The following is a 143,112-nucleotide window of genomic DNA, read 5'->3' as shown; positions in this document are numbered from 1 at the left end:
AAAATATTTGACCAAAACCAATAAACATAGTTATCAAATTAAAAAATCACAACTTAATACTACTATTATTGTCATAGCTTTTGTCTTTTTCCTTGTAGTTCATAGTTCATGCAGTGTAAAATACCAAAAGATGGATTATATTTGTTATTTTTATGCTTTTCACATCTAGTAAAGTTGTAAAAGAGGATCACAAAGGATCATAATTAATTAAAAAAAAAACAAAAAAATTGATTAATGTCGAATAATGACAAAATTCGATGTTAATTGACGTTAAAAGACGTCAGACATAAAGAAATATCCAACGTCAATGTGCTCTACTCGAGACGTCGGATTGTTTTATATCCAACGTCAATTAATGTCGAATTTTTTAAATTCGACGTCAATTTAACGTCTCCTGGTATGATATTGGCCTCGAATTAAACATTAAAGACCGAAAAATAACAACATTATACGGTGTTTTGTACTACTATATTTGGACCTTAATACAAAGTTTAGAAATACTCCATGATGGCTCAAGAGAAAGAGTTTTGCTTCACCTTGCATAAATGATTGTAACTCTTTTTAAATGTGTTTGGGTAATTGTTAGGGGGTATGTCATCATCTATTTAGTAAGGCGAGGACATGCATACCAAGATCATATTCCTAGTCGTTCAAAAAGTTTAAAAACGTTTTATTTAAGGTCGTGGTGACCAACAAAAGGTGTTCACATTTTTATGACTAGAACAACAACCCTAAGTTTCCTTTTTTACTGGATAAACAATCCGATTAGGTACCAGGAGTGGTTGAGGGATAATATGACGGATGAGGATAAGAAAATTTTAAGTATTCTAGACCAACTTCCCTGTCGATTAAGGAAATAGTTAAAATATACTTATCTCTCCATCCCTTGAATGATATGACTGGAGAATATATTATTTCAAGTACTTATCTCTCCATCCCTTGAATGATATGACTGGAGAATATATTATTTCAAGTTGATTATAAAGTAATATATTGGTTAATTTTGAATAATTTTTTATTCTTGCAGGACTAATGACATATCATGCGAAGAAGATGGGGGTAAAGAATGTGTTCCAAAGTCTGAGAAACAAAATATTGTTTGGCAATAAGTAGGGAGAAGGGTCATCAACTCCTACCTTGAAAGGGCCAATGGTATATATCCTCCCTCCCCACGTGATTGCCCCCAAGAAAGTCCAACCCTAAAAATTCAAGGGAAGGGAAAAGAAAGGAAGAGTTTGAGGATCGAGCTTAACCCGCCAAAGGGTAATTCTGAGTATCAGGGCGACTATATGGGGTTGCTTGATGCTCAGTTACGTATGAAGCAATGCGTCCAATTTAATATTAGCGAGGAGGATCAGTATCTAATGGAAGAGAGTGATCCTGAAATATTAGTGAGGGCCTACCTCGAACTTCATAGTTGATTTCGCAAAAAGATCACCAAGCTCTTGAAAAAAGAGATAAAGGATGAAGGGAAACTAAAGATGGCTAATGAATTGGAGGATTTGAAGAAGCAATGTGTTGCTAACAAGGAGGCCTTTGAGAAAGAGATGGAGGTTGCAAAGAAGGAAAAGAAAGAGTAGGAGAAGAAACTTAAAAGTTGGAGAAGAATTGGTGTTCCTCGGGTAGGTTCCTTGAAAGGATCCCTCTTGGTTGGTAACTCAATGGAGGAAAGGATTCTTAGAGTGTCGAAGCTAAAGGAAAGATGTGTATGGGTAGAGAACTTTATGAATGATGTGGGGTGTACATGATGTTGAAGGGTCTTTGGAGTGTAGATGTCAGAGGACGAATGTGTTTGGACTGAGAACTCTATAAGCTAAGGCATTGTCGTGGTTTGTTACGAAAAGTTATATGTTTTTTTATGTCATAGGTTTGAAATGTTGAATGCGTTTATTTTCAAAATTTAGGTTTTTGTTTGTTTTATAATAGCTCACCCTTTTACTTTGTGATAATTGTTTTCACCTATGATGATCATGATTTTTCACAAGAGCAAATGGTCGTAGGTATTGAGGAAGATGCACAACACTAGGGAAAGTAATCAACATCAAGAAATGTTGCAATAGTCTTTTAGTCTTATGCTTTTATTTTCAAATAAAGTCCATGTTTATAAAATAATATATTTATATTTGTGGAGATTTTCAATAAAACAGGAATAAAGTTCTATTTTAAGTGTTTAATTTGTGTTAATTATAGATTTTATGTAGCAAAAAATTTAGGTGTTATAGGCATTCATCACCATTAACCACCACAATTACAATAGCCCGTCAAATCATCATTAGACACCACCACGATGAAAAAAGAAAATCGCGCCAACACTAAGAGTAGACCTGCAACTTCATCTCCACCACGAGAACCCAACTCACGTCACAGTCCTCCATGTCTAAACAACCTACACATTTGCACCAAAATGTGCCAGAAAACAAAACCCAGATCTACATTGTCAATTGCAACGAGCATCGTTAAAGTAGATCGAGACGTGTCATTCTCCATTGCAATAGAGCAACACTGCCATGAATACAGATCAACATTCGAACTCCAAGACCTAGAAACCACATATGCAACCAACCACCACGCATGAACAAGAACGAATAAGAAATTTTGGGCTTGGTCTATCTTGGACTAAAAGTAGAAACACTGTAAGGTCTAAAGTGAAAAATTAAACAAAGTTTAGTTCTTGGTTATTTTATCAAATATATATATATATATATATATATATGGAAATATCAACGGAGAATATCTTCCAAATATTTTAAAAACTTACCAAATATTTTAGATTATTTGGGAAATAGTACATTATTAGACAAAAGATTTTAGTCACAAAAAAGGCCGGTTCAAGTTTTATATAAAGAGACTAGGAGAAACAAAAAAGGGGCCTCAACAACTATGATTTTGTGCAGTTGCCATCCACCACTTATTTTACCTTCTTTCCACCCTTTTTTAATTTTTCTTTCATTCATGATATATATCACCCCATATATGAATGACTAAGCATCTAATGTTTGTTCTCTTATAATTTCATTATGAATTATATTATTATATTAAAATTTTTTCTTTGTTATTTTTAATTATTGTTGTGGTTTATTTTTCTTTTATGTTTTCTTATCTCTAAATTAAGTAAAAGTAATGATGATGTCAAATTTATATGTATAACAATAATATGAGTTCAAAGATTTTTTAAACTTTAATTAAGATGTTACTTTGATTTAAGTTAGAAACTTTTATATGATTGAATGAGTTTTTGTCAATAATTATGAAATTACTTTGCTTTTTGGGAAAAACATTAACTAGAACTAATAAAAAAAGTTACTTTGATTGATAAGTTTTTACTTGATAATAGAGGAAAAAAATAAATATGATTAGAAATAGTATTATTTAACTGAAAAGTTACTTTGATTAAATTTGTTATGGATAATTCAAAATGTTTTTTCTTTTAATTGAAAAGTTACATTGGTTAAAAGTTACATTAGTTGCATAAACTTGGCAACTCATTGTCTCAACTCGTTCATACTCGGGAGTGGTGTCATACATAAATCATCTGTAGAGGGACGTGACTCAGTGTCGTGATCAATAGTGCAATACTACTTTAGGATTCAGGTTCCTAATCTTCAAGGCTAACTTGCCAAACCTGTTAATGAAGGTTCATTAAAGATTCCCTTTTCTCCTACCTAACATTGAGAAATGTTAGAGAGGTGAGATGATAGTCCCGACTAGTTGCGAATCGTGTCATGAAAGACAACATTAGGTTATCGAAGCAGTCAATAAAGTAGGGGGTAAGCAGGTAAACCACTTTAGAGCTACTCCATTCAAAGTTGTAGGAAAGGCCTTCATCTGGGTCAATGCTACTTAATCCAATGGAAGAGCCTTACATTGCTTAGGGAGTGTGATTTCCATGATACTATTGATAAAGGGATGTTGACAATTTCCTCTAGCTATCAAGGAGTTGTTTGTTGCCCCTTCAATTTGGTAATCGCTTTCCCATTGGCTTTGTGTGCAACGTAAAGATGAGATGTAATTTTATTACATTATTGTTCATAAGTCCTTTTATTTGAATAAAACTACATCTCATCTTTACGTTGCACACAAAGCCAATGGGAAAGCGATTACCAAATTGAAGGGGCAACAAACAACTCCTTGATAGCTAGAGGAAATTGTCAACATCCCTTTATCAATAGTATCATGGAAATCACACTCCCTAAGCAATGTAAGGCTCTTCCATTGGATTAAGTAGCATTGACCCAGATGAAGGCCTTTCCTACAACTTTGAATGGAGTAGCTCTAAAGTGGTTTACCTGCTTACCCCCTACTTTATTGACTGCTTCGATAACCTAATGTTGTCTTTCATGACACGATTCGCAACTAGTCGGGACTATCATCTCACCTCTCTAACATTTCTCAATGTTTGCTAATCTTAAGTTAAAATTTTCTCCTTAACTTTATTGCGAATTATCATGTTGGTAATCTAGCTGAAATAATGTCATATTGGTTAAATATATGTAAACCGAATATATATTAACTTAGTTAACCGATATGTATTTGACTAGTTACATATATTATTTTAATGTGACCTTTGAACATTTGGAAGACATTTTAAATGTTTTGTATTTTATTAAACTAAGTACGTAATACTATAAAATCATAAAGTTGATACAAATTAAAAAAAATAAAAAAGTAACAACTGATTTTTGTAATAAGAGATCTATTGTTTAGAAAAAGTAATCTTATATATTTTTACTCAAGAGTGCATAGTTTTCTTTATATATATTTTTAAGTTTTTTTCAAATATTTCAAAAGTTGATTCAATATAATTATTTAATATTTTTTATCATTAATTCCGTATTTAGTTTATCGAAAAAAGATAATGTAATTATTTTTGTTAAATTATTGTTGCCACGGTTTGAACAAAATCACGTTAGCTAAAACACAAACAGTAAATAGAGGTAGAGAAAGAAAATTAAAGAAAGTTTCTTTAATAATGGCAACACCAATTTATTAGAAGATACATATTAGATCTTTTAAATAAAATAAAAAGGAATTGAAAAAAAAACCTGAAGTGCCCTAAAATAAATCCTGAAATATTAGAATAAAAGAATTAAAAACCTTTAACCTAAGATATTCGTATAACAGAAATACTGAGAAATAATAAAAGATGAAGGAATGGTGAGACTGAGGAGCCCTCTTTGTTTTCCTCCTCCTCCCTCACAAAAACCAAAATACTATGATCACCTTTCACCTTCCATTCTTCAATATCTCTTCTCTATTCTCGAATTAACCTTTCACCTTTAACCTTTCACCTTCCTTTCACCTTCTCTCATTCCTTCAGTTTTCACATTTCAGACCCATTCTCTCACTTTCCTCACTGGAAGTGGTTTCGATTCTCTTTTCCTCTCTCTCAGTTTAGTTTTACTACTCAAATTTCCTCTTCACCATTTTTCTCCCTTTGTTTTTTCGGTCAAAAATATTTTGTTTGTGTTTTTTCCAAACGGTTTTGTGTCGCTTTCATATTTGATTGTTGGATGAAGCGTTTAAGTTTCAGCTTGTAAGATCATCAATATCTGCTGTGTTCAAATACTCTGTTGCATGCTCATTGGGAGGTTTAGTTAGGGTTTTCGTGTAACGGCATGTGTAATGTACATGGTGGTTTTTCAAAATTTAACTCAGGTTTTCAGTGTGTTACTTTGCTCTTTCACTCATCTTATTGCACTTAAGTTTGTGTCCCTTGTCCCTTTTTCTCCCCTCATTTTGCCTGAGGAGCACGAATCATCTTCATTGTTTCTCTCTCTATGAACTTCACGTCTAGAATTGAAAGATCACGGAGATGGGGAAGTTGAAAACTTCACTTGACTTATTTTTTCCTTTGGTATTTTATTGTAAGCACAGGGACCTAGAAATGTTAATATTCTACTGCATACTGTGGGCTTTCTTATGAGAGAAAATATTGATGGTGTGGAATATTGTATTTCTATGTCAGGATAGCCAGTTATCTTATCGTTTAATTTCTTTTATTAATTGTTGTCTGGATTTTTGCTAATGTACCTACTTTGTTTTTAATTATTGAAAAGCTGAATAGCTAATATTTAAGTGTTATTCAAGCTTCTTCTTTCGAAGTCACTGCCAAAAGAATGTTTTGATCAAATAGCTCATTTCTCATAAATTGTGTTGTTGTATTTCTCTTTACAGAAATCTTTGAAATTTAGGGGTATTCTACATTTTGGGAACCTGTGGGAAAAGTAATTACTAGCTGATTACAAATGGCACCCAATAAAAGAGTGGTAGCGGCCTATCGTGCAATGGGAAGTCTTGGAATTGATGAGTCGAAAGTGAAATCAGCGATAAAGAAACTCCTCAAAGTGTTTGACAAAAACTGGGAACTTATAGAGGCAGAGAACTATAGAGTTCTAGTAGATGCTATATTTGAGGAGGACGATAATATGGTGTGTTTCCCACTTTATGTGTTTTCTCTCTAACGCATGTGTTTCTCCTGCACTCTTACTTCCAGGTTCGATTTTATTAAACAGGTACCCGAAGAGAAAAAGAAAGTCCGGTCTGACGATGTACATGACACTCATCATTCTTTGCCTTCCTTTTCAAACAACCAAGAAGATGAGACAGAGTGTGAAGAGGCTCAGATGCATAATGCCCAACCTTTAAAAAGGCTGCGATTAAGAGGCCAGGACAGTCAGCCTTTGCATCCTCTGACCAACATTGCCACCAGCCCTCCTTCGAAAAGGCCTAAATTAGAAGATAATGCATTACACCAGGGTTCTTCTGGGAAGAAACCTCAAAACAAGCCAGAGTCATCTGATGGGAATCCAAGGATTGAAGCACCGTTACTTAGACCACCAGATGACATTGTTGATAAGGGAAAGCAACCTGCATCAGCCCAAGTTTTGCAAAGAGGAAGAGAACTTACATCTGGAAGATCGTCCCCATCCACACCATCTAAAGAACGAACAGTTAAATCAGGGAAGTTTTTGATGCCAAACAACACAATACCTCGTCCGCTGGCACTTATCATACCCAAGGACGAGCCTATTGATGAAGTGCCTGATTATGGAATGCCCATTGCAGTGATTCATCCTGGTATTGGATGGATTATTCCCCTCATTGATTTGTTATTCTTCTGTGTTTGTGGCATGACATATTTTTTGCAACTTCCATGTTTGGATTATAGTTTGCAAAACATGGCTTTACTCGTCTGACAAGCAACTTCTTTTTCTCTTCCATTCAGCCCAAAAACATTTTCAAACACATCTAACCATGTTTTTCCAATCATCTTAGTTGTGGTTTAAACTGTGTCTGCACTCACCAAATCTTAAGGAGCAGTATTTGCTTGGTGGTATTGTGCATTAGAGAGAAATTGTTTTCTTATGTAAGTGTACTGGAAAAATATTTAGTGCTACCATCCCTCACAAGAATATAGAAGACAATTTGCAAATATGATTTGGTGTGCAGAATTGTGACAGAAAGCAACTGGTATAGAAATAAGTGCTGAATTATTTTCGCAAGAAATTGGTACTGAAACACCAAATTGCATTGGACACTGAAATGGTACAACACCACAAAAGTTATAAACGCTACACCCTCCAAGTTACTGAGAGCTTGGTCTCTCCCTTTCTCAGATTTCTCTCTGATCTCCTTTTTTCCTCCTACCCTTACCTATTTTTTGCTCTCGCCCGGAAGTGCCTGAAGGCAGTAATGCTTGCCCCCTAGTAAAACGTTAACTGTGCTAAACTGGTCACAAAACTGTCAACATCTGCTATAATAATTGTCCTATTTACTGCAGAATGTTATTTCTGGTTTCTCCTCTTATAATGTTTACTTGTAAGAGGTCTAACAAATTGCGATTTCCATTACCTTTGTTTTCAATTCAACTAATAGAAGGTAGCCATTGCCCGCTTTATACATGTTCTAACTGGCATAAATAATATCGAAGTATTTGCTGATTTATGTGCTTCTAGATCTGTTTTCTGTGTACACATACATAACCAGGGTTATTTGTCTCATTTTTTTTAATTATTTTGCTGTCATTTCTTAGTTATTATTTTGCCAATTAACATTCATTATGTGAAGAGGTTGTTTAACTGTTTTTCTTCCTCCCAGAACCATCACGCGTAAGGGACTCATCATTCAGGAATGGTGTAGCTGGAAAGCATGTCAACCATGATACTGTGACATCATCAGCATGCAGAAATAGAGTCAGAGATGAAGATGTTCTTCCTACCTCAAATGAAGAAGCCACTTGTAATGTAGAGATAGCCTCATCAACTCTTGGAGAGGTAAAACTTTCTTTGAGCTGCAGCTCAGCACTTTGGGGATCAAATTTTCACATGCCTAGTCGAGATGAACTCATAGAAATGATGGAGGCGAAATGCCTGCGTTCATATAAAATTGCTGACCCAAATTTCTCTGTTATGAAACTGTTGATGGATGTATGCAATTGCATGTTGGAACTCAGAAACAATTCTAATAATGATCCAGAAGAAGGTTCTATAGGGACATCCAATGTTCATATGTCGAAGGAATCACAAGAACCTGACACACTGAGTGTGGAAAGAAACAAAGAATTGGACACCCTTTCTCATGTTTCAAATGGATCAATCAATGTTAATCCTTCTGCTGCATTGGTTTCTCCCCATAGTTTCCTTCCTCGTGCTGACCTGATTGGTCTGAATGATGCTGTCTTGGTTTCCAAGATGGACCAAAAAACAAATGATTTTTCGCAATGTAATGCAAATAAGGAGCTGGAAGATTCTATGTCTCCAAATTCACATAGTTTAGTGATTGTTCCACAGCATCAGCTGACATCTGATGATATAAGGTCTTTTTATAATGCTAATGACCTCACAAAAGGAGAAGAAAATGTTGAAATTCCTTGGGTGAATGAATATACTAACGATTTCCCAGCATCCTTTAACTACATACCCCGAAACCTTGTGTTCCAAGATGCTTATGTTAACATTTCTCTGTCACGTATTGGCAGTGAGGACTGTTGTTCAACTTGTATGGGCAATTGTGTCTTGTCACCTTGTGCTTGTGCAAATAAAACTGGTGGTGAATTTGCTTATAGTTCTCAAGGCCTACTGAGGGAAGAATTTTTGGAAGAGTGCATTGCCACTAATCGCAATCCACAAAACCATTTCTTTTATTGCAAAATTTGCCCACTTGAAAGATCTAAGAATGATGGTGGTTTAGAACCTTGTAAAGGACACTTAAAGAGGAAGTTTATTAAAGAATGCTGGAGCAAATGTGGCTGTGGGAAACAGTGTGGAAATCGGATTATCCAGCGAGGAATAACTTGCAAATTGCAGGTGGGTGTTTAAGTAATATTTTCATTTGTAAACAAATGGTTTTTTCTTCCTTGTCGATGAACAATTTATTTTCTTAATTTATATCTATAGTGGGTGTTGTGAAATTATTTTATCTAATAAATCTCTGGAACATAGGTGTTTTTCACTTCAGAAGGTAAAGGATGGGGTCTTCGTACCTTAGAGGACCTGCCTAAAGGTGCATTTGTATGTGAGTTTGTTGGAGAAATTTTATCTATTAAAGAGTTGCATGAGAGGAACATGAAATGTACTGGAAAAGGGAACCATACATACCCAGTTCTACTGGATGCAAATTGGGATTCAGGATCTATGAAGAACAAAGAAGCTCTATGCTTGGATTCAGCTTCGTTTGGCAACATTGCTAGGTTTATCAATCACAGGTATTGAATTTCTCACCTATTATAAATTTGTCTTCAAGTTTCGGGAATAGCCAAGTGGACAAAAGTATATTGAGCCAATTAAGGGCCTCAAATGTTGAAACCCTACTGCTCTAACTTTGGTAACCATGTTTTAAGCAGATTAGCTTTCCCCTTTATAACATGTCTATGAAAATGTCAGTTTTTTCTCACTAAAATTTCTTAATACTACATTTCTATTGACATTACATGATTACGTTGTTTATTAATGTTGGCAAAAACTAAAGATAAATATTCATTTATATAGTTCGATTTATAATTTGTATGGGCAAATATATTTACATTCATTTTTGAAATCTGATACTTCATTAAATGAAGATGCAACCTAATCATAATAAGACAATTGTTGTGGGTGGTTGGCTTTCAACCTTACAACCTAAGAAGCAAATAAAACCATTATCAGTAAAATTTAATCAAATTTGGTAATTATTCATGATTTTTATAAACAAGACAAATAACCTGCGTTTCATTTTGATGCATTTAGTTCACTTTCAGGTATATGTCAAATTTAATCATTTATGGTTTACATGAACAAGATAAGTAACTTGAGTTCCACTTTAATGCATGTAGTTCACTTCGTTTGTTAGACATGCTCTCCTAATTATCCAAGGAGAAAACCTTTTTCAAAACACGGTTATGAATAAGAAATATTTCTGTGTAGATAAAATTGCAATAGAAAAAGCTCAAACAGAATTAGGTTAGGGTGATCAAATAATGTAATCCAAGTACAGAGTACAGAACTTAACAATTGCATGGGAATAAACTATACCGTTTTCCATTGGAATGATTCAGATGGTTGATTGTTTATGGAGATAGTTTGATACTTGTAGTTTCAACTTTCATTAAAGAGTGTCTAAGCAGACATTTGGCACATTATTTGGAAATTGAAAATTTAGAAAGTTTATAGTAATTATACTTCTTTTTTCCAGATGTTTTGATGCAAACTTGGTTGAGATCCCAGTTGAAGTTGAGGATCCTGATCATTATTACTACCATGTGAGAAGTTATTAAATCTTTTAGTAGCTTTTTTTTGCCTTGGTGGACTATTGAATATTTTCCTTACTGATGATTTTGCGTTAAAATGTGCAGTTTGCTTTTTTTACTTCCAGAAAAGTAGCAGCACTTGAGGAGTTAACATGGGTGAGCAAGCTTGTTAGTGTAATATAAACATCTTCAATTCTTTGTAATGCATATTAATTTTCCTTTTTAACTAGGAAGCATGATGGTGGCAATGACTATCAAAGTCAAGATAATTTGATTTATTCCTTGCAGAAATTATTTGGTAGTTGTTTATGGCTATTACATTAATTGGGTAGTTGAAAGTCCATTGAGAATGGTTGTAACTTGTACTGACTTGTCTTCTCATTTACTGGAGTTCACTTAATGCAAAACCATTTAATATTAATCCTGGAATCAAATTTTCACTGTAAAGCCTATTGTGTTACTGCAGGATTATGGCATTGACTTTGATGATCATGATCATCCTATCAAGCTGTTCCAGTGCAGTTGTGGCAGTAAATTATGCAGGCATATAAAGAGGTCAAACAGTAAGTTCATTCTGCAGCTATTCAGTCACTCATCTGCGGATTTCTTTTCAATTTCCAACTCAAAGTGTGGTCTTTCATCTTTTATTTTCGCATTGACAATTTCCATCTTATGCTCACTAATTTGTTGCAATATTTATTTTGTATAGTCTATTTCATTTTTCAGCGCCATATGTCCAGCCTATAATGATAATTGTAAAATATAGAGCTCATATTCTGTTTTGGTCTGGGGTTCTATTGGATAGTTGCTATTCTTCTTTTGGCAATCTGTATCTGATTGGGGTCATTTAATATGGAACTATATTAATAGTTCTGAAAATCTGGGGCTAGTTTTGTTTCGTGATATGATTTTGTACTCTTATGAATCATATCCTCTGTAATATTATACCCAAGAATGATGTTCCCATTAACATGTTTTGTTGGAATTCAATAATTTAAGATAAAAGTTAAAATTATTTTTGTTAAAAATTGAAAAATAAAAGGAAAACTAGAAGAATTCAGTGGGAATAAGTAGTTATTGTGGACAATGACTTTCACATCTGGGGCAATATGAGAGATATCAGATCATTTTCATGATGGTGTGCTTTTGCTGGTAATAAAGATATCCCAGAATATATTTCCCTAACTTTTACCAATCGTGAGAATACTTATTCCCATCCTCATTATTCTCAGGAATGAAACAAAGACATGTAACAAACATCTTTAATTGAAGAATTTTCAGGTTGTTTTCTGCTTTCACAACGTAATGATTTTTGCAGCTGTTAATTGTAATTAAACTGCACAATTTCGTACCAAAATAAAATTTTAAATTTACTTAAGCTGCTTTATTGAAAGTCATGAGGCAACTTGGTGGCTTTCCTTACTGTACACATACCTTATTTTCTGCTTTGTCTTATTTTATCACTTGGATATTCTAATCTTATTCTTAGCACGGATGTGGTACAGGTACTGATTAAATCACATATGAACAAACTGGGAGTTTAGAATAGATTTGAGCTTTTGATACACCGGACATACCCGAACTGTGGGAGATTGAATTCAATTCTCATTAATGTGATTAAAAGTTAAAACAATAATTTGTTAGGAACTTGGCTACCTATCTTTTTAAGGAGCATGAATCTATTTCTCATCGGACTTTTCTGTTTGTGACGACAACTTTTTGTTTGAGCAACTTTGTGTTGCTGGACTATATTGCTGATTTCAAATATAAACAATAGTTTGATTCGTGCATTATGCAGAACTCATGTATGAGGGGTCATGTATTTGTTGTGGTGAATAAGTTAAACATGATAAATATGGGCATAATGATGAGCTAATTGGATGCATGTTGGTGGTGGAAAACTATCAGCGTGGGGGGCTTTATGTGGTGACATATATTCTTTATTCAAATATTTGAGGTGTGTGTTTGATACGAGCTTTCATTGTTTTTTGTTACTTGTAATGTTGGTAATGAATTTCACTTTTTTTTTGTTTAGGATCCAGCAGATCTGCGTCAATTTCCGGATGATGATAAGTCCTTTCTCCGGCAAACCGATGTCTAACCGTGCTTTGCCGAGTTGTATTACAAGTGGTTGCTTTTGTTTGTTGGTTAGTGAATGTTAGGTTTTTCGTATAGATGGTTGAAAATTATTATCGGCATTCGTGTCGCACGAAAGAGTTATCTGTCATTTTGGGATTTATTTTGGTAAACTTATTACGAGGGGTTCAAATTTAGAAAAACCAAAATGAAGATTAGGCTGTAGTGAAGGTGAATATGTAGTTTATAGCTGCAGCGCATGTGGGACTTTGATATCTCTTAATAATATTAACGGACTTTGGTTGGAATTTCATGTTATGAAATTTATTAGAATTGTATGGTTTTTGTTTGAAGTTATTATTGATACTATTTTGTTACAGTACTTCATTTCTGTTCTCATTAAAGTACTGTACACCTAGCATTTGACATTGCTATATATGGGATGTTCTTACTGTATTCGGGTACAGTAGAAAATAGCAGAGGTTTTACGTGAGTTTCGACCAGGGACATAGAAAAGTGGAGATGAAACAACTATAAGCTGAATGATTCATGTAAACTGTAGAAGTGCTATACACTTGCAGTAATGGAAAGAAACATGTATGTTGTTTAACTAATACAAAAAGATGGCTGGTGTAGCTGATGACAGCGATTCTCTTCCATGAGGCTTGTAAAGGAATTGGTGGTCAGAAATAGAAGGCATGACCGGTCTAATGCTCCCTGGGTTCAAAGGAAAAAGGGTTTTGTAGTAACCATCCATAATTTCTGTAAAATTGCAAGTAGCTGCCACCTTGGGCATCTGTCAACGGTTATTCAGAAGGATAGGTTACAATTAACATTACAGAACCAAAATGTAAAATGTTTAGAAAGAGCATGCACCTGATAAATGTCATGCATGTAGGCATGAAGATTGGCATACTCAGATAGCTTCTTCTTGGTGCATTTAAACAAAACATTATACGCAAGATCAAAGCGAATGAGAGTGGTAAACAGACAAACATCCACAAGGGTGAATTGATCTCCACACAAGTAGCGGGAATTGGTCAAGTGATACAAAACAATTCATTCACCTATCTATCATACGCTTCTTGGCTCTGCGCAAACCCACACCTGCAAGCAAATCCAAAAATTCTCATTTCAAGACACCACTAACAATTATCATTTCAACTCTCAATTCCAAATTCCCCACTCACCTATAATCCCGTTATTCACATTCGGATATATGATTCGATACCATTCCTCAATCTCTTCCTTCAATTCAGGTCGCGATAGATCCAACTCGGGCTTCCCTGCCACGCCATTCAACCCAGAGTTAAACAACTAAATAATATCGTAACTCTCGTTGCACACAACGTTCTTCAAACCTTTATCCCACAACATTGGCACCGTCGATCTCCCATCATACCCACCTCTACCAAGCCCATAAACTTCCTTCAACGTTTTGCACCCGTTCGCCTTATCTAAACTTGGCCCAATTGAACCCAAATGAGCCACGCGCACCCCTTTGAACTCCCAAGACCTGTCCATCCTTGGTGACGCAACCGACACGGGCACCGCCTCTTCCAACCCCTTCAATGCCCGCACTATCAGGGTTTGGTGGGCCCACGGGCATGCTAGGCCCACGTACAGGTGGAGGGTGCCCAGAGAAAGAGAGCCCAAGATTTGGAATTTGGATGCGGGCCTCGAATACCCGTCGGAGGAGTCAGAGGGAGTGAGTTAGGACATCATGAGCCCCCACGCGGAGTTCCAGGCCATGCGCACCGAGGCAACGAGGATTCCCGGCGGAAGAGAGTGTCCCCACAACAATTTTGTGACTGAATTGAGCAACGATGAAGATGTGAAGTTTGAATTGTTGTTGTCGTTGTTGAGTGACATCCTTAGGCTTCCACGGATGTAGTTGTGGGAAGCTCTCGGCGGAGGATTCACCAGAAGAAGGAAAGAAGAAAATGAACAACTAGTACACGACGACATCGTTTTCGAGCAAGGTCATTGCCATTGTAGATGTTTTTAATATTTGTTCCATTTTTTTTTCTCAGAATAAATTCCAGTTCTCCAATATCTTCTACAAATTGATTTTTCTAAATGTTAAAATTGTGACAAATTTTAAAAACTATTTTTATGAATGCACATCGCTTTGTTATATATATATATATATATATATATATATATATATATATATATATATATATATATATATAATTTTTTTTTACTAAAATGAGATAGTAAATTTTTTGCTAAAATATGTTTTACTATGAAATGATTTTTAAAAAATAGTGCGATTATAATTTTAAAATTTTGGTTTAATTATTCATTTGATTTATATTTTTGTTTCTAAATTTGAGTTGGTTTTATAGTTTTTTTTTCTTGTATCAATTTGATTGTGATTTGTGAAAAGTTTATAGTAATTATACTTCTTTTTTCCAGATGTTTTGATGCAAACTTGGTTGAGATCCCAGTTGAAATTGAGGATCCTGGTCATTATTACTACCATGTGAGAAGTTATTAAATCTTTTAGTAGCTTTTTTTTGCCTTGGTGGACTATTGAATATTTTTCTTACTGATGATTTTGTGTTAAAATGTGCAGTTTGCTTTTTTTACTTCCAGAAAAGTAGCAGCACTTGAGGAGTTAACATGGGTGAGCAAGCTTGTTAGTGTAATATAAACATCTTCAATTCTTTGTAATGCATATTAATTTCCCTTTTTAACTAGGAAGCATGATGGTGGCAATGACTATCAAAGTCAAGATAATTTGATTTATTCCTTGCAGAAATTATTTGGTAGTTGTTTATGGCTATTAAATTAATTGGGTAGTTGGAAGTCCATTGAGAATGGTTGTAACTTGTACTGACTTGTCTTCTCATTTTCTGAAGTTCACTTAATGCAAAACCATTTAATATTAATCCTGGAATCAAATTTTCACTGTAAAGCCTATTGTGTTACTGCAGGATTATGGCATTGACTTTGATGATCATGATCATCCTATCAAGCTGTTCCAGTGCAGTTGTGGCAGTAAATTATGCAGGCATATAAAGAGGTCAAACAGTAAGTTCATTCTGCAGCTATTCAGTCACTCATCTGCAAATTTCTTTTCAATTTCCAACTCAAAGTGTGGTCTTTCATCTTTTATTTTTGCATTGACAATTCCCATCTTATGCTCACTAATTTGTTGCAATATTTATTTTGTATAGTCTATTTCATTTTTCAGCGCCATATGCCCAGCCTATAATGATAATTGTAAAATATAGAGCTCATATTCTGTTTTGGTCTGGGGTTCTATTGGATAGTTGCTATTCTTCTTTTGGCAATCTGTATCTGATTGGGGTCATTTAATATGGAACTATATTAATAGTTCTGAAAATCTGGGGCTAGTTTTGTTTCGTGATATGATTTTGTACTCTTATGAATCATATCCTCTGTAATATTATACCCAAGAATGATGTTCCCATTATCATTTAAGATAAAAGTTAAAATTAGTTTTGTTAAAAATTGAAAAATAAAAGGAAAACTAGAAGAATTCAGTGGGAATAAGTAGTTATTGTGGACAATGACTTTCATATCTGGGGCAATATAAAAGATACCAGATCATTTTCATGATGGTGGGTTTTGCTGGTAATAAAGATATCCCAGAATATATTTCCCTAACTTTTACCAACCGTGAGAATACTTATTCCCATCCTCACTATTCTCAGGAATGAAACATAGACATGTAACAAACATCTTTAATTGAAGAATTTTCAGGTTGTTTTCTGCTTCCACAACGTAATGATTTTTGCAGCTGTTAATCGTAATTAAACTGCACAATTACGTACCAGAATAAAAATTTAAATTTACTTAAGCTGCTTTATTGAAAGTCATGAGGCAACTTGGTGGCTTTCCTTACTGTACACATACCTTATTTTCTGCTTTGTCTTATTTTATCACTTGGATATTCTAATCTTATTCTTAGCACGGATGTGGTACAGGTACTGATTGAATCACATATGAACAAACTGGGATTTTAGAATAGATTTGAGCTTTTGATACACCGGGCATACCTAAACTGTGGGACATTGAACTCAATTCTCATTAATGTGATTAAAAGTTAAAACAATAATTTGTTAGGAACTTGGCTACCTATCTTTTTAAGGAGCATGAATCTATTTCTCATCGGACTTTTCTGTTTGTGACGACAACTTTTTGTTTGAGCAACTTTGTGCTGCTGGACTATATTGCTGATTTCAAATATAAGCAATAGTTTGATTCGTGCATTATGCAGAACTCATGTATGAGGGGTCATGTATTTGTTGTGGTGAATAAGTAAAACATGATAAATATGGGCATAATGATGAGTTAATTTGATAGGAAGCTGAGGAAACCTATCATAATTGGATGCATGTTGGTGGTAGAAAACTATCAGCGTGGGGGGCTTTATGTGGCGACATATATTCTTTATTCAAATATTTGAGGTGTGTGTTTGATACGAGCTTTCATTGTTTTTTGTTACTTGTAATGTTGGTAATGAATTTCACTTTTTTTTTTGTTTAGGATCCAGTAGTTCTGCTTCAATTTCCGGATGATGATAAGTTCTTTCTCCGTCGAACCGATTTTGATGTCTCACCGTGCTTTGACGAGTTGTATTACAAGTGGTTTGCTTTTGTTTTTTGGTAAGTGGATGATAGGTTTTTTGTATAGATGGTTGAAAACTATTATCGGCATTCGTGTCGCACGAAAGAGTTATCTGTCATTTTGGGATTTATTTTGGTAAACTTATTACGAGGAGTTCAAATTTAGAAAAACCAAAATGAAGATTAGGCTGTAGTGAAGGTGAATATGTAGTTTATAGCTGCAGCGCATGTGGGACTTTGATATCTCTTATTAATATTAACGTACTTTGGTTGGAATTTCATGTTATGAAATTTATTAGAATTGTATGGTTTTTGTTTGAAGTTATTATTGATACTATTTTGTTACAGTACTTCTGTTCTCATTAAAGTACTGTACACCTAGCATTTGACATTGATATATATGGGATGTTCTTACTGTATTCGGGTACAGTAGAAAATAGCAGAGGTTTTACGTGAGTTTCGACCAGGGACATAGAAAAGTGGAAATGAAACAACTATAAGCTGAATGATTCATGTAACTGTAGAAGTGCTATACACTGCAGTAATGGAAAGAAACATGTATGTTGTTTAGCTAATACAAAAAGATGGCTGGTGTAGCTGATGACAGCGATTCTCTTCCATGAGGCTTGTAAAGGAATTGGTGGTCAGAAGTAGAAGGCATGACCGGTCTAATGCTCCCTGGGTTCAAAGGAAAAAGGGTTTCGTAGTAACCATCCATAATTTCTGTAAAATTGCAAGTAGCTGCCACCTTGGGAATCTGTCAACGGTTATTCAGCAGGATAGGATATTACAATTAACATTACAGAACCAAAATGTAAAATGTTTAGAAAGAGCATGCACCTGATAAATGTCACGCATGTAGGCATGAAGATTGGCATACTCAGATAGCTTCTTCTTGGTGCATTTAAACAAAACATTATACGCAAGATCAAAGCGAATGAGAGTGGTAAACAGACAAACATCCACAAGGGTGAATTGATCTCCACACAAGTAGCGGGAATTGGCCAAGTGATCCTCCAACCTGTCAAGTGTACAAAACAACTCATTCACCGATCTATCATACGCTTCTTGGCTCTGCGCAAACCCACACCTGCAAGCAAATCCAAAAATTATCGTTTCAAAGACACCACTAACAATTATCATTTCAACTCTCAATTCCAAATTCCCCACTCACCTATAAACCCCGTTATTCACATTCGGATATATGATTCGATACCATTCCTCAATCTCTTCCTTCAACTCAGGGGGCGATAGATCTAACTCGGGCTTCCCTGCCACGCCATTCAACCCGGAGTTAAACAACTGAATAATATCGTAACTCTCGTTGCACACAACGTTCTTTAAACCTTTATTCCACAACATTGGCACCGTCGATCTCCCATCATACCCACCTCTACCAAGCCCATAAACTTCCTTCAACGTTCTGCACCCGTTCGCCTTATCCAAACTTGGCCCAATCGAACCCAAATGAGCCCCGCCCACCCCTTTGAACTCCCACGACCCGTCCATCCCCGGCGACGCAACCGACACGGGCACAGCCTCTTCCAACCCCTTCAATGCCCGCACTATCAGAGTCCGGTGGGCCCATGGGCACGCCAGGCCCACGTACAGGTGGAGAGTGCCCGGAGAAAGAGAGCCCAAGATTCGGAATTTGGATGCGGGCCTCGAATACCCACCGGTAGAGTCGGAGGGAGCGAGCTGGGACATCATGAGCCCCCACGCGGAGTTCCAGGCCGTGCGCACCGAGGCGACGAGGATTCCCGGCGGAAGAGACTGTCCCCACAGCAATTTTGTGACTGAATTGAGCAACGATAAAGATGTGAAGTTTGAATTGTTGTTGTCGTTGTTGAGTGACATCCTTAAGCTTCGACTGATGTCGTTGCGGGAAGCTCTCCGCGGAGGATTCACCAGGAGAAGGGAAGAAGAAAATGAACAACTAGTACACGACGACATCGTCTTCGAGCAAGGTCGTTGCCATTGTAGATGTTTTTAATATTTGTTCCATTTTTTTTCTCAGAATAAATTCCAGTTCTCCAATATCTTCCACAAATTGATTTTTCTAAATGTTAAAATTGTTTCAAATTTTAAAAACTATTTTTATGGATGCACATCGCTTTGTTATATATATATATATATATATATATATATATATATATATATATATATATATATATAAATTTTTTACTAAAACGAGATAGTAAATTTTTTGCTCAAATATGTTTTACTATGAAATTATTTTTAAAAAATAGTGCGATTATAATTTTAAAAGTTTGGTTTAATTATTCATTTGATTTATATTTTTGTTTCTAAATTTGAGTTTGTTTTATAGTTTTTTTTTTGTATCAATTCCATTGTGATTTGTGAAAAGTGATCCGATATAGTCATTTATGGAAGTAATGTTATAAGGTCAGTGTGACATGTTAAATTATAGTTTTTTTGAATTTATTTATAATTTTTATTTATAATTTTTTTTTCATGTCACTTCAAAGTTATATTATATTCCCATGTGGCAGTAACATAACGTGATAAAATCTTAATCTAATATTTATAATTATTTGTTTTTAATTTGATTTAGTTACAATTTTCCTAAAAAATAGAATAATGTTATTTTTTTAGGATAATTTTTTTAATAAATCTTATTCTGTTATTTTTATTAAAATTGACAATTTTATTAATGTGAAATGAAATATAAATAGTGTAACGAAAAACATCAACAATTTTAAATTAAATAAGTTGAATAATATAATTTCTTAATATTCAAATATATATATATATATATATATATATATATATATATATATTAATTCAATGTGACTTGTTCTAAATTAAATATTTAATTTATATATTTTTTTATTTGTTGATGAGAAAAAATATTTCTTAGTTTCAATTTAGGATAGATTTTAAAGTTAGTTTAAAAATATTTTTAGAAATATTTAATAAAATTGTTAATTTTAATAAAAATATCTGTAACATCCCAAAATTACAGTGTAAAACCATACAATAGAATAATCACATCTAATAATATTATAGCTCAGTCTTTCAAAAGAGATTTAGTACAGATACGGCCGAACGGCCTTACAATATAACGAGAAGTTAAAACTACACACTAGCTACAACTAAGCCGAACGATTTACAAAAGACCTATACCGAACGGTCCTACAAAAGAAGTAGCTAAAAGATGATTGAACGGTCATACATAGGAAACCAACAGCTGACCGAACGGTTCTACTGTTCGGTCTTAACTTCCACCTCAACCAGATTTTCTTCCAGTGCTTCTTCCAGTAACTCTTCTCTTTCTGCTCACATTCACACGGATGATCATTGCAACAGGACAAACGACCGAACGTACAAAACGGACAGGACAGGAAATAGGGTAAGCTTATGTAATTTAATTCAAGTATCAACACATATTTCACACAAACCAATTAAACAGATAAACCATTCACTCTTGCATGCAAAGCCTAATACTAGACTTTGACTGTCTGGAATGTATGAATTTTCTGTGTAGCTACAACGTTCGTGCACTCGGGTGATGTAGTAACTGAGATACCCTCAACAGCTACCACCCGAGGTTAGTCTGTTCCATCCAAATTAACCATAAGGACTAAGACCTCCTGTCATTCCCACACATGACTTGCCCTTCTCGACGTAAGAAACGAGTAACCACGGAATATCAAGATGAACCGCCAGCTAAGCTTTATCCACATTCATACTTTACCATTTCAATATTCATTCATGAGATATTCCTCCCCGGAATACTCTTTCATATTCATACTCATTTCATCCACATCATATTCCATCATCTTTCATTTTCAAACCTCAAACCGAACCAATTTCAATACAGATCACATAGGATACCGAATATCGAACGTTAATCTTCAACCCCGAACGAGACCGAACACTTGGAGTGAGACCGAGAGGTCTCCAGTTCCGAAACAGATCAAGATCAAGAGAGTTACTAACGAGGTTGTGAAAGAGACCAATTACAATAATACCTCTCAAAGACTAATAGAATCGAACGTTATTTACAAGGTGAACCAATTTAATGAACTGACTCATGAAAGTTTAGACCGAACGCCAATAAGCCTAGGCCAAGTACTAAGACTCTAGGCCGAACACCATAGAAACTGATACTGTAGAATATCAAATAATAATAATTGACGGAAATATATGAAGAAACCGACCGCTATAAATACTTAGCTTATTTATGAGCTTAATATCAAGGAAACGAATGCTAGTCGAATACCAAGAACTGTAGAGACCGAACGCTATTGGGTTTGACCGAATTCTCTTATTTTAAAAATTAGTTTTAAGGAATCAAGGTCAAGCGCTTGGTTTAAGACCGAGTACCACTTAGTACGAGTACTTGGTGTAAGACCGAACACTACTAAAATTATAGAATAAAGACTTAATAAATATAAGATATCATTTAACTAGTGTTCAAGAACGAACGAAATATACAAATACATATAGATATACTGAAGTTTATAATCAAATACCAAGGAACAACTACCCTTAGCCGAACGCTTATGTACAAATATTACAAAACGAAGACGCTCGTCCTCAACTAGAATTCTCTCCAAATGAAATAATCCAGTTCCAACCGAGTCCACAAGAAAATCGAACGGTCAATGACCTTCAAGGACAAACATCAATTTTCACATAGAAATATAGACTTAGAATTTATACTCTTATTAATACATTCCTCATCATTTATCTTCATACACTTATACAGCCAAAACATAGTAACAATCATACTTCATATTCATCCAATATTCACACAAACATGCCATCATTCCAAGTAAGGATAAAATTAAATTAAATAAGCTTCCCTTACCTCTAAGAGTAGTCGAACGCTTACAGCTGCATAATATGGTTCACCTCTACCAGAGACCTTAGCGTTCTATAGGCACGTTTTAAGAAACTAAATCAAACACAAGACCAGAAATACTCAGAATGAGAGGATAAACCTATGCAACCAAAAATCTGGGTTTACATGCGACAGAAAACACACGGTTGAGGGAGAGATGAACTTACCAGCTCGAAATCAAAAATTGATCGGTTCAAATGAACGCTCTTGACGCCGGAAGTGCTCAGGTGTGGTCTGTTTGATGATCGGAAGAAAAAAAGAGTAAGATTTCTTAAAGAGAAGATGAAGAAATCTAGAGAGAAGGAGGAGAAAATGAAAGTTCAAAACTTTGGGGAAGAAGGGTGCATGTAGAAGTGGCGTGAACTTTTGAAAACTGAGAGTTTTACTCCTACCGTCAAAACCGAACGTCCAATCTGCATCACACACTTGTCTTTCACTATCTGATTTTCAAACATTTCTTCCTTGACACTTGTATATGCAGAGGTTTTTAGTGGGTTTTAATGATTCTCACAATATCAATATAAGATATAAAAGATAATTTTTTGTTTCAATTTGAAAAGAAATGACATTGTTTTATTTCTAACAAAAAAATATAAATAAGTTAAATAAAAAACTAAGAACTAAATAGAGATTTTATCAAGTGATATTATCACGTGATATTGTCATGTCAGATATGAGATAACTTTGAAGTAACATATCAACAACATAATTCTAAAAATAATAAAAGATTAAAAAAAACCTTAACTTGTGGTATTGATTTTACCTGTAGATGTGGATATAATTAACTAAATTATACTAAACTATACTAAATTAGTTAATTATATTTTTAACAAATTAAAAAACTAAACTATTTAATATAATATCTAACTGTATTTTTTAATATTTAATATAATATCTAACTGTATTTTTTAAAGGTTTGGTTTTAAAAAATTGAACTTATATCAATTAATTACCAATCAATCTTAATTTTGTATTCAAACGTTAAGCATAATGCTTACCCGCAACTTGACCCGACAAAAAGAAATTCATCCGCTACTCGATCCGCTACTCGCACCGATACCTGTTTAAAAAACACTCGCGAATATTTTAAAACCCGCGGATACCCGCAAATATTTTAAAAATATATATTTTTATAAAATATTAAAATATAATATATATTAAATTAAATATAAATTAAAATTTAATTTTAATTATATTTAACCTTATAAAATATAAATTAATGTTAATTTTAATTAAAATTAACTTAATAAAATATAAATTTTTTTTTTTTTATTTTTTGCGGGTAGCATATATCTGCGGGTACGGATAGTATAATATCCGCACCCGACCCGTTTATAAGCGAGTATTAGAAAACCCGCTACCCTCAACGGGTAGTAAATATCCACGAGTACCAACTATCTGTTGCGAATTTTATCCTTGGATATCCGCGGGTGCAAATTTTTTTGCTATCCCTACCATGAACAATGAAATCGAAGAAGATTGAGAACATGAAACTGTTCCAGTAAATATTAAACCTACTATGTCATGTTAATTCTTATAGATTGATATTTTAACAATTTTTTTTAACAATTTTTTTACAATATCACATATTGTTATTTTATTTGTCCACGACCAATCACAAGCTAACAATATGTTGTTGTAAAAAAGTTGTAAAAAAAATTGTTAAAAAAATATTTTTCAATTCTTATTGAAGTATAAAATAATGAATACATACCATTTATTAAATGTTTATTTAAAACAATAGTATAAAGACTTTAAAATAAAATATAAAACCAAAGAGTTTACAATTATGTGAAACCCTGAATAATTAACGCACTAAATCCACACTCTGAACCCCATTTAATGCACTGTGCCACGTCAAAACCCACTCACTTCCACTCTGCATGCGCCTGCCATGTGTCACTGAGGGAACGTTCCAAAAAACGTTAGTGGAAAACAAGTGGCATGCAGAGAATGGACGTTCGTCCTGCGCGGGAAGAGAAAAATATTTTCTGAAAACTCTTCCTCTCCCTTCTGCGTGTTTCATCTTCTTCCCTGCAACCCTGATTTCTTCTTCTCCAACTTCTCTCTAAAACTCCTTCATCTTCTCTCTAAGATAACTCACCATCAAAATCTCTGCTTCCATTTCAGAACCGTAGGATCGTTCACGGGGTCGTGAGCTTTCATTTGATCCGAACAGAACTGAAATCTGAACTGGTAAGTTCTCAAACCCTAAAACGCTCCGTTCTGAGTTACATGCAGACGCTGATACTGCTGCATGTTAGAATATAAGCTGAGTTTTTCTCCATTTCTTGTAGTTAGATTGAGTGAAACGCTTGAGAAGCACGTTGAGGGTAGGAAAACGGTATTTGGGCAAGTTAAAAGCATTCGCTTAGGGAGTTCACTGCTAGACCAGGTAATGGAAGCTTTAGTAACTTAATTTATACTCGTATGATGTGTGTGAAAGCATGAACCTGTACTGGATGTATGAACTGTATGATATTTAAGTATGCATGAACGAGCATGGTTGTACTGGATGTATGTGATGAATGTTGTTTGAACTGTATGCTGAGAATGGAATGTATGATTTGGAATATGAATAAGTTTCTGTATGGTTTGGGATGATAATATGAATTTTGTAATGTATGAGATTTATGGTGGAGAGAAATTATAAGTTATGAATCGTATGAAAACTGTAAAGTTATTGTAAACTGAAAAATCTGGAAAATATCATGTTCTCTGCTTGATAAAATACGCTCGTCCTTGTACGGTCATATACCGTTCGGTTTCTCTAAAATTGATTTAGAGTGAAATTCTTTCATTTGGAAAGGATTCTGTCCTAGAACGAGCGTCCCATTTGAAATGTTAATTGAGCGTTCGTCCTAAGTGGCGTTCGGTCTTAGACCGAACGCTCGTTCAAAAAGGTAAATGATAAGTAGCGCTCGCCCTTATGTCGAGCGTTCGTCTTTGATAGCGTTCGACCTCCTGTCGAGCGTTCGTCCTTGATAGCGTTCGACCTTCTGTCGAGCGTTCGTCTTTGATAAGCGTTCGGCCTTATGTCGAACGTTCGTCTTAAACGGCGCACGGTATTCTACCAAGCGTTCGTCAGAAATAGTGCTCGGCCTTATAACGAGCGTCCGTTCTAAATCGCGCAAGGTCTCCTATCAAGCGCTCGTACAGATTGAATAATTATTTGATTTTAAATAGCGTTCGTCCTGATTTTTAAATAGCGTTCGTCCTGATTTTTAAATAGCGTTCGTCCTGATTTTTAAATAGCGTTCGTCCATACAGTTAATTAACGTTCGTCTTTTTAGAGAAGGGTAACTAAGATTGAAAATGTGATGTTGTGGGAATTATAAAATGTGCGAACCATATATGAGATGAAATTATGATTTTGGAATTTGAACGAGCGTTCCAAGGAGGAACGTCTCTCTGATTTGAATATGAGGAATTGTGTAGTATGACCATGGTAAAATCGCTGATGGCTGATCATCCTGATATTCCGTGAGTGCTCGTCCTCATGTAGAGGGGAGTAGGTCATGTGTGGGAATGGCAGGAGACCCTAGCCCTATTGAGTACTTTGAGGCTGATAGGGTTAACCTCGGGTGGCAGCTGATGGATGGTTCCAGTTACTACATCACCCGGGTGCACGAACGCCTGCGGTTACATGGATTCATACAGTCCGGACGGTCGTCATTTATGAGAGTTGGATAATTTATTCTATTTTGATTCATTGATGTATGTCGTGTGTGTTAATTTCTGATGTTAAATTGCATGTGAGTTGTATGAATTAAATTACCTAAGCTTACCCTTGCAATTCCTTGTGTTGTCTACTGGTTATGTACGTCCGTCTTGTCAATGCAATGATCATCCGTTGTGGATGTGAGCAGATGGAGAGACGCCACTTGAAGAAATGCTGGAAGAAGAAAATTTGGAGGACGCCAACCTTGTGGAAGTGGAGGTTAAAGCCGAGCCTTAGTGCGCTCGTTAGGTTTTAGTATTCGGGTTATCTGTATAGTTTTTGGGGACGTTCGGTTATTTATTTGTAAACCGTTCGTTGTTAGCGTTCGCCGTTTTTGGACTTGACGTTTGTAACGCTACAATACAAGCCGTTCGGCTTTTGATCTCTGTTAGTTGTAAAGACTGTTTACTGTTTACTGTTAATTGTAATTAATTCTAATTAATGGTAATTACTATTTATTGGGATGTTACACAATTATCTTATCTGTATTAGTTGACAAAAATACATTAATTAATTAAATCATGCATCAAAACATAATTAAATTATCTTAATTTAACTTTTATTTTAATTATATTAATTGATACTTTTATTTTTTAGTGTTAAAATAAAAATTACTAAGGATCATGCATAAAAACATTAAAAACGTTAAATATTTAAAAATATTAATTTTTATACTAAATCAATATTTTTTAGCCAAATTTTATTTATGTTTTAGTTGAGTTAGATCAGTTGAGAATTAAATAAAACAATAGTGATACAATATTTCTATTAAACATTAGGTTGATTTGCGAGAAAATGAAAAACTGATGACAGAAACAAAATTTCAGCTTTCAGTTAACTATTGAAAATATAATAAGTTTAATTTTTTTAACTGAACTAGATAATAATATAATTAGTTTTTAGTTAAAATAAATTACTTATTTTAAATAAAATAATATAATTAACTATAGTTTAATATAGTTAAGTTATTTTTGTTCAATGTTCCGTATTATTAGAAAATATCAAATTGCATCAATTTTTTCACGACTAAATTAACAGTAAAAAAACCTTGGAGAATCAACTTGATATTTTAAGATAAAAACAATGATAAAATGAATAATATTAGTAGTTTATTTGATGTTTGTCTATTTTAATATATTTTTATTAATTTAATTTTATAGATATAATTAATTATTAATTGGTTATTTTTTTTAAGTTTTTTGTATGTTAAATTTAAAAAACAAAAACTTTAACCTACAAAAAATTTAACAAATTGAAGTAATTAATGTTCTACTGCATGATGATACACAGTAAAAATTGTAGAAAAATTATTTCTATGTATAAATAATTTAAATTTAGAAATGAAATATTTTTACAATTTTTAAAATAGACAAACTTTTAAATGTAATTAGTACATTTAAATACGTCTATTTCTTTAAATATACAAAAATCTATTCAACTTTTAAAAATAAATAAAAGTATTGAAAAGGTTAATTTTTTAACAAATTTAAAATGTTACTACATAATAATATATTTTTTAAAAAAAATATAAATTTCATTTATATAACAAAACTAGGGTAGAAGACCATTGATCATAAATATGACATATTTCATTTTAAGGACAATAAATAAAACATAATAAGAATAATCTAGTGAAAAAATAATAATTTCGTTGATTTTGTTTTAACTCAATTAATAGTTGGTTAAAATGATTAGAACATGTTTAATATTTAGTAATTAATATATGTTTTAATAAAAAGATTTTTAATGTTAATATTCAAATAACTTTACAATAATCTCAATTCTACTAATGAAAAGGTTAATTGAAGGATATTTTCGTATAAAAGTTAATTCTTATTTCAATTAGCATAAACATCTGTGACCATTAGTTAAGATCAAATACATGTCTAATTACCTCAATCATTAATCAAGTTAAAATAAAACTAACCAAATTAATTATTTTGTACTAAAAATACCTTTTTATTCTTAAAAACAAACTGTGTCGCATATTGTATCGATTATTTACCCTATGATTTGAGGCCTAACGAGTTGACCACCAACTTTTTTTTAAAATAAAAATGAATATAAAAATATTTTAAAAAATAATTTTAGTGTATTTGTAGATGATATATAATAATATTTTAACCTAAATAATTCCTTACAAATTTCAATTATTATTATAAAAGAGAATAGTTAAACATGTAAAGATAATAACCACTTTATTTTATTCACTTAAAAGACACTAAATAATCAATTAAGTGTCAGCGTGAGAGAGAGTATGTGTTAATTTAATAGTTTACAAAATTAATTTTTAAATAGATTACAATGATAAATTTTGAAATTTTCAAGATTTTTTTTTATAAATGTGTGTGTTGTGCTAATATTTAAAATTTTTACAAAATTAATATTTAGATAGATTATAATGAGAATAAATTTGAAATTTTAAAGATTTTTGTTTTTATAAATATTAAAGAAAACTATAATAGTATGGAAAAATGCAGAGTAAATTACAACTGCGAAAAGAATGTTCGGAATGTGTGTTTGTTGAGCCCAACATGAAAAGAAGCCCAGCCCATGCAAAACCTAAAACCCTATTCGTGTCACACATATATAGAGGGATACTTTCGTGTTAGAAGCCATAGTGAGAGAGCGAGAGAGAGATGTCGAAGAGAGGGCGCGGAGGATCGGCGGGGAACAAGTTCCGCATGTCGCTGGGTCTCCCAGTGGCGGCGACGGTGAACTGCGCCGACAACACGGGGGCGAAGAACCTCTACATCATCTCCGTGAAAGGGATCAAAGGTCGCTTGAATCGTCTCCCTTCGGCATGCGTTGGTGACATGGTCATGGCCACCGTGAAAAAGGGGAAGCCCGATCTCAGGAAGAAGGTATTGCCAGCTGTCATTGTTCGCCAGCGCAAGCCCTGGCGCCGAAAGGATGGCGTTTACATGTACTTTGAAGGTACCTTCATTCCAATCATCCCTATTTCACGTCTTATAATCTATTTTCGTTATGTGTTGCTTCTGCGTTTATACTACGATGAGTGCCCCTTTTCGCGGTTGGGCTTTCGCACTGGGAAGCATATAGATGTGAATTGCCAGTTTTAAACAGCATGATGTAATCTTTTTCTTTGCGTTGTGTTACCTGTCTTCTGGTAAATCCTTTCCTTTAACTATAAATTTCTGCGACGTTTATCGAGTTCTTAGATATAGTGAATGTTTTGTATGCACTCATTGTGGTTTTCCCCTTTCAATGACTTATTTAATTTAAGTTTTAAGATTTGTTGGAATTTTATTGTTCAGGTTTGTTTCTTACTTTTTGTGTTTAACTGGGTTATATATGCTTATGGTATCTTCATTTTATGTTTTTGCAGATAATGCCGGTGTTATTGTCAATCCCAAGGGAGAAATGAAAGGTATAGTTTTTTCGTTTTATGTTGCGTTTATTTGATAACAAAATGCACTTCGTGTTAGACTGGTGTGAGCAGGCAGCCACGGATATTTATAGGTTTATAAAGGAAGAAAAAGCAAGTTAGAATAGTTTGTGTTTGACATTCAACTTTTTATGGTTTTCTTGTTTGCAATTGATCTTTGTTGATGTTTGAACTTGTAGTAAATTTTGTTTACTCTTTGAAATTCTAGGTTCTGCTATCACTGGCCCCATAGGAAAGGAGTGCGCTGATCTGTGGCCAAGGATTGCTAGTGCAGCCAATGCGATCGTTTGAGTTGGAATTCCTAAGTGAACTGTTTTTTCCTCCGCGTACAACTTAAATTTGCCTAAGATTTTGTTTTAACTTGAAATTGGATTGGAAATGATACAGTTTTATTATCATATCGTAAATTGTCAGCCAGAAACCTTTGGAAGAGAAGACTAATTGGTAGTTGAAAGTTTTGTTTTTGTTTCTCGATTTAATTTTAATGTGTTAATCTGTTATGCTTTATACGTGTGACCTGTTGTTTGTGGTTCAGTTCATCATTGTGTTGACTTAGTATTAGTTGCGGAACTAAATATGATCGATATTAATTGGATGTAAAACACAATGATAAATTTGTCTGTCAATTTCACATTTCTGGTAATGTGAAATGTGAATAGGTAGACTGAATAGGCAGTTTACGACTATAGATATAGTTTAAGTACATGTAATGTATTTATACTAATATTTCAGATATGAAGATAGAAAGTTTGAGGTTCGTTATTTTGTTTGAGTAGTTTGGGGGATATTTTAGGTTGTACATAATGTCATTTAAATATTTCAAACTAGGTTTACTTGTTTAATAAGTTATGCCTGCTATACGGTTTGATAAAATTTATTAGAAAATTCAAAGCTTAAACATGAACTTGTATTATAATACGTGGCACTTTTTACTATGTCTAAGTTTTTTAAAATGTCTTTTAGATATTTTATAGTCAGCAATACATAGCATTAACTTACATTAAAAGAAGTCCCCATTTAGTTTATGCCTATTTAAAATTCTTAGACTTTGGGTTTTATTGGTTACAGGTAGGTTAAACACTACTTTACATTTTTTCTATGCTGTCGTCTCTTTATAGTAATAATAATTAATGTGTTTTCTATCGTATAATAAGTTGGAGTGTCAGTACAATTAGTTCAATTAAACTAATAATGTTTATAATATTTAAATATTCTTGATGTTTTCGTTATGTTTTAACGGAAGAGTCTTTAATAGTAGTGTTTATAAGCCTCACTCATTTAAATCTAATATTTGTTATTAAAAATGTGAATCAGCAATATTTTTATTTATTAATACTATAAAAAAATCATTTCATTCCTTTTTGTTACAAATTTTGAACAAAATGTGAAATTTATTAAAATTCCTGTTCCCGTTCAAGACACTATTTCTCATAATATTCTCTTTGATTGATGTTTTGAATTCTCTTCTTTTTCTTTTATCCTTTAAACATTATCTTTATATCGTTAATTTAATGCCAACAACATTAATTTCTTTACTAAAAACTTATTTCATTTTAATAGTGGTTAAAATGTTTCTACAGAGTAAAGCTATCATTGTACATAAATTTTTAATTTCTACAAGATTGGAAATTAGTAAGCATTGTATCAATGCATAATTTGAATGTGACCTTGGGTGGTAAGAAACTTTAATTTAAATTTATATTATTGTTTTGATTTTTATATTTATGTTTTTACTTTGATTTGGTTGTTATATTTCTTTTAATTGAATTTCTATTTAAAAAAATTAATTGAAAAACTCAATTGATATAAATTTAATGGAAGGAATTAAAATAAAAATTGAAATGAAATCAAATTTAAATATGAGAATAATATTATTAATTAAGTATATTTTAAGAAACGTTAAATGGAATTAATAAGACAGAATTATTTAATACAAACATAATGAAGTGTGGATTACATGTTATTTTCTCTCTTTTTCTCGTATTCAATGTATCTTCTTTTCTATTTGTAATTTTAAAATTTAAGAATTAGATATTGTGGCTTTAGTTTTAAAATAGTTTTTAACGGTGCTTTTCTTAAAATAAATTACTTTAAAGTAAAAATTTTCGGAACTAATGTAAAAATAACAAAATGATAATTTCTAGTGAGATTTAAAACCCAAATGAACAAAGTGAGACTTTTTAATATAAAAAATCATTGCAGAATTAGCCTAGGTTACATTTAACTTGTGACATTGCAATCGGAAAAGAATTATACTAAGCTCTATTTTTCGTTGGTATTTTTGTTTATGAAACATGTATTTTATACTAATGTGTTATAAATAAATACTTTTGAATATATAAATTTTATCAAAGTTAAAAGTTATATAGTAAATAAGTATATGTAAAGTTTTGAACTAAAAAGTTATTAGATAATATAATAATTGGAAGTTATACATTTGATCTCCCTCTGTATTGAATATGTTAAAAAATATTGTGAATATTTTTTCCCACACCTCCCCAGTATTTTTTTAAACTACTCTTAGGTAAATATTTTTTACTTTTACCATTTAGTTATTTACTTTAATTTAAAATGTTAAATCACTTCTCCTTTTGACTCGTCGCACCCCACCCCACCCTCACAGATTTCATTTTTCTTTCTCTCTTCAACCAAGTTCTTTCAGCACCACACAAGAGAGAATGAGAATTAGAATGCTATTGAGGGTTGTGGGGTGTATATAATGGGGACCAATTATTGAAGTGGTTGAAAGTTAAAAAATTAGATGAAGCTTTTTTGCCTGTTGGTTAAATTCTTCTGTGAGGGACAATTGTAGAATGGGGTGGTGGAGGAAGAAATCTGGGATGGTGTAGGAAAAAACCCTCCAACAATTTTCTTTTCCATATGTGACAAATTTAGTTTGGGCCTTTTGCCCTCTTTGAAATCAAAACAAAAAGAAAAGTAACTATGTCCTTTCATTTGTTGCCTCATTTAATAGAGGATTTTTACTCACTCCACAACCACACGGAATCTGTGGCCTCCATTAAACTACGATGTCATCCAAATTTCTTAACCCCAAAAATACTATTTTTCTTTATCTCATACAGAAAATAGACCCTTTTTACCACATTTTTTCTCATCCATACCTATACCTACAAATTTGTAAAAGTAAACATGAGTTTTGGTAGCTTTATTACAAATATTGTTTCACTTCATGCATTCATTTTTTTAGCATCCATACCATATTAGCTGACAAGAAGATGGATTCGATTGAACGACTGCTAAGTACCTATTGTCATTTTAACTCCTATTGTCAAGGTTTGTTTGAACATATATTATAATGTGATACATTCTTTCTTCAATTCCATCTCACATCAACATGTTGGTGAGTTTTACTTCAACAAGAGGCAATAAATCTCTAGCACTGTCCATCAATCTCAATCTGATTGCATTGCTTAACTAAGATTCTAACAAACTCCTTTCGGTAACTCATATCTGCCATAACTACTTTTGATTCTGAAATTCTGCATCACTGATATGGTGACTCGAGGAAGGAAATTTCACAACCAGAAACTACTTTGGAGTAACCTTATCACATACTCTGAATACCAACTTTATGTGGAACTTTGACGAATTATCCACATGAATGTCGATATTCTCTGCTTTCAAACTTTCACTTTTGATAAAGGTTTGAATTCTAAAAGCAAAAGTAGGATTTAATTTGTGAATAGAAAAACGGAAGAGGAATATCTTTTCTATGCTTTACTTTGGCAAGACACGAACACCTTTTAACGTAAATTACATACAATTTTTTCCAAGTATACCTTTTGATGCGTGTAAGCATGTCAGCACGATATGATCTGTCCCTACAATGTGAGTCGGAAGAAAAAGGTTGGTGAAATTGTGATCTGGCTACGTATGAATTACGTGTAGCTTTGTGTGTGATTCTAGTAAACAACATCGTAGAACCATCCTAGGAAACTTAGAGTAAAACACAAGATAATCACAATGATGCAACTGAACAACTCTTCACAAGATTGTTCTTAAAAAGGTTCTATCTTTGGAGCCTTGAACACACCCCATTGATGTTACATCACTAATAGGAACACCCTTTAATCCATTAAACATGATGGGACCATTGTGACTGTGGAAAGGTAGAAAAGTAAAGTTTGATGACTGTTGATGATAATGTTTTCCATCCACCACACATGACAAAGTGGTTCTTTCTATAACATAAAAGCCTCACAGATTATCACATATCACACAGCACAAGCAGAATGAAAGTCTCACAGAAGGATCAGTTCATCAAGTTTCATAGGAAAACAAGAGTTACATCTTCAGTTACACTTGGTAGCGTTCAAAGACTTGGGTGTTTTCCTCCATCATGCATTTTCAGACAAGTTTATCACAAGTTGAAGAATCGATTCAAGCAAGCTTTGATTTGGAAAAGAACGACTCCACAGTATAGCTATGATTTTCGAAGCTATTCTCTCAACTTTGATGATGGCCTTTCAAATCAACATATGCCACCTCGTTTTTCTTCATGATTTTCTCTCCTCTCTTCAGTATTCAATAAATTTATCTGTGACAGTTTCTTCTTTGTTGTATTATCTCTATAGATAACATGCTCCTCAAATTGCATAATTGTAAATTAACTCTTCTCATACTTGTTTTTCATCATCAACCTTCTTCGACCCTGTTTTGATATTTCACTTTCAAATATGGGCAGAGATCCGAACATTAACACACCAAAATATCCAAAATCATCAATACTTCAGTTTTTCAAGGGAAACATCGTTTTCACACACACTATCGTTTGTTAGATTATTTCCATCTCAGAGTTTAAGTTATTCAAAATCAAATAAACTATCCATAAACAATTACTAATATGATTTAATTAGTAATTTATCTTCTATATTTAAATTTTAATCTCTTTTCATTTTATGTATTTTTTTTTTTAAATCTTAATTTTGTTAATTTTGTTGAAAATATAAGTATGGATGAAACTTCCATATTAAATAAAAGTAATATATAAAAACGTGAAAGATTTATTAATCATTATTTAAAGATTTATTAATTCATTACTTTAAAGTTTTTGTAAGAAGTAACGTAGTTGTACTTGAATCTTATTGATATTATTACTCTTTAGTTAACTTTCTTCTTTATAGATCCAGAAACTCAATTTATCATCTATTTTTTATAAAAAAAATTAATGTAATTTCTTTTGTTGAAATTACGTCATGTTAGACATCAAAAATTGAATAGGTCACTAATAAAATTGGGGTCATTCGAATATTTTTTCTTCGCTTAAATACTTTTAAGTGAAAAACAAATATAAAGATAAAAACAAATAAAAAGTTTGTTTGTTATTCTGTAAGAGAGATAGTAAACCAAAATCTCTGCCACTGATCACGGTTCATTAGATTGAACAAACAACCGTTTTAATTTGTTATATAGTTATAATATTGTTTTGTTATATTGGTTTATAAATATTATTTTTGAAAGTGTAATTCATCCCTAACATTAATTCTTAAAAAAACAAATTACGTGATTTAAATGGCCAAATTAGCAATCTAAAAATTAGAATGTTAATAAAAGTTAACTTAAACAACCGAAATTTTAAAAAAATCTATTCAGGATAGTGATGTATTCCATAGATCTAGAACAAGCATCATACAAACATTTTTTTTTTCAGATGACTTTAGATAGAATAAATAATTTCAACAGTTAGGTGAAAAACTAATTGAGAATATTTTAACACATTATAATTTATAATATATAATACATGCATAGTTGAGTTATTCTGTCTAACATGAAATGATGAGCAAGTGCATTATTATAGTTGTTGGTGTGAGATTATCACAAATCATAAAGAAAGAGTATTATTACATGTCATTTATAATTTTAAATTTCAGTGAGTGAAGGTCAAAATTCAGACATTAACAATAATTTGACTCTATGTCATTTAATTATCCCATTAATCATCTCAAAGTTTTTCAATGGCATATGGATCAATGTTGTTGAATCAAACAAAATTGGTAATATGTCTTGGTGAGTTTTTATTTTCTTTTTTCAGATAATATAAACTGTATTTATAATTAAAATTCATCAAGTGTTTGTTATGTTAAATCTACAAACAAATTTACACACATGAAAGAAAAAAGAAGATAGTATTAGGTACCAACCACCATAATGTTATAATGTTTATGAAGTTTGAGTTTTATTAATAAAACCTTGGTTACGCAGTTAAAAAGGAGCATCACAGTAAGTACATATTATATATGCTATCCAACGACTATGATCAATAAATATAAAATGATAATTACAATTTGGTTCCAATTGTAATTAAAAGGTAATTAATTTCACGAGTAAAAGATTGTTTTTTATTAAAAAACACTTTTGATTTAGTTTGGATTTAGATTAATAAAAAAATTAAACAAACTAAATCAATATCGTCTGTATAGTTTAAATTAATTTTATTTTACAATTGTAAAACATTTTTATAAAAATTGTAAAATTAATTTTATGATTTTGTTATTATAATTGTTTTAAACATTTTTACAAAAATATAAATTATAAAATATAAGTATAATATATTTTTAAAATACAACAAAACTACATGACATATTTCGATATTAAGTACAATAACAACAACAAAACTATTTAATATTTAATACTAGTTTTGTTTGAAAATTAATATGATTAAATATGTGTTTGTTCTTTTTAATTGTCATATGCACTAGCCTTTGTATCCGTGTTTCGGTGCAATGCACGAGTATTTTTTTAATAATATTTTATAATAATAATAATAATTTGTAAAATTATTTACTCATATATATATATATATATATATATATTTTTTATGATTATTTGAAATATATATTTTTACTTCGATGATTTTATCTTAACTTTTGTTATGTAAAAATAAGGTTTAATACATCATTTGATTCCTACTTTTAGGAGTTTGATTCAAAGTAATTCTATCTTTTACAAAAGTTCAGTAAGACTCCATATTTCGTTAAAAAATGTTCAATCCGGTTTTTTTTGCTCACGTCGTTAAAAACATAACGGTGCAAATGTCACGTCATCATCACCATTTCCAGACGAACCCTAATTTCTCTCCAAGAAACCCTAGCCGTCGCACCATCCAGCACCGTCACCGCCATCCTCGCAGGCAATCGTCCTCTCCAACACATCACGCGCCACCACCAAAGCGTCTTCTCCCTTCTGTTGCACCTCAGTCACCTTCACATCTCATCTTCGTTCTCGCACCACCACCCAACGCGATCCCTTGTTATGTCGCGACCACCAATCTTCACCATTTTCACCCTCGCACCAGCCAAATCGTCGTCGCGCCAGCAACACTACCGTCCAATCTCCACCACAGAATCGTCCACAACTAACCACCAGCTGCTGCAGATCACAAATCGTCATTCTTCTCCACCACTAATCGTGTCGCTGCTTGCCTCCACCTACAACCACAATCAGACCTACAAGCAAACCGTGGAGACCTAGGGTTTCTCGCGCTCTTGTCGCATAGCTTTGGTGGTGGCGTGTGATGCGTTGGAGAGGACGGCTGCCGGCGAGGATGGCGGTGACGGCGCTGGATGGTGCGGCGGCTAGGGTTTCTTGGAGAGAAATTAGGGGGTTTGCCTAGAGATGGTGATGATGACGTGGCAGAGATTTTTTTTTAAATTAAAAAATCATTTAAGTCCACCTATTAACGTGTGTCACATGCTTATGAGATGTCACAGTGACATTTGCATCGTTATGTTTTTAATGGCGTGAGCGGAAAAGACCGAATTGAATATTTTTTAACGAAATATGGGGTCTTACTGAACTTTTTTAAAAGGTAGGATTACTTTGAACCAAACCCCTAAAAGTAGGGACCAAATGATGTATTAAACCTAAAAATAAAGGTAACTTTTATCGTGTTTCATTTTTACTGTATGTTCTTACTTGTTAGAGGAAGTAAATGCTTCAGGAACCGTAACTATATAACAAATGTTCCTGCAACGATTTAAGATAAACGTAACAATTTGGTACAAAGAAAAAATATCTTTAAGATACCGAAACTGAAACTAAAAGTTTACTTTTGAAGAACATATATTTTAAGTTTAATCATTTTCGAGGTCCGCATAATCGTTTCAAACATGTCTTTGTATTATTTTTTATTTCAATTAGGTCCATGTTCCTGTAAAATTGAATCAATTGAAACTTTACCATTAATTGGACTAGACAACTTTAAAATTTCTGTCTCGTGGCATGGTGATTGCGCAAATGTTAACTATGTGACATAGAAAGATCGCATTACATGTAATTTACAAATGAAAAAGAATTGGAATTTCATTAAATCCCTAAATTCGAACAGAATGTCTTCTTCGAACAGGATGTCGAATGACTATTCTTACCAGGCTTCTCCACCTTCAATCACTACGTCACCCTCACCTACCTCGTCGGCGAGATAAACCGCTGCCAGACCATCACTGTGCTTGCCATCGACAATGGCGCCATGAATGGCCTCCTCGACAAGCACCTCACCCTCCCCACCCTCAAAAACGTCCTCTCCCTCCACATCCTCGTCGACTACTTTTCACCCAATAATTATGGTTTTCTTCATCATTCATATAACTATTCACCATTTCTTTTAATCCTCCAATTAGGCATGACGACACCATTTTCAGTGATTATTTTATTCCTTTTAAGAAGGGCATGAGAGAATTGAGGGAAGGTGAAGCAAATTCCGATTCCAATCAAACTACTCCCTCAATCTTTCATCTGCAATCTATCAACACCCAATTTTACAGAGGAAAAACTTGGGAAAAGCGGGGCAAAAGATTCTCATATTTATTATCCCCAGTATTTTCCTTGAACCTAGCATCATTCACTTCGTTTCCTTCCACCCTTATCACAAGAAAAAAAACAAAATCCATTTTCCATGACTATTAGACTAATTAACCTATCCCAGACTAATACTCAAACAAATTCACCATTATCCATTTTCTGAAAGTCATTATTATCTGCACTCAAGTCATTGACTAACAAATTCTAATTCATAATTCATCATCTTTCACCTGCAAGTTTAATTAAATAAAAAAAAAAGATCTCCAAGACCCATGAAATTTACCATTACCAAGGTTTGCACACAAAGAACTTTTCTTTTATAACAAGCAATCAAGTATACAAAGAAGAAGTTAAAGAAGAATCAAGAGCATAGGAAGGTGGCGTTAATGGCACAAGCGTGAGATCCATGGTGTCACGGTGGCTCTCCGTGTGTGTAGCGGATGATGGAGAAATTGAGTTACCACGAAGAATGACGGCGCTTCCGACATGGGTAAGGTCGTCGACAGTCTTCATGGCTCTGATCGGTGGCAAGGGTGGCGGCTGGTTGGAAACTTGCTAGCCCTAGCGTGGTCATGGAGGATCTACCAGGAAGGGGATGAGAAGCTGCCTTTCTCTTTTAATTGAGTATAAGGAACCCTAAAAGATTTGGGTTTGGATCTTTTTGCTTGTTCTTTTTCTATTTTCTTTTGTTTTATTTATTTATTTAGGGATTTAATGAAATCCTAATTCTTTTCCATTTCTACTTTACACATCCACGTAATGCGAGCTTTTTATGCCATGTGCTTAACAATTGCGCAATCACTATGCCACAACACAACAAATTTAACACCATCCAGTCTAATTAACGCAAGGTTCCAATTGACTCAATTTTACAAGAACAAGGACCTAATTGAGATAAAAAACATACGAAGACCTATTTGAGACGATTATGAAAAAACAAAGACCTCGAAAATGATTAAACCTATATTTTACGTACAGTCTTGAACATTCAACATCATATAATAACTTGATATGGAAGAAGGACTTGTAGTCCACATAGTTATAATTACTACAAATGAAGATGATAGTGATATAATATATATTTCATTGTTATAATCTGTATTATTGAACTTCTATCATGATATATGAATTAAATATGAAGTACATGACATTAACCTGATAAGTCTTAATGTTCGAACCAATGGAACAATTAAATTATCTATTCAAACATACCAAGAAGTTTAAATATTGATGAATTTCATTCATTTGTCGTTTATGGGAATTTCAAAAGTTAAATATTATAAACATAAGATAAAATTGAAATAAAAATTACAATTAGAAGAAAGTGTATACATGAATTGTATTGTAAAATGTGGTAGGTCTCTAAAGATTTTCAAAATTTTCTTTGTAGATTATAATGCTAATATTTCCATCTTTGTCTAGAATTAGTATTTTCAATCTTTTCTTTATTTTGACTCTAGAAACAACCACATATAAGTTTACATGTGTGAATATTGAACGTAGAAGATAGAGTCCCACTTTTGAAAACCTTGATTCTTATTGATTGTCATTGTAAACCAAAATGATATTGGAAATTGTCTTCTTTGAAACTTAAAAGGTAATCCTGAATCAAAAGTGTTCTTACCAGACTTTGGAGTGATCTTCTAACAGATGGCATGATTTAAGGAATGCATATATGTGCTCCAATGGGTTGAAAAGTGGGGGAAGATCCACATGCAAAAGAATCTCTGATGCTCAAGTTAGTAAGATAGTAAGAGATTGAAATCTTTACGTATGAAAAAAGTAAGTATAAGTTTAAGTGTGTTTTTCCTGATGAAGTGCATGTGTATATATAGGATTTCGAGGTCCTATGCCATTTATGTGGTTTAAATAAGGAATATGTATATTAGACAGAGACTATTTAAAGATATTTAATGGTTGCTTGAAGATAATAAAAATTAACAAGATTTTAGTAATAGACCCTTGTTAGGCCATGCCGCTTGACATATTTGGGTCGTGTATGTACATAAGCTCTTTAGCCTCGAAAGTTTTATTTAGTCACAGGGATGCTTATGATTGGTCGTTATGGTCTTGCTCTACCGACTTTGTAGAGTTTTCAAGTGGCTTAGCTATTCAACCGAGCTCATATATCTTTTTGACCATTCGGTTGGGCTTGCAAGTGGATTGACCATTCGGACGAGCTCTTATATCGTTTGACCATTTGATTGAGGTTTTATATCTTTTTTACCATTCACCGAGCTTGTATGTGGATTGGTTGTTCAGTCAAACTTGTAGGTGGATTAGCCATTTGGTCAAGCTTGCTTGTAAATGGTCATTTGGCTAGGCTCGTTTGAAAGCCATTGTGAAAGAATAACCCTTCCATCTTGTGTTGTTGACTTAAGCAAGCTTTATGCAAGACTGACGGCTTGGGTAAGTTCAAGTTGGTGTTGTCGGTTTGGGTAGGTTCAAGTTTTTGACATAACCAGTCTTGGTTTGAAAGTCTCCTACTTTTGGGAAGCCCAACAACTTTCCTAATCTACATGTCTGCCAAGATGTCCAGTGGAATACTAAGAGTTCATTGATTCCACATCTTGGTGTGGTTTGTGATGTCTGTGCTCGGGCTCTCGTTCGAAGTTACGAGGTTATCCTTTACTTTCTCCCACTTTGTGCCAGGTTGACTTGCTCTTCTAATATCTTTGAACTTGGTGTTAAGGAGATTGACTCCGACTTCCATTGGGCTGGCGGGCTATGCTACATTTGAGCTTGATGTTGAGGAGATCGACCTTGGCTTCCATAAGATCCTGATTGTGCTAGCAGGTTGTGTTGCCTTTGTGTTCGACATTGAGGAAATCGACTCTAAGCTAGTGGGTTGTGTTCTCTTCGAGAATTACGAGGGCCCTCCTCATGGTAATCGTGCCAAGATTGAGAAGGTGATTTATCATGCTTCATGTCGATCAACTTCTATTGAAGCTCTTGGAGTTTGTGAAGGTCAACTTGTCTTTAGGTGCATAGGTTTTTGAGTTTGGCATCGTAATGTCTGCGCTGTTTGTTGTTCTGTTCGATGAGCACTTGCACTTGCTGTTGGAGGGTCATCATTAGGTCGGATTCCATCTCGGGGGAATGTTGGACCTAGCTTCGGATGGTGACCATGGGTAAATGAGGCTAGGGAAAATCTTTTACCAGGGCCCCACGATGGGCGCCAAATATTCTTACTGGATTTTGGAGCGCGACCTTCTGACATATGGCATGATTGGAAGAATATAGATGTGTGCTCCCGCAGGTTGAAAAATGGGGGAAGATTCACTTATAAAAGACTCTTTGATGCTCAAATTAGTAAGAGAGTGAGATCTTTATGTATAAGAAAAGTAAGTATGAGTTTCAATGTATTTTTTCTTATGAAATGCTTGTGTATTAATAGGATCTCAGACCCTATATCATTTATATGGTCTAAATAAGGAATATGTTTGTTAGAGACAAGCTATTAAAGGGTATTTAATGGTTGTTTAAAGGATAATAAAAACTATCAAGATTTTAGTAATGGACCCTTGTTAGACCGTGTCGCTTGACGTATTTGGGTCGGGTATGTACAAGAATGAACTAAATTCATTCTTGGTATAAAAATCTTGTCACCAATGTTTTTCCTTGTGATGAAAGTAGCAAATATCACATTTTTACCTAACTTGTTAACTTGAAATCTTGTGTTATTATAAAGACCTTTTATCAGATCAATATTTCTTAGCAGCATTATGGGTACACCTACTTTCAACTTCAATCGACAATTCAGTATGCTTGAACATTTAACTTCATTCAAGAAATCACTTAACTTAAATTTCTTGGTCATCATTTGATTGGTAAGGTGTGTCAAAGTTTAAACAAGTTATTTCCTTTGTACTTATGAAACATAACATGAAGTCATTAACTTGTTCTATAGACTCAACTATTGGACAAAGTATTGCTCCATCATCAAAGAATCCAGGAGACATCATATTCACCACAAATTAAGGATACACAAATTTAACCAATGATAATAGAGGTGATTCAATGTTTTCAATCAAATGATCTTTTGATATTTCAAGAATGCCTTTGTTATTTTCGTTTAGATCCATTTGTCCATCTCCAATTTTCAAAATCCAATATGCAAGTTCTTTTATATCTCCTAACATTTCAATTCTAGCAACACTTAGTCTCATGTTCTTGGTAAATTTTAAGACTTTGCAACCTTTCAATAAGTCAAAATAGTTTATTGCTACTTTCACGACATCATATTTGCATCTTTTTTTACAAAAGGCAACATCTGTCTAAAATCACCTTCCAATACAACAAATTTATCACCAAATTTATGTTGGTTTACCTCATTAACATTTTCCATAATGCTCCTTAACATTCTATCAAATGTTTCAAAGTAGAATCTCTTCATATTGGTGTTTCTTCTCATATAATCAATTTTGTTTTCATTAGAAACTTAGCACGAAAACTACCTTAAATTGCAAGTTAAATCTTCATTTATCAAGAGGGTATATAAACAATAAAATATGTTGTTTTTCCACCGGAGAATTATAAAGAAACAATTCCACTTTTGGTCTGTGTGTGACTCTACCTTCAACAATACAGTCTTATCCATCAATATACCAAAATACTTTGGAAGAAGAGTAGAAGTATCCTAATGAAAAAACAAATTTGAAATTAGTAAGTAGTAATATGTAAATATCAGCAGTTTGGTTTATATTTAAATTTTTCATGACATTTAAGTGTAGTTACATCAAGATAAAAAGAACAAAAATGGTTGAGCCCGTGTCATCAATAACACAAACTTTGATCTTATACCTAAATCGAAGATTTAGAAATAACCTAAATAATTACTTAAGTATACTCAGTTTCATAAAATAATAGAAATAATAAAATTTAAAAATTTATAGTAGTACCGTGACATGACTTTAATCACATTCTTGTTACATTTTTTGAGGAAAAAAAATCTGATTCAGGATAAATTGTATTCTTACATACACATGTTGAATACTACCCATCCTCATCCACAATATGTTTGATCATTTCCAACACTACAAATGTTGTTGCTCGTTAAAACCAAAAAATTACAGGTCAATCATACATAAATTCAGGGAAAATGGACAAAAAATCAAAGGTATAATTAGCTCCTTGCAGTTCTTTAAACCTTGTATTGTAGTTCTAGGATTGATTTTTAGAAAAACATAATGAATGTTGTGTTTCAAAGCAGAACCACACAACTATTGAGGGTGTGTCAGTACTCTAAGACATCCTATACAATTTTTATCAACAACAAAATAAAGATCAGAAAACAAAAAATCTAAAAATCTAAAAAAAAAAAGAAATAGAAAATCAAAATTATTAAGGACAAATTGAAGCTTGATGTTACATTTTTTTTTCAATTCATTAGCCTCTTCTGGTTGTATATAAATAATGTTTTTCATTTTTCATTGTGTGTTATACTTGTAGCGTTCATATAATAGTCTTTTTCTAATAGGTTTACGTATACTCCAAAGTTTATAGACACGGTGCTGTTGACCTTTTTATCCTTTTCACATTATTGAGGCCACTTGTGCGGCAGAAGAATCTTGCTAAATATTTAGTTTTTCTATTTCATGAACTTTATGAAAACTGGTTTTTGTCATCACTGATTAACATCCATCCAATGACCAAAAACAAACATAATTTAAGTTTCATGTGTTTACAAGTTTTATGTTTCATACATTATGGTATGGCATTTAGTGCTTCATCATTTATGTTCTAGCTTCCATTCCACCTGAAAATTGTTTCAATAATTTAAGACTAACCAATGCTCTTATAACTATGAAGACATTTTGTTTGTAAGTGGTGTTTTGGATTAGTGACGGCTATTTCGACACGACATGATCTAGAAGCACATATCAAAACGGCAACAATTTTGAGTAAAATAAGGAGCACTGGAATATTGATGAACAAACTTTTATTATTATATCTTCTTAATTTTTTAACAATTATTAGAAAAAGTCATTGGACCAATTGGAAGTGGTTTAATAAGAAGAAGCACAGAGAAAATACCAACTTAATATTTTATTAAATACAAAGTCGTTTTCCCATCACTGTAATAAGCAATCATTAACTTTTGAAATGAAAGCATAATTCCTCTGAGTTTGCTAATTAGTAGAGGTGTTTTTATCAGTTTAGTGATTTTGTTTTATTGGAGCTTGTAAACTTTACATTGAATTGTCACACCAATACATCTTTTTTCTTAGTGCACCCATCACAAACTAACGGATATTACTTAGAATTTCTTCTATCAAAGCAAAATATGCCATTTAAAAAGTCACGTCCTTTCTTACTTTTATATTTTGACACTAATTATTTTTATACCCATTTTATAACATTTTTTACTATCTCACACTCTTTTTTTAATACAAAAGTTTACTTTTATTAAAACCATTTTACTCGTATAGTAATCAAATGATGTCAAAGAATTTTTTTTAATATTATAGTCTCTATAAATTATTTAAATGTTTTATTGAAGATAGATGAACAAAATGTTTAAATTTATGTTTTACTTAAAATCATTTTTATATAATAACAAGCGAATATTCTTCTTTTAACAGAAAATAAATTCGAATACTTGAGACGCCGCGTAAGGTAAAAATAAAATGATTGTATGGGAAATATGATAATATGATATTTTTTTATACCTTTTAGAAAGAAAAAAACATGCAATAGCAATATCGTTAAAGTAGAAAACAACGCAAGATCCAATTCATATAAAAAATATTCGGAATTGCATGGGAACGAATGCAGGTGCAGGAAGCGCAGAGTCCACGCTATCGAGATTGTCGATCACGCGAGTGGGTGGCGCGTGTACGGGGCTTGTATTTGTAGCACAGCATAGCAATAGCACAGTGAGAAGACAAAGCGCACTCGTTTCGTTGGTCATCGTTCACCTGCCGGTGACGGAATTCAAAAACACCCGCCTCTTTCTCCCTCCTCTCTCTCTCTCTCTCTCTCTCTCTCTCTCTCTCTCTCTCTTGCTCTGACCAGAATCTGTTCCATTCATCTTCTCTGGTTTCGATTCCAATTCGCTGGGGTAAGAATTCGATACACCGTTTTCTTAGTCGTGTAGGGGAATTTCGGGGTATCTGATCTCATTATGTTTTGCTTCATTTTCACGTTTTTCGTTGCGTTACTTCACTCCACTTCGCATCGCATTGCCCAACTCCACTTCCCTCGCAATTCCGATGGTTTTCTTACCGCCTCTGTTTCTCTCTCTCACTCTTGTTTTTTCCTTCTTAAATTTGAAGTTTATTGTTGATTTCATTGATTTTGTATATGTTATATCAATTTGCATGCCTATTCGTGCGAGTACGAATTTCTTTCGTCCTTTTTTTATGTGTTGTTTGCTGTGTGAAAGTGTTTGAAAATTTGTCTGTGTTTTTCTTCTTCTTTTTTGTATTGGATTGGCATCATCTTTCTCTGAACTCTAAACTTCATAGAAACAATATAGAAAGAACCTAAAACGTTTAGCGGTTAAATACTCATACTCCATTTGTATTTCATTGAGAGAGAGAATAGATGTTGTTCCGCTTGCTAGGCTGTAACCACTCTTCTTCTCATGTTTGCTTTGTAAATCAAAGGTATTGTAAAAAGAGAATTCTAATCTTTAAAAATAGATGGATTGACGCGTTTGAAGGAAAGATGGTTACGAATACGAGGAAACTATGCTCGGTCTGTTCTTTAGCCTGTGATGGACTTGTGTCAGAGAAAGTTTTATGTTGAAAAATGAAAGATTGGGGATGAGAATTTCACTCTGTATTTGGAGTTTGTTGTCTGTAGTTGGACTGCATGTCTTTCTTGCATTATTTATTGCGTAAATTGAGAGAAAGGTAGCAATGCTATGGTTGCGTAATGATCGCAAGAGGTGGTTCCATATTGGGAGTAGCCTGTGGGCTATTGGTTTATCTTCTGGTATTTAGGCGCCTGAAATCTCTTCGTAGTTTCATTTCTCTAACTGGACAGAAAAAAATTTAGGTGAGGCCGGAGATAACTTGATTATCAGTTTCTCTTGCTACTGCTGATGAAAATAAGAGTGGTTTTGAATTGGGGATGGAGAGATAGAGAGAAAATGGTCGTGCTTTAGAACTATTACAGGAATTAACCTAATCACAGTGGACTATCAACTATTACAGAAATTAACTTAATGTCTTGCTTTTGAACTTTGAGGTTTGTGATCAACTGCAATGATGATTTCATTAGTCTGTTTCTGGTTTTTACTTGCTTTGAGGATTGGGCATGCTTTTTATCTAGTCTGTCTTTGATAATGAGGTTTTATAATCTTCAGAAGTTCTTACTAGTGAGTTGCTTTCTTTATTGAGTAACTTTTTTATATTACAGACTAGAGTGCTTTTTCCTTTCACAGATCTGAAGATTGATGACAAATAGTCTGGTTTGGGTATCAAAAACAAAAATCAAGTTAAGTGGTATTTTGCTGGTGAGCATTATGGGATAAAATGCAGGGTTTAAGATTTTATAAATTCACTGAAAACTGATTTTTTATTCTTTCAATCAACAATGAAGGAAAATAATGGAAGCACATCCTACTTTCTCCATTGAAAGATCAAAGCAACTCAATAGCATGGGGATGTCTGGAGCACTTTCTTCATCTTTGTCAATCCTTCCAATACCCACAGAAGATATGTATCCTAGGCTGCCTGAATCACAATTGGATATTGTAGATCAAGAACTTATGACAAGACCTTATACTCATTCAAGTTATTTGAATTCCAACGGAGTAGTTGGGCATATTTTTTCGTCTTCCTCTGCAAATTCAATTGACCTTCATCACTCATCTCTTTCACCTGATGAAAAAAACTCTACTAACGCTCATTTTATTTCACAATCATCAACCAACATTGCCCAATTTCCATTATCATATTCTTCGAGTACTGCACCACCAACTTCAGCAACACCAACCCATTTTTCCAAAGAAAACAGTGCTTCCTGGCATACAGAGTCCCTGCCAAGTTTTCTGGATTTTCCTGCACATGACTCAATGGACGATAATAGGGTAGAAAGTAGTGATTGCCCTATAATGGCATCCGAGGAGTATTCTAAGCAAAATGATTGGCAGGAGTGGGCTGAGCGGCTAATCAGTGATGATGACACTTTGACTTCTAATTGGGATGACCTTCTCACTGACAACATTCGAGACATTGAGCCAAAGGTGAACTATTTCATAACTCAAATCAATATTAGCTTTCAGAGTAAACTGATACATAATTTATTCAAGGAATATGTTCGGATCTCATTTTGTGGCTTTAGGTGCCATTCCAGGTTGCAAAACCACTTTCACAGTTTCCAGGACATCAATCCCAAGGTCTACAACAACTTCCTGCTTCATATGGAGACAATTGCTCTGGAGCTACCCTCTCCTCCTCAGCAAATTCTACTCCTGCCAAGTCACGAATGCGTTGGACACCAGAACTTCACGAGGCGTTTGTGGAGGCTGTCAACCAACTTGGGGGAAGTGAAAGTACAATAATCTATTTTTCTCTGTTTGGTAACTTTAGCCTTACTTTGCTAAGCTTTGTTCTTATTTTATTTTTTTCCTGTTTTTCTGTCTTCTTTCTGCAGGAGCTACTCCAAAGGGTGTGCTGAAGCTCATGAAAGTTGAAGGATTAACTATATATCATGTGAAAAGCCATTTGCAGGTTTGTGCACTTTGCTTTTAACTCCTTTGGTTTGTTTGGTAGCATGTGTACGTTTACTGAAACATATTTGTCTCGAGATGAAGAAATACAGGACAGCTAGATATAGACCGGAGTCATCTGAAGGTACATAAATTATGTCTCGTATAATATTTACCAGCATGCATTAATTATAAATACCTGTTTTGTTTGAGTATTCTGTGATGCTAATTATTGTAGGAATAAAAGTAGATCATTCTTGATTGTAAACTAGGTTTCTTTAATATGCTTTTCAAACATAAGAAAATGTTTTACTAATTTATTAAATACCAATTAATGCATGGTATCTTGTGCATTCAAGGGTTACATTAATGCAAATCACCTTTAGCGACAAACTATTGAATCGTGTAAAGCACTTAAAATCTTAAACCGATGTTAATGAGTTTAATCCTTTGCCTGTAAGATCGAGTTAGATAATATACGCACTTGGATTCTTTTCCAATACTATGCATATATTAGTTGTGAAGGGCTTACCTTAATATCTTTTGAAAATGTAGACACTTCAGAAAATCTAAACGTATTTGAATATACTAAGAAAATTAAGATTTAAATAACCTTTTGGTCATACCCCCTTTATAAGGCAAAAAAAACCTCACGGATGCTGGTCTCATATATAAGCAAAATGTTAATTATTTTTACCCTATTATAATGAAATTATTCATAGAAAACCCTTCCTTTAATTTAGATTTTATTTCCAGTGACTCTTGTTTACTCTTGATATCAAGTTCCAATGAAAAATAGTTTTGGAAAGAAGTTTATTTTTTATTTGGAATTGTTGCAATTAAATAATTCTAACTAACTTTCTTGAGTAGCATAAATTAGATTTTTGGCTCATATTCAAGATTTGAGAAAGTATGTTTTTTTTCGTTTGATTCTCAGAACTTTTTTTTTTCTGTTTGCATCCTTATTAAAAGAAATGTTTCATTTTAGTCCGTGAAGTTGTGGTCGTTAGTCACGATGGTGCGGCTAACACAAATTGAATAAGTAGTTTAATTCCTAATGACAAAACGAAAGCCTTCTCATTTAGATGGAGCCTATTCAAAAAGTTTATGATTGTACATATACAGTTAAGACACTAAAATTCTAAAAATAAATTAACAGGAACACAGAGCTAACAAAAAAAAAAAAAGAGGAATAAAATGGAAAGGTGCATCTATCATATATACTAAAAACTTGTACAAGTCTAATATTAGACTTTATACATGACAGTAAGGGGGTGAAGCAATTCATAACTAATCTTAGCCTCTTGGATATTTCCCAATTCTCTGTCTCTCCATGAACCACCCTCTGCATCAAGAAACCTATGTTTGCTCAAGAAACTCAAAAATCGCCAACTTTGTCTGACAAATTGACCAAGACCCCACTGATTGTTGTCTTGAAGTTTTGTGTCTTGAGTCAATTCCTTGAAACTAGAGTCATAATCATCTGTGTCGTAAGCTGATCAACAGTTTGCTCGTTGACTACTGTTGGCAGGAGTTGCGGAGAAAAAAGCAGGTTCCATTGAAGAGATGTCATCTCTAGATTTAAAAACGTAAGTATATACTATTTACTTCTTTTTAAATAATATATGTAATGCAGTATTACCATAAATGCTGATACATCAAATTGATAGACAGAAGCTCATTCATTAACATGACTTTTGCTGGTGCAAATGTTACATTCCCAGAAGAAATTGAATTGATTATGTTGCACGTTATTGTATATGGAATCGCTGTTAAGTTTGTTTAGATGGCAGTTACTATTTGTATCTTACCACTTAACCTGAGAGGAATGAATATAAGGATTAAAATAGAAGAGGCTTTGTTACTGTATCTTGGAATAGAAGCTACGACAAGGTCCAAAAAGTATTAGTCTTTGGATCACCAAGTGGCTTAGAATTTTCAGTGACCCCGGATTAAGACCACAATAAGGCCAATATATGGTTCCATGTAAAGTTTTTAGTAATATTTCAGAAACAGTAATTATTATGATGACTTTACTATTGTATTACTGACAGTGGTATTGAGATCACTGAAGCTCTACGACTACAAATGGAGGTTCAGAAGCGGTTGCATGAACAGCTTGAGGTGTGAACTTCATTTCTCTAGAATTTATTTCGAACATATATCAATGAATTGAATGTATTTGTATATGAAGGGTGTTTCAAAGGTTTGTTCAGCTTGAAAGATGTATTTATATAGTTATCCATATTTTGGAAACTATATCGGTCATTGATCATAGGCACAATTAACTAGTCATGAACCGTGGTCAAAACTTTCGTATGGTTACACAAGATCAAGTAAACATGACTCCTATATACTTATGAAACTTTACTTAATATTAAAAAAATATTGAAATATTTACATATAACATATATTAATAAAATAATACTAATAAAATAATAATTCAACATTTCAATTCCATAATTAAAAAATAACAAATTAATAAAGTCAAATTACACACAAATCATGCATTAACATAATATCATAAAAAATTAAAATAAAAAATAATATAAGGATACTAGTGATGTAATTAATATTACATAAAGATATTTTAAATATCACTAATGTTCTTAGAAGGTAGATAAGATCTTGTATTTCATATTGATTAATTAGTGTATTTGAAAGTCTAAAATTCACGGTCACTTCTTGATCTATTGAGTTTCGGTCTCAAGGTCTTGGTTTCGGAGATGAGGAATATGTAAAGATAATTTAACGTTATTTATACTATTTTTTATGAGTCTTTATATGATTGAGTCCTTGAGGATAAGCCATGTCATTTTTAATCTTTTAGTCATGGTGATTAATTTTAGATGTTTAAGGTGTTCACAGCATTACCTAATATTTTTCAACAAAACTAGTACTCATCAATCTTGTTTGGTACTTGTGGACAAGAATGGTACTTCTTGAACTTCCCTAGTGTTTCCTAACAAGATTAGTACTTCTCGATCTTGTTTTGTATTTTTCAAGTATTTCCCAACCTTGATTTGTACTTCTCAGCAAGATGGGTAAATTTTGATTTTGTATAATATTTTTCAGCAAGATGGGTAATACTAGACTAATACTTTTCGACCCTACCTATTACTTCTCAATCTTGCCTTGTCCTTCTCAACTTTTTATAATTAATGACTTTGGCGATACTAATACTTCTTAACTTTATATGCTGCTTCTTGAAAAAACTGACATTCGTATTTTAATAGTTTGGTACATTTGGCCTAAACCTTAAAATAATGTCATACGAAAATAAAATCACAAAATATAAAATCGTGTCTGGAAGCCAGGTTGCAGAGAGCAAATATTCACTAAATGACAAAATCACAATAGAGAAAATAAAATGGGTCTTGCTGAAGTCAGTCGGGAAGACCAGATAACTGTCAGAGTCGCGAAGAGGAAAAATGCGGAGGAGAACAAATGAGAGAGAGGATGAAAATCGGGAGACTATAAAAACAAGTTTGATTCCTAGAATAGAATACAAGAGAAGCCTTGAATATTTGTTTTGAAAAAAAGGACTCAAAAGGCCCCTATGCAATGACGCTATGGAAATAGTCTCCATTAGGTCTGTTAGGAGACTATATCTTATGCGGATCCTTTTATAGACTAGATGGGTGGTCATGTGCAGAAACTGTAATCTACCTTAAGAAAGCTATTTTCATTCCCTAAATTCTCTCTCTAAATGATCGTTGAGATATGATTAAAATATTCTGTTTGGATTATTGAAATCTACAAAAGAGTTATTGAATGGAGTATCTTCATCGTAAGCAGAACATCAACACATACAACATACACAAAAGCTAAGAAAGGGGCACGCCGTCTTACTTGCATATGCTTTTGCCCACAAACACAAAATGTTTTACTAGTAGTTATTTTTTATATAAAATTCCAGGTTATCAATTTTTCACTGGCTCAGCTTGTTCTTTGGGAATTCGGTTGTGGGTTGATTGGAGGACCAAATATCAAAACAATCACTGGTTTTCCAATCCAACTAGGTGCTTTGGTTTGGTATTTTCAAATATGGTTGCAGTTGCCATGATTATAGAAGTTTATGTTTTATGGCACATGGGATTTGCGAGAATAATTTTTTACTTGTAATTTGAAATCGACCAGATGTGAAGTCTGTGTGTTTGTAAGCTAGGTGAAAGGAATTGAAGGGATGTAAATATTCTCCAGAGAAATAATTCAATATTGTTCATTATTTATATTGTTCCCTGTATTCTGATTTCTATTTTATTAATTTATCGTATAATAAATTATAATTCATTTGCTGGTCATGATCAATCTTGTATCTTTGATTTGTTGAAGATACAAATTGTAATTCTAAGACTCAGCACTTTCTCTTTAGTGTTGTGTTATGTCCTTGTCATATCTCTTTCGTAGTTCTAATATTGTTCTTCTCCTCCCCTTCTTTTTTCTGTCAGATTCAAAGAAATCTGCAGCTGCGAATAGAAGAACAAGGAAGGTACCTCCAGATGATGTTTGAGAAGCAATGTAAATCTGAAACTGAAGCGTTGAAGGCATCATCATCTACCATTGAGAGTCAATCTGGAGTATCTCCGAATGCCACGAGAGACTTCCCGGTCAAAAATGTTTTGGAAGCAGCATCACAAGTGGACCATTGTAGGTCAGGACCTGATCAAGCTAACCGAAGTATCACAGTTGAGGAAGGCTCGCAGGAAAAGGGTCGGAATCCTGATTCTCCCAAAACTCAACATGGTATTGCTAGTGATGATAGTGCACAAGCCCCAAAACGTCAAAGAACAGAGTAAGCCATATGAAAACGTGATGAATCGAGCTCGAAGGTTGAGTTTCTTCTGTCCTATTATGAATGAGTGCAATGTACATTTAGCAGATGATGTCACCTCAATGGCTTGGAAGGCTTAGGTCAAGTTTTGTTGTTAGAAATCCTTTTTGTTAGATAGTTTGTAAATGACAGTAATTGTAAGCCATACTTCAGCTTGCGCATACTCTATCCTTGGGATATGTGGAACTCTTCATGCGCCTTCGATTACCGTTCCTGACAAGAATAAAAAGCAAATAATGAGTCAAAGTTAACGAGCTTGTAGCTCAACTTGATGATGCGCAAACACCTTTTTCCTCTCTTTTCTGCATCTCTAATGTGAAATTATAAAAGTACTTAGGTTTAATATCTATTTTGGTCCCTCTTTTTGTAGGATCATATTCAAAGTGGTCCTCCTTTTTTTTAAAAGTTCACTAACATTCTACTTCTCACAAAAACGATGCACGTTAGTCCTTTTTGGTTACGGTGTTAAAAAGACTAACAGCACAACTGCCCAGCTGGCACAAAACTGATGAGTTGTACAATTTTGGTTGAGGTGACACTGTGAATTGCTGATTCATCATGAAAGCAAAGGGATTCATGGTTGTTTTTCCCAAATTAAAAAGCAAAGTTAGGGTTGTTGGTGATTTGTGCTACATTTGTTCTCAAATCTAAAAGCAAAGGTTAGGGTTGTTGGAAATTCGTGCTACTGTTGTTCTAAAGGATTTATGAAGGTGGACTAGTGATTGTCTGAGACCTTGACCTTTATTCCTATTGTGAGTCTTGCTTGCTGCCATTCCAAATCAAGTGTCATGTGGGATATGTCCCTTCTGGCCAAAGAGTTGTGGGTTTAAGCAAGCTCTCTCGTGTGGCTGATGTATTTGCCAAACGACTGCAGGAGCCTCAACGTCTAGCAGATGAGGTTTGTTCCGCATTGTATCAGGGAATAAAGCCAGCAGGTGTTGCTCTTGTACTTCAGTATACACATATCCACTTTTCTGACATAAAATCAATCTTTCTTGAATCGAGTCACCAAGCATGGTTGAAGACCCTTGTTTTGTCAGGTTCTTTATGACAGAAAGGCAGATGTGTGGTCTGATTTGAGAACAATCCCCGCTCTTCGACGAACCACAAATTTGATTTCACCAATAATCAAAATCTGCACTCTTAGAAAGCTGATTGTTGAACCCTAAATCGCCCCGAAATCGCGAGTTGATTTTACCCCAATCGCTTTAGTTAATCCTAAAATTATTTTTAACACTATCTTTTAAATTAATTTAAATCATTTTAAATTATTTTAAATCATTTTAAATTATTTTATTTTAACACATAATGAAGTCACAGTGCCACCTCAACCAAAACTGTACAACTCATCAGTTTTGTGCCAGTTGGACAGCTGTGCCGTTAGTCTTTTTAACGCCGTAACCAAAAAGGACTAACATGCATCGTTTTTGCGAGAAGTATGATGTTAATGAACTTTTGAAAAAAAGGAGGACCACTTTGAACAGACCCTACGAAAAGAGGGACCAAAATAGGTATTAAACCAAGTACTTACTAATTTAATTTTTATTTGTACAAACACCTTTTAGTTCCTTCTAATTTTTAATCTTTTTGTTAGTCATAGACTAAAATTAATATAGAGTAATAAATTTTGATTAATTATGTTTTTACTTTCTAATCCTTTAAACAAAATTATATTTCATTTTTATTATAAATTTTGTACCAATTTCATCTTCCAACCTTACGAACGAATATATGACATTCTTAACCCCTAATGACAATCAACAATTTATCATTAGTCCCAAATGTCATTTCCACTAAACCAAACTAACAATAATGTTAAACCCTAAATCATTAAAATCTCCTCTTAAAAAATAAATCATATTTCGATATTATTAAGACAAAATAATATTATAATTGTTCATATTAAAATAACTTATTTATAGGAATAGTCTTGCATTATTATAAAAAGAGATTAGCATAATTATAGAGATAAAATAACATGATTATAGATACTCTCTCTTGTATATATTTTTTATATTTTCATTCAAAATACACAAGACATAATTCCTTTTATTTGTCATTTTTTTTTACTTTATCCAAGTAGGAAGGATCCTATGCTCAATCATTCATTTTATTTGTCACCATTTAGGAATACATTTTTAACGTCCATTTGATATAATCTAATTTTGTTGAACATTGTGAATGATAGAAGAATGCGAATGACTTTTAACCTTGCTACTAGAACATAGGTTTTTGTGTAGTCAATTTCTTCTTGCTGAGAATAGCCTTTCGCAACAATTCTTGCTTTGTTCTTGATGACTTTTCCATTTTCATCGAGTTTGTTGTGATAGGCCCATTTAACTTTGACTATATACTTTCCTTGGGGTAACTCTACGAGTTCCCATACCTCATTCTTCTTCAATTGATCCAGCTCTTCTTTTATGGCTTTAAAACAAGAGTTATATTCCAGAGCCTGATTAACGTTTAGTGACACTATTTGAGAGATGAGAGTTGTGGTAGGATGCTTATGATATACTCTTGTTCTTACACGCTCATCTAGACTTCTTGTGATCTTTTTTGAAGGGTGATCCTTAGTGATTAGACAATGTAGGCTGTTTGGTTCCCTTCTTTCTTCAGAAGTATCGTTGGGTGGCTCTTCCTATACTCTCTTCTTTATCTTTATGTGCGTCTGATGTACTTGCCTCCTTCGATAAATTATCGTCTATCTATAATTTGGAGAAAGAGTCGTCTAGCTTTGACTTGTTTAGGTCAGGCTCATGATTAAATTTTACATGAATGACTTCCTCAACTTTCAATGTTCTAAAGTTGTAAGCCCTAAACGCTCTTAACGTTTTTGAGTAACCAAGCATGATTCCTTCATCGCTTCTAGAGTCAAACTTTCATATATTATCTTTATTATTTAATATAAAGCATTGAAAACTAAAATGGTGAAAATATGAGATATTAGGCCTTTTGTCCTTCCATAATTCATAAGGTGTTTTTTGAACAATGTTTGTATATTTTAGCACGTTTACCAAAAATATCATTTTATATATCATGGTGAGAGCTCGTCTAGTTTTGTTCAGCAAAGTATTGCATGAGTTTGTTTAACAAGACTCTCATGTTGGTAGAATTAATCAACGTACATCAAAGCGTATGATGTTCCAACTAGGGAATCTCTCCCAATCGGGTTACACCTTTCAACATGTGAGCATTGGGAACTAAACGACCATATCCAAACCCCTTCGCAAATTATTTAATGCTCGGGCTTGGGGGGTCTGTGTACCGTATGCCCGCACAATTGAGCTTCAACATGAGTTCCTCCATATTGAGTTGTACTATATGATCATATAGCCAAGCTTGTTAGGGCGAGTTCCTATAGGCAAAGCTCCCCTAGGTCTGTTCGAAGACTGATCACTCTTGTGAAGAGCTCATTTGGTTGCCCACTTTGGACTGACCGACATGGCCGAGCAACTACAACATGACCAACTGGTCACAACATGATTATATTAATAATGGTAATGACAAATTAATCTCTTGATACAAATTAATGTATGATTGAGTTGTGATTAGGTCAACAAAAAGGTAAAGACCCATCACAATTACTATATATAAATGTTTCAAGTATGACTTTAAGATAACATGCACATAACATTACTAACTGAATGATCATATAATATTTTAGCATCAGAGAACCTTCTATAGTACTATTCGTGCAAACTTTGGACGATGCCAGAAACTGAACTGCTGACAACCTAGAACTTGTCCAATCTATAACACAACTCGTCCAATCTATTATAACTACAAGCCCAACCAAGGATCCCAAACACTTATTATAAACCTTTATTATTTATTATTTTAATTATTATTCTAAATAAATGTCACATAACTTTTATTAATTTTTATATATAATAAAATATATTCTTATAAATATTCAATAATATTTTAAAAAAATATATATGTACGTTGTATGAGTGAAAATACAAATTATATATGTTTTGAAAAATATCTTCTTGAAATTTTATTTTAAAAAATTATTTATAGAATATATTTGATGTGGAGTGTTCTGGATAACTTTGTTTTGTAAAATATTATATGTATTTCAGAATCCTATTTTAAAAATCTTATCTTAAGATGCATTTTATAGGTTTTGAAAATTTTGTTTTAAAAAATTTTGGTATTTTGGATGGTATTTAATATCTATTTTAGTCTTTATTTTTATTGATTCTTGACTCTTTTTTATTGTTCAAAATTATTCTAATTTTTGTTTAATTTAATTATTTTTTATAACAACATTTAAATCGTCAAGTGTTCACGTAACTGATTATCTTGAAAAATAACTGACAAAAAAAAGTACAAGAAAAAGTCTTGCCTTCGTTTTACTCACAGGTTAAGTGGTAGAATAAAACACAACAGAATCACCAAGCGTGCTTCGCAGCTAGTGACCTCACTGGCTCCATTTTTCGTTCAATTTTCTCACACTCTCCATCCAGAGTCTGCATATAAACTAATTTCTTTATTTATACATTGCAAACCTTCTTTCATCTCCTTTAGTCATAACAGGGCTATGGCTTGCACGTCCACTCTCTCCCTTTACTCTCAGTCGCAGGTAACCATTTCCCTCACGCACGGCTAACTATAACAGCTCCTTTTTTTTTTCCTTCGTAGTTGAAACCCTAAAGTTTTTGCAGGTTCGCCTCCGCAACCAGCGCCTGCAATCGCTAGCCTTAACCTCCGCCGGCTTCGCTCAATTTATGTCATTTCCCACTCTAAACTGCCGCAGAACGCATTCTCCTAGAGTGCGATTCGGAAGCGTGGTTATGGAAAGAACTCACCCGCGCGCCACCGGTTCTCGCAGAGTCTATAGGCAGTCTCAGGCCAGTGCGCCGCTGTCCAGTGCTCCGTTGAAACAGATTACCAACGTTGTTGGCCCCTTCGCCGTGTTGGTCGCTGTCACTTTTGGTATCAGTGTTTAATTTTCCTTGTTTTTTTTGCTATTTTATTGTGTACTCTTTAGTTGTTCACATAGTTGCCTGCATTCTAATCTATGATGCTGCGTGTCAATATCGATTTCGAGTAGGCGTATTCCGATTAACTTGCACTATGTTGCTAGACCAACACGTGGTACACTCTCTTTTAACGGGCTACACTATGTTTCTTCTTTCATTAGTACTTGTGAAAAAATTATCAAAACAGGATCAGTACTCTTTGGAACTTTGATATTTGAAGTTCAAAACCAACTGTTGATGCCACTAATCATAATTAAGAGAAAGGATTATCTTTCAAGAACTCATTCAACATTAGAATGCATCAAATGAACACTTATTCATCTGATATTCATCTGTTAAGCTAAGTAATTTTATTTTTTAAACTTAGAGGCAAGGGTAGCATAATTTAGACATTTTTTCTAGGTAAGGAAATTTATTTTCATATTAGATATAAGTACATAGTTATCACAGTGGATATTGTCGAAGTTTGTGAAGCCTCTGAATATTTGTAAGCGTTTTTTTAATAAGAATATTAAAAAAACATAATCATAGTATCTAAACAAAATATTATCCCATCAAATATTAAATATCCAACATTCCTATGCCATAATGGTCAATTATCACAATTCACAAGTGATATTCAGATGAAAAATAACGGATGGGAATGTAATCATGTTCTCCTAGGGGGCTGTTTGAGGAGAGACTACATTTGTTCTCTCATTGCGGTTTCTGATTCAGACATTACAAGCAGCTACAGCCTTGCATGTTCTGTTGCATCCTGGCTTGGTGCTTGTATCTCAGGTCATGAGGGGCTTGTTGTAAAAGATGCACATGACATACGTGTGATGAAGCTGATTGGGAAAGCTCAGAAGGGAAGAAATAAAATAACCAAGGAACCCGAAAAAGACAGCACTATTTTGGGGATTTTGAGTTGGGAAGTCCCATATTGTCTGTCCCAATTCTTCTAGTGTTCTTATATAATATATATTGTTGCACGACTTTGCATAATGCCAATTAATTTTAAGATGAAAGTTGACATTTTGGGGGCCCATATCTCTTCCCATCGCCTTGGATTTGCTAACATGACAGCAGATTCATGATTTTGACTGAAGCATAGCTGACTTTAATCCAGTCTGAGATTGCAAGCTATTTGACTCATTCTTCTCCATGCAATCATTGAATTTGTTTGTGTCAACTCATGGGCTAAACTGGAATTATAGAAGACTCAAGTTCTAATAATATATTTTATTCACTTGTATTGGAAAGTCCTTTGCAAAGTTGTATAGTGAGCATTGGTGTTTGAGAAGCCCTATCAATATTTCATACAATATATTTTTATTTATTACTTTTCATGTAACCCATTTCCCCTTCCCCTGAATCAAGTAAAAAAAAAATTCATGTGTACCTCTCCTACCGAGCATCTAATTCAATTAAATATCTGACTGTAGACGGATATACATTTTGAAATTTTTGAAATATCCTTGCTTCTCAATTAATCAGTGTTTTTGTGCTATTAGTATTGTTCTGTTCTTTTTCTTTGTTATTGTTGCTCTTATGTTAGTTGTTAGATTTCATAATAGTGGTTGTACTAATTTGTTTTCAGCTTACAGTTATATGGAAATTAGTGGAGAAGCTTCTTGTTCCAGCTCCGAAACAATTGAAATCTCGGACTGTGGAAACACAAGGACTGAAATGGTCTTTTGCTGCCGGGACAAATTTGTTATCCCAGCTTGGGGCAAAGATCGAGAGACAATCTAAACAGAAGCTCAATGAGTTTGCTCGAGAACTGAGGTCATTTCCTAGTATTGATATGTCAGGTATGCTGGTTGGATTGAAAATTTTATAAATGAGAAAGATATTTATGGTTATCTGGAACACTTTTGATTCAATGATGAAGATTCTTGATAGTTTTTCAAAATAACTTCATTATTTGGTCATTTGTAGACTGGATCTGATTCATTTGTTTTCATGAATACCAAAGTTTTTATTGGCTAATCTAATTGATATTGGACTTTCCTCGCCCTATAAGACTGTCACATCTTCCAATTGAAGGTTTGTGCCTCCTTGTTTTTGTTTTTTTTTTCTTTTCAACTTAATTTTTAGGAATTAATTTGTAAAATAATTATTTTTGGTCATTCAGGAAATACAAAATGATTTAATTTTCAATCCTTTTGATTTGTAACAATCTGGAAATATACTCATTTTGGGACTGGATTTATTTCATTTTAGTTTAAATTGTTTTATTGACAATTTTGCTGATTTTAGTTTGCCCACTTTACCACAATCTTTATATTACTTATCCTGTTCTGTATTACCTTGTTAACAAGTAAATTACTAAACTTTTTCTGGGTAACCTGTTATAAATTAAATTACCTAACTAAATTAATTTCTTTTATTGCTAATGTGTTTTTTGTAAAACGATTTAAACCATAATTTAATATTAGGATAAATAAATATATGATTTGATTTCTAAGTCCAATTATTTCATTTCAAAACTTAGCAAATCATATTTTAGTCACTCATAACACACTAGATATTTCTTGCTTCATTGCAGTTGACTCGATTGATTGACTATTTTAAAATGTGGGTACCATAGAAATGAATGGATAAATGTAAGCAAAAGGAATTGATTTATCGTACTTAAAATTTTGCAGGGCGCAACTTTGGTGATGAAGGATTATTCTTCCTTGCTGAGAGCTTGGCATTTAACCAGGTAACAACTATCCTTCATTTATCATTGCTTTCTTATTTTCTTCTATATTTATTGCTTATAGATAAGCTGCCTGTTTTGATACTGTTATTAGAAGATTTAGTGTGATGTTTCCGACTGTTAAGTCATATTGCAGAATTATTTGAGTATTCATTGCTTCATTTACGTAAATAAAGAAATCCATTGAACAGCTTAATCAATTTTAACGTCTTTGAAACCCAAACATAAGTGTCAATATAACTATCATATGTCACATGTAATGCCTTGCTTCAAAAAGGCACATTTATGTAATGGCATGAAGGAAAACCCCATAATTCATTTTATTGTGATCCTTTTAACACATTGAATTATTAAGTATATTTCTCCCCAAGTATATGGCTTAAGTCAAAATGTCATCATGGCTTAGTCAATGTAATTAAGGTTGGAATATTTCAAATTAGCTGTGTGGAACTTGGGTTTTGGTTCATAATCTCAATCTGTGATCTTCCAGCCAAATCCTGTTTGTAGTTCATAAAAAAAGTAGTGTAATGAAAGATGCTCTTTGGTGCTCTCTCTTTGAGCACATGCTAAATATATTTTGTTATGAAGACTGCAGAGGAAGTGAGTTTTGCTGCAAATGGAATAACTGCAGCTGGGTTGAGGGCTTTTGATGGCGTTCTTCAATCAAACATCACATTGAAGACTCTTGATCTTTCAGGAAACCTAGTTGGAGATGAAGGTGCCAAGGTCAGTCCCAAGTGTTTCTCTGAATTCAGGATTTGGGTTCATTACTGTTACGGTTCTTTTATTTTATATAATTATTTGAAAGGTCCTTAAAACATATGTTAGGGTGTTTTTTTTATAAAAGTTGTGTGCGTTCATATACTTATGTCAGTAACACAATTTTAAATTGTTAGATGAAATGTTGTGAATGTTTTTGTTTCTAAAATTTCCTCAGACAAGAGCCATTTGGGCTTTTAAATGTGACTGCAATAGACAACACGCCTTATGTTGAAGTTCAATGTTTATTTAGAAATTTGGGTGACATGTATTGACCACTTGGTCACTGAGGCTTGATACCATGGTCATGATAGATTATAATAATTTAGATAAAGACTCATGTATTTATTTTTATCCGGGGCCTTTTTTTTCCTTTAATTCATAATCTTCATATTGTTATTGTTAATGTTATTTTTTTTATTATTAATAATAAAAAATTCTCAAATTCTCGCTACATCTTACATGCTTCTGTAAGATTGAGAAATTATGAAAATCTTGCTCTTTGTTTTGATCAAGTGTGGTCTTATTTCTAATGAAAAATTTGTAATAAATTATTCAATTTACAGTCTTATTTCTATGTTCAAATAATTTGAAAGGAGGCAGACATGTAGGGGTAGCAGGCTAACTGCTAGACGATGCCTTTTGCTTATACGATTCTAGACTACTTTTTCTTTATACAAGTCATTAAAATTGTTGGCATGATTTCATGAAGGCTTTTGTTATTGACTGGTCAATGGTTGTTTATATTACATGTTCTTCTTGATTATTCTTGTTATTGCCTCCAATCATTTCGTAATCATCACTGTTGCACAATAAATTGAGTTTGATGCGTATAAATAGCATCTTTGTATTTTCTATTTTTCTTGTATTGATGAGGCTGTTTTCAATCAATTATAATATTGAATATTATACGAAAAAGAACAAGTCAAATGTTTTATTGGAGCTTGGTTCACTGGTTTAGGCTACTATATAGCTCCTTTGGAATAAATTGAATCTGTTGAGTGTCGTTCTTGTGGCTAGTGACATATCCATTCAAGTGCAGATGAGGATTACAATGGATTATTATAAAATTGACATACATACATAGCCGTATTTGTTCACTAAATTGCTATGGCACAAAGATCCTCTCTGATACTGTATTTACTGGAATATATTCATTTCTCTTTTGCCATAAAGAACCAGGGATAAGAAGCTTATGGCTTAGCTAACCATGATGGTTATTAGAACTGTTTTTGAGATATGTTTATAGCCCATCTCTATCCTCTCTCAAACAGATAAAAGATTATAACTTTTTTGACAGTTAGTGCTGATCATTGACTCATTGTCATACATTTATGTATAATTATTGTATTTAACTATTGATTGCCAATATCCTTGTTCAATCTTCACAGTGCTTATGTGACATACTGGTGAATAACTCTAGCATTGAGAAGCTCCAGCTAAACAGTGCTGACTTGGGTGATGAGGTTAGCTTGGTGATTCGTTTGTCAGAGAATGGCTACCAAATGAAACTAAGAAATGCTAACTTTGTTATGCAGGGTGCAAAAGCTATTGCTGAAATGTTGAAGAAAAATTCAAGTTTGCGGGTTCTTGAACTGAACAATAACATGATTGAATATTCTGTATGGAATTTACCCAAGCTTATTCTAAGAGCGTAGATGTGAATGTCCAAATATTATATTTTAATATGTTTCTCGGAAATGGAGGCAGGGATTTTCAAGTCTGGCTGGAGCACTTCTTGAGAATAACAGTATACGAAATATACATCTCAAGTGAGTAAGATTGTCACATCAAGTATTCTCCCCAAAATTTTGAGGAAGTAGCAGTTTAATTTATTATCTTCATGCTTTTTGATTGCTTTGACTAAATCTTTAAGCTCATTACTTTTTTCTTTTCCTCTTTTGTGAATCCTTCCAACATTATCACTATTCAAGTGGCAATTATGGTGGTGCTTTGGGGGCTAATGCATTGGCTAAAGCACTTGAGAGCAACAAGTCATTAAGGGTACTATTCTTGTTTTCTTTAGTTAGTCTGTTATTATTCTTTATTTTATATTTTAGGTTTAGCTCATATTTTTCTATTATATATAGAGTACTGTATCTCTATGTGTATATTCAACACAAGGAAGATTAATCTCATACATAGTTTTTCACTGTATTCAAGAGTTACTGTGTCAATTACAATATCATGTTTATTTGGGCTTAGTCCATATTTTCCATAATGATTTCTCATTATAAATGCATTATCCCATGTGTATTTTCTGCACAAGGGGAATTAGTCCTATACCTAGTTTTTTACTATTTTCACACAATGAAATGCCCAACATTACATTCACTCCTTTATGTTCCTGGCATAGCTTTCAGAATTCCCACTTTGGCCACTAGATCTTGTTATCTTATTCAGTACCAAAACATGTGCTGTATAGAAAACAATGTTTTCATGAATTTCCATACAGAACAGCTGAAATTCGAAAATGTATCTTAGAAAAATTGAGAGCTAATCCTTCAACATGTATGATCTTGTCACAATTACAAAATGTTGCTGCATCCACTAGAAAAATATTTGGCTGCAGCATTAAACAAGAACAATTTACCCTCAAACTTTAATATATGGACAGGAACTTCATTTGCATGGAAATTCTATTGGAGATGAAGGAATCCGTTCTTTGATGTCGGGATTATCTTCACATAAAGGTTAACTTGTACTAATTTCTGATATTGACTGTTATTTATGCTTCCACAGTTCCACTTCAGTATTAAACAATTAACTGACAAGCAGTATTTATTCTGAAGGGAAACTTACACTTCTAGACATTGGCAACAACTCATTAACAGCTAAAGGTGCATTCCATATGGCTGAGTATGTTAAGAAGAGCAGAAGCCTGTTATGGTTGAACCTTTACATGAATGACATTGGTGATGAGGTATTCTGTCCCCTATTTCACATTATAAATCTTGTTGATATTGTGTCAGTGTGAGGTCATATGATAATTGCGATTCTTAAGATGTTTAAGGATTATTTTTCCCCGTAACTTATCAGTAGAAATTGCATTCTATTCTGTCAAAATATCACGAATATGATGCATAAATATCAAGTATACATAATATGAATAGTAAATTGATGTGTATAACTCAGAAATAACCATGCGTCACCCTGGATGTCCAAATTGCCATACCTCAGAAAACTTATGTTTAGGTTTTCCCTTATTATTATTCAGTAACAACTACTACAACAAAATAAATAGTCCTGCAAAGACAGATTTTTGAGAGGACAAGGAGCTCTGATTATATTCATTAACTAGTTGTGTATAATTGTTAGGGAGCCGGAAAAATTGCAGCTGCTTTAAAGGAAAATCGTTCAATAACAACATTGGATCTGGTAAGGAGAGATCCTATTTTTGTTTCCTTTATGTTTTCACTTTGTACATGTCTTGTTACTCCCCCTGCTCTGGTCATTAAAAAAAAAAAAGAATATCGAGGCTGTAATGTAATACTATTGCTTGGGACATGACTTGTCTGAGTTTAATATTGCAGGGTGGAAATAACATTCACGCTGATGGTGTTAATGCCGTTGCTCAAGTTTTAAAAGATAATTTAGTTATTACCACTGTAAGCGCCTCAACGGTTATTTAATTTCTCGTCTTTGTTCTGCTTGTCTTTCTATACTCTAATACAGATTTTGTCTCATTCTTAGTTGGAACTTAGTTATAATCCCATTGGACCAGATGGAGCCAAGGCCTTGGCTGAAGTTCTCAAGTTTCATGGGAACTTAAAAACGCTTAAGCTTGGTTGGTGCCAGGTAACCTTTTCATCATGCACTACTTGTAAATTGTTTGTTATAACTTTTATTTGTGACATAGAATAACATTACAGATAGGAGCAAAAGGAGCAGAGTTCATTGCAGATGCTTTAAAATACAATACCACAATATCAATTTTGGACTTGCGAGCGAACGGACTACGAGATGAAGTTTGTTTTCAGTACCTTGAGTCATTTTTCCTTTTAATCTTTTTTTTCCAGTCCTTTGTCAGTCAGTCTGAGTACGTTATTGTTTTATGAATCAACTACTGCAGGGTGCACAGTGCCTGGCTCGCAGCTTGAAAGTGGTTAATGAAGCTCTAACCTCTCTAGATTTAGGATTCAATGAAATAAGGGTATGAATGTATATTTTTAGTTCCTGAGGAAATTATATTGTCTCTAATATTGTCTGATTCACAGGATGACGGAGCTTTTGCTATTGCTCAAGCACTCAAGTCTAATGATGATGTAGCTGTTACATCCCTTAACATTGCAAGCAACTTCCTCACAAAATTTGGGCAGGTGATGTATATTGTGCTATTGCTATTGTTTTTGCTCAGTTTAATCGTCCATTTTATTTTATTTTCATGGGTTTGAATATACTTCAACTGCAGGGTGCCTTGGCTGATGCAAGAGACCATGTCTTGGAGATGACAGAAAAGGAAATCAACATCTTCCTCTAAAAGACATTATATTCTGCAATAAATATTTCTTTTATAAACTAGAGCTATTTTTTATTTATTTTGCATATATGCTGTCGGCAAATACTGGTGAGAACTCATCATATGAAAATTTTGAATTCTAACCAATTTATTGAGGGAAAGTATAGAAGTTTGTTTGCACTGTAGCCTTATATTGTTGATCTCGAAACCGTTACAGCGGTTGGATGATTTAGTTGACAACAATAGTGATAGCTTGTCGGCATAGGTATCATGTGCAGTTGGAATTTACCTTTGCCAGCAGTAGATTTTTCCTCCGAATCATAGTTGCCAAATTACGTAGAGTTATCAAATGGAAGTTTTAAGATGATTTTTGAATTATTAATTTATTATGTTGCTAATTTTGTTGCATACACTCGAGTCTTTTGTTTCCATCTTTTATGAACCTTGTGTACTTTGATATATATAGGTTACTTTGGTAATGGGTCCATGCTCTACTTGCATTATAAAATTGGTGCGATGAGTTGAAGACGCAAAAATAAGAAAAAAAAGAAAGAATTGCGTCTTCTATCTCCGAAGAAAATTGCAGTCTGGTTAGAGAATTGGACAGCTAAAGTGTAATGAATGATGGATTGGATATTTTGTTTAACTTGTTTAACTCACTAAACTATATAAAATTATTAATCATAGTTTCATACTCGAGCAATTTCAACATTGTTGACCTTAAAATGTGATATAATTAGATTTTGTTAAAGTTTAATGATCTGATAAATTTGTTTGTATTCAATTATGTTTTCATTATACAAATTTGCTCGATTTTAGTGTTTGAAATATTTTTTATAGTCTATCTATTTATGTTTAGTTTTTACTGTGCCAATAACATAATGTAGTTGTTAATTTTAATTTTTAATTCAGATTAATTCATTTATTTTTTTCCTTCACCAGCGAATTGATTGACAAATTGAAGATCGTAGAGGGGATGGACATGTTGATTGATAAACTAGAGACGGAAAGATAAAAATTAATGTCAATTTCAATTCATTAAGAGTACAACAAAAATACACGTACTTAAGTAAAAATAAGAAATATTTTTTACAATAAACAGAAAATTTAATAATAAATCAATTAAAAATACCAAACAAATGCTTAAAACTTAAATAAAATTTGAAATTATTTATTTGAATTTTTTTAACAATGATAATATTTACAATTATTAACAGTATTATATAACATGCATTTAATAATAATTATTTTTTTAATATAATTTAAGGTTTAAAGTATAACTTTAATTTCTTTGTGAACCATATATAAATTTAGAAGAAGAAAAAAATTAAGACCATTCATTAAATTAATATTTAGTGAAACTTAATTGTTTCAATTTAAAAAGTTCCAGAGAGTGATTATGAGAAGAGAAAAAATTCTAAATAGTTTAAGGACTTGTAAGTGATCTGATTGATTGAAAATTTTAAAGAGAATTCAAACACTTAACGCTTAACTTGGTGAGGTTAAACTGTAGCTAGATGAGTTTATCTAGTGGAAATCATAAGTAGGTGAAATTCAACTAGACAGTGTATAAAAAAAAATATCTGGAGTGTTTAGGGATACCAGGAGTGGTGAAGAATACTCCCCAACCAGAAGTGGATGAAACTCGAGTAACAGAGTTATTTGCTAAACGTAGCTCGGTGGAGTGAACCAATATAAAAATAGTGTGTTTATTACTTCAATCTTGCTAAACGTTTTTCTTACAATTCCTAGAGTTGCTAATTATCTTAATCGGATATAAAAGTTTTTGTCACCAAACACTATTTCTATCAAAGAGCTATCTTTATCAAAACACTGCAACAGATTTGATTAGACGATTGAAAAATATTTATTTGAGAAACTGTAGTTTGAACATAACTTTCAAGTCAAGCATTTAACTACTTATATAAATCTTTTAACCCTTAACAAGGTTGTTAAACTATCTCTTTGGCAAAAAAATTTCCTATAACACTATTCAGGTACTTCACAATGATCTTGATTATATCTTTTTGCTTTATTGATCTCAACGAATATCGAGAAACAAAGTATACAAGCATCGAAGTACTTTTTCGTACATGCATTAAATGTTTTGAACATTGATAAGCATTAGGCAGTATAGTGTGTTCAAGACATTTTATGATTTGTCATTTCATTAATAAATGCATCGTTTGGTAAGTTTAGCATGCATATTCATCAGATGGTATAGACATGAGATTCTTTTTCAAAGGCTAAAGCGTTTAGCGGTCATTCATCTGATGATGTTTTCTCTAGAAATATTTGCTTGATATAACACTAATAAATAAAGATTTCTTTTTAACATTAGTATTATATAAGACTTATGTTTTCATAAGATGCTAGCTTGTTTTGCTTATATAGTTTATTGAAAGATTTCAATGAGGGATACTTTTTTATGATCTTGACTTTAGACTTTATGAAATATATTTTCATTAGACGCTATATTTCATTTAATGCTTGATAACATTTGACGCAATTCAATTAATTCTACTAAACTATAACAACTCAGTATTGCTAAAAAATAGTAGCCAACAAAATAGAAAGGGTAAAGTCAACCCTGAGTAGTCTCCCAACAAACATGGAATTGATTATTAACAAATTAGTTCTTATAAAAACTATACAAAAGGGTTAGTAAATGAAAATGATAAAGACGATAAAGATTAAAGAAAAAAACAACAAAAGATAGAAAGAAATATATTTGTAAAAAGATTTAAAAAATAAAAAAAATTATAAAGAAAATAGATTAAGTTCACCGCGTCTTCAAAATAGGATTCATGATTGGTTATCTAAAGATTATTATTCAATTAACTATTGTCTTAGATTTTCAAAATTAATCAATGTAAATTCTCAAATAATTTGTTGGTGTTTTTACTATTAACCAAATTACATTCTCAATTAAAAGCAAAAACTTTGTAGATTATTATAGTAAATTTAACCAAAGTACATTCTTAATTAAATATTACTATGTCTAGTCATGTCTATTCTTTTAACTCTTATATCAAGTAAAAAACTAATTAACCAAATTATTGCTAAATTCTTGTTAAATATTTTACCTCAATCAAAGTACATTCTCAATTGGTAGCAAAAACTCATTAAATCATATGAAAGCTTCTAAATTTAATTAAAGTAAATTGTCAATTAAAATTAAGAACCCTTTGACTCATATGATTGATATGTTATGTAGATATAACACCATACTTATTTGCTATAATGTAAAAACCATTACTTTTACTTGATTAAGAAGTAAAAGACACATATAAAAATAAATTAGAACAAGAATTAAAAAAATAAACAAATTTATTTATCTAACCTCATAATCCATTTAAGAAATTACAGCAGAATCAACTCTAGAGGTTTAGCACTCCATGAAATGTTGAAATAACATGAAAATAGAAGAAGAGATGGTGGGGAACATGAGAGAAGAGAGAGACGACGAAATTTGATCCCCTCAAAGGGCTCCTAAGCTCCCCTAACGTGTTTCCCTAAGTCTCTTTATATAGAAATTGGATTGGGCTTTATTTTAGGCTTTTCTGTTATTGTAATCTTCTTTATGATGATGTAATATCTTCCAATTATCTTCTAAATAATCCAATTTCTTCATGATATATTTGATTGTTGTGGAGACCTAAAAATATTTGAGAAGATATTTGTTAGATTAAAAAGGATTTAACAAATATTATCTTTTGATATTTATTGATATAGTTAAATAAGGTAATATTTAACAATATCAAATAAAATATCTTAAGATATATTTTTCCCAAATTATCTTTTATTATAAACATTTATCAATTATTAAAGTGTAGAAAAAAATAGAGAAAACCACAAGGTACAAAATTTGTTGCCCATTTTTTCTTCTTGGCTTAGCCAAACTTCTTTACTTTTTCACGCTATATTTGGATTGATATCTTGTGGTCTTGATTATTTTTTATTCTTGGATTTATCTTTAAGGTGTCATGAAACTTTAACCAATTTATTTCCACACCTTAATGAGCTCAACTTAGTTGAAGCTGCACTAACACGCCTCACAATATTCAAAGAACATTTATGCAACTAAAATGCTATTTTTAACATGTTTTTGTATCTCATGCTAAATAAACTCAATTATAACAAATCCTAATTAAAATATTTAATGAAAGTACAAAAACAAATTAAGAATCCAATATTAAAGGCTAAATGAGGACATAAATATGCATTCATCAATGTTCTTTGTTGAACTTCAAAACCTGGGTTGCTTAGACAGTTTATTCTCTAAACGATTTTGTCTTAACAACCTCATGCAAACCATCTCCCTCTACACCAACCTCATGCATTCCCTCTCCCTCCACAACAACCTCGTCCACACCAACCTCAACTTCACCATCCACATTTACTTCTTGTTCACAATTACCCTCTACCTCCATAGCAACCTAATCCACACCAACCTCAGTTTCACCATCCATATTTACTTCTTGTTCACAATTACCCTCCCCCTCCACAACAACCTCACCCACACCAACCTCAACTTCACTATCCTATTTTACTTCTTCTTTACAATTACCTTCTCCCTCCAATGAACCTTACCTTGATCCTCAACATCAACTTCTTCTTCATAGTCACCATCATTACAATGACCCTCAAGAGGAAAATATTTCAACATATTTATTATTTGAGGTTTGGACACCATATGTACAACGTACAAGTGAACTTGACTATGTGAAAATATTCACCATACAACATGCACCTTTGTCATTAGATAACAGTTTCAACCTTCCTCCTAACACAAAACCTCCACCTATTGAATACCGATGAACGCTGGTGAAGTGTACCAATCACTATTATAGTAACAAAGTATCGTTATCTCGGATTGAATGAGTTGAGTACTAGATTACTAATTTACGTAATTTTGAACAACAGAAAATCAAATGAAATAATGAACATAAACAACTGATGAGAATTCAATTAATATAAGCAATGTTAGATAATTGATTTCATACACTTTCATATAAATTCCTACCCTTTCCAATTGATGTGTGGATTATAATTATCCACTTGAGTTTATTAAGAGCTTGTTTACCCCTAATTTGTTAGATAGGCAAACTTATTCATTGAATTATGATCCTCAATCTCTTATGTTAGTTACAAAATTCAATAAAATCATGAAGAACAATTATTATCTCAATTGCAAACTAATTAGCTATGCCCAATTTCCCAATTATGACAACATCTAATATGTTATATTTATAATTGAAAACAATCTCCAATTTTCCAATTGTGAAACTGCTCTTAAAATAGACATTAGAACATAAATAGAACACTAAGATAATTCAAATTAATTAAACATCAATTGAAAAGGTTCATAAATTATAATCCAAAGTATTACATCAATCCTCTAACAAAAAGAAAAATTAGTTCTGCATAATGTAAAATTCACAGGAAACTAAAGGAAGAAGAAGTGTAGAATCCCTTAAGTGCTCTTCGATCTGCGTTTTTCTTCCAATTGTTATGTTCTCCTTGTTTCCTCTTCTTCCCTCTTTTCAGAGGGGTGGTTACTCCCTTCAAATAACTGTCCTAAATTTCTTTTTTTAATCTCTTTAAATCCACGTAATATGAAAGGTTAGTAACTGCTCTGAAAAATTCCACTACTCATGGAAAAATCCACAATCTACTTGTGTACTTCTCTGATTTCAGTTTCACACTCCTAAAGTAAATCCACAAGTTGTGGAAAAACATCACAACTCAATTGTTGAAGTTACTGGTTTTCATTTTGTTTCTCTTGAGACAAACGGGTTGTGGAAAATTTCACATCTCAGTTGTGGAACTCTCTGGTTTCGACTCTACATTTTGGATCAAAATTCACAGGTTACGGAAATGTTCAGAACTAAATTGTGGAACTCTCTGGTTTAAACTCTACATCTTGGACATCAATTCTTCTTAAATTGTGATTTTAATACTTCGAAACACTAATCTACAAGAAAAACATAAAACCCAAATGTATTATCCAAAACAAAGATAATGCATGATGAAATCATTCAATTAATGCAATTATGTATGCAAATGGCCTAAACTAAGATATGAATGCAATTACATTTTATTCACACATCAGATACCACAACTCTTTAACATTCACATAACTAATCTCCTTTAGAATGGACAAAATCTCAAAGTAGTTTCATCTGTCTGGGTCATGTGCCAAAGTAGTGTTTTCTCCAACATATTTCAGTGATCCATTATTGACAAACTTACTACCATGATGAAGACCACTTTAAATACAGACTTGTACATATCAAGTAATATATGTCTATATATATAACTCCGTCATATATGAAAATGACCAAAGAATATAGGACATTACATTTCATACCTTAAAAACATGACAACAATTTCAAACGGGACACCACAAGTAAAACACCATCACACATAATTGGAGACCACAACGAAAACACCATCACACATAATAGGGAACCACAACAAAAACATCATCACACTTAATAGGGATCACCACTCTCAAGTGATTCCATAAACAAATATGCAATCAACCACATTACACACAAAATTAGAAAGAAGCACAACATTAAAAAACGATTAAAATAGAAGCACACATTCAAACACTAACCCTAAATTATCCAATCATCGTAACACTACAACATTCACAAAAACCCAAAATAGACACACACAATCATATATATTCAAAACATACACATATTCTAGTTTTAATGAAACTCACTTCACTCTCAAAGAAAGGTTGATTTTCCACTTTCACTTCGTCGTAATGAAAACTCTTCTTTATTGTTCGAAACCCCAATTCGTAAACATTCACTATTAATTTTTGTTATAAACCCTAATCTCATCTCAAAATTTTTATATCAAAAAATCTGAGTTACACGTTAGATATGTCAACTTTAACTATTTAATCGTGAAAAAAAATGACTTGATTTATACACATCAACATATTTAAGAACTAAGTTTACAGATTTTTAAAAGCAGAAACCAAATAAACTAGCTACCAGAACCACTCAAATAATTAAACTTTTTAAAAATTTGAAGTTGGCTTACAAACAATGAGGAAAAGATGAAATAAAACGTGATCCCACGTCAGATAAAACAAATATTTTCCTATACTGTGCGGTCCTTTTCCTACTCGGTAGGAGGCACCTTTATGAATGAATGATAGATGAATCCATTAAGCATCACACAATATCCAATTTACTGGGATTTCTCATTTCTCAAAATTAAATTTTACCACACCATATTGCTGTATTATTACGATAAAAGAAAATACAAGCATTAAAAGAAAAGAAAAGAAAAGAAAACATGGATTGAAGAGTAACAAAAAGAAGAAAAGAAGATAAAGCAAAAAGAAGCTACATTACATTGGTAATAGGAAGAAGAAGAGATCACGACAGTGCATCTCCCCAAACAGTTGACCTTGCAAGACACAGACGCAACACCGCACACTTTTTCGCTAACACAAATTCACGTTAAATTCCTCTCAAACGCTAACCCAAACTCCAATCAAATTCCCTCCACGGAAACGATGTCGTTCGAGGTGGAGGAGGAGGAGGCCTTCGAGCACACGCTTCTGGTCGTGCGTGAGGTCTCCGTCTACAAGATCCCGCCGCGCACCTCCTCCGGTGGATACAAGTGCGGCGAGTGGCTCCAGTCCGACAAGATCTGGTCGGGGCGGATCCGCGTCGTATCTCGTCGGGACCGCTGCGAGATCCGCCTTGAAGATCCGAACTCCGGTGACCTCTTCGCCGCGTGCTTCGTGTACCCTGGCCAGCGCGAGAGCGCGGTGGAGCCGGTCCTCGACTCGTCGCGCTATTTCGTCCTCAAGATCGAGGACGGTCGCGGTAAGCACGCCTTCATTGGGCTAGGGTTCAATGAGAGGAACGAGGCCTTCGACTTCAACGTGGCGCTCTCCGATCACGAGAAGTACGTACGCCGCGAGCACGAGAAGGAATCCGGTGACTCCGCTGCCGCTGAAGAGTCTCAGATCGACATTCACCCCGCCGTCAATCACAGGCTTAAGGTATATCGATCACAATTTCTACAGTCGGCTTGTTTCGATTCTGTAATTGAACTGCAATTCGCGACCGTGATCATTATGAATTAGTTTATTTCGAGATGGATAGATGAGATGTAATTTTTCATTGGTCTACCTGTTGAGTGAATGATGAAGCATGATTCAATGCTGTGGTTAAGTGGATTAGTAAGATGATATTTTTGTGCTGTGCTTGTAATCTTTGTTATGTACTGTATGCTGTTTTTGCTGTGACCAAGAATTAGGGTCAGTTTGGATTAATTTATAGAAACTAAAATGATTTGAGCTTTTGACATAAGCTAAAGTTAATGTCTGCACTTAATTTTCATAGAAGTTCTTTTCATTTAACTTGTTCAAATTGATTTGAGCTTACGAAGAAGTAATACATTTTATGTTCTTATTTTCTTCTGCTGTACATATTTATAGATAAGTTTATCTAAACACGACCTTACTTTGCTTTGGTCAAATATAAAATTTTTAGCAGTTTCTAGGTGTGTTTCTGTTTCACAATTCTTCAAAATTTTGATGAATTTACTTTCTCATATCTTGTCAGTGTGTTTGTCTTATCCTGTGGATCGCCACTTTTCCATTGTTCTCAAGGATGTATTTGTTATTTGGCATTTAGGACGGGGAAACCATTAGAATTAATGTGAAGCACAAGGTATCTGGTGGAACTGGCATGCTTTCAGCTGCTGGCCTAACCGGTGGGCATGCTGCAACACCAAAACCAAAAACCTTGAGCCTAGCTCCCCCACCAAGTGGGATTGGGAAAATCAGGTCTCCCCTTCCACCCCCACCAAATGATCCTGTTGCTGCTCGGATTGCTTCTACAGGTCTCGCTACTGATCCTAAAGGGACATATGAAAGTGTGAAACATTCTACTGACTCTTTATCAGATCTTTCTCAACTACAGGTATGCGGGTCCAACTCGTGCATTTGGTATTTTCCTTTTCGAATGTTATTGACTCATGTCGTTGACATTTTTGGCTTAATAGTTATTGCATTGCACGACTTAACAGCAACATCATTTCCTATAGATCGTTCAGACAAGATCTAATTGGGGACTGTATATGCTTTATCTATCTAATTTTAATAGGATTGATTAACCTAACTTTTTCATCATCCAATTCTCGATGTTGTATCTCCAAATCTGAAGTAACGTACCCTTGATTTCAAGGCATAACCGCATAAAGGTCAAGAGATTTAGAATACTAACTGTATACTCGTTTATTTTTTTAGTTTTAGAGTCCTACACACTTGATCACAATGATTTGAAAAAGCGAGCAATTTTCTTGGTTATAATCTGGAGCATTCCAGTTTAACCAAGAGGTTTTCTCTGTTATGAGTAACAATCGCATTTCTTGGTTGTTTGCATTTACAGAAAAATCTTCCCTCAACAAACACCTCAGGAGCTTCAGGATGGGCAGCCTTCTGATTACATACAATGAGCATTTTAACAATGAGGCTTTTATTATTCTCTGATTTTTTTGGTTCTTTATATTGAGAAAAGCAACAGTGGAAGAATATGTGCACAAGGAGGTGTCATAAGTGAATCTAGTGCCAACTACCAAGTAAATCGATCGCTTGAGAATATTATGGAAATATTTATGTATTTCTTTTGTTTGTAATAACAGTTTTCTCATCTCTATAAAAAGAATTACCCCCAATCAGTATCCCCAAAAGAATATTTATTGATTAAGTTGTGCTTGTGATTTTATGTTAAAGGTAGTGTTACGAATGTCACGCATGTATCATCAGTCAACCGAATACCCAATAATTGAAATAGGTATATATGAAGCCGTTTTTGTGTTGCTTGACAATATCCAGTTTTAGCAGCTGCTATATGTTGCACTTGTCACTTGTGCAACAGAGCCAACAGCTATGTACTCTCTACACGGACGATTGCACTAAATTTCAAAACTCCCTACAACATTACAATTGTCCGAGGCTATAAATTATAATTTAGAATATTATAATTGACATTATAAATAAATTGTTTGTGTAAATTAAAGGCAAGTTCCTATTGAAGCTAACAAAAAGTTAATACAAGATATTTTATTTTATATATATATATATATATATATTTGTAAAAAGAATTATTAACACGAGCACAGTTTATAACAAAGTCAAGGTTAAATTAGTTTTCTTTTTCTAGACCTGTTTTTAAGAAGTTGAATTTGATTTTTAAATGATTAAGAGTAAATCATTAATTTTCTGAAAATGTCATGTGACATTTTAGATGGAAAAAAGTGTTTCTTCATACACCTCTTCACATTTTTTTTTCTTGTATTCTCACTTTTTTTTTCAATTTTAAAATTATCTCTTGCATTTCAAAAAGTCCAAAAAAAATCTTACATCTCACTTTCTTTTCTTTTAATAAATTTTGAAATTCGTTTAAAATTTTTTCTTTTAATAAATTTTGAAATTCGTTAAAAAAAAATTTCTTCAATTTTGATATTTGTTGAATAATTTTTTGAAAACTTCAATGAATTTTAAAATTCTTTGAAAAATGTTATTTTTGAAATGTAAAGGTGTAGGAAAAAATATGGAGAAGTAGATGAAAAAATATGGAGAAAAACAGGGAGAAATACTAAAAAAAATTAGTGTACATGATTATACTGGCAATTTTAAAACTACTACTGTAATAATCTAATAACTTCTTACGTTTTATTATTACCTTTGAATTACAAATTACAATTTATAAAATTCATATTAGATATATAAATGTGGAATTATAATATTATATAATACTTGTTTATAAACGTTAAAAAAGTATTAATACTAATTTAATTTTATATATGAAAGTTATTTTCTATATCTATGTATCTTATTTTTTATGTTTTATTGTTAGTTATTTATTATTCTTTATTTATATTTTAAGTTTTGTTCATATTTCTTTTATCATAAATACAATATCAATGTATATTCAATAAATGAGATTAATCCAAATATAATTTTTTATTATATTTAACATAGTATTTAGAGAATAAAGTTCTTTTATGAAATATTTTTTGTCAATTTCGACTGACGACCACATGATTTTGATAGTCTCAATCAGGTGATCACCTAGTCGTCAACAACACTTTCATTGGATCTCCTACGCACTCTTATATGCCTCTCGAAGTTGCATATTTGTTCCCTATCTCGTCACATGTCTCATCTCTTCTCCAACTGTGATTCAATGTGTTGAGGTCGCCTCTTTCTTCTCTTTAAGGATCTCTGCTTGGTGTCTTGATTGGAGAATCTTGATTTTTTAGGATTTCTCTCTTGTTCATTCATGACTTCTTCCGTTATGGTCTCTTATGAATTTTCTTCTATCGCCGACACATTTGACCATTCATTTTTTATGAATTCTCTTCTATCACCCGATGCATCCGACCCATTCATATATATTTTTCTGGAGTGACAAAGATGACTTTTTGTTGGTTTATTTATTACCATGGTGACTCTTCAACAATGATTTCTTTATTAACGGGATGTTAACGTGTTCCTCAATAACAATTTGCAAGAAGATATTTATATGAAGCAATCTCTTGGATTTGTTGTTCAAAGGAGTCTTCTAGAATGGTATATCGTCTTTTATGTCGTATTCGAAATCATTAATAATTTGGTATTACTCGAGCATAGAAGCATATATTTTTATTAAGTCTTTACGAGATCAACAATTGATTATATTTGTAACAAGTTTAGTACATACAATTTGTATGCACCAGCTTAAATGAGAGTGTTAGATATATTAGATTATTAGATATCTTATTTTTACCTTTTATCTTTAATTAGTTTATTATTATTTCATTTCTTTTTGGATTTAGTGCATATTTCTTCTATTATAAATATAACATCTTATGTATATATTCAACCCGAAAAATATTAATCTTAGACAATTTTTTACTATGTTTTTTTACTATATTCAACACTAATGATAGTAATTAATTTATTTTAGTAGATAGTAATTTATTACATTTTATTTTTATAAGTAGTAATTAAGTATATTACGAATAAAAAGTTATATAAATTTAAAATTTTGGAAAAATGAAAAATTTGAAATAAAAAATAAATAAATTATTTCATATTTCAATTATTTAAAATAGTAATTAAAGAAAATTTAATATAGAAAAAATATCACATCATTATGTTGACAATTTGTTAATAGTCTGTATGAGTAGTACACGAAAATAATTACGTTGATGTTTATTATAAAGTTAAGAGATTAAATTAGATTAATTTAAATTTTATGAATTTATTTTGATAAACCATTTAAAATAATTAATATAAATAAGTTTTTATTTTTAGTTTTGATATCTAAAATATAATTAAGTATGTCTCAATTCAAAAGAATTATCCATAAAAAAATCAAATTAATGCTAATATAATATAAACGTATATTAAAATTGAATAAAAATACACAATTTTATAAGATAAAAAATAAATGTTAATATAGTTACAAAATTTGATTTAGAAATGTATGACTATGATTAAATTATAGTATCAATTAAACTAATATATTAACTTAATCAGAAACTTTTTTAATATTATTAAAAATAAAATAGTGAAACATATTAAAAGAAGATCCATAAAAAAATTTAGTCCCATATATTTCTTTAATAAGAATTTTTTTTATTTTGTAGACTTATTTTGTTTCAACTAAGAACAAATCCTATTAAATAGATTAATTTAATAAGTCTACACATGAGAATGCTTAGTTAAGATTAAAAGGAAGTATTATTGATGTTAAAGGAATTGTCTCTACATGGCTTTCTTTACTTAGATAACCAAATGAATAAAAATAGAAATAACCATGCGGCTTTACAAAACTACTATTTACCGCACTCCATAGAGGTGCCTGTGAAACTATTTGTCCCTTTTCCGTGTGCAAAATTGAGCTAAGAACTCAAAAACGGGCTCTACAGGCATTCTTCGAGACTGTCTCATACATAAACTAACATCAGTAAAAGAATAAACCACGACAGCACGAAGAAGCATGCTTCAGAGTCTACTGTTGGCATAGGAATATTGGCAAATAACTCACTCCTATTGGTAGTGTCTGATATCAGAATTGATAGTCTGGTTTCAGAACCCAATGAGATCCATTTGATCCTTTATGCAGAGTCGCAATTTCCTTTAACAGATTCTTGAACAGGGCAAGATCTTGTGAGGGAATACGTTCCTTAAAATACTGAACTATGCTGGCTGAATCAGAACTACCCCCTCGCTGTTGTATAAAAGTGCAGATTTGCCGAATCAATACTTCAGGTTGTAATCCAGATGAACTTGCAGTAGCCCTGGAAGATCTAACATCTACAGATCTTGCTTGATTCGTGGAACTTGACAACATGCTAGACTGATGTTCGAGCCCAGCACCAATGGCTTTCTCTTGGTTACCTCGAATTTGAGCTAAAAGTTCGACAGAAGATAAAGCTTTACCTGCGGATGCCCCAGCAGCGAATCCATTTAATTTTGTCGTTCCCTTGCTGGGTAACTCGTCATATACCTTGCTTTTACTTACCAATAGGGGATTCACGGTTGAACCAAACTTCTGACGAACAGATGATGGTGCACCAGCAGTTCCTGACCTTCCTGTCCACGTGGGAACAGATACACTATCATGGCTTCTGAGCATTCGTGACTTACGTAAAGCTTCTGCAGCTCTTCGAGCAACTTGGGATGCTTGCTCTTCAAGTCTCATCTTCTCCTCATCATGGGCATTCATGATCAAATCATGGTTCACGGCACTCTACCATCATAGAACAGGTTTATTACAAAGGAAACACAGAAAAGAAGTACTACAAAGTAAAAAGCATCACTCTATAACAAGAAACATGCTAATATGGTAGTATCACATTCTAAACTAGCCTGAGGCACAGAGCATGGTAAATGTAATTACAGTACAAAATCAAATCATATAGTATGCTAGCATTGTTCATAATTATCTTAGTTCTTGAAGTTGTGCAACAGGGTGTAGTTTTACTAGAATTAGTCTAATAAACATAATGATGCATGATAAAACTGGATGTACGCTGAAACACTCGTATGCAGAGAAGAAACTTACATGTATCCCATTGGCATCAAAAAGGCTTTTCAATATATCTGTTCCATCATCAACCCCGTTATAAAGTTCAACCTTCTCTTTCCCCTTCCCCTCCCAAGATCCTCTCTCTGACTTGTCATCATTATTAACTGCAACATCCTCAGAATCCAGTTTGGCAGTTTGGCTATGTTCATTCTTATCCTTATTTTCTTTCTGTGTCCCAATGACATTCACTTCTTCAGATATTTGACTAAAAATATTTGAAGTTTCAGTTGACCCAGTTTCTCCATCCACGTTAAGTACGAAAAGATCTTTCATATCCCGGGCCTTAAAGAACCTTTTCTGTTGTGGATTCTTCAATATCTTATTTGTAAGAAAATGTTTGTAAATCTGACGGTGATACACTTTCTCCTCAATAGTTCCCCGTGTTATCAACCTATACACGGTTACATCCCGCTTCTGACCAATACGCCAAGCCCGCTCTCTGGCCTGTTAAAAGAAATTAGTATCCTATTACTAAACATTTTAGGATTTAAATTTGAAACCACAACAACATCTTCCATGATAATAAGAAAATGGAAACAATTTCACAAATATAAACGTCGGACAATTTTACTCCAAAAACTTGTTTGTTTAGTCAGATACATGGTTAAGGATGGAATGAAATAAGGAGATAAAAGAATCCACTGTATGCTTCACCCTTCTATGCCCATTGATTCCTAATTTCTCTATCCCGTAATCCCCATGCCATAAAATATATAAACGCAACTTTTGCTGTTTTCCTATGATTTATAACCAACCGGCTAAGTGAACATGGTGGAAGGGAAGTTCATTCAATTTTCAAAAATTTCCACAAAAGGATGTATTCAGTACAAACCTACCTGCATATCATTTGAGGGATTCCAGTCAGGGTCAAAGATGATCACCCTATCTGCACCTGTAAGATTGGTCCCCAAACCCCCAACTTTGGTCGTTAAAATGAAAATAAATATTTCACTTGAGGCATTAAATTCATCTATTAAGGCCATTCTCTGTTTAACAGGAGTAAGACCATCCATTCTCCGATAAACATGACCAGAAGATGTCAAAAAATTCTCAAAAATGTCAAGCATTTGTTGGGTTTGAGTAAAAAGGAGAACACGGTGACCCTGTTCCTTCCAAACATTAAGCACTTGACCAACAACTTTCATTTTCCCACTACGTTCTGGATTTCCATAATCTGGATCACTGAAGGCATGATCCCTTTCAAGTAGATCAGGGTGGTTACAGATCTTGCGCATCACATCAATTCCATAAAGAGAATTCCTGTGTCCATCCAATATTTGCTCCACATCAGTGCTAGCTAAAAATGCTCTGTAAGCAGATACTTGTTCTGGTGTAAGGCTGCAAAATAGAACATGCTCCGTCTTCTTTGGAAGTTGGGCATTCACATCAGCCTTCATCCGTCGGAGAAGATAAGGCATGATTAAATCACGCAGCACCACAGCACACCTAAAAAATGACAAGAATATTAATATTATTTTTGGTATTAGAGACTTACCTTCAAAGTTAACTAGTTCAATATTCCTAGATGAAATATGCAAACAATCTAATTAAAAATATTGAACAACAACTTCATTTGCTTCATTTTCCCACACATCAAAGGATCATGATTGGTTACCTGTTGTAGCTTATTATTAAAACAATACAATGCCTTAAATTTTGTTTGAAGAAGTACAATAGAGAAATTCCTGGAAAAACATTTCCAGTTTATGAACAAAAGACATCCATATTTTTGGATAAATTTCGAATTATTCTTCTCCGACTTCAGTAAACATTGATAAACTTTCTAGTGATAACAAAAAGGATATGAAAACTGGCCACCTTAACCTTATTTATCTGGTGCATCCATAAATCTACCAGTGAGTAATTTTCCCTTCTGGCACTTTTTATGAAAATTGGTTATGGAATTTAATAATGGAGGAGGAAATTTACACCAGTAAAAGGTTTGTTTTAATGGTTAAATTAAATATTTGGTCTCTATATTTGACACCATTTTTTATTTTGGTCCCTACACAAAAAAAAAATTAAACCTCTACATTTTAGTTGTTACATAAAAAAATTATATTTATAAAATGGTCTCCACTGTTGTCAACCAAATTACAACAGTATCAAACATTTGTCTGAAATGACAGTAGGGGTAAACTTAACAAAAATTTAACACTTTTATAACTTTAGTTAATGGTAGGGACCATAAAGACCAAATTTTTAACATAACCCTAGTTGAAAATAAGAGTGATTTATTATTCTCCATCATAAAAAATTGATTCTGATACTCTTTATTTGTAATAATCTAATTCTCCTAAATGGGAAAATAGGGAAACTATAAAAGTAAAATAAAATAAAAGATTATATATCTATTTCCTCTAATTAGGAAGATTCTAAAGATATTATCTCAAATTACAACACTCCCCCTCAAGCTGGATCATACAAGATTGTATGAACCAAGCTTGGAATAGTCAAACTCAATTGTAGAGAACGTCAATAAACCAAATTGGACAGCAATGGACAAAAGCAAACTAGCACAATGAAACTTCAACTTGGACAGCAATGGACGAGGGCGAACTAGCACCATGAAACTTCAACTTGGACAGCAATGGACGAGAGAGATTTCCATCAAAAATGGATGATGACTTGCAGCAGCAAACAACAACAAACTACAAGAACGGATGAAGGACCACCAGTGGCGAACAACAACAAACTGCAGGGACTGGATTTCCATCAATAGTGGCGAACAACAACAAAACTTCAAGAACATGATTTCCATGAGTAACATATGGGAGGCCTTCAAAGGCTAACAGCCACAAACCTGTAGGGACTTAACCACCCTGAACAACAATGAACCTTTAGGGACTTAATTGCCCTAACAACAACGAACCTTTAGGGACTTAACTGCCCTAACAACAACGAACCTTCAAGGACTTAATTGTCCTAACCTTTAGGGACTTAACTGCCCTAACAACAACGAACCTTCAAGGACTTCATTGTCCTAACCTTTAGGGGCTTAACTGCCCTAACAATAACGAGCCTTCAAGGACTTTACTGTCCTGAACAACAACAAACCTTTAGGGACTTAACTGCCCTGAACAACAACAAACCTGTAGGAACTGAACTGCCCTACAGTGGCTAACAGCAACAAACTTGTAGGGACTTAACCATCCTACAACGGCTGAAACTTTTCTTCCCCTCACGACTAAACGTCATATGCACGTCAATGACAGAACGTGAAGGTGGAAGAACTGGTGAGAACCGATCCGTACTTGGGGACAAATCTGAAACCCCTAACATCGAACGAGCCAAATCAGCAGGCGGTCTCATAGAACAACTCTCAGTGAGCTGTTACAACAAGGCATTGGCGGTGAAAAGATCCTTTCACATGGCAGAAACCAAAACACCAAATATTGGGACTTATGATGGTATCAAAAGACCCAAAGAAGTGACGCACTAAACTTAAGCCCAAGAAGAAAGTCAACAATCCAAGAAAGAGGTGATGCAGTGGCATCGAGAGAATGGTGGAGACAGGTCAGTGGCTCACAAGTCGAATCAATGCAGCAGCAAGGAAAGGAAGAGCACTCGCTTGGTCCCAAGAAGATGTGTGCATGGATTCCAACTCCTCCAAGTTGGATTGGAGGTGGAACACCCGAAGATAAAAAAGAAAGATTGTTCAAGGGTTGCAGAGAGATTGACAGTAGCTCGCAAAGCAGCGAGACTCCTGTCTGTGGCGGCAGCAACAACCGGAAGTGGCGCGGTGTGATTCCGAAACAGGGACGGCAGTGCGTGATGAACACGCGTCCGAGATCTACCAGAGAGAGGAGGCGCATGACGGCGCATGCGGACGAGACAGAGACGTCGACCACCAGGGTTAGGTCGCACTTGAAGAGACGATCCAGATTCGCTGGTCACCAATCGAAACTGTGACGGTGGCCGGCAACGATCGGACAAATTTGGCGCTTGTGGCGGCGCGTGAATGAAAGGTAGCCCTCGAAACCGACGTGGTTGGCCGTCACTTAAGGATGCAGTCCAGATCCGCTGGTCACCCGACGAAAGTGCGACGGTGGCCAGCGGTGGACAGTGGCTAGCGGCGTACGGAGGACAATGGTGGTCGATGGCGAAGAGCACGGTGCACGGCGGAATAAACAGTGAAGGCAGTGGTCTTTCATGGGTTCTTCGAAGAAGAGACTTTCGGTCTCTTTGATTCAACTGCAAGTCAATAAGAATGCCAAAAAGAGCCAAAATTGATTGGTCATCAACAGATCTAAAGCACCAGTTTCAACTACTGGTCCGAAAGGGAATGGGTTCGAATCCCATTCTGATCATACTCAAATAAACTCTATATTTGGTAATACTGGAAAGAAAGCCAGAATTCTAAGGCAGAACTTGACTAGGATAATTGGAACCCATTAAAAACACATGTTAAAGAAGAGACTTTTAGGAGCCGGCGGCGACCATAGCGGCCGACCGGCAGCGGACAGCAAAGACAGCAGAAGCGGATCAAACAAGCTCTGATACCAAGTTGAAAATAAGAGTGATTTATTATTCTCCATCATAAAAAATACATTTTGATACTCTTTATTTATAATAATCTAATTCTCCTAAAAAGGGAAATAGGGAAACTAGGAAAGTAAAATAAAATAAAAGATTATATAGCTATTTCCTCTAATTAGGAAGATTCTAAATATATTATCTCAAATTACAACAACCCTTCTAAAATTATACCTTTGCACCAACAAAAGAAAAATATTGACCCACCTGTATGCGGTGGATACTTGAAGAGGTGTAGCATTTGCATACCCACCAACTGCTATAGGAACTGCAAATTCAACTTCGAATACAGGCAAAACACCCAATTTTCCAGGAAAAACAAAATCAAACAATGACCATAGTTCAGTCAGTTTATTCTGAATAGGTGCACCAGTCATTATGATTCGATGTACAGTTTGTAGCTGCTTGCAAACGAGGGTAACTTCGGCATTTGGATTCCTTATTCTATGCCCTTCGTCAAGAACTGCATAACCCCATTGAATATCAAGCAACTGATCCCCCAATATTCTGAGCTGCTCATAAGTGGTGATAAGTAATCCAGATTCTGATCTCATGACATGATTTATCAGGGATTCCCATTTTTTTGTGTTTCTAGATGGTTCACTTTTTTCATAATCATTGTCACTTGAACTATTGGTTTCACAGTCTGTTTCTTCAGATTTAGCTCGCTTCTTCCTAGGAGCTGAATCTTGAGCCGATTCATGTAAAAGCTCTACAAGGAATTTTGGGTACCACTTGTTAGCTTCCCTTTTCCACTGTCGCAAGAGTGTAACAGGGCAGACAATAATGCTAGGTTTGTACATGCCACTATAGTGCAGTGCACCAAGAAAAGATAAGATCTGGACAGTTTTACCAAGTCCCATCTCATCACCAATAATTCCACCAGCTCTTTGGCAATGCAATTCCCACAGCCACTGAACACCAACCTTTTGATAGTCAAACAGAGCTTCAAATATCTTATCAGGGATTTTCAGCCCACCTTCTAACGTTACATAAGATTCATGATCATCAAGATCAATGCCTTGTTCTTCTAAATTTTCAAAACTGGAACTATCTAAGCAACCATCTGCATTTTCTGAAAAAACAAATCAATAAATTGAATTATGTTATGAACAAAAACAGACTTGTATATAATACTAATGCAAACCAAAATTCTAAAGTGAAATAAAAGTGGAACAAGTTTATGATACATCACATAATATTTCCTCACATCAACACATGGCCAATGCACATGCTTTATTTTATTAGAATTTACTTTCAAAATCTTTCGAAACGGGAATATTGGTCTAGGAAATACGTTGAATGTATAATCCACTATCAACACATGACTTATCTATACACATACACTCTTAAGCGACAAAAATTTAGATTGCAAAACAGGCGTTTTAAAACTGCAAGCAACAAATACATATAGCACTAGAAACAAAGCACTAAAAAAAGATGCATCGCCTTTTGCATAAAATCAAATGCTGATAGGAAATAATAATTATGGCAAAAGATATATCCATGCTAAATTTTTTAAAATATAACCAAATGCAACTAGGTTGAATTATTTCTCTATATTGGCATCTCTAATAAAGGCATTGTCAAAGCTTAATATGAAGTTACATGTAAAATCACTATAGTTTAGCTCCTCTTGATTATTTGAGTGCATCATGGGGCCTGCAACTTTATTACCAGATAGGAAAATTAATGGAGTTATAAGACTAATTTACTTTTTCATATTTTTCATTCTCTTGATGTCCAGGTAAATAAGAATTTGATCCAATTTTTCAATAAGAACATTACATTTTAAACATACCACTTTCTTCCGTATGTGTATCATCACAAGAAACACGCTTGGTCCACTTTCTTCCAGGCAGAGGCCGCCTCTTCTTCCTTTTTGAATCTTTATTTAGCTCCATTTCTCTATCTAGAGCTTTGGAAGATTGTAGTGGTTTCCTGAGCCTGCGAAATGGAAAAGTGGGTGCATCAAGCTTCGGTGCATCTTGAGGCTCAAGCAGCTTGGTGGTTGGGCGAGATCTTGCTGCCTCATACATAGATTTGGCAGCTCTTTCAACACTGGCAGCAGCAAGATCACTAGCATTTTCCTCCTCAGCTGCATCACGACTAGCTGATGTTTCTGGTTGTTGAAAACGGCGCTCAAAGCCCTTTAACTTATGAAAAGGGGTTAAAATTCCTTTTCTCACCAATTCATCCCTTTCCTAAGTCATATGAAGTAGTAGAAAATGAGTTCTCCGTTACTACCTCCACCAAGTATTATATCCTTAAAATTTGGTATACTCATAGTACTTCATATAAATCGAGTTCTCCCCTTCTAATCACCAATTCTTTTAGACCAAAAAAAATGACAAAGTACGGCAAAAAAAATGTGATCATAAAAAGTAAAACTCACTGTTTCAACAAAGCCGGCAGAAGCTGCATCTAGAACAGTATCAAAATCAACATCATCGTCAAACGAAACTTTCTTAAGTCGTTTTCCCTTGCTTTTGTCTGACTTTTTATCTTCTTTAACCTTCCTCTTGGGCTTCCGTTCTTCCCTAACTAAACTAAAGATCAATTGTTCATCCTCAACACTTTTGGAAGCATCATCCTTGGACAAATTCAAAAGCTCTTTCTCTAGTTGAGCTTTCGTCTTCTTCAGACTCCTCAACCTATCGGCAGCAAGAGCACACTGAAGATTTGAATTGTTGGAGGAATCAACCTCAGCAAACGACGACACCAAGTCGTCTTCACCAGCATCACTACATTCTTCATTATTTTCCACATTTCTCAACCGCTCAACGGTGGAGGCAACGGCATCAATTTCAAATTGAACAGCTCTCAACTTCTGATGAAGTTCAGCTTTAGCATTAGTCGATGGATCGACATTTTCAGGTAAATCAGAACATTCTTCTTCGGCACTACCTTCAGCCTCAGTAACGGTCACTGAATCATTCTTAGTAGCCTACAAGTTAAACATTTTCTACCGTCAAATCTTAAGGTTTTGTTTCAAGTTTACATCACTATGCTATTAATTTCAACAGAGTTCTAAATTAAACATGCAAATCGATTTCAAAGGAAATAGAAGCAGTAAAACTCGAACTAAAATGCAGATAACAAATAAAAACGTGAAGAGGCAGAAACTAATGATATATACCTTTTCCAAAACGTCGCGTTCAATGTCTTCGGGATTGGCAGATTTTACGCCCAAACAAGAGAGCAAAATTCGATCCTCCTCTTCCTCCATCGAATTGTTTAAACGTTAGCAAATTCTCGCGGTAATCATCGTGACCTTGATTCCAAAACAGAAAACGCTTATCATATTAACCGTAACTCAAAAACGTTCAATTTCTGTTCGACGATTCCGATTCAGATGAAAAAAGCTTCTTCGTCTTCTTCGATTCCCGTTTCGGGGAGAAGCGTGGGTGACACCGTCGTTGTGTTTTGTTTCCGTTTCACCCCCAATATTTCGCCCCCTGTGGTGATCCCACGTCTTAACGCAAGGAATGAATCGTCGTTTTGCCTCTTGCGCAAGATTAAACTTGTGTTGTTCAATGAGAATTCATTTAAAAATTCTTTGAAAAATCTAAACCCTCTCCTCAGAAACCCTTACGTCATTATCAATCCCTAACACTGTATTTAACAATCCTTTGAAAACTCTAAACCCTCTCTTCTCTAGATACTCTCACAATCAATTCCTAACACTTTGTTTACATAAATAAAGTTTTATCTCCCTTTATTTTATATTGGTCTACTTACATCTACTTATCAATATCTAAGAAAACGATATCACATAATTACGAAAAAAAAATACTTTAACAATCAAATTTTAACAATAATTTGAAAATATCATGTGTCAGCATATCATTGACGCATTTAAATTTAAAAAAAAAAAACTAACACGAAATTAAGACTATAATAAGTTTCACGTTTTCTCTTAATTCATTTTCTAAAAAGCCTTTGCACCTTCTTCTCAAAACTGCTTTATGTGGTTTCTTCACCACTGACTAAAGCTCTCTTCTCTCCTCACCACACCATTGCAAAATGCTGTTTTCATTCCTCCAAAAACCTATACACCTTCTTGTTCTTGAAAGTGTTCTCTCTCATAACCTCCACACCGACGAAATTTTCTCCACCACTTCAGAAAGTTCACTAGTTGATATTTTTAGTTGTATGGAAACTCAAATACATTAATTAATGAACGTAATGATATACATTCATGTATATCATGTGTTTTTTATATTAATGAGTATTTGGATAGACCTAACTACTTGTTAATCACTTAATTTTTTAAAGTAATTATTATTTTTCTATAAATACATCTTAATCAAGTATGCATTAGCTGAATATATATCATATACTCGGTTATAAATAAATTATGTGTCAATCAAAATATAAGTAATAAATCTTAATTAAAACATTATTTTAAAACATTAAAACTAAATAAAAATTTAATATTAAAAACTAAATAAAAACATAAACATACAGTCATTGTTTCCAAGTTTTTGCGATACTTGATGTAACCATTACGAAGAACTTAGAAGATTAAACTATATATTAATGTTAGTTTTCAACTTGTAAATTATTTATAAATTACTTTTGTGATATGATTAACAACTTTAGCCAATACAACTTTTAACAACCCTACACATTACAACATGTGTCCACTTGCCAAATATATATATATATATATATATATATATATATATATATATATATATATATATATATATATATATTTAACAAATTAAGAGACAAAATGTAGGAAAAATATGCAAATCAAGAAAGGAGAGAGTATGGGTAAATTATATTTCTACCATACTCACATACAACTGTACGAATATAGATTTTTTTTTTAAATTATGCATTTAGGCAAGTCTTAGACGACTTCAAATGAAAAAGTCATACCTGTGCACGACTTTAGTTTAGGCAAAGTCGTGCACCCCTAAAACGACTTCAGACCGTGATGATCAATTGATTATTAGAAAGTTTTTGCGTATTACAGGTGAAGTCGTTGTAATTGATTAATGTTAAAACAATTTTTTTTTGGTTATACAAATTATATACAAATTGACAAACATATCCCACATAACCAAAATAACTCTTTGTCTTAATACTAAAACCCTCTAGCAAGAGTTTGGGGTTTATTTTTTTTTAATTTTGAGAATGCAAATTATTAAAATACTCTTAACCTTAAAACTTAGAATTAAGAGTATTTTTATCTACTAAAACCCGATACACATTGCTAAAATGTACCAACTGAAAAACAGGCGTACGCGCGCGTTAGCAAACCCATATATATATATATATATATATATATATATATATAAACCACTTACGACAATAAAATGTTGTCATTGTTTTCCTCCTATCACAACAATAATGAACTAAAAACCACTAAAAATGGAAACATTACCAAGTAAACTTTTAATTACAATTGCTCTTTAACAAATATTATACAAGATACTAAACACAAAACACACCACCAACCTAAGCATTGCATCATGCATCAGTTAGTCCACACAAAAGTCTTCGCATATGCGTCTAAAAATAATCAAACTTGAATAGTTTCAACAAAACATTTAAAAATACACGTAATTCATTTTTTTAAAATAATCAACCTATCAAATAAAAAATCAACCACGTCATATCTTTGTTTACTAGTTCATCATTCATCACAAATTTAACAACTTTTAGGAATGCTTTCCAATCATTTTAAAAGTATATGAATATTTTTATATAAATTTATAAAAAAATTATGAAAGAGAAAAATTCCAATTTCACTCACGTATAAATACATAAATGAAAAACATTATTAACCCTTATATTAATATATATATATATATATATATATATATATATATATATATATATATATATATTTTGTTGTTAAAGTAAAATATTATTGTGTAATATGGATCCATACAAATAATAATAAGGCTTAATCATTCACTAAGTCCCTATTTTCGCATGGAATCTCAATTTCGTCCTTTTCTTTCTGAAAATATCGATTGGGTCCCAATTTTATGAAAATTGTAATAAATAGATCCTTTCCGTTAAATAGTGTCAAACGGCGTTACTGTGTGTTTGACGTGGCACGCTGTTGTGAACGTGTTATCTGACGTGGTTGATTCAAGCAGAGCAGTGCGACACGTGGAAATTCATCCTCTCCCTCGTACCCCCTGTCCTCTTCTTCACCGGCTTCGCCGCCGCCATCGCCTCCTACAACCAAGCCCTAATCCACCACATCCTCCCCGACTTCCTCCCCCTCCTCCACTCCTCCTCCCTCCCCTACCAGCTCACCGCCCCCGCCCTCGCCCTCCTCCTTGTGTTCCGCACCGAAGCCTCCTACGCTCGTTTCGTCGAGGGCAAGAAGGCCTGGACCAACGTCATCGAGTTTAATTTAAGCAATAGATTTGCTTGGAGAAATTTCTCGATTAGAACTTGTAGGATGGAAAAATGAAACAGTTTATCCCTTAACTGAAATTAGCTTGTCTGAGTTAATTCATAGAAGATATTTTCCATTAGCTTCTGTAAAATCTGATTTTAAATTTATTTGGAATCGTTTTGTTAATACAACAGGCCCAAAAGCTAAATCTGAAGACAACAATTTTAGATCAATTTTTAACCTGAAGACAACAATTTCTTCTTCATTTGGTGCATTCGAATTGGCAGTATGCAGTAATTGAAATTGGAGGAGTCTAGAAGAAATGTGCTGGTAAGTATGCAGTAATTGAAATTGTTGGCAAGGTTTCAAATTAAATGTTGGAAATGTCCTGGTTGATAGCGTTTTCTTCTTATAATTGGCCAAAATCAGGATCTCATGAATGCATCGCAATCCCACAAATTGAATTGGTCATAAACAAAAACAGGATATGTGAGATAATACTCCCGGAATTAAGACTTATCCGCTTGGTCCACAACTCCTACAAGATTTAACAAGCTCCTCTTGATGTTGGTTGAGGCATTAAAACCAGTAAGATATCTTGATGTAAACCTAGGAACTCAAAGAAAGAGAATGCTGAAAAATGTGAGAAAAAATGTTGAGTTGAAAAAAATAGTAGGTCGCTTAGAAGTTAGAAAACATGGAAATTAGGAGTAGATATAAGAGATTTATACACAAGAACCAAGCAAAAAGATAGAAACAAGAAATATCCTTTTTTTCAGATAAACATGAACTTAAAAATATTCTTTTAAAAAAATGATATGATACTCTAATCTTTCAAAATATTATCAACAGATACAACAAATCTTGCAGTCAAATGCAGTTGATGTGGCCACAATTATAGTCATGATGTGACTCAGAAACCATCATGAGGCAGACCAATTTTTAAAACCTTTGATTGTAGGCATGTTTGCACATGTTGAATTAGGCAGCATTGTTGCATGTGAACTCGTCAAGATCAAGTTGAATAGATAGGTATATGACTATGGTCACAGAAGAAGAGAACAATATCCTAACATATTTATTTACCTTTATGGTTCTGTTCATGATAGTTTAGGTACCAACTCTATTTTTTCATGTAAGATGTGATGAAACAAAAGATGTATAAGGTTTTTCTCATTTCTGATATCAATAAATTTATATTAGTTTGCCTCTTATAAATTGTCAGGCGGAACAGAATCAGCAATAAATTGTCTATGTACAACACTTTTTCATTTTTGCTTGGTAGTTGCACTTCGCTTGGATTCCAGAGTTGTGCCATCTTTAAGTGCTGCTTGAGCTTCATTCTCCATCCCAAGTGCAATGAGGGCAACAGATTGAATATATGATGCTATGTGCCAAACAGGGGAAACAACTTGCACCTGCATTGCATCGTTCAGCGCTTCCTGAGGCATGTCACTGATTAAATAACATATACTACGCCTTGCATAGACTGTTGGAGAAACCATTGTTCCAGCATCAATGAACTACAAAGAACAACGAGCTCATAATGACTAAACTAGCATTAGAATCCAAATAAAACATTGAGCAGAACAGATCAATATGAAAGATCTGGTCACTATCAGTGAAAAAAAATCCAATATAAGGTATAGTGTGCATCTCTACCAAGAAATCTAAAGCATTATTCATAATTATGAAAATCTCCCATGTAGTGGATCTGGAGGATCGGGTCACTACCAGATTCAGTTTTATTTTAAAAATCAAGTAGAGATCTATTTTGTAATATGCAATCTAATTTAACTAATCAGCAATCTCTGAATAAAAAAAGTGCAAGCCAATTCAGACAAGTCCAACTTATCAACATCAATAATCTACCTGCGTATAACACTCAATTGCCAGTCTAAAATCTTTCTGCCGGAAAGCAACATCCCCCTTTTTCTTGCAATTTAATGTCTCCTGCATCTGATCAGTCCACATCTGAAATGATAACTGCAATACCACAAAAAAGTAGAGAAAATACATAAGTTATCTTCTTTTAAAGAACATGTATGTATGTGTGTTTGTGTCGTGTGTATGTGTCGTGTGAATGTATGTATATATATTTGTTATTAGGTTCATGGTTTGTGGAAAAAGATAACCCCAACAATTAAAAGATATGCAGTAACTCAGTAAAATACAATTTAGAAAGAGAACCTCATTTGCCACTCCTTCATCATCTTTATAGCCAATATTTTCCAGAACTTCATGTATGGCAGTCAAGTCCTTCCTTGAGCATGCTTCACCAAGTGGAGATAATGAGGCAAAATTAGTACTGTGCTGGATGCCCATCAATTTCTTTTTCATTTGGTGCATTCGAATTGGGCAGAAGTACTTTTTAAACTTAATTCAAACATAGTCTAACGTGTTAGGGTTCTATCTATTTGGGCCTTTTATAATGTTAATGTGAATGGTGTTTGTGATTGGACTTTTTAGGTTGGTAGTTAGTTGTGGTTGATGGCGAACCCACACGTCGTGGAAACACCGCGCCTGAGCCACCAAACCTGATCTCCACTCCCAAAGAGAAATCGCTGGAATCAGAGAAGAAGAGAGGGAAGTTCCCTATTTTGATTCGAGCCTTGAACCCATAAGAGTAAGGGAAAGAACTTTCTCGTGCACGCCGCAACTCCCATTGCTTGAGTTCTTGGTTCAGCGTGAGACAAAGAGAAAAGGGAATGAAGCTTCCCTGCTTTACGAGCTCGCGAAAGAGGAGAAGAAAAATTCTTTTCTTTTTACTTATAAAATATTCAATTTCCACGTGCCCCACTGCTCCTGCTTGAATCAACCACGTCAGATAACACGTCCACAACAGCGTGCCACGTCAAACACACCGTAACGTCGTTTGACACTATTTAACGGAAAGGATCTATTTGTTACGATTTTTATAAAATTGGGACCCAATTAATATTTTCAGAAAGAAAGGGACGAAATTGAGATTTCATGCGAAAATAGGGACTCAGTGAAAAACTTAATAATAACAAAAATAATTTCATAATATTAATGTTTAGATTATAATATTATAGTCTAAACATTAACTATTATTGTTATTATGAAAATTATTATTATGAAATATATAAGACTGAGAATTAAAACCGACGTAGTCCAACAGAGACACCAGTTGGGGTGGATGAAATCTTGATGCTTAGTTCCATTATGCACCGAAAAGGAGTGGGTGGAAGTGGCGACGTGGGTGTGGTCTCTTCACACGTTTGGTTGGTTCAACAACCGCAGGAACTGATGACGTGTATGTTTTCTATTGGGACTGAATTGGAACGCAAGAGAATATGAATAGTTCTCTCTCCAATGGTCGTGTACTCGCTCATAGGCCACAACAATGGCGGCAGCAGAAGAAGATTTCCCTGGAATTCGCGTCCGCGGGATGCAATTTTCCTATGAAGCGCAACAACCGCCGCTCTTCCTCGACTTCAACCTCAACGTCGAGCCTGGATCGCGGTGCCTCCTCGTCGGTGCCAACGGATCCGGTAACCTAACGATTCAACTTCGCATTCATTGTTACTGTTATTATTGTTATTATTATTATTATTGTTGTTATTGTTCATGTTGTTGATGTTGCGCGTGCAAGAATTTCAGTGCGTTAATTGCGTTTGTACAGGTAAGACGACTTTGCTGAAGATTCTAGCGGGGAAGCATATGGTTGGAGGAAGAGATGTTGTGCGCGTGTTGAATGGTTCCGCTTTTCATGACACTCAACTCGTCTGTAGTGGAGATCTCGCTTATTTGGGCGGATCCTGGAGCAAAAACGTTGGCTCTGCTGTGAGTTTTGTATTTTTTCTTCTTTTTATTATTATTAAATATATTGTATATTTTCATGATTTCTCGATGTTGTTATGGAAACTTTCCATTTTTCGTGCGTTTACAGTTTGTTAATCACTATTTGTTCACTTATAGAAATAATTTTCTCTGAGAATAATGTCGTACCGACCATAATTTGTGCTAGTCTGCTTTGATTGTTAAATGGAGAAACTACATTTGGGATATAAAACGTAATAGTGTAAGTTTGTATAAGCTTCTGAATATCGCATCCGATTATACAACTCCTTTGTGTGGCCTTCGAATTTTATGTTGAAGCTTTTAACTGAACACTGTAATTTCTTGGTGACCGTGCGGATGGAGTTCCCGTTTATCTTGTGAGCTACCTACTAGGTTTGCACGCTGTGAACCAGTGTTTGCCTTTTTAGCTACGGAAGACACTTTAAAGTGAGATGCTAGCAACACACTCTCTATACACTCCTTTTGAATGCGCTTTTCATTATTAGCTAAAATGTGTCAGCAATTCACAATTTTCTGCGACTTCCACTCTCTATACACTCTTTTGAATGTACTCTCTATTATTAGCTAAAATTTATTAGAAATCACAATTTTTGCGAGTTTTGCATTTTGACTAATGATTTTAAAATTTTCAATATATTTTATCGAATAATGAATTGCAGTGTGTGTAAAAGACATCTATTAGAGACTATGTTTCTAACACTCTTCTACTTTCAATTTTGTTTTAAGCTAGTGTCATGTTTCCTTTCCTTCTTGGTGACTTTTTTTACCAGTATACTAATGTAGTTAGTATGGCGTGAGAATAGGTTTTACTGTCCTCTCTTCTATCATTGTGTTTATGTATAATAATAAGGCGTAAATAATCTAAAGTATAGTGGTTTTGTTAATTCATAGACTAGAACAAGTACTTGTAATTGGTAATGTGGTACAAGAAAAATATAATCTTGTGACCAAAGTTCACCTATACCTTTTATCTGTTATGAATATGTTCCTTAATATTAAGAAGCTTAAGTATGTCATAGGCCTCTGTTGTTTTATAGATTAGTTGCATAGCTTTTGTGTTCTCTTTGGTCAGAACTAATAACTACAGTTAGATTTCTTCCTAACAGCCATGTGTTATCAACCTGGTTCATAATGTGGGCTTTTGGTCCGAACAAGAGCCCTGATGTTTATGAATTACAACACAGTAACCCACTTCATGGCCCCAGTTCTCTAATAGTTTTCTTTTGACAAAATTGTTGGTATTGATTTTTCTTTGTATAACATTGGGTGGTGCGTTTACAGAAGAATTGAACCTAAATCTCTAACGTAAGCCCAATTAATAACCTGCTTTTTGTATGCTTTGATTAATTTGATTTCAAGCATTGATTTAGTTGCTAAAATATTCAGGGAGAAATTCCGCTTCAAGGAGACTTCTCTGCCGAACATATGATCTTTGGAGGTAGGTTTTTGGATGGAGTTGTCTTTATTGCTAAAATCATTTAAATCTCCATTTATTTATTTGTAAATATCAAGAGAAAAGCTAATCATCATCTCATGTCTCCATCTGGCTTTTGTAATGTTGCATTAGATTTTCTATACAATAATTAGCAATTCAAATATAAATTTTATTTGGTCCTGATGTATGATAGAACTGTGGTGTTCTCTACTTTTCTCAGTTGAGGGTGCTGACCCAGATAGGAGAGACAAGTTAATTGAGCTGCTTGATATCGATCTGCAGTGGCGAATGCACAAGGTATCTGATGGCCAGCGGCGTCGAGTGCAAATCTGTCTTGGTCTTCTTTATCCATATAAGGTATTATTTTGTCTATGTACTTCAACAGGTCAAATCAAACCGAATTATATAAGTGGAACCCTTGAATGACACTTCAGGTTCTCTTGCTTGATGAAGTCACTGTTGATCTGGATGTTGTGACTCGGATGGATTTGTTGGAATTCTTTAGGGAAGAATGTGAACAGGTATTTGCATGCTCTGTCTATGTACATGCTGAAACACACTAGATATGCTAATGAAAAAAGTAACCAGGACGGCCGCAATGTGGCATTAGATAATCTCTGGTCCTTATTGGAATGATAATCATATTAAAATATAATGATATGAATTTGATCTTCAATTCCTACAAGGGACGAAGTATAGTGGATAAAATTATTTCCTCTTAAAGAAAGGCGATAAATGGTCATTTTGCAAAAGCTGGAAGCTTGGGTTAAAACACGATGCTTATATTATTTTCTCTTTTCGTAGAGAGAAGCTACAATAGTATATGCAACTCATATTTTTGATGGACTAGAGGCATGGGCAACTCATTTGGCATACATACAAGATGGTGAACTGAGAAGAGCAGAAAAGATATCAGATGTCAATGAGTTGAAATCTTCCACTAATCTGCTATCTGTTGTTGAGGACTGGCTCCGTGCTGAAACAAAAGGTGTAAAGAAGAAACCTGTCCAAAAGAATTTTGCGAGTTCTCCATTCTTTTCATCCAGACACATGGCCTATTATCGATAGTCTCTTTGGTTGCTTATATTTTCAACATTTGTCCTGGAGTATTTGGGGGCCGGCCTTGGCTAGGTATTTTAGAGTAGCTTTTCTATACGTAGCAAGAGCTAAGTATAAAAGAAAAGCAACCATTAATGCTGAAGACAAGACTTATGAAAATAGTAGAAAATAGTAGAAAGGAATACACTTGTATAACCTAAATATATCAAAAACTGATGGTTTAATAATTGCCATCAAATTTTTTGGGATGTCAAAGTTTTATTTATAAGTGCTACTATAATTAAAAATAATATTTTTATTTATATTATTGTCCTTTATCCCATTCACCTACATTGATGATTGAGAAGCTTTAAAAGAAGCATCCGTCTGCCCGTTGCCGTGGCAAATTATTGTGGTCGCTAATTTTTGCGTGGTTGGAATACTGGAGATGGAGGTATGTACAATGGAGTGGAGAGGATTTGTGCCCTGTTTTTCTTTCTTTGGTTTGTATGTGTGTGAAGGGTGTATAATATCTCAATCCAGAATATTAAAAAAATATGAAAAATCTTAAAATCCTAATTTCATATTTCCTTTCCTTCTTAAGCCGGAAAATACTGTGCACTTTTTTTTTTCTCTAGGAGATTTGGAGAAGAATAACGATAAAAAGTTGTTTGGAAATATTTTTTAAATATTTATTTTAGAATAATACCTTTGAAATAGATATTCCAGAATATATAAAAAAAAAGAATTTTTAATAAGTATTTGGGAAGACATTTTTTAGATATAGAAATATTTTTTGAACACTTATTCCAGATTTTTTTTATATTCTGGATTGGGAAATACTTTCCAGATAATAATTTCAGAATGTAAAATAAATTATATTCAATTATGAATGTTCGGACAGACATTTTGAAATTTGAAAATACCTATTCTGAAAATGTTTTCTTTTTTAAATGATCTAAACAACTTTTTTATGGTTATTTTTTTCAAGTTTTTTTTCTCTTTTAATCATACATAGAGTCGAGTGAAAATTTAACCTTTAATCATGGACAACTTTGTGTAAAATAAGAGGAAGTAAAATGAAAGGCATTTTGCGGCACATGGAAGGAAAAGGAAATGTGAAATTAGAGTTTTAGGATTTTTAAGATTTATTGATAAAGATAAAATGAGATATGGGGTGCTGGAAGAAAAAAAAAGGAAAAGTGCATGACTTAGCGGGTTAAGGTGGAAAAAATGGAGACAGGGAGAGACGGGAGTGTCACCAATGATAGACGTGTCAATTTCGCCTTCTTTCATGGCTTTTAACCTCGGCTCATATGAGTTGTAGTTAAAAATATTCACATATACAAAAAGTTTTTCATTAAAAAAATTTATAAAATCAAAATATTTATAAAAATCTTATGAGTCAAGACTATTTCATAACTCTTTTTAAAAATATTTATTTCAAATATAAAAAATATAATTAATTTTTAATTTATCATAAATCTAAGTACTTTTAACTTATTAAATAATTATATACAAATAGTTTAATTTAAGTAAATAAGTTTTATAAAAAGTTTTAATAAACTTGATTATTTATTTATACAGAGAAATTGTCAGACCTCGGAAAACGCACCCAAAAAACCCTGTCAGAGTCATTTAAAACACACCCAAAACTCTCTGCGCGGACGTCAGGTGTCAAGTGTCGAAGATCCGAAAATCAGATAGTGGAAGACAGGTGTCAGCGAGTGAGCGGACGTTCGTTCTAACGTGGGAAGCAAAAACTGAATTTTTGAAAACCCCGTTTCACTCATTCTACATGCACCCTTTCTTCCCCAAAACTCTGATCCTTTCATCTTCTCCTACTTCTCTCTAAAAGCTTACCATTCTCTCTACCAAAACTCATCTATTTACTCCTCCGATCATATTTCAGAAACCGTATAAGCGTTCCCGGCGTCATAAGCTTCATTCTGAACCGAACATTTCCGAGTTCTGAACCTGGTAAGTCTTTTGGTCCTTAGTCGTTCGTTCTATAGTGCATGCAAACCAAGCCTCGGTTGAGTGCTGATATCTTGTCTGATCCACCTTTGTTTGTTTTGCTGTTAAATTAGTTTAAGAGTTGTGGAACGTAAGGGTAGGAGAGATTTTAGTCAGACCAACCATTTTCTGCCTCTAGGACGTTAGTTCACAGTCGAGGTAAGGGAATCTTATTCAATTTAATTCTTATGTTTTTACTGTGCTGCATGGACGTTCTTTGAGTTGTATGAAGCATGACTATGTGATGTTGATTATTTGATATGTGAAAATGATTATGAGTTGATGTATGAGTAATATGAAATATGCTATGATAGGAAAGTATGAAATTATGAAGTTGTATGCTGAGAAATGAATTTGAATGTAAGTGAATTCTGAATAAGAAATTTCCCTATGATATTGAACGTTCGACATTGAACGGTCCTTGACCGTTCGGTGTTTCTTGTAAACTCTTTTGAAATTGAATTCTTTCATTTGGGAAGAGTTCTAGTTGAGGACGAGCGCCTTCTTGTAATAGTACTATGTTTGAGCGTTCGGCCAAACATAGATGTAGTTGAGCGTTACGTGAGGAACTGAAAATCTTGTAAACAAATATTTGTATATTTAGTTATTCTTCAACAATGTCTCCAATGTGTTTTATCACAATGATTATTAATAATCCTATTATAAGTTCAAATTAGTGATAGATCTCAGCTCTCGCTCTCATAATGAGTGGCGTTCGGTCTTATACCGAACGCTCATAACCATTTCAATTTATTAATCTTGATGAAACAACGTTCGTCCAAATTCAGTAGAATCTCCTTTACTGTGTTCAGTCATTGACCGGCACTTAGTCTATATATATATATATATATATATATATATATATATATATATATATATATATATATATATATATATATATATATATATATATACACACACACACACACATATATATGTAAGAATTATTCTATGTTTGGTACTTTAAAAGTCTTGGCACGTATACCATCGTTGCCTCCGACCTAGAGTCCCCCGTACCTGATGTATTCTTCGAGTGTTGATCGTAGTTCACGAGAGTTAGTTCATTTAACCGATTCATGTTGTAAGTAACGTTCGTCACATATTGTATAGTTGTACTCGATTTATTCTTAAATCTGAAAGTAACCCCTTCAGTCTTATTCTATTCTGGAATGAGAGATTTCACGGTCTCGTTCCTATCGTTCGTCCTCGTTCTGAGGAGGGCTGAACATTCGGTATTTGACGTTCTTGGAAATTGTGATAAAAATGGCATTAAAGTGAAGAATTATAAAAGATGAAAAATATATAAGATGAATGAAAGGTTGTGGATTTTGAACGAGCGTTCCGGGGAGGAACGACTCATGAGTGAATATTTGAAAGTTGTAAGGTATGACTGTGGTAATGCTAAGCTGTCGATTCATCCTGATGTTCCGTGAGTACTTGTCCTCACGTAGAGGAGAGTAAGTCATGTGTGGGAACGGCAGGAGGTCCTAGTCCTTAGGGTTACTTTGGACAGATAGAGCTAACCTCGGGTGACAGCTGTTGAGGGCATCTCAGTTACTACATCACCCGGGTGCACGAACGTCGTAGCTACACAGATTTCATACAGTCCGGACGGTCGGTCTAGTAGTAGGCCTTGCTTGAAGCGTATTATTAACTTTATTTGTGTGTTGATGTATGAATTGTATGATTTGTAACTGAATTAAATTACGTAAGCTTACCCTGTGTTTTCCTTGTGTTGTCCGTCTTGTACGTTCGTCTTGTTGTTGCAATGATCATCCGTGTGGATGTGAGCAGAAGGAGACGCGCTTTTGGAAGAGGCGCTGGAAGAAGGAAATTTGGAGGAAGAGAACCTCGTGGAAGTTGAAGTTAAGGCCGAACCGTAGTGCGCTCGGTTGATAGTATAGTCTAATTAGTGTAAGGTGTCGTTCGACCACCTCTCCTTTATTAGGAATGATCGTTCAGTAAATTCCTTTTGTAAACCGTTCGGTCAGTTTCGTTCTAATAGTATAGTTTATTTTTGAACTCTTACTGTTTATGTCGTTCGGTCAGAACCGCACGTTTTCTTTAATGTAAGACTGAACTGATTTATTACTAATTGTAATTATTTCTATTGTATGGTTTATTACTGTATTTTGGGGATGTTACAGAAATTATCTAATAAAAAATCATTAATCGACTAAATATATTTAATTTTTTTTAACAAATTAAATATATTTTTAAAATATAAGAGAGTTATTTAATTTTATTATACAATAACTTCATTTATATTTCTTTTATATATATATATATATATATAATATTTTTCATATAAATATATTTAAGTAGATAATTTCTTTAATGAACTTTTATCAAAATTAACAGATAAATTATATTTATAATATTAAGTGATTTATGATGTACTAAAATAAATTTATTATTATTAGAATAAATAATGTTATATGCATTTTTTATGTTAATTGTTATTAATTCAATTGTTCAAGATGTATGTAGTTTATTAGTTTTTTTTTAAGTAAATTTTTTTATCACATATATATATATATATTTCAATTATTCTTTTTCTCAAATTGTTTTACCATTATATATAGAAAAGAGTAAATAAAAAGATATAAAATGTTATTTTTAATTCAAAATTTTAAAATATAATTTTATTAATCTTTTTATATTATGTTTTAACATGAAATTTCTATCTTTATGCTTAAATTTCAAGTCATGTTAATTTTCACTTTATAAAAATTTCTAAAAAGATAATTGTTCTACTATATGTCCTTAAAGTTATATACAATTTAAATGCACTTCCTTATACTCTTTGCTAATGATTGTTGCCTCTTTCTATATTCATATGTATTGCTATGGTCTTGACATGTTTCACTGCTCAAGAGTCACATTTTAAACTTTATTTTGTAACACCATTTCAAAGAATTTGATGAGTTTAGGATCCCAACCCACAACACCAATAATGATTGCAACCTTTCAACTTAGTTACAACTTTCAAAATAGTTAAGCAAAGAAGTTAAATTATGAGCTCTTGTGATAAGGACTTACCTAACAAATAATATCAAAGCAATATTATGGATTGAAATTCCCTGTGTCACTTAAGAATTTATTGAGTTTAACATCTTAGCTCATGATACAAATAATGGATTGTAACCATTTAGGTGGGATATAAAGTTGCATTATTCTTACCATGTTATTTATCTATTGTTAAAATATTTATATTATAATTTTCCTTTTCAGCAAAAGCATATTTGGGAATCATAGATTTGTTGGATCTAGCTAGGTGTTCGAGTAAACTTTGTTGATAATTTGTTAAAGTTGGTGGTGGTGTCCAATTTAGGAGACTTTGTTCCTCAATGCGACCATGACGGTGATAGTATTATTTGTCGGTGATGAAGCAACTAATACGAAATGACTTGATTTCTTTTACCTAAATGGACAAATTTGATATCCATATTACATGGAAATTCTTTTAAAAAATTACATAAATGGGCAAGTCATGCATTCTCCACACAACTTCAAATGAAGAAGTTATGTACTTCTAACATGACTTCTAATCTGAAAATTGGTAAAAGGTAAAGTCGAACACTCTCCACATAACTTCAAGGTTTTATAATCGATTACAACAAGCTATAATAAATTACATAATGTTGATATCGTTTAGAGCATTAGGATTTTGGTTGTACAATTTGAAAACACCTTCAGAATTATCTAAGCTTATAAATAGATGTGTCTTCTCCCATGTAAATCACATTTGATTTGAATAAAGTTTTGTTGACAATTTTGTGGTATACTACTCAATTTAGATCACTAATGATAAAACACTCTATTATAGAAGGTGGGTTTAAGCCTAACTCAACCCCACAAAATCAGTTTGTAGGGTGAGGTTTGAACTACACTTATATATTATAATTTGGCCTTATCTCTAGTCGATGTGGGACTTCCAACACACCCCCTTCATGCCAAGATCTCGTGCGTGATAATAGAAATTGGGTGGTCCGATAACGGCCCGATAGTGGGTGCAATAGAAGAATAGAATGCCTACTTAGAACTCGCTAGGATAGGCTCTAACCATGGCTCTGATACCATGTTAGAAGTGTACTTTAAGTCTAACTCAACCCTACAAAACCGGCTTGTAGGATGAGGTTTGCACCTTACTTATATATTCTAATTTGGCCTTATCTCTAGTCGATGTGGGACTTCCAACACACCCCCTTCACGTCGAGGTATAGACATCTCGTGCGTGATAGTAGAAATTGGGTGGTCCGATAACGACCCGATTGCGGGTGGAATAAAAGAATAGAATGCCCACTTAGAACTCGCTAGGATATGCTCTAACCATGGCTCTGATACCATATTAGAAGGTGGGTTTAAGCCTAACTCAACCCCATAAAACCGGCTTGTAAGGTGAGGTTTGCACCTCATTTATATATTATAATTTGGTCTTATCTCTAGTCGATATGGGACTTCCAACACACCCCCTTCACGCCGAGGTATAGACATCTCGTGCGTGATAGTAGAAATTGGGTGGTCCAATAACGGCCCGATAACGGGTGGAATAGAAGAATAGAATGCCCACTTGGAACTCGCTAGGATAGGCTCTAACCATGGCTCTGATACCATATTAGAAAGTGGGTTTTAAGCCTAACTCAACCCTACAAAACCGGCTTGTAAGGTGAGGTTTGCACCTCACTTATATATATTATAAATTGGCCTTATCTCTAGTCGATGTGGGACTTCCAACACACCCCCTTCACGCTGAGGTATAGACATCTCGTGCGTGATAGTAGAAATTGGGTGGTCCGATAACGGCCCGATAGCGAGTGGAATAGAAGAATAGAATGCCCACTTGGAACTCGCTAGGATAGGCTCTAACCATGGCTCTGATACCATATTAGAAGGTGGGTTTAAGCCTAACTCAACCCCACAAAACCGGCTTGTAAGGTGAGGTTTGCACCTCATATATATATATATATATATATATATATATATATATATATATATATATATATATTATAATTTGCTATCGGGCCGTTATCGGACCACCCAATTTCTACTATCACGCACGAGATGTCTATACCTCGGCGTGAAGGGGGTGTGTTGGAAGTCCCACATCCACTAAAGATAAGGTCAAATTATAATATATAAATGAGGTGCAAACCTCACCTTACAAGCCAGTTTTGTGGGGTTGAGTTAGGCTTAAAACCCACTTTTTAATATGGCATCAGAGCAATGGTTAGAGCCTATCCTAGCGATATTTCTTGTTTCTTGGGCATTTCTATTCCACTCGCTATCGGGCCGTTATCGGACCACTCAATTTCTACTATCACGCACAAGATGTCTATACCTCGGCGTGAAGGAGGTGTGTTGGAAGTCCCACATCGACTAGAGATAAGGCCAAATTATAATATATATATATATATATATATATATATATATATATATATATATATATATATATATATATATATATATATAAGTGAGGTGCAAACCTCACCTTACAAGTCGATTTTGTAGGGTTGAGTTAGACTTAAAACCCAATTTCTAATACACTCCTTTTAGGTTTTCCATAGCCACCCTTTCTTAAGAATTAGTTCAACCTTTCTTGAGAACACTCAAATACCATCATAGTCTTTCTCCCTTGTATTAGTCATATAGTTTGGAAAATGAATCATCATCTCATCACATCAAAACCATCATATGAGCATCATATTTCCACCACCATCAAACTTTAGTAAACCATCACTCAATTGAGAGTGTCTATATTGCTTGAATCATATAGCTTAGAGAACTTATCCCATCACATTCATTTTTAATGTTTGGAATCAAAATATATAAAAGTTTGAAAAGAAAAACAAATTCTAATTTCCTAGAAAGTAAATATATATTTAACCATTGAATTATTTGTTGGAGATACCATATATAATAATTATGTATTTGAAAAATAAGTTTTCAAGAAAACTTTTACACATGTAGTTAAAGTAAATCTATGTGACTTTTATGTCTTTTACCTGGAGAATTGCAAAACGATTGTTAATAAATTAAACGAATAAAAAATAATTAATTTTTTTAGAGTTTTTCATAAATTTAAATATATATATATATATATATATATATTAATTTTGGGATAAATATATTTTAGTTTCTTTATTAAATACAAAATTGGAATTTATATATACTCTAAACTTTGAATAGGTTTGATTTCCCAATTTTAGAGAACAATAAATTTAGTCACCCTCACTTAGTGATGTTAACATGATAAATAACGTTAAAATTAAAGATATGAAGTATTTACATGCACTAGCGGTATATGTTATGCACATGTCAATAATATTTTCTTAAAAAAAATTAAAAAAAAAATTAAAAAGTGAATCAATATAATGTTTTAAGTGCTCAACTTCCTGTGCAAATTTTCTGATTCATAGCAAGTTGAGAACAAACACAATATTTAATCTTTTTTTAATTTATTGAGATGGATACAAAGAAACAAGATGACGAAGTATTGGAGTTTTTAATATCAATACAAAATTTGATAAAAATTCAATTAAAAGTATTTAAATTTATAAAAAAATAATTAAAAAATAAATTATACTTACTAAATTTTATAATGCTGTTTGAATTACATGAGTAAGGTTAATTACTGAATAGTTCTGACTATTATTTAACAGTATTTTGTTGGAGGTAGGTAAGAGACTCTATTACTATGGCTAAGGTGAATCATATGTTGGGATCATTATTTTTTTTTTGTCTTTATATGAAAAAATATGTATGGGGAAAACAGGGAGACGTGAGAAGAAATTATTGAACGATAATATATATATATATATATATATATATATATATATATATATATATTAAAACCATTTTTAATTAATGCATGACAATCACATTAAAAATATACAAAAGTGGTGAGTGGAATTTGGCTTCCTTTTCCAAATACGGTCTATCGGCTACTTATAAAAATAACATTAAAATAAAGAATGAAGGTCCGAGAAATAGATGCATTGTTTTGGAATAAGGTTGCTTTTGGAACATGTTAATATTAATTAAAAGAGGTATATTTTTATTTCTACCATATGTTTTAATTGGTAAGAATTTATTGTGGTGGGTTAAAGGTCACGTGATGTAATTCTAAGTGGTGAAAACAATGTTTTTTTTTTGTTTTATAAATGCATTATTTATATGTCATTATATCAAATAAAATGAATTAGTACAGTGGTTATGGCTGTAAGTAGGGAGAAAACAAAGAAAAATCGTGAGTTAATTGTATGAGATGACATTTGATTTTGTTTACAAGATGTGTTAGTTATTTTGATGCAATCTTATGATTTGGGTGTTACAATGACTGTTTGGATTCGATATATGGTTAGAAACTCTGTTACATTTCTGTTGGTCATTTGTAATGTTGTGGAAGTTGTAATGAACATATTGAATGTGTCTATGGAGAGTTTTTGTTAGTTTATATCTTTATATATGGGTATTGTTTATAATATGTAATGATATGTGTTATGGTGTATAGTATTGGAAGGGATGAAGGTTGTTCATATTTATTGTGATAGTGTTTTCTTCGAGTATCAATGGTTATACTCACTTAGGATGAGTTTGGGTCAGGAATAAACATATTTATGTAAGCCAATTGTGAGTTGGGAGATATTTAGAGGGTTACTCTCAACTTGTTCAAGAGTAAGAAGTGATCTAGTATGGTTGACGGTGAATACCCTTAAAGTTAGAGTCTCTCTTTTGCTTGTGCACGGCTAGGGAAATAGGTCATCTATGCCTGTGTAAGGCAGGAGAAGAGGATGTGTTACGAGAAGAACGATAATGATTATCTTGATTATTATAAACTTAGAAAAAGTTACGGTGTTGAAGAAACCATGTGTGGTGGTAGTTATGTTTTGAGTATGTCTTCAACTTTGTTAATCCATACCTCTTTCGAGGGGGTAGAAAGGTAGTCACATTTTCTCTTGCGATGGGGTAGAAAGGTGAATCTCTTTGTCTTTAAGAGGTGGTGGAAGAGATAGGTCTCTTTGTACAAGATAGGCGGTAGAAGAGACTGAGATTCGAGTGTCACTCTTTCCTCTTGCGAGGGGGTAGAAAAGGATGAATTTCTCGCTTGTAGGGTTTCGACTAGGGATGACAAAAAAATCCACAGGTACAGGTATCTGCAGATAAAATCTGCGACGGATAGTTACTACCCGTGAATATTTATTATCCGCGGGTATTATACTATTTTACCTACGGGTACCCGTTACCTACAAAAAAAATCATCCGTGGCTCGCACAAAGGAGGTTACCTCATGGTGGCAAAGATGATAGTGCTGGCGATGTTATCGTCTTCCCTAGTGGCTAGCGATGTTATCATCTGTGGTGATGTTATCATCTTCTCTAGTGGCTCGCGAAGGCACGTGACCCATCTTGTTATTCTCGTTCCCTTTGTGCTGGTTCGTTGCGTAAGGAGGGAGGTTTCCTCTCCCTTCACTTTTTCTGGTTCGTCTTGTAGAGGAAGCTTTTGCGGCGACTTCAGAGCACAAGGGTTTGGTTCTCGCATTTAACTCACGATTTTGGAATTGAGTTTTCTTTATTTTTCCTCTGCAGGTGGTGACGAAATATTATGGGTTCTTATTCGGGATTAAGAGTTTTAAAATTGGGAATTTAGGGTTGTTGTTTCTCGCGATTTAGGGTTAGGGTTCCTGCGAATGAGATTTTTCGTGATCTTGTAGCAAGTTTGGAGTTTTTGATATTCTTTTATGGTTTGGGAAATTTGTTGGTTTTTGGTCTTTTAGTGTTTTAGGGTTTTCTTTGTGTTTCTGATCTTGCGTTATGGGCTCTATGCTTGTAATTTTGTTCTAACAAATTGGAGGTTATATTTCTCTTGGTTTTCTTGGAATTAAAATTAAATTTTAATTTATATTAAAATTTTATTTTATTTATTATATATATATAAATATATATATATATATATATATATATATATATATATATATTGTAATTTTATTTAAATTTTATTTTAAAAATGTACAAAATATATTTTTTGAAAATTTTTCGTGTATCCGCGGATACCCGCGAGTATTGTTTAAGTGGGTACCCACGCGGGTAGCGAACGGGTTGTGAGTTGGATTTTCGTTTTGTGGGTTGGGTTGCAGAAAGCAGTATTCATGCCTGACCCGACCCGTTGTCATCCCTAATTCCCATTCATGCTGAGTTTAGAGCTGGTGATAATAGCGTGAGGAGTAGGGGAGAATGTCTGAAGTTGCAGTGGATGACCACTCAAATTGTCTTGTTTGGGTAAATAGGAATGATGGGATGAAGTTTGGAAGAGACATACGTTTATAGATATTATTAGTATTGGTACGGATTGTCATTAACGAACAGGTTGTTTAAAGTTAATGGGTTGGTCATGATTCCTTTTAGGGGAAAATATGAATTGTCACTACAAAAAAGAAGGGCATTACCGAAGGCCAGGAGCCCTCGGAAACAATCCAAAACCGTTGGTAAAAGGTAATTACAGATGGCTTATCGACGGTCAAAGAGCCCTCGGTAAATCCCTTATCGCTAACATTTACCGAGGGCTTCCGCCCTTCGATAATTACCAAGGGCAAAAAGCCTTCGGTAATTACCGAAGGGCAAAAGCCTTCGGTAACGACCAAAGGATAGAGGCAAACTAAGAAAATCGTCCAGGTAAATCAAAACACACACCCTTGGAACATTATATTTTTTAAAAGACAAGAAAAAATATATCAGAGAAGGAAAATGCATGAATTTAAACACTTCTTTATAAAATAAAAATTAAAGAATGAGATTCAGGGCCAAAATAGAAGTACAACTGACTAAGGTCTAAAACAAAGGGTGCCTTATGTGGCAGCAATCTCAAAACTAAACATCTACATAAAAATGTAAGAAGAAAATGCCCTAATGCCCTCAATTGCTTGGATTGGTCTATTTGATCTAAAGCCACAACCCCTTCCACGATATCCACCCCTGCCACAGCCACGACCTGCAACAAAATTTAATTACAATTGTTAAATAAAATTAAGTGCAGCTTATTAGTTAACTTAATGTAGTTAACTTAATATCAGTCACAATAACAAAAATTATTGTTACATAGAGCATCTTAATAAGCTTAAAAATCAAAAGGTGCTGGGTGAAATATTTCCCCTTCCCTATCAGCAATATTGGCAGCAAAAATATCATCTACTGAGGCGAAAACAGAAAACATGTTCAGGGGGAAGGATTCATCCACATGATCAATTCATACATAACACACAAAGAAAGCTAAATTTTACACGATATTTTAATACCACTTCAACATTATTTTAATACACTGTATACCTGCAATCATATACCATAACAGCAACACCATTAGTTTATAACCAATAATTTAGTCCCTTTCAATAGAAGATATATGATCAATAAAACAGAGTGACAAAGAGATCAGAGCAATTTAATTATCACATAAGGCATTATTAGTACTTATTGATTATCCTGCAGCAAACAGAAAATGGTTAAAGATGTTATACTTATTTTGAGCTTATTTAAGCTTCCATTTAATCTAAACATTTTTTTTTAAGTTTTAAGAGAGTTTATGAAAATAAGAAAAAGTGAAATAAGTTTATCCCATAATCTAAAATCAATAGTAAGAAGAAGTTAAATGATTTTAACTTTCTCTAAAAGGTTATTTTAACTAATACGTAAATACATTTTATCGTATAATAATGTTTTTTCATTCTTAATTTTTCCCTATCAATACTTTTGGAAAAAATTATCCAAACATGATCATATTCAATGTCCCCAAACATGATCAAATACCTCAATTCATTTTTATCATATTTTACATAAGACTTCATTATTCATTAAGCTGTTTACCCCAAACTGTAATTTTTCTTTGATTAATACACCAAATTATTCCATGAATTTATAAGAATCAATCAATCTAATCTCGAAAACAATAAAATGTTATTTTAACCCTTGAGCCAATCTTTTGTCAGTTCACCAATAAACATAATATTTTTGTAGTTAAAAATTGATGGGTTCTAGTAATTCTGAGACTAATTTGGTGGTTTTCAGAATCTCAAGTGGTAATTAATTGCAAATGCTCACAGGGACAAATTGACACAAAAACAAACACATCATAATAGCACAGGATAAACTAAAAATATAGCTACTAGCAATTCCTTCAGACTTAACGTTATCAGTTCAACCCTCAAACATAGGTGACACAAATAAGTAACTAGCGGATGCAACTAATGGAGGAATCTGATTCTTTCTTATGCATAACGAGAGAGGAAAAACAAAAAGAAAACAGTTAGAAAATGGAAATGAAGAGGAAGCCTAACCTTGAGAGAGAAATTGAGGGCCACAGAAGAAATTGAAGCCTAAGCCTTAAATATGCGACGCCCACACCGCCCATCAACACCCCAGCCACCAGATCGTGCTGGGAATTCTTCACACCACAATTGAACACCTTATCTTGCCAAAGTTTCAATCTTTTCCCCTCTGAGTCATCTTCCTCTGCGCTCATGCTTCGATTCCCTGCCACCGCCTCTACAACTCACTAACTTTGCTCGAAAGGGAACACACCCATCAATATCATTTGTTTTTTCTCAGAGAAAACCCAATTCAGAGCAATTTATATCACTATGGAACCAAGCTTATCCCTTTGCGGAATTGGGTCAATTTTTTGGTAGTGAGAGAGAAAGCAAAGTAAAAATGCGGAAAGATGAAAAAGAGTTTATTTGTAGAGATGGTAGCCTGCACAACGGGCACGATGCATGGAGGTTGACGGCGTGATGCAATCGACATGGAAGAGGTGTTTGCAGGGCAACTGTTTCGCCTCAGTGTCGAGGAAAATTTGGTCTTTGCACACAGCGGAGAAAATGATGTCGTTGGGGTCGACCGCGAAAAGGAGTGAGGGTGTGACGTTGACGGAGGGGAGAAGGCGGGGTTTGGCGGAGAGGGGCTTGGAGGAGAGGAGTAAGAGAGCGTCCTGGAAAACATCAAAGAGGGGTGATTCGACGTCGTTTTGGGAGAAGGGAGAGTCCATCAGTTCGAGGAAGGAGATATGGTAGTGGGGACAAAGAAGAGGCGAGGGAAGGAGCATGAGGGACACACTCGTATCGCATTCGTGGCACCAGTAGGTCTTCGCTTCTGGCTCCGCCGCCGTCGCCATCGGAGGTGTTTCCCTCTGCGAATGATTATGAACTTAAAAGGGAGGCACCCTCCGCGATTGCACGAACCCGCTCAACCACCGGAAATGCTCGCGCTCTTCACAACACCACTATGCCAACAGAAGATGGAAGGGACCGATGATGCGCAAACAAAAGGAAACCAAACGAAGGAGGAGAAATTTGGGAGGGAACCAAACGAAGGAGGATAAATTTGGGGGTACCCTCACACGCCCTTAGATTTCAATTTCGGGGGAAGAGAAGAGAGAAATTTGGGGGAAAGGGAACTGCTGAAATTGCAAATGAACGAGGGAATACCCAAAATTTAGGTTAAGTCATCGGGAACAATACCGAAGGTTCATATCCGCCAGTAAATTACGGCATATTGCAAATTACCGAAGGACACTTGGCTGTTTGTAATTATCCGCCGGTAATAAGCGTGTTTCTTGTAGTGTATTATTGTATTGCTTGTTATAGTCTTATTGTGTGTTGATGATGGTTATGGTGATATGATTGTGGTAGGGACTAAATGATTGAGATATTGTTGTAAAAGCTGACAAAAGTAGAATAAAGATCACGAACAATATATTTCCTAAGGCGTGTAGATCACTGTCCTTAAGGACTTATCCGTAGTGTATTGTGCAAGCCCCCAGGATACAACAGGAACTTCTCAGAATATCTGAGGATCCAGAACTAGCAAGGATCTCTTAGAGAGAATAAATAAATCCAGAATATTTTAAGGAATAAAAGACAAGAGAGAAAACAAAAGGATAATTAGAGAATGAGAGGAAGAGAAGAGTGTTAAAAGATATGTCTTTGAAATGGATGTTAGTGCTCTATTTATAGAGTGAAAAACCAAAGAAGATTGGCCCAAGGCCCAAAACTAACGGGAAAATCCCATGCCTTACGGTTTCCACGTTGCTTTATTTACTGAGTGAATCCTGAGTCTTGTGCATCAAATATATGAACGTTGCACAAAAAGAAACGTTGGCAGCCGAGATATTTGGAAGCACGAAAGCTGCAGAGAACGTGCATATTAAAACATGAGATATTTTGCAATATCGAAACTGCTTTTATAACAATCCCCCACATATTGCAAAATATATATACAAACGAAAGAGAAGAAATTATTCTGGGTTTCATAAGATGTATTGTATCAGAGCTGGTATAGCAAGCTATATGAACCAGTCCTAGATTGAGAAACTTAACACATAGTGTAGTTGGTATAGCAAGCTATATGAACCAAAGACACTTGAGTGTGTTAGAGGTTTATTAATCACAGTACACCTCCACAATCCTTGCTGTTATCGCTGTGATGCGCTTACTAGGCCATGCGCGTGCCCGGTATCATGAGTGCTCTAGAGATCATGCCAAGATCTCATGCAAGCGGCCTCACTTGACACTCATATAGGTGATTTCATCAAGTGTATGCTGCAAATCATACACTACCCGTAAAGGATATGAAGATCATTAAAACTTTGATTAATTACAAAGTTTAACCTCTCAATAATGCAGTCTCTAGCACTTTCACACACACCATAAGAATGGACATATTTGATTTAAAATAAAATTAGTGCTATCAGAACTAACAAGTGACTTGTTTTTATCCATATGAACCTTATTCATGGGATCTCCAATCACAAAGGTTGGGTTACCATCACTTGTTTGTTTGCTAGTGGCTTAAGTCTCATTCCCCTCGATGTTTCTAAGATCATATTTCTTCCCAAGGGTTTTGTCAGAGGATCGGCTAGATTCCATTCTGACTTCACATAGTCAATGGAAATAGTTCCACTCTTTAGCAGCTGCTTCACCAAATTGTGTCTCAATTGGATATGTCTATTCTTTCCATTGTAATTCTTGTTTTTAGCTATAGCTATTGCCGATTGGCAATCATAGTGTATTGACACCGATGGGGTTGGTTTCATTCCTAGTGGAATGTTTGCTAAGAAGTTTTTCAACCACTCAGCCTCACTTCCAGTCATCTCAAGAGCGACAAACTCAGATTCCATTGTTGATCTTGCAATAATAGTTTGTCTGGAAGATCTCCATGTAATCGCACCACCCCCAAGTGTGAAGACATAACCACTAGTGGATTTTGTCTCATCTGAATCAGAGATCCAGTTAGCATTACTATACCCTTCTAGTACATCGGGAAATCCACTATATTCAATGGCATAATCCATTAAACCTCTTAAGTATCTCATAAGCCTGGAAAGTGCATCCCAATGTTCTTGATTTGGACATTGAGTGTACCTACTTAGCCTACCTACTGCATAAGCAATATCGGGTTTAGAAAAGCTCATCAAGTGCAGTAAGCTCCCAATTATCTGGGCATACTGAGGCTGAGATAATGATTCTCCTCTATTTTTCATTAATTTAGAGTTAGCATCATAAGGGGTACTCACAGGTTTGAAATCATAATACCCAAACTTCTTAAGAAGTTTTTCAATGTATTGTTCTTGGGATAGTAATATACTATCTCCCTTCCTTATGATTTTAACACCTAAAATTACATTGGCTTCACCCATGTCTTTCATTTCAAAGTTCGATCCTAGAAATAATTTAGTTCTAGTAACAATCTTATTGCATGTACCAAAAATTAACATGTCATCCACATACAAACATATAATGACACAATCACCATTTTCAAATTTAAAGTACACACATTTATCAGCATCATTAGGTGAAAAACCATCACATAACAATACATTATCTAGTTTTTCATGCCACTGTTTTGGTGCCTGTTTCAATCCATACAAAGATTTTAAAAGTTTACATACCTTATTCTCTTGACCATGTACAACAGACCCTTCAGGTTGAGTCATATAAATTTCCTCTTCTAAATCACCATTTAGAAAGGCAGTTTTAACATCCATCTGGTGTATCACTAGCTTATGAATTGTTGCTAAGGCTAACAGAACTCGAATAGAGGAAATCCTAGTCACAGGGGCAAAAGTATCAAAGTAATCTATGTTGGGTTTTTGAGTAAAACCTTTTGCTACTAATCTTGCCTTATACTTCTCTATAGATCCATCAGGATGATACTTTTTCTTAAAGATCCACTTACAACCAATGGGTTTTGCTCCTTTAGGCAAATTTACTAAGGTCCAAGTATTATTTTTCTGAATTGATTCAATTTCAGTCTTAATGGCTTTATCCCACTGTTTTGCATCAGGAGCACTAATGGCTTCTACAAAGTTACTTGGATCATTATCAACTAGATAGGTATAGAAATCATTACCAAATGAAGTTTCCTTCCTCTGTCTTTTACTTCTTCTTAATTCCTCACACATGGCATCACTATTATTATTATTTTCTATAGGTTGAGACATCTCACTAACCTTTAAAGGAAAAACATGTTCAAAAAACTCAACATTTTTCGTCTCCATTATAGAATTTCTTTCAAGTGTATCACTTTTAAGAATTAGAAACCTATAGGCAGCACTATGTTCAGCATAGCCTAAGAACATACAATCAGAGGTTTTAGAGCCTATTTTCCTTTTCTTAGGATCGGGTAACATCACCTTAGCCAGACACCCCCACACTCTTAAATATTTAAGGTTAGGTTGATAACCTCTCCACAGCTCATACGGAATTTTACCAGTTTTCTTATGAGGTATTCTATTTTGTAAAAAACACGCAGTAAGCAAGGCTTCTCCCCAAAGGTTATCAGGTGCACTAGAACTAATAAGCATAGCATTCATCATCTCCTTAAGGGTTCTATTCTTTCTCTCAGCTACTCCATTAGACTCAGGTGAATATGGTGGAGTTACCTCATGGATGATACCTTCTTTAACACAATAGTCATTAAATAACACATACTCACCACCTCTATCTGATCTAATCCTCTTAATTTTCTTATTTAATTGATTTTCTACTTCTGCTTTATAGGTAAGAAACACATCAAAGGCTTCATCTTTATGTTTGATTAAGTATACTTTGGTGTATCTAGAATAATCATCTATAAAGGTCACAAAATAATTTTTACCTCCTCTAGACATTGTTTGTTTCAAATCAGCTAGATCAGTATGAATTAACCCTAACAATTCAGTTTGGCATTCTACAACAAAACATGTTTTCTTTGTTATTTTAGATTTTACACATATATCACACTTACTACTCTGTTTATCATGCATATTAATTAATCCTAGTCGTTGTAATTTCATAACATAGGAAGAATTCAAATGTCCTAATCTAGCATGCCATATATCATATGAGTCAATAATATAAGCAGAAGAAGATGATTCATTAATATTTTCAGAAATGTTAAGTACAAATAGACCTTGATCACAATATCCCTTCCCCACAAAAACATTATTTTTTGTCATTACAATCTTGTCAGACTCGAATGACACTTTAACCCCCACTTTTCCCAGTAGTGCTACAGAGATTAAGTTAACTCTGATTGATGGCACATGTAGCAAATCACTCAAGGCCAGAGTCTTTCCAGATGTGAGTTTGAGAAGAACTTTCCCTTTTCCCAGAACAAGAGTGGTCCTGGAATCACCGAGGTAGACGTGTTCTTCTCCATCCCCTACACTAGTGTAAGAGGTAAAGGCACTTCTGTTTGCACAGATATGCCTGGTAGCACCAGAGTCTACCACCCACTTGCTCACATTTGTCATCAGATTTACTTGAGAAACGACCGCAGCAATAATGTCATCTCCTTCGACTATATTAGCCTTAAGAGGATTGTCGTTTCTTACTCTACGCCTGCACTGCGGTGCATGATGGCCCGGCTTCCCACATACGAAGCAATTTCCTTTCTTCTTAAAGGTGGGGTTAGATGTGTTGGGGCGAAATTTTCGAAAATTATTTTTCTTATTGTGATCAGGTTTGTGTTCGTACCTTTTTGGAGCAGGTTTGTCTTCTACCATGTTTGCTTTTGCAGACAATGCTTTGACCCTCACAACATCACATTCTTTCCTGTTGGTATCTTCAATAATTATGTGAGTGATCAGCTCTGAAAGTGACATTTGCTTGTGTCTGTGTTTTAGTTGTTGCTTGTAATCAGTCCAGGAAGGCGACAGTTTCTCGATCAGAAGCTCTGAAACAAACTCATCTGGAAGAAGAACGTTCTCCGCTTTGATATCTTCGAGTAGCTTGTGGTACTCATTAATTTGCGACTTTATGTCCTTATCTTCAACCATTTCCCAGCGATAGTAATTCCCAATGATGAATCTTTGCCTAACTATATCTTCAGCAGTGTATTTGAGAATCAATGAATCCCAAATTTCTTTTGCTTCCTTATAGGAACAATATACATCGAACAAATCGTTAGAGAGTGCACTAAGTAAAGTATGACGACATACCTTGTTTGCATGAACCCAATCTTCAACTTGTTTTGAATTTGGAGGGAGACTGGAGTCGGGTTTTGAAGATGAAAGAGCAAAAGCGACTTCGTACATGTCTAAGAGGGTTGACACGCGTTCTTGCCAACGCCAGAAATTCTGACCAGAGAAGACTTCAATTTTTGATACATCCGGGAAAGGTTTTGCGAAGACCGTCTGAGTTCCGGAAACACTATTCTGATTCTCCGGGATTGAGTTGTTGTTCTTGTCAGCCATAAGTCCTTAAGATTGTTGTAAAAGCTGACAAAAGTAGAATAAAGATCACGAACAATATACTTCCTGAGGCGTGTAGATCACTGTCCTTAAGGACTTATCCGCAGTGTATTGCGCAAGCCCCCAGGATACAACAGGAACTTCTCAGAATTTCTGAGGATCCAGAACTAGCAAGGATCTCTTAGAGAGAATAAATAAACCCAGAATATTTTAAGGAATAAAAGACAAGAGAGAAAACAAAAGGATAATTAGAGAATGAGAGGAAGAGAAGAGTGTGAAAAGATATGTCTTTGAAATGGATGTAAGTGCTCTATTTATAGAGTGAAAAACCAAAGAAGATTGGCCCAAGGCCCAAAGCTAACGGGAAAATCCCATGCCTTACGGTTTCCACGCTGCTCTATTTACTGAGTGAATCCCGAGTCTTGTGCATCAAATATATGAACGTTGCACAAAAAGAAACGTTGGCAGCCGAGATATTTGGAAGCACGAAAGCTGCAGAGAACGTACATATTAAAACATGAGATATTTTGCAATATCGAAACTGCTTTTATAACAAATATGTATTGGTGAATTGATGTTTATTCGATTAGTTCACCCATACTTGTTTGTGTATGTGGCGATGATCGTATAATGTTAGTATTATATAGGAGTAGTTGTAGATATATTCGATGTTGGATAGACGTATGAGAGACAGAAAAAAACTTTCAACAAGGATTTTATAAAGTGTATGTGGTTATTTTCTTTAAGGAAGTTTCACGTATTTATGTATTAATAATAATTTGAATTTGAATATTTGTGTTAAAAGAAAATTTGATTCAATTTATTTGAAAAATTATTTTCAATTGTGAAATTTTTAGTTTTGACGTGTTTTAGTGAAAAAAAATTTAAGGTATTACAAGAAAAATAAATTTATTAATTTATTTAATTTCTTAAATTTCTTAAATTTTATTCTTTTATAAATAGTTCTATCTACAAATAACCCAACTTTAATGTGGTTTTTTATAATGGACAGTTAAAACTTTAATATTATTATAAATATTTTTTTAAGAGCTTTGAGTTTAATATAGTAATTATAGTAAAAATAATAGCGACAAAAATAATATTTTAGCAAAAATTATTAACTCAAAACGGTTAGAAAAATTATTTATACAAAATTAATAAGTTTTAAAAAATAATTATAAATAAACATAGAGTTCTTAATGTCTATTTAACAAAAAAAAATTAAAGTTTAAGAATCAATTGAAACAAAATTAAAATTTAACGTATCTAGGATAAAGTTTGAGAATCAATTAAGAAAATTAAAATTTTGAGTGTCGTGTTGTAAAAAGAGTAAGTTTTAGGAGGTTAAACTTCGTTTTAAATTGAATATACACTGAAAAATAGTATTATTATATATTGGTGGTAAATTAATTAATTTTATAAGAAATTAACAAACTTAAAAACTTATGTTTTATGATGACATTTTAATTATTAGATACAAAATATTTATACTTTTATATTTCTAAAATTAAAAAGTTGATTTAATCAAAGTTAGAATTTACTTAGATAACGCCCATTTAGAATTTCTTGACGTGTGGGAGGCCTTTATTCGTTAAACCTCAAAACAAAACGTTAAAATTGGAATCTTTTTGCCGTGTACAAATAATAAACCTTTGATTGGACCACAAATATAATTTTCAAACCTAACCAAATGAAGTTTAAAAAAAGAATGAAAAATAATTAAAATGATTTTTCAATTCTAGAAACTTCTCCTATTTTGTCTCTAACACCATCCCTTTCTCTTTCTATTTTTTGTAATGACATTTTCAACGTTTTTATAGTCTTTACTGCAACACCTTTTTATGTTTTAGGATATTCGGTGTAAAAGTATCACAAAATATAAAATAATAGTATTGTAACACACTTTTATATTCATTTAATATACAATATAAGAATAAAATATAATATAAGAATAAAATGATAATAAAAATATAAACTTTTATAATTTTTCAAAAAAAAAAAGTAAAAAAAATAAGAAAAACTAGTATCAATGTGAAAAGTTTACGTGTATCAAAGTATTTTTTTTTCTAAAATATATATATAAATACCGTGGATAACACTAAAATATCGAAATAAATTATTAAGTATAAAGATTATAACTAAAGTTTAAGAATTACAGAAATAAATTATTAATTCATTTTTTTAAGACGTTCTTCTGCAGTTGAACAATTTAATCTTTACTAGAGTGGATTTTATAAAACATATTGTATGTACTAACTTTTCACCATTTTCGTATTATAAAACTACTTTTTCTTAAAAAGTATTATTTCCTACTCTTATAACCATTTACTGTGTTTTTTTTTCTTCGAGCAAATAAGTAAATTGGTTTATCCAATTATCAGCATATTATAGACATTTTAAATTGATATTTGTATGGCTCAGTAATATTTTTATATAAAATTTTAAAATGAATTAAATTTGACATTTATGAATAGAAGTTAAACATTTATATGTTAGTTTACTTTTTTTCTTTTTACATTCTTTCTGTTATAAACATGTTTCTAATTATATATTTTATATTAGATTGAGGTCTTAATTAGGACCAATTAAGTGAAGATCACATTGAACCAATTAAATATTAATTTTGGTAAGTAAAATCAATCATATAAAAAGTTGGGTCATTTTCTTTTTTTCTTTTTGGATGTATGCTAAGGCTAAGGCAATAGAAGGCTATTATATGATTGATATATAAGCAAGCTCACTTAAATTGAATGAATTAGTGAAAAAATAATTGTTGGATAAAGTGGGCTTCAATCATAAGGAAATTTAATGTTTTATTTCACATGATGTGACTGTTTTGGGATATATGACTCATGGAAAAATTGGAAAGTATGTGAATCTTATGAAATTTAGATTTGAGATTGGTAGCTTGTATTGATATAATTGCAATAATAACTTATTAATAGAGTTGAAAAGAGTAGAATAACAAGTGAATTACGAAAAATATTGAGTATGCTATGTCATTGGTTGTTAGAGGTTAGTTATCGGGATAAATATCTTTTGAATAAGGCTTAATACCTTATTTTGTCCCTAGTTTCGCCCGAAAATGTCAAATTAGTCCATCCTTTAAAAAATGCGTCAATTACGTCCTCACTTAATAAAATTTGCATCAATTAAATCTCTTCCGTTAAATCCGTACAAACGGCGTTAATTATCTTGATGCAAAATAATTAACGTCGTTTGTACGGATTTAACGGAAGGGATTTCATTAATGCAAATTTTATTAAGTGAGGATGTAATTGACGCATTTTTTAAAGGATGGACTAATTTGACATTTGCGAGCGAAACTGGGGACAAAATAGGGTATTAAGCCTTTGAATAATGTGTCGCGGATTTGGCAAGATTAAAGTGGTGTGCATTAATTTTATTAACTATCTTATGTCAGGTAATAATTTGTAACTTTGTCGAGAGATATAAAGACAATTGTCTTTTCTCAATAAACATAAGCATATCGGCTATAGGCATTAGTGACGTGGTTTCGGTAAGATTGGAGAAAAATATAATATTTGAAAAGTAAAGTGGTTTTAAAATTTGAGTATTATTATTTGATAATTAGTGTCTTTTTTAGAATTATAATTGTTATGTTAATTATTTGATGTTATTATTGATAAAGTGTAATATATTATTGGTATGTTATTAATTTGGGTGACTTGTGTGTGTGATATTATCAATGTGATTTGTTAATTTGTTGGTAAAGATGTTGTTTAGGATAGAATAGATGTGGATTCAATTCATAGGGAGAAGAGTTTAAGAGAAACTTAGATTTTTAATTGTATTTTTGACCTAGGGGCAAAATGGTATCTTTAACCTTTATTAAATGATGTCGAAATTATTTTTGGGGTGTAAAAAGTAGAAGTATGCGAAATAATATAAAATATGAAAATGTAAATAGAAGATTACGTGAATCTTGGGAAGTTTAGGTAGTTGTTAATATTTTAAAAAGTAGTTCAGATAAAATATGAAAGGAAATCTTTGTGAGTTTTTAGGGCTTAAGTGAGATATTTTATTGGTTTAATAGCCAATTTTGTCCTCAGTTTCGTTGATAAATCTCAATTTAGTCTTTCATTTTAAAAGTGTTTGAAATAGGTCCTTACTTTCAAAATTTTGATTCAAATTAGTCTCTTCCGTTAAATATAACCAAACGACGTTAATGGATTAATGATCTGGCACAATGCAGTGGTGACGTGTTACAAAGTTAGAGTTGAGCTGGATATTAAAGATTGAATATTTGAAATTGGGGAAAAATTGATTTTAGGGCATTTTCATTTATGCGAGATTAGGGCATAGTTCTTCACCTACATTGCATAGAGTTGTTCACCTCCACTATGAACACAGTACAATTGCTCTTCTTGTTTATCTTCTTTTCGTTTCTGTTGTTGTTGTTTTGGCTTTCGATTTGAGTGTTTTCTGTTGGCAGTAGTGTGGTAGTTCGTCGTTGGCGAAGAGGTGTTCCCTCTTTCGGAGTTGCTTGAGGAAGTGTTTAACGACCCGAGACGAAACCAACGAACACGCCACCACTGATTGTGCCTCTGCCATCGTGACAGTGAGGACCACCGTGACGTAGCGCTGTCGTGACGCAACGCGACTCCTATTGTCTCGAGCAACCCAATAGGTGCGAAGCACCAAATCTCACAGACGCATTTGAGTCGCTGCCATTCACGAGCGAAGTTGTTTCTACGTTGGCAACGAAAGATGTTGCCCATCGAAGAAGGAGTCGCGTCTTCACCAGAGGAAACTATCGCAACTCTAACAACCATTGTTGCACGAGAACCCCATCGCAGACGAAATAGGCCAGCTTGAAAACCCAAACCACCGCGACCTAGTTCTCCTATGTGACAAAAAACGCGAATGGAGAAGAAGAAAACCATCGAACCAGAAATCAGAATGCAAAGGCCATAAGCGTGGTGAAGAACATCGAAGGAGATGAAGTAAGTTTCGCAAAACAAAGGTGCGATGCACCAGAAGGCCAAGAATCATTCCCAATTTTAGGGCTCATAAGCTTAGGGTTTCAAATTGGGAATTTTCCCTTTCTGATTTTAATTAGGGTTCTTAATTTAAGGTTTTCTGAATAATTAAAATTGCATAAACATAAATGGATTCTTAATAAAAAAAAGTCAATATTTCCTTAATTAAAATCACTAAAGGAGAATTTATGAAACATTTATGCAATTGATTACATAAGCAATTCATAAAAGGTAATCAGCAGTATCAGGAAAAAAGGGTAACATTTATTAGGATTAAAAAAACCCAACAATTCATAACCTAATATCCCACAAATCAAAATGTCCTAAATAAAAAACGACACGTCACCATTGCATTGTGCCAGATCATCACTGTATTGTGCCAGATCATTACTTCATTAATGCCGTTTGGTTGTATTTAACGGAAGGGACTAATTTGAATCAAAATTTTGAAAGTGAGGACCTATTTCAAACACTTTTAAAATGAGGGACTAAATTGAGATTTGTCAACGAAACTGGAGACAAAATTGACTATTAAACCTATTTTATTTTAACCAAAAAGATAGAGATAAAGTGAAAAGAGATAAAAAGGAAAAGAGAAAAAAGGTGTTTCACAATGTTACCCTAAATCAAAAAATCAAAAAGAGAAAGACATAGGGGGAGAGAGACGTTTCTGGGAGAGAAGAGAAAGAGCTGCAGAGAACCTTAATGCAAGTGAAGAGTGATGGTGTTTTGGAGTTGTAGATAAAGTCTTAGGATTGACCAAGATATGTGGAAGCTTACCATGTGTTTGATGTATGTTATATGTGTATGTTTTGATTATCTTGAATGGTAATCATTGTTTTGATGTATGTGTACATGATTATGGTTATGATTATCTGTTATTATTGTTGGGTAAGGGTTATGTATGCATGAGGATAGGGTCCATGTCATGTTTGTGTTGGATTTTTCCTATGGCTTTGTTAGGTTATCCCATGACAATATGTATTGATGCTAAGGGAGGAAAAATGTATGTTGTTTGGGGTTTTTAGCATGCAAATATATGTTGTAAAGAATGTTCTTATGCAATATATTGGGTTTATTTGAGTTATAATCTGCATAATGATGAGTTTTGGATTATTCAAGAAATGTAATGTATGTATTAGGGTTTATTCATAATGATATATGATGTTTGAATGCATGCATGATGTATTGGGTATGTTCGCTCGTGATCTAGGTTGATGTATGTTTGTTTTGAACACTTGAATTTTGTCTAGGATGTGTTTTGATTTGGAAAAAATCGATTATCAATAGTTATAATCGATTATGTTCGCGTTGATATTGAGTTTTGTCTGAAGAATAATCGTTTATCTAGGAAGACAATCAATTATCTTTTCATGTGTGACGAATATGGAAATTTGATGTGTTAGAGCCATTGGAATAATCGATTAACACTAGTGATAATCGATTATCATAATATATTTTGTGTAATTGTGAACTTCTCGAGAATAATAATTTATTATCTTAGTGCATTTTTTTTTAAAAATGATAAATTTAATGAAGAATGAACATGGACCAAGCTAGAGGAGCTGTAGAACTTGGTGATAATTAGAGAAAGAGATTAATGGTTATGTTTAGAGTCAATTTTGACTTGTGGTTGAGATTGGAGCATGAGTGAGTGTTGGGATGTACCTGAGTGTGTGGTTGATGAACATAAGAGTGAAAGATATGTCTACTTGTTGTACCTAGTAAATCCTGAGTTTATTTGCGGATAGGTGTTTCCTTTTGCGTTGTGTGCAAAAGGAGGGTTGTTTGAGTATTGAGCCTTCCTTATGTGGGGGCGATGGTGTTTTCCTTATCCTTGTGTGACAAGAATACATGTTCCTTAGCTGAATTGCAGGATTACTCGAGCAAATTTGTAGGAGAGGCTATAGATGGTCTGTAAGAGCGACTACAGACGAGTGAGGTAGGATACAAGAATCAGACTAATTCTTACACACAACAATAACACTCATTTAATCATTTCAATTCAACAGTTATATACATACGCATGCAATCCACACAATCATACACATACACATGCAATTAGGTCACACAACAAAAGCTAGACGAGCCTACTCCCCAAAATCCCCAAAAATTTTTTCGAAACCAGACTCTGATACCAAAAATGTGACGCCCTAGTTTCTAGGGTGTCATGGGTGATTTAAAAACCGTAAATTTCAAAACTTTCTTATAGCGCAAAAACATATTTTTCAAAACCATAACATTTAAACATGCGTGAATTATTTGAAATATATGAGTTCCAAAAGACTTGTCCAATTACATTATTCAAATGATGACAAAAAGTAAAGGAATTAAATTAACTCCAACAACATTGCCTGAAATTTAACAAAAATAACTTTCATTAAAAATCCCAAGTTTGTTCCCTGTTATCTCTCGAATCTATCATGCCTAAGCACCATCTGCAACATAATCTGCTCACTTATAACACATTATATAATCATCGCCGATAACTCCATTCACAACACACAAACACAAACACGTATGTGATAAGCTACCAATAAAACAATCATAATAATTATAAGATATAAACACACTGAATATATATCACTCATAAACCACCCCATACTCAATGGTAATAACAAAAATATTCCTAATCCTCTAGCACGACAACTTAATCACAATAAATTACTCAATTCTCGATCCCCGATCCTTGATCTTCGATCCCCGATCCCTTATTCCTTGATCCTGGATGTCATTACTAACATCTCACACATAGACCCTTTGTCTATCCACTCATTAGCACCTATGCTAACTACTTACTATAACCATTATAGTAACACCACTATCAACATAACATCACCTGGAGCATGTCCAATACCATGATCATCATCATAGATACATCACCATCATGACTATCTCAGTCATGAACAATACCATAAGCATTACCATACCATGATCACCATGGAAAGAGTCAGTCTCACTCTTGTACCTTACTTCACCCGCCTGTAGTCGCTCCTATAGACCACTCTGTAGCTTTCCCTACATATATGCTCGAGTAGTCCTGAACATGTAATCCAAACACACAAGGACAAGGAAAACACCATCACCCCCACACAAGGAAGGTTCAATACCCGAGCAACCCTTCCTTTGCACACAAGGCAAAAGGAAACACCTATTGCAGATAGAACAAGGATTTACTAGGTATAACTAGTAGACCTATCCTCCACTCTCATGCTCATCAACCACATACTCAGGTACATCCCGATACTCACTCATGCTTCAACCTCAACCACAAGTCAAACTTTACCTTAAACATAACCATTAATCTCATTCTCTGATTATTATCATATTCTATAGCTCCTTAAGCTAAGTCCACATCCATTGTCCATCAAAATGCACTTTTCCAATAAAATTACACTAGGATAATCGATTATCATAAGTGATAATCGATTATTCTCGAAACGTTCACATTTACACAAAATACCTTGTGATAATCGATTATCACTTAAGATAATCAATTATCTCAATGATTCTGACACAACAAATTTCTAGATTCATCACGTATGAAGGGATAATCGATTATCATCCCAGATAATCGATTTTTCCCAAAACACAATGTTCAAATAATTGATTATCTCAATGATTCTTTGGATATCTTGAAGTGTTTTAATACAGCTGCAACTAAGTTGTGCTTATGGAAGTGTGAAAATAAATTGATTAAAGCTTCATGAAACCTTAAAGATAAACCCAAGAATAACAAATAATTAAAAATCACAAAAAATCAAGTCAAACATGGCATGAAGAAGACAAGAAAAACATGAAAAAGTGAAGAAGTTTAGCCGAATCAAACTAAATTTGGTTAAATTAGGAAGAGGAAATAGACAAAAAAGTTAGACCTTTTATTTTCTCTATTTTTTTCAAGAAAAAAGAGCTTGATAATTGATAATTTTTTATAATAAAATATAATTGGGAACAAATATATCTTTATATATTTTATTTAATATTTTAAAATAATTATCTTATTTAAATATATCAATAAAATATATAATATTTAATATGCATTTTGATCTCTTGGTTTGTTAAGTTTATTCAAAATAGTCTTTTTTTTACATGTTCACAAACCTTTCGTATTTTGTGAAAACAGTTGAAATTGATTCTTTTTGCTGTCGCATATTTTGTAAATTGATTTTTTTTTTCTTAAAGCGTTAAAAATGTCCAAGACTCTTCATAAACAAAACTGAATAAATGCTTCAATTTTTTATTGTGTAGCACGTTATAATATTGAACATTTCAGCGTACCAAGTAAAATTTATCAAAATTTTTGAAAAATAGAAAAAGTAGAAAAATTCTAATTTAACTGTTTTGAAACTAAAATCTTACTTAATCCCATAATTTAATAATTGCTAGGGCGGCTAATCGTGCGAAATGGTCCATTGTTATCCTAACATACTGTTGGGCTACCAATTCTTGTTTCTCGAAACTTTGTAAAGCAAACAACAGTGCTCATGCTTCCAAAATTCAGGCCGGCAGCGGCGGCGGCACTTGTGGTGGCTCCACCAATTTTGCTGAGAAAAACGATACCTCTTGTCCAAGCAATGACTACCTAACATTTTTTAAACTTACCCAAAACGATTTTAATATTATTTCCACAAAAGAGACAAAATTATTTTCAGTAAAAAAAGGAGACAACACTGAAATCGAAACCGGTTCTTCGCGGGATCCAAAGTAACTAATTTTTAAATGATAAAATTACCCATTTATTTATTTTCTTCTGTGCAATTTTTCATTTTTTATTTTAAAAAATACATTTAAAAAGTAAGAAGATTTAGTTGCAAATTTGGCACAAAAGGTGAACGCCATGTCATGTACGAATCATGATACATACACAGAGAAAGACAGCTTGAAACACTGAATAACGCGCAAAGTTGATCTCTGTCAGTAGTTCTTCACTGAAGCCATTGGCCATTGTCGTTGCCATTGCCCAACCAATTTACTACTCTCTCCCTCTCTTTAGGGTTTCGGGGGATCTAAAAAAGAAGAACCTTTCTTCATAACTCGGTAATACGAATCCTCAGCTTCTTTCTAGAACCGCAATTCTTCTACATTCTGATTTCTTCTTTGCCGTTCCTAAACCCTAACATCCTTTTTGCTTCTGTTACTTCAGGGCATCAATTCTACTGTTTTGCCCTGGAAACGCTTGAAATCGAGCAATTAAGGTGCCGGAAAGGAAATCTTTCGTTTTTCTTTTTCTTTTTCGCTGAACTTTTTTTTTTTGGGAAAAAGTATGTATCTTTGTGGAAAATGGGTCGTCGGCGAAAATAGAAAGTGCAGGGAATGAGACTAAATATGTTAGCTTTTTTGTGTGTGAAAATTGTAGGGGGTGAGTTGTGTTCCTGTTGATAAATATTTCTTACGGTTGGGTTTTTGTGTTTATCCTTTTAGGGGTTTGGAATGAAGTGTTGGGAATGGTTAGAAGGTTGATTGTTTAACATTGAGGCGAGGAGATGGATTCTGCAAGGAGTTGGCTTCAGAAGTTCCAGCCTCGAGATAGAACCAGGGCTGCTGCGAAGAAGAAGGAGGAGGATAGTATTGGAGGAAACGAGGATTTGAATGCGGCGGTGGATGAAGCAGTGCTTTCCAGTGTCACGAAACAGAAGGTGGCCGCAGCAAAGCAGTACATTGAAAATCATTACAAGGAGCAAATGAAGAACCTTCAGGAGAGGAAAGAGCGGTATGATTCAGTTAATCGCTGATTCTGATAATGTTTTATGTATGGAGAAACATCAAGTGTTGACACTTGTTTGTTTTCAAACATCTTGCGTACAGTTTTTGGGTACATTTTTGTGGGATTCCTCTCTTTTCTATTAAAGACTTTCAGTAATTTTCTCGATATGAGATTTCTTATAACTGATGCGGTCGATTGATTCTAAAGTGTTATAATTTTTGTCAGATAGATAGTTGCTTTGTTGGTATTTGTTTTCATCATGCTAGACTCTAGTTCTGTAAATCTTCTAGTATATGTTTTTAGTATTGACGTGGCATTTTTCCATCGCTACATACATACTGCTCTTATTGAACGAACTTTCGAAAGGAGTCTGTGATTGAAAATTGAAGTTGGATTATGTCTCATTTAGTACATCCTTATGAAAACCTTTGAATTTCTAACTCAAATCTGGCACTGTAATTATTTCCGCCAGGATGTTTTAATGTTTTTGTGAAATTTGGTGGACTATCCATATAAAGAACTGGTTACTAATTCTATTTTTTCATGAAGCTTGTATGTACACGTTCGTCTAATGGGTTGGAAGACATCTCTTTTCTATGTTCTTAACTGGAAAGTTTAATGACCCACTAGGGTTGCCTAGCTCTTATGGGTTGCCTAGCTCTTATGGGTTGCCTAGTAGTATGCGTGAGATCGTAGGTTCTAAGCTTAGTGTGACCATTGTACTACTAAGAAAAATTGGAAAGATTTAACGAAGACTTAAGTCATTGGCTCATATCACAAACTCTTAGTGTGGTAGATATAAAGTTCTCATAATTAACTGGATCAGAAAATGACTAATGTGGGAGATGGATCCCTCTGTTTTTTGTAAGGTGCATGTGAATATTTCTGAAACTGTAATTTGCTTGAATATTAATGTGTACCGTGTTAGTTGCTTCGGCAAACATATGATCAACTTTTGTAACACCTCACCTACTTATAACAGTCGAACCATCTTGGAAAAGAAGTTGGCTGATGCTGATGTCTCTGAGGAGGATCAAAACAACCTGCTTAAATTTTTAGAGAAAAAGGAAACTGAATATATGCGCCTTCAGAGGCATAAGATGGGTGTTGATGATTTTGAGTTATTAACAATGATAGGAAAAGGAGCATTTGGAGAGGTATGTATATGATTATCTTGCTATGATTGGCTTTACTTTCTTCCTCGAACTTCTGATCAATGAATGTACTGATTTCTATCTTAAAGTATATAAAAAGACTGATCTCTGTAAAATATTAACAATGATTGTCAACTTATAAAAGACTGATTTCTATCTTAAAATAGGATTAATTTGAAGATTTTATGTGGTGGAGCACCTACCGTTTCGAGAAACACAAATTCATTTTTGGCTTGTGTGTAAAAGGGTGACAGAATTTTCCAACCGATTTCCTCTCTCCCACTTTTTTTCTCTGAAAATTGAATTTTTCCAGGTCAGAGTCTGTAGGGAGAAGACTAGTGGTCATGTGTATGCAATGAAGAAGCTAAAAAAATCAGAGATGCTCCGCAGAGGCCAGGTTACAAGCATTGGTCAAGCTAGATTATGTTTTCCAGAATTTAGCAGTTTAAATGCCTATGATCAATAAGATCATTATACCTATTTCAATTTGTTATTTTTTTCAGGTTGAGCATGTTAAAGCTGAAAGGAATCTCCTCGCAGAGGTTGACAGCAATTGCATAGTCAAACTTTATTGTTCATTCCAGGATGCTGAATATTTGTATCTTATTATGGAGTATCTACCGGGTGGGGATATGATGACTCTACTAATGAGAAAGGATACCTTGACCGAAGATGAAGCCAGATTTTATGTTGGAGAAACTGTTCTGGCTATTGAATCTATACATAAACACAATTATATACACAGGTATAAATATACTTGTTCATTTACTTCCAGAGAAGTCCGATTTCCTTTGTTATTCCACATTTAACTTTTTTATGTAGGGTTATCTTTTGATTGATTCTGGTATAACTGAGTTAATTTCCAGAATATACTGTTACAAATGTGAGGCTTACATATTTGCTACTAATTTAAAAAGGATCTAATTGTGAAAACTGTTGATGTATGAAGCCACATCTATTTGTTTGTGTTTATCTTTGAAACTAAAGCAAACTTAATCATTTATATAGTATAAGTCTGTCTCTTCAATATTTTGTGCTACAGGGATATCAAGCCAGACAATTTGTTACTTGAAAGATACGGGCACTTGAAATTGTCAGATTTTGGACTTTGTAAACCATTAGATTGCAATACACTTGAAGAAAAGGATTTTTCTGTGGGTCAGAATGTGAATGGAACTCCACAAAACGAAGAGCGGATAACTCCTAAACGTTCACAACAAGAACAACTTCAACATTGGCAAATGAACAGGAGAACACTTGTAAGTTCACTGCTATAACGCTATTATTATTTTTAAGTCCTTTTATTTGTTATGCCAGTGCATGCAATTGTAAAACTTGATGTTGTGTTTTCCTTGTGATGCAGTGAAATGTTACAGTTTTGATAATTTGTACATATCAAAACCCTATCTGCTCACCCAACCCAAAATGAAAAAATGAAAATAAATGGCTCCATTAAACTAATGGTTAAAGATGACATTGTTATACATCTTTTTTGTGTGCTTGTAATTTTTAAATGTATAAACCCTTGCAGGCTTATTCCACAGTTGGTACACCAGATTATATTGCTCCAGAAGTTCTTTTGAAGAAAGGTTATGGGATGGAATGTGATTGGTGAGTTTTATGCGTGTGAATGTTGGCATGTTAAGTATTAATTTATTTATGCTATGATGTATCTATATCATAACAATTGAGTTTGTCATTTTATTCATTTCTGGTGTTCTTTTCAATAATTTTCAAGTTCCAACCTAGTTTGGCATTCAAATTTCTTACTTCCATCATTGGGATGCAATCTGGGACACTTCCTTTTTTTTTTTATTATTTCCTTTTCAAATGTTCTAAAAGCATGTCAGATTCTGTTTCATTTATGTGGAATTTGTGAACATAAGTTTTAAGTTACATATTTTATATTGATGCAATGATGGTTTTTGCGAAATTCACAGGTGGTCACTTGGAGCGATTATGTATGAAATGTTGGTGGGATATCCACCTTTTTATTCTGATGATCCGATGTTGACTTGTAGGAAGGTAATAATTTCAAAAGAAATGTTTCTTTTGATCATGCTTGTTTGACATTCACACTGGAAAGAGTAAACTTTCTATAAGTGCAGAGTGGTGGATCATAATTGATATTGATAATGCATTCTTTATTTTTTTAGGAAGTACAAGCAATATGATATCATGCCTGGACTTCAGAAGCTAATTGTTTTGATTTTCTTATCAATGGTCTGTTAAAATATAGTATAGAAAGAACAATTAGTCAGAGTGTGTTTGGGAACCTGTTTTCATCATTGCAAATGGTAATTCACACTTTCCAAAGCATGAAATGAAGAAGAAACATTTTGTATCATTGGCATTGAACATCTGTTTGGATGATTTGAACTGAACCAAATACACATATGCATTTAGATTAAAATTGGAGAGGTAGAAAGGAGTGGCATAAAAATGTTCTAGAACAAAGCTGGAGGTTGGTTGAGGAGAGATCTTTCTTGATTTTATTCATTTTTTCAGTCAAGCATTAAAATCACTTTTTTTCCTCTCAATTTCCATAAAACGGTTTTCTAACATGATCCATGGTATAGTGCAACCTACACTCTATAGTAGTAGCAAAATCATGTTTACATAATTGTGTATAAATTTTTATAAATTTTATAGAGCATGCTAATCTTGGTTTCTCTTTTGTGTAGATTGTAAATTGGAAAGCTTATTTGAAATTTCCTGAAGAAGCTAGGCTGTCCCCAGAAGCTAAAAATCTTATTAGTAAACTTTTGTGTAATGTAAATCAGAGGCTGGGGTCAAATGGTGCAGATGAAATAAAGGTGATGTATGCTCTATGACTTTCTAAATTCATCTGTTTGCTATATTATACTTTTTGGTATGGATTTTACCTTTTTGCCATATTCTTTAGGCTCATCCATTCTTCAAAGGTGTTGAATGGGATAAGCTGTATCATATGGAAGCTGCATTTATTCCTGAGGTCAATGATGAGTTAGACACTCAAAATTTTGAAAAGTTTGATGAGGTATTTGAGTCTCTTACATTTTCGCTTTGTGTAGCTTGTTAGAAGTGCCTTGTTCACTTATTCTCATTTTATCTTTTGCAATTGTAGTCTGACAGCCAAAGTCAATCATCGTCAAGATCTGGTCCATGGAGGAAGGTAATATTTGGCATTTCCTTCTCTGTGCTAAATTAGTTAGAAAGGACAGAGAAAATTAGTTAGTCATCTATAGAGCTTGTGTCTGCCCCCGGTAGTGTAGAAAGGACAGAGAAAATTAGTTAGTCATCATTTTATACTTTGCATAGATGTGATTTATGAGTAGATTATTGGTGTATATTTTAGTCGTCATGAGTTGTGTTTGTTGTTGAGATGGTACAAACCATAGGCAGGACCATGGTGGTAGGAAAAATCAATTAGTCATCATTGCTTTGTTTATACTTTTTGAACTATTTATCTTCTTCAAACTCTTGATATGAATAATGTTTGGGATTGTACTTCCTACATCTAACTACCTTTACAATTTTTCTAACAAGAATTGATACTTGTGCGGAATATTTTGGAAACCTAAGTCATGGCCCGTGTTGAAATGTGTATTATTAAAGCTTTGAAAAACGTGAGCACTAGGTTAGCAATAACTTTCACGACATAGGGTTGCTTAGATCTTCTTGAGTCTGAATTATATTAGCTAAAGGCAGTTCTTGTTAACCATTATAAAAAACTTACCAGTGTATAACTTGGTTATACTTATTATTAGCAGCGGCCAAGGGGTATCTTGCAAGTTATAATTGTTAGTTATTTTGTTCTTTTTACCTGACTTCTATCACAATTGTTTAATATTTTCTCTTGCTACATTATATTCTCTATCTTCAAATCTTCAATTTGTTAATTTCTGTTGTTTTCTCACTTCTATCGATTTCCTTTGTCCTTTTTTTTATTGAGATGTTGCAGATGCTTTCATCTAAGGACTTAAATTTTGTTGGATACACATACAAGAACTTTGAAATTGTCAACGATTATCAAGTCCCTGGGATGGGTACATCTCTTTATTTATTTATTTATTTTTTCACTTTTTACTGCTTCAAATTGTTTTATGTTAATGTTTTTTGGGGATTCTCTTTTAGTCATGTCATAGCTATTATGCTTGTTATGTTAGATATATTTATTATAAGAGGGATATTCAGATATTCAAAATCATTTTTTAGATAATTATGGTTGAGGAGCTCTTTTTGTGTATGTGTTTCCATCTTAGGTACTGATAGAAACTGGTATTATATGAAAGGAAATAGATGATATTGTAGGAGAACAATTACTTTACAGCCAAAACAGCATAACTCAAGCTTAGAAAAAGAAACCAGGAAAAACGGAAAATAGTAATCCAGAAAAGAAGATAACATCCAGAGTTGCAAGATGCAACCATGCCTACCAATACCTCACCCAATTTCTGTCACGCCCTTTTGCTACTCTCTCGTACCTCATGACTGAGTATTCCACTCCAATGTCCTCTTTCCATGTGGACATTTTGTTATCCATATCTCACCTTCTAGTTTTGCATTTCCATGCTTTTAGCCCATTTAGTCTCAGCCCATCTTCCTTCTTTTTTACACCTCCTCCTCTTGTGAACAGGGGTTAAAGGCCCAACAGATACATTAATTGAGAGTATGATTGTTTAAGTCAGTAAGTGGTTATTACATGAAAAAATAATAGCATTGTTCAGATATTATTGCAAGGATATATAAAACCTCAGTTTCACTTCAATGAGGTGACATGTTCTTTCAGGAAGGAAACGTAAACTGGTGGGGTTATGTTGAAAGGCAAAAATCTTTGAATTTTTGTGTTTGTCTTTTGTGCTGATCGTATTTGCATTTAATGTCCTAGAAGGTCGTTTGTTTTGTTCTTTTGCGTTGACTTTGGTTTCCTCTTGCTCCCAGCTGAACTGAAAAAGAAACAATCCAAACCAAAGAGGCCAACCATCAAGTCACTTTTCGGTAGGCTTTCTCTTGCTTTGGGACCATTCATTATATTCCTTATAGCTGTTTTCTTTTAGCTTGTGTTTCACTGTGTACGGTATACCTGCGTTTCTTTCATGTAATGTAACCATAAATCTTTTGAAGTGATAAAACTGGCTGACATGATTGATTGTGAATCAGAAACACCAGAGCAAGAGTTGTCCGACACATCTGCTCAAGGAAGCTTTTTAAAGCTCTTGCCACCCCAGTTAGAGGTATCTCGCAGAGACAAGAATCTTCCTCCCAGGTCCTAACAAGCTTCTCGCGTGATCTATCCACTGACACAGTAGGAATCATAACTCAGCATTTTAACCATTTCCACCTTTAAAATTTCACTCTTTGATGCGTTTGAATTTGTTCTTCATTACACTAATGGCTTGGACCAGTCTCGTCAGTGGCTCGCAACTATTGATTTGTAAATCTCTTACTCCTCACCACCTCCCTTGTTACACATGCTACACTAAAACATACACCCATTGTCTATCAATACTTCATACCATGTATATTCGCGTTCTCTTTTACATTAATGATACCAAAGCATTTATCCATGTATCATTGGAGTGTAGTATATAAGAACAACATCTATTTACATTTTTTTTTTAAATATCATTAATTTGTAAGGGTTATGGTTCGTTTATTTATTATTGTATTGGACGGGATGCCTCTAAGCTGATGTCTACTTCATTGCTTACATTTTAAAATTGGAGGATTACTTTTCCTATTTACTCAGTTCTTTTCTGCACACTGAATTCTTCTGTAATATTTAGCCAGTTAACATGATACTGTATTTTTAGGAGTATTACCTACATTCTTATTGACAGTGTTTATTACACATAATATGTGAAAAGTTTCCTTTTGCATCTTTTATTGTGCATTACTTTTACTCTTGAATTTAACATGCTTCCTGCATCATATGGAAATGTAAAATCATCTTTCTTATTTCATGCATCACATCAACACTATTTTATTTTACTAAAAAACAAGAAACTGAAGTGTAATTTTTGAAGGGTGTCGGATTTGGTGAGCACTACTTTCAGAAGTTGACATGATTAATACCATCATACTGTGACGTGGTGGTATTGTTGCTGGCTTATCACTTATCTTATGCCAAAATTGAACGAAAATGGTTCAAACCAAACTGTTTTTGTACCCCTCAAATAATCTCAAATATTTTTCAGCTTAAAGATATTATTAACCTTGACATTCCAGTTTTGATCATACCGAAGATGCATCTGCTATTACGTATCATAGTCTGTGTATTTTATTTACGTTCTTAATTTGGACTGTGTTTTGATAGAAAAAAGTAAACGAATTGGCACATACTTCCTACTCATAAAATATATTTTTTAAAATATTGAAATTATAACAGGCGAAATTTGCATCAAATTTGCAATTGATTAATTGATCAATAGTTTACAGCAAAATTTATGTTTTCCCTTTTCTAAATCATGCGTACTTAAAGCAACAAATAGTGCCTCAACACATGTTTGAGGGAAGGAAAAAAAAAAGGTTAAATATTGTCGTATTCATATTAAAACCGCACCAATATATGTGATTGTTATGATTGATTGGTGCAAGACCATTCCAAGGAAAACTTATTCGAATATTCTGTCCAGATTTCAGAGATGACATATGCCTTATTTTATCTTTAAAATATTTATTAATTTTTTTACATTTCTTCTATAAAACGTGATTTTATTATTTTATTATTTTCATCTACTTATATACCATGGTTTTATATTTTTATCTAAGATAAAAATGTCTCATTTTTATTTTTTACTTATATAAGATATTGACAAAGGATGTAAAATAAATTTCTCATCATTACTATTTAGATACTTTTAGTTTACAATAGTTTACTAATATTGATAAATGGCAGAATTGTTATAACTAAAAGAATAAACATATACATAAAAGATTATAAAAATTCAAAACTAATTAAAAAATGAAAAATTAAACTGTGTTTACCTAGAATCAACACATTTTGACTGCCTCCTTTAGCTCCAACATTTGATTTCTTCTCATATTTACAGTGTGACACTCACACTTCTTTTTTAATGCATTGGAATGGTTCCTTGCTTTATTTCTTTACTTTTTTTTTTCTAAATATAAAATAATTGCATTCTCCTGCATACTCATTCCCTATGAAGCAGCCTTGATGAGGAAAATGTCAAACTTACATAAGAATTATATCACAAAACACCATGAAACAGCCCACGGATAATAACACCATTATTTTTCATGTGCCGTGTCGTTTAAAGCATGTTATTTAACTTCATCTTCTTTACTAATCAAAATTAGACATCAATAATCTTTCTATATTAAACTGTCATTGTAGCATGGTAAAATAATTGGGACGGTCCTTCCATACCCATTCACCCTTAATAAACTAACATAACCTTCACTTTCTTCTAAAAGGTGGTTTAATAATTACTCAATTAATATATCTTATTCTCGGTTAATAATGAAAAGAAAATTTTAAAGAAGAATGCCACTAAATAAATATCTACAAGGGAAGGATACAACTTTTGATGAGGATTGAAAAGTGTTGAAGTAAAAAGCAGAACTGATATGATAAATGTGTACTGTGTATGAAAAGCAATTTCCATTTCGTTCCTAATTCCTCAGTGGCTTTGCGAAGTCAGAGAGGATTAAGATAAACAAGTGAAAAGCAATTTTCACTACAGTTTATGATGACATTAATCATATTATTATTTATATAGGGTAGTTGCTCCTTCTCCATCACCATGTCACCACAAACAAAAACGTCACTCTCCATGCTATTCACATCAGCTTTGAAAAATAGCTCAAAGTTAAGACATGTAATAAAAAGCTTACAAACATTTAAGTTCATTACTATAATAGTAAAATCACTGCCAAATCGACGTGTAATGATTAGGCTTCTAGCCACTTATCTTTTTCTTAGTGGCTTTATTATGCCGGCCAGCCCCTGGAATTGGCAATGTCATTGACAATACAATACAAAACAACACAATAAACTCTTTTTTTCTTTTTTTTATCGTCAAACTTTGCCTTTAAAAGTGGCACAAGCCTATTCTTCAAAGCCCCTCTTACACCTTCTCCTCCCTTGTTCCTCTTCTTTTGTGTTTTGCTCTTGTTTCTTTTCCCTATCTCAATAATTTATTACATTTCTTGCATTATTTGATCCTTGTATGATGAAAGTGGGATTCGAGCTGGTTCATGCAAATTATAATCCAAACATGATTCGTTCACACATGCATGAAACATGGGATCACTACTCAAATATTATTACTTCCTTGCCATTTTCAGCTCCAACCCCATCAAACCTATATCCAAAGCCAGCAACAGAAAACCAGTGCCTAAACATGGGGCAGAATGAAGTCTCTGATTGGATGGAGGAACACATTGATGACATCACCAAACACCTTGTTGAAGACTTACCAGAAACCACTTCTGATAGCTTGGTGCCAAATAACACAACAAGGGTTTCCCATCACAACCTTGTTCCCTCACTTTTACCCAACTTGATCAGTGAAAGAAAAGCTTCAGGCTTTAGACCCCAATTTGAGGCCATCACCAATGTTCACTCAGGTTTAGATCATAGCTACAATGTCTGTGATCAAGGGTTGAGCCTCATAAGCCTTCTAATGGAGTGTGCAGTGGCAATTTCAGTCGACAACCTGGGTGAGGCTCATAGGATGTTACTAGAGCTAACACAAATGGCCTCACCCTACAAAGCATCATGTGGTGAACGCGTTGTTGCTTATTTTACCAAGGCCATGACTTGCAGGGTCATGAATTCTTGGCTTGGGATGTGTTCCCCTTTGCTTGATCACAGAAACATTAACTCAGCATTCCAAGTCTTCAACAACGTTTCCCCTTTCATAAAATTTGCTCACTTCACTTCCAACCAGGCAATCCTTGAGGCAGTAAACCATTGTGACAGTATTCACATAATCGACTTGGACATCATGCAAGGCCTGCAATGGCCAGCTTTTTTCCATATATTAGCCACCAGAATGGAGGGTCCACCACAGGTAACCATGACATGCTTCGGAACCTCAACGGAACTCCTCGTTGAAACTGGGAAACAGCTCTCCAACTTTGCAAGAAGGCTTGGTATGTCATTCAAGTTCCACCCCATTGCAAGCAAGTTTGGGGAAGTAATCGATGTGTCTATGCTGCATGTAAAGCCTGGCGAGGCACTGGCAGTGCATTGGTTGCAGCATTCACTGTACGATGCAACTGGACCTGATTGGAAAACACTCAGGCTCCTTGAGGAGTTGGAGCCAAGAATAATCACCTTGGTGGAGCAAGATGTGAACCATGGAGGCTCATTCTTGGATCGTTTTGTGGGCTCCTTGCACTACTACTCCACCCTATTTGATTCTCTTGGAGCATACTTACACTTTGATGATGAAAACAGGCACCGTGTGGAGCATGCCCTTCTCTCTAGGGAAATCAACAATGTGTTGGCCATAGGAGGCCCTAAGAGGAACGGTGAAGACAAGTTTAGGCAGTGGAGAAGAGAGCTTGCTAACCACTATTTTCAGCAGATTCCCATGAGTGCCAATTCAATGGCTCAAGCTCAGTTGATATTGAACATGTTCTCACCAGCTTATGGGTATAGTCTTGCACAAGTTGATGGCACATTAAGGCTTGGATGGAAGGATACAAGTTTGTACACAGCTTCTGCATGGACCTGTTGTACTTCTAACTAGCTTCCTACCTTCAGAAAATTCAGCTGTATATTCAGAACATTCATTTTTCTATTTCCTCCCTTGAGAAATCTAGCTTCTTTGCTTTTTCTTCCATTGTTTTTTTGCTTCCTATTTTCTTGGCTCTCATGCCCTTGGTAATTTAACCACATGACAAAACATTACAAGTTAAATGCTACTGTGTCTACATTAAGTTTGTTTCCCTTTATGTGGTCCCAAATGTTGTTTAAATTTAGACATGCATATGCGTATGCATAATAAAAAATAAGAGTGGCAACAACTTTCTCAACTTTAATTGGTTTTTGTTTCACAGACCTTTTGTGTGTGTGAACAAGCAATTAGGTTATCTTCGCTTCAGGCAGGTATGCACTTCATTAATACCTAATCAAATTGTGTCCAACTTTTATAGGTGAAGCATGTTTTGTGGAAAATGCGTACTACAGTGGAGTTTTTTTTAACCCTACAGATTAACTTTTTCTTTTTTCAGAAATCTGAAAACTTTTCCATGTTCATTTTATTTTTAAGCAGTAAAATATTTAAAAGATAATATTTTTTGGCGCTATTTTCACGGAAACGTGATAATATAATTATTCCGGATCGGTTAAAAAAGAGTTTAGCTGCGATGAAAATAACTTTTTTTATTTGTATTTTGTTAAACCCTGAAAATGATACTTGGAAGTGAGTGACAGATGTCTCAAAAACAAGAGAGTGAGCATTTTATAGAATTTCTCAAACCACAGTTCATCTCAGTTTCTCATAAGTATGTATCTCTCTAAAACTCAAGTCTCTAACTTTTATCCTCTATCTCTCTAGAAATTTTTCATCTCCTTTCATTTTTTTCTTCAACCAACCACTGTTTAAGCAAACTAGGAGTCAAGATCATTGTTTTCCACCGATCAAAATCAAGCTTAGAGTTGGTAAGTTCATCCTCTTCTTAGAAATTCTATTTTCGGACACATGCAAGCCAAGTTTCTGGTTGCATTCATCAGCTTCTTCTTCTTATTTCTAATCACTTTTCTGGTATTTGGGTTGGTCCGTTATTGCAAATTGGAGAACTGTAGGATCTTGAGATTTTCTGGTATTAGGAGCAAATTTTTGAAGTGGTAGAGTTGTTCGGTCCGATTAAAAAGTAAGGGAAGTTAGCTAATTTAATTACTTGGTTTTAATGTATGAAATTGATTTGGATGATTATGTATGAATGTAAAATTGGATGAATTGGGTGTTCGGTGTTGTTGGTGTGGAATATTGATGTTGTGTTTATGATGATTTTGTTTATGCATAATTCTGGTTCAGTGGCCGAGTGAAATTGGTAAGGTTTGGTGTTGATCCTGACTCTACAGTTATTCTGCAGAATTATGTAGTTTGCTGAAGGCCTTTAATTGACCGTTCGACTTCTCTCTAGTGTTCGGTCTTAACTGAGTTCTGCTATTGTGGATTCTCAGATAATGACCGCTCGGTCTAGTGTTGATTTTTAATTTAATATAGCGTTCGGTCTGTCATATACTGTAACTGTTAGTGACCGCTCGGTCTCGATAGTGCTCGGCCAGATGCCAACACTCGGTTTCAGTAGTGCTCGGTGATGCACTAAGCACTCGGTCTCAACATATTACCAAAATTATGTAACTGAAATTGAAATTAAGAGTGTTCAGTCTAATCTTGTAGTATTCGGTTTAAGCTCTTAGATTTTGATTACAAGCTTTAGTATTTGATTATGTCCAATTATAGATGTTCTATAGTATTTAGTCAATTCTTTGGATTCTGTTTAGTAAATACAGTTCAGTTATAGTCTTTGAATAATGAGAAAATGTTTTGTCTCACAATAAGTATTGGGTTCAACTAAAGTGTTTAGCCTGGTTATAACGTTCGGCATAAGCCTCAGTGTTCAGCTTAAGCCTATAGTGATTTGTCTAAGATAATAGTGTTCGGTATGGTCTACTAGTAATCGACATTAATCAATAAGTGTTCGGTCTAATTCAATAGTACTCTGATCAAGCTAATAGTGTTCGACTCATGTTTGAGTTTCACTCTTTACATGACCGTTCGGTCATGTTCACCATAGGGAAACAATATCCTGTACGGTCATGTTCGCATATGGGGGTGTTCTACCGTCAGGTTTTATTCATAATAAGTGTTGATATTTCTGAGTCAGTTGTGCTCAATGGTGATGTTATTTTAATGTTCGATTTGAAGTTATTTAAAGGTGTTATGGATGAGGAAATATGTTGTTAATGAAATATGATGATATTTAAAATGTGATATGAATAGTATGGATATGAAAGAGTATTCCAGGAAGGAATATCTCAGGATTTGTTATGGAATGGTAAAGTATGAATGTGGTCATGCTAAGGTGGCGTTTATCCTGATATTTTATGATTACTCATTCTCAAGTAGAGAGGAGTAAATCATGTGTGAGAATGGTAGGAGGTCCTAGTCCATAAGATTAAGATGAGCGAAGTATAACGGACTAACCCCGGGTGGCAGTTGTTGAGGGCATCCCAATTACTACATCACCCGGGTGCAAAAACGTCGTAGCTACATAATTCATACAGTCCGGACAGTCAAAGTGAAAGTGGTTGGTTATAATATGTTGGTGTGATTTCTGTAGAAGTATGATTGTTTTATGTGTTTGTATGAAATGAATGTTTACATAATTAATTAAATTACACTAGCTTACCCTTATTTTCCTGTCTTGTCATGTTGTCCGCTTGGTCGTCCTTGTCTTTGCAATGATCACCCGATGGGTGTGAGCAGAAGGTACAGATGATCGTTCGGTAGTTTAAGAGCAAGACTGTTCCGTCTTGTACTCCTGTTGTATTTGTATAGGACCGTTCGGTCGATACACTTCTTGTATGACCAATCGGTAAGCTCTTTTGGTGTGTATTAGTATTGTTTCTGTAAAGTTTTTACTTTATGGTTATTTTAGGGTAACTGTAAATTAACTTTACTTTTCTTTATAACCGATCTATTTTATTGTAAATATAAGGACCCTTAAGTATAGTTTAAAGCTATATTTTTGGGATGTTACATATTTAATGTATGATAAATGATTTAAATGTTAAATTACTTTTAATTTTGAATATTTTTATAAACATTTTAAAACATAGTCATGATTAACCAGAAAATAATTTTTAATTTTCAAAAAATATGATTTAAAGATGTGAAAACGTCTTGGATTCAAAGTTTATACTAGTTTAGATAATTTGTATCAAATTCTAAGTTCAAAGTTTATTGTTGATAAAAAAATATTAGGTTCACTTTTTTCATAATTTACAATTCTATTCTCAAAATGTTTCTCGAAATTTACTATATTAAACAGTTTTGGTCCACGTATCAAAATTGCTATAAAAAAGATGTTGCATATATATAAATGAAAATAGTGGCAAAAACTTGTTCAAATAACTTATGGACAGTAATAAGATTTAAGCAAACACTTTCATATACTTTTTCTAAGTTATATGTTTAATACTTTGCGTGAATATACTTTTAGGATCAGAATTTCGTTTTTAATACATTAAAGACAAAAAATTATCAATCTTCAAAATATTAAGTATTATTTCCATTTAGTTTTGAATGAATTTTGTTAAAGGGGTAGTTAAATGTCTAAGGGTTTGTTATAACTTTATAAAAGCTAAGAACTATTTTGCTTTGAAAATAAAATATTTATTTAAAGAGACATATTAACTTGTATTACTTACCATTTTTTTCTTTTTTATTAATGGGTGCTTTGAATTTGCACAATGATTACCTTCATGGGCCAAATGTCTATGATGACGATGATCTGGTGGTGATAAAATAATTGTTGAAAATCATTGAAGACAGAATAGAAAAGATAATCAAATTATACGAAAATTTGAGTTTGAAGAGGAAGAAAGGGAAACTCGTTATAATTTTTGTTTTTAGTAGGTGATTGTTGATGGCTACTCCTCCAACTAAGGTGCAGCACGTTAGAAGGATTCACTGGTCAATCAAAAGACTTGTAATTACAAGAACAAAAGGAGGTAAAGAAAAATTTAAGAAGAAGAAGGTCATAATTGAATTAGTAATTTTGTAAAATTTAAAAACAAAAATTGTACTTAAAATTTGAAAAAGAAAGGAGAAGAAAAAGACTTGAAGGAACCTGGAACTAAAAGAAGAGAGAACAAAACCAGGAGAAAGAGAGAAATAATAATGCCAAAAGAGATAAATAAAAAAATCACAAATCACAAAGTTGTGTGTGGAGGTGTGTAGCAATTTGAAAACTATTTGGTTAAAATTTGCACATGCTCACCCAAATCGCAAATCAATTTAAAATTAAAAAAATAATAATAAAATATATCAGATTGAAATCATAAAATAACTTATTTCACACAATTAAAATACAAATAATATTAAATTTGCACTGAACATCAGAAAAGTACGACTAATAATAAATATATTTGTTGTAGAAAAGAATAATATACTGTTATTAAATTTTTTTCCAAGAAAGGAATTACGAAATATAAATACAATTTATATTAGAGATTATCAAACTATGCCAAACCTCTTCAGACATTCAAATAATGGGGTTATAGAGTATAGTTGCTTATATATATATATATATATATATATATATATATATATATATATATATATATATATATATATATATATATATATATATATATATATATATATATATATATATAATTTTTTATTTAATATTAAACTGAAACTTAAATTTTAATTTCCAAACCATTATTATCTTATTTTCTTATTGTGATTTGATTGTGGCAAAGGGTAGAGATTGTGGTTGTGTGGGACACAAGGTTAGCCTAGCACGAAGGAAGTAACAAACAAAAAAGTTGTCGGCACCAACAAGCTTATAGACGGCGAAAAATGTAAACTGTGAAAAAGAAAA

The 143,112-nt window shown here is 33.5% G+C and overlaps 12 protein-coding genes, 1 long non-coding RNA gene and 1 other non-coding gene across 24 annotated transcripts; 10 read left to right on the top strand and 4 right to left on the bottom strand.

The window, feature by feature from the left end:
* The first annotated feature begins 5,122 nt into the window (after window positions 1–5,122).
* On the top strand, window positions 5,123–13,107 carry LOC108325873 (probable inactive histone-lysine N-methyltransferase SUVR2). 5 transcript variants are annotated; one of them, XR_001831901.2, is made up of 10 exons: window positions 5,123–5,389; window positions 6,175–6,428; window positions 6,513–7,077; window positions 8,098–9,305; window positions 9,441–9,703; window positions 10,669–10,735; window positions 10,829–10,879; window positions 11,190–11,286; window positions 12,522–12,680; window positions 12,759–13,107. XR_001831901.2 is itself a non-coding variant. In XM_017558983.2 (8 exons), the coding sequence occupies exons 1-8, from the start codon at window positions 6,246–6,248 to the stop codon at window positions 12,788–12,790; spliced, it is 2,466 nt and encodes an 821-aa protein (XP_017414472.1). In that variant the 5' UTR covers window positions 5,123–6,245; the 3' UTR covers window positions 12,791–13,107. The 5 variants fall into 5 exon arrangements, 2 of the variants coding, with proteins under 2 accessions (XP_017414472.1, XP_017414473.1); XR_001831899.2 differs by having other exon boundaries at window positions 5,123–5,864; XR_001831898.2 differs by having other exon boundaries at window positions 5,123–6,428.
* A 215-nt stretch (window positions 13,108–13,322) lies between these two features.
* Window positions 13,323–14,821, bottom strand: LOC108325875 (uncharacterized). Of its 2 annotated transcripts, none has more exons than XM_017558987.2 (4): window positions 14,161–14,821; window positions 13,990–14,085; window positions 13,676–13,906; window positions 13,323–13,595 (listed from the first exon to the last, which is right to left on the bottom strand). In XM_017558987.2, exons 1-3 carry the CDS (start codon window positions 14,321–14,323, stop codon window positions 13,863–13,865), a joined length of 303 nt encoding a protein of 100 aa, XP_017414476.1. In that variant the 5' UTR covers window positions 14,324–14,821; the 3' UTR covers window positions 13,323–13,595; window positions 13,676–13,862. The 2 variants fall into 2 exon arrangements, with proteins under 2 accessions (XP_017414476.1, XP_052731571.1); XM_052875611.1 differs by having other exon boundaries at window positions 14,206–14,821.
* Window positions 14,822–15,123: 302 nt separating this feature from the next.
* Window positions 15,124–17,691, top strand: LOC108325876 (uncharacterized). The gene is made up of 4 exons (XR_001831902.2): window positions 15,124–15,287; window positions 15,381–15,431; window positions 15,742–15,838; window positions 17,321–17,691. It is a non-coding gene; the product is annotated as an uncharacterized LOC108325876 (long non-coding RNA).
* A 189-nt stretch (window positions 17,692–17,880) lies between these two features.
* LOC108325874 (uncharacterized) lies at window positions 17,881–19,421 on the bottom strand. The gene is made up of 3 exons (XM_017558985.2): window positions 18,575–19,421; window positions 18,241–18,490; window positions 17,881–18,157 (listed from the first exon to the last, which is right to left on the bottom strand). The coding sequence occupies exons 1-3, from the start codon at window positions 19,351–19,353 to the stop codon at window positions 17,972–17,974; spliced, it is 1,215 nt and encodes a 404-aa protein (XP_017414474.1). The 5' UTR covers window positions 19,354–19,421; the 3' UTR covers window positions 17,881–17,971.
* Window positions 19,422–28,598: 9,177 nt separating this feature from the next.
* On the top strand, window positions 28,599–29,907 carry LOC108325000 (60S ribosomal protein L23). The gene is made up of 3 exons (XM_017557974.2): window positions 28,599–28,928; window positions 29,341–29,382; window positions 29,609–29,907. The coding sequence occupies exons 1-3, from the start codon at window positions 28,631–28,633 to the stop codon at window positions 29,689–29,691; spliced, it is 423 nt and encodes a 140-aa protein (XP_017413463.1). The 5' UTR covers window positions 28,599–28,630; the 3' UTR covers window positions 29,692–29,907.
* LOC128196077 (small nucleolar RNA snoR137) lies at window positions 28,984–29,129 on the top strand. Its single transcript, XR_008248177.1, has one exon. It is a non-coding gene; the product is annotated as a small nucleolar RNA snoR137 (small nucleolar RNA).
* Window positions 29,908–44,972: 15,065 nt separating the features above from the next.
* LOC108326311 (protein PHOSPHATE STARVATION RESPONSE 1) lies at window positions 44,973–52,961 on the top strand. 4 transcript variants are annotated; one of them, XM_017559733.2, is made up of 9 exons: window positions 44,973–45,283; window positions 46,613–46,665; window positions 46,771–47,416; window positions 47,515–47,725; window positions 47,827–47,903; window positions 47,987–48,026; window positions 49,413–49,470; window positions 49,936–50,005; window positions 52,333–52,961. In XM_017559733.2, the coding sequence occupies exons 2-9, from the start codon at window positions 46,625–46,627 to the stop codon at window positions 52,678–52,680; spliced, it is 1,491 nt and encodes a 496-aa protein (XP_017415222.1). In that variant the 5' UTR covers window positions 44,973–45,283; window positions 46,613–46,624; the 3' UTR covers window positions 52,681–52,961. The 4 variants fall into 4 exon arrangements, with proteins under 4 accessions (XP_017415222.1, XP_017415226.1, XP_017415224.1 ...); XM_017559737.2 differs by having other exon boundaries at window positions 46,613–46,684; XM_017559735.2 differs by having other exon boundaries at window positions 46,588–46,665.
* Window positions 52,962–57,123: 4,162 nt separating this feature from the next.
* On the top strand, window positions 57,124–65,795 carry LOC108324193 (uncharacterized). The gene is made up of 18 exons (XM_017557054.2): window positions 57,124–57,303; window positions 57,386–57,656; window positions 59,293–59,499; window positions 60,337–60,395; window positions 60,981–61,118; window positions 62,543–62,617; window positions 62,690–62,773; window positions 62,862–62,923; window positions 63,086–63,155; window positions 63,769–63,844; window positions 63,944–64,074; window positions 64,470–64,529; window positions 64,685–64,759; window positions 64,845–64,949; window positions 65,024–65,119; window positions 65,224–65,304; window positions 65,369–65,470; window positions 65,563–65,795. Exons 1-18 carry the CDS (start codon window positions 57,262–57,264, stop codon window positions 65,629–65,631), a joined length of 1,803 nt encoding a protein of 600 aa, XP_017412543.1. The 5' UTR covers window positions 57,124–57,261; the 3' UTR covers window positions 65,632–65,795.
* Window positions 65,796–72,938: 7,143 nt separating this feature from the next.
* On the top strand, window positions 72,939–75,345 carry LOC108324878 (uncharacterized protein At1g03900). Its single transcript, XM_017557813.2, has 3 exons — window positions 72,939–73,651; window positions 74,289–74,576; window positions 75,045–75,345. The coding sequence occupies exons 1-3, from the start codon at window positions 73,157–73,159 to the stop codon at window positions 75,096–75,098; spliced, it is 837 nt and encodes a 278-aa protein (XP_017413302.1). The 5' UTR covers window positions 72,939–73,156; the 3' UTR covers window positions 75,099–75,345.
* A 3,021-nt stretch (window positions 75,346–78,366) lies between these two features.
* LOC108326020 (protein CHROMATIN REMODELING 8) lies at window positions 78,367–87,977 on the bottom strand. 2 transcript variants are annotated; one of them, XM_052875609.1, is made up of 8 exons: window positions 87,412–87,977; window positions 86,668–87,219; window positions 86,074–86,476; window positions 84,480–85,347; window positions 80,573–81,182; window positions 79,713–80,180; window positions 79,170–79,397; window positions 78,367–79,087 (listed from the first exon to the last, which is right to left on the bottom strand). In XM_052875609.1, the coding sequence occupies exons 1-8, from the start codon at window positions 87,499–87,501 to the stop codon at window positions 79,058–79,060; spliced, it is 3,249 nt and encodes a 1,082-aa protein (XP_052731569.1). In that variant the 5' UTR covers window positions 87,502–87,977; the 3' UTR covers window positions 78,367–79,057. The 2 variants fall into 2 exon arrangements, with proteins under 2 accessions (XP_052731569.1, XP_017414734.1); XM_017559245.2 differs by having other exon boundaries at window positions 78,367–79,397; window positions 87,412–87,975.
* A 3,811-nt stretch (window positions 87,978–91,788) lies between these two features.
* LOC108325404 (serine/threonine-protein kinase BSK7) lies at window positions 91,789–93,391 on the bottom strand. Its single transcript, XM_017558472.2, has 3 exons — window positions 92,833–93,391; window positions 92,515–92,628; window positions 91,789–92,165 (listed from the first exon to the last, which is right to left on the bottom strand). The coding sequence occupies exons 1-3, from the start codon at window positions 92,989–92,991 to the stop codon at window positions 91,911–91,913; spliced, it is 528 nt and encodes a 175-aa protein (XP_017413961.1). The 5' UTR covers window positions 92,992–93,391; the 3' UTR covers window positions 91,789–91,910.
* Window positions 93,392–93,786: 395 nt separating this feature from the next.
* LOC108324214 (ABC transporter I family member 19) lies at window positions 93,787–97,268 on the top strand. Its single transcript, XM_017557078.2, has 6 exons — window positions 93,787–94,157; window positions 94,289–94,449; window positions 95,854–95,905; window positions 96,123–96,259; window positions 96,337–96,423; window positions 96,707–97,268. Exons 1-6 carry the CDS (start codon window positions 94,010–94,012, stop codon window positions 96,968–96,970), a joined length of 849 nt encoding a protein of 282 aa, XP_017412567.1. The 5' UTR covers window positions 93,787–94,009; the 3' UTR covers window positions 96,971–97,268.
* A 29,238-nt stretch (window positions 97,269–126,506) lies between these two features.
* Window positions 126,507–134,173, top strand: LOC108326355 (uncharacterized). Of its 2 annotated transcripts, XM_017559815.2 has the most exons (15): window positions 126,507–126,714; window positions 126,821–126,872; window positions 127,099–127,387; window positions 128,364–128,538; window positions 128,849–128,932; window positions 129,039–129,280; window positions 129,578–129,794; window positions 130,067–130,146; window positions 130,476–130,560; window positions 131,220–131,351; window positions 131,441–131,554; window positions 131,642–131,689; window positions 132,479–132,563; window positions 133,459–133,515; window positions 133,678–134,173. In XM_017559815.2, the coding sequence occupies exons 3-15, from the start codon at window positions 127,161–127,163 to the stop codon at window positions 133,788–133,790; spliced, it is 1,659 nt and encodes a 552-aa protein (XP_017415304.1). In that variant the 5' UTR covers window positions 126,507–126,714; window positions 126,821–126,872; window positions 127,099–127,160; the 3' UTR covers window positions 133,791–134,173. The 2 variants fall into 2 exon arrangements, with proteins under 2 accessions (XP_017415304.1, XP_052730680.1); XM_052874720.1 differs by lacking the exon at window positions 126,821–126,872.
* A 2,446-nt stretch (window positions 134,174–136,619) lies between these two features.
* Window positions 136,620–138,409, top strand: LOC108324639 (protein SCARECROW). The gene has a single exon (XM_052875165.1). It carries the CDS (start codon window positions 136,710–136,712, stop codon window positions 138,237–138,239), a length of 1,530 nt encoding a protein of 509 aa, XP_052731125.1. The 5' UTR covers window positions 136,620–136,709; the 3' UTR covers window positions 138,240–138,409.
* The last annotated feature ends 4,703 nt before the right edge of the window (window positions 138,410–143,112 follow it).

The sequence above is a fragment of the Vigna angularis genome, chromosome 3 (genome assembly GCF_016808095.1).
Source record: "Vigna angularis cultivar LongXiaoDou No.4 chromosome 3, ASM1680809v1, whole genome shotgun sequence".
NCBI classification, from domain to species: Eukaryota; Viridiplantae; Streptophyta; class Magnoliopsida; order Fabales; family Fabaceae; genus Vigna; species Vigna angularis.
The sequence above is the reverse complement of the archived record's forward strand: the minus strand, read 5'-3'. Positions and strand labels throughout refer to the sequence as shown.

Bases quoted from the DNA above. Each gene is read 5' to 3' on its own strand.
- LOC108325873 (XM_017558983.2), top strand. From the start codon at position 6,246: ATGGCACCCAATAAAAGAGTGGTAGCGGCCTATCGTGCAATGGGAAGT. The intron at 9,306-9,440 runs GTGGGTGTTTAA...TCTGGAACATAG, and splicing joins GAATAACTTGCAAATTGCAG to GTGTTTTTCACTTCAGAAGG. The intron at 9,704-10,668 runs GTATTGAATTTC...TCTTTTTTCCAG, and splicing joins GCTAGGTTTATCAATCACAG to ATGTTTTGATGCAAACTTGG.
- LOC108325875 (XM_017558987.2), bottom strand. From the start codon at position 14,323: ATGGACAGGTCTTGGGAGTTCAAAGGGGTGCGCGTGGCTCATTTGGGT. The intron at 14,086-14,160 runs GTTTGAAGAACG...ATGGCGTGGCAG, and splicing joins GCCAATGTTGTGGGATAAAG to GGAAGCCCGAGTTGGATCTA. The intron at 13,907-13,989 runs GTGAGTGGGGAA...ATTTGCTTGCAG, and splicing joins TGTGAATAACGGGATTATAG to GTGTGGGTTTGCGCAGAGCC.
- LOC108325874 (XM_017558985.2), bottom strand. From the start codon at position 19,353: ATGTCGTCGTGTACTAGTTGTTCATTTTCTTCTTCCCTTCTCCTGGTG. The intron at 18,491-18,574 runs GTGAGTGGGGAA...ATTTGCTTGCAG, and splicing joins GTGAATAACGGGGTTTATAG to GTGTGGGTTTGCGCAGAGCC. The intron at 18,158-18,240 runs GTGCATGCTCTT...AACCGTTGACAG, and splicing joins ACATGCGTGACATTTATCAG to ATTCCCAAGGTGGCAGCTAC.
- LOC108325000 (XM_017557974.2), top strand. From the start codon at position 28,631: ATGTCGAAGAGAGGGCGCGGAGGATCGGCGGGGAACAAGTTCCGCATG. The intron at 28,929-29,340 runs GTACCTTCATTC...ATGTTTTTGCAG, and splicing joins CGTTTACATGTACTTTGAAG to ATAATGCCGGTGTTATTGTC. The intron at 29,383-29,608 runs GTATAGTTTTTT...TTGAAATTCTAG, and splicing joins TCCCAAGGGAGAAATGAAAG to GTTCTGCTATCACTGGCCCC.
- LOC108326311 (XM_017559733.2), top strand. From the start codon at position 46,625: ATGACAAATAGTCTGGTTTGGGTATCAAAAACAAAAATCAA. The intron at 47,417-47,514 runs GTGAACTATTTC...TTGTGGCTTTAG, and splicing joins TTCGAGACATTGAGCCAAAG to GTGCCATTCCAGGTTGCAAA. The intron at 48,027-49,412 runs GTACATAAATTA...TACTGTTGGCAG, and splicing joins TAGACCGGAGTCATCTGAAG to GAGTTGCGGAGAAAAAAGCA.
- LOC108324193 (XM_017557054.2), top strand. From the start codon at position 57,262: ATGGCTTGCACGTCCACTCTCTCCCTTTACTCTCAGTCGCAG. The intron at 60,396-60,980 runs GTAACAACTATC...TTTGTTATGAAG, and splicing joins AGAGCTTGGCATTTAACCAG to ACTGCAGAGGAAGTGAGTTT. The intron at 62,618-62,689 runs GTTAGCTTGGTG...TTTGTTATGCAG, and splicing joins GTGCTGACTTGGGTGATGAG to GGTGCAAAAGCTATTGCTGA.
- LOC108324878 (XM_017557813.2), top strand. From the start codon at position 73,157: ATGTCGTTCGAGGTGGAGGAGGAGGAGGCCTTCGAGCACACGCTTCTG. The intron at 73,652-74,288 runs GTATATCGATCA...TTTGGCATTTAG, and splicing joins CCGTCAATCACAGGCTTAAG to GACGGGGAAACCATTAGAAT. The intron at 74,577-75,044 runs GTATGCGGGTCC...TTGCATTTACAG, and splicing joins CAGATCTTTCTCAACTACAG to AAAAATCTTCCCTCAACAAA.
- LOC108326020 (XM_017559245.2), bottom strand. From the start codon at position 87,501: ATGGAGGAAGAGGAGGATCGAATTTTGCTCTCTTGTTTGGGCGTAAAA. The intron at 87,220-87,411 runs GTATATATCATT...TTTAACTTGTAG, and splicing joins AACGCGACGTTTTGGAAAAG to GCTACTAAGAATGATTCAGT. The intron at 81,183-84,479 runs GTGGGTCAATAT...GTCATTTTTTAG, and splicing joins CAAGTATCCACCGCATACAG to GTGTGCTGTGGTGCTGCGTG.
- LOC108325404 (XM_017558472.2), bottom strand. From the start codon at position 92,991: ATGCACCAAATGAAAAAGAAATTGATGGGCATCCAGCACAGTACTAAT. The intron at 92,629-92,832 runs GTTCTCTTTCTA...GTGGTATTGCAG, and splicing joins ATGAAGGAGTGGCAAATGAG to TTATCATTTCAGATGTGGAC. The intron at 92,166-92,514 runs GTAGATTATTGA...TGTTCTTTGTAG, and splicing joins CAATTGAGTGTTATACGCAG to TTCATTGATGCTGGAACAAT.
- LOC108324214 (XM_017557078.2), top strand. From the start codon at position 94,010: ATGGCGGCAGCAGAAGAAGATTTCCCTGGAATTCGCGTCCGCGGGATG. The intron at 94,450-95,853 runs GTGAGTTTTGTA...TAAAATATTCAG, and splicing joins GCAAAAACGTTGGCTCTGCT to GGAGAAATTCCGCTTCAAGG. The intron at 96,260-96,336 runs GTATTATTTTGT...ATGACACTTCAG, and splicing joins GTCTTCTTTATCCATATAAG to GTTCTCTTGCTTGATGAAGT.
- LOC108326355 (XM_052874720.1), top strand. From the start codon at position 127,161: ATGGATTCTGCAAGGAGTTGGCTTCAGAAGTTCCAGCCTCGAGATAGA. The intron at 128,539-128,848 runs GTATGTATATGA...GAATTTTTCCAG, and splicing joins GAAAAGGAGCATTTGGAGAG to GTCAGAGTCTGTAGGGAGAA. The intron at 130,561-131,219 runs GTAATAATTTCA...TCTTTTGTGTAG, and splicing joins CGATGTTGACTTGTAGGAAG to ATTGTAAATTGGAAAGCTTA.
- LOC108324639 (XM_052875165.1), top strand. From the start codon at position 136,710: ATGATGAAAGTGGGATTCGAGCTGGTTCATGCAAATTATAATCCAAAC.